The 123,007-nt window shown below is 48.9% G+C and overlaps 31 protein-coding genes across 31 annotated transcripts; 19 read left to right on the top strand and 12 right to left on the bottom strand.

The window, feature by feature from the left end:
- Positions 1-1,626: 1,626 nt before the first annotated feature.
- FTJAE_9622 (uncharacterized protein) lies at positions 1,627-2,563 on the bottom strand (the record flags this gene model as incomplete). The annotated part of the gene is made up of 3 exons (XM_037356562.1): positions 1,627-1,831; positions 1,881-2,129; positions 2,187-2,563. The coding sequence occupies 3 exons, from the start codon at positions 2,561-2,563 to the stop codon at positions 1,627-1,629; spliced, it is 831 nt and encodes a 276-aa protein (XP_037203354.1).
- A 1,002-nt stretch (positions 2,564-3,565) lies between these two features.
- Positions 3,566-5,330, bottom strand: FTJAE_9621 (asparagine synthase; the record flags this gene model as incomplete). The annotated part of the gene is made up of 5 exons (XM_037356561.1): positions 3,566-3,637; positions 3,687-4,223; positions 4,272-4,682; positions 4,734-5,216; positions 5,259-5,330. 5 exons carry the CDS (start codon positions 5,328-5,330, stop codon positions 3,566-3,568), a joined length of 1,575 nt encoding a protein of 524 aa, XP_037203353.1.
- Positions 5,331-6,213: 883 nt separating this feature from the next.
- FTJAE_9620 (zinc finger transcription factor ace1) lies at positions 6,214-8,544 on the bottom strand (the record flags this gene model as incomplete). Its single annotated transcript, XM_037356560.1, has 1 exon — positions 6,214-8,544. One exon carries the CDS (start codon positions 8,542-8,544, stop codon positions 6,214-6,216), a length of 2,331 nt encoding a protein of 776 aa, XP_037203352.1.
- A 5,384-nt stretch (positions 8,545-13,928) lies between these two features.
- On the top strand, positions 13,929-14,978 carry FTJAE_9619 (uncharacterized protein; the record flags this gene model as incomplete). The annotated part of the gene is made up of 1 exon (XM_037356558.1): positions 13,929-14,978. The coding sequence occupies one exon, from the start codon at positions 13,929-13,931 to the stop codon at positions 14,976-14,978; it is 1,050 nt and encodes a 349-aa protein (XP_037203351.1).
- A 310-nt stretch (positions 14,979-15,288) lies between these two features.
- On the bottom strand, positions 15,289-16,611 carry FTJAE_9618 (polysaccharide export (CAP59); the record flags this gene model as incomplete). Its single annotated transcript, XM_037356557.1, has 3 exons — positions 15,289-15,611; positions 15,752-15,980; positions 16,030-16,611. 3 exons carry the CDS (start codon positions 16,609-16,611, stop codon positions 15,289-15,291), a joined length of 1,134 nt encoding a protein of 377 aa, XP_037203350.1.
- Positions 16,612-17,298: 687 nt separating this feature from the next.
- FTJAE_9617 (dolichyl-phosphate-mannose mannosyltransferase) lies at positions 17,299-19,723 on the bottom strand (the record flags this gene model as incomplete). The annotated part of the gene is made up of 3 exons (XM_037356556.1): positions 17,299-17,717; positions 17,770-19,405; positions 19,466-19,723. The coding sequence occupies 3 exons, from the start codon at positions 19,721-19,723 to the stop codon at positions 17,299-17,301; spliced, it is 2,313 nt and encodes a 770-aa protein (XP_037203349.1).
- A 1,543-nt stretch (positions 19,724-21,266) lies between these two features.
- FTJAE_9616 (uncharacterized protein) lies at positions 21,267-21,924 on the top strand (the record flags this gene model as incomplete). Its single annotated transcript, XM_037356555.1, has 4 exons — positions 21,267-21,435; positions 21,487-21,500; positions 21,556-21,756; positions 21,808-21,924. 4 exons carry the CDS (start codon positions 21,267-21,269, stop codon positions 21,922-21,924), a joined length of 501 nt encoding a protein of 166 aa, XP_037203348.1.
- Positions 21,925-22,319: 395 nt separating this feature from the next.
- Positions 22,320-23,525, bottom strand: FTJAE_9615 (actin like 2 3 complex subunit 1A 1B; the record flags this gene model as incomplete). Its single annotated transcript, XM_037356554.1, has 3 exons — positions 22,320-22,360; positions 22,412-23,239; positions 23,303-23,525. 3 exons carry the CDS (start codon positions 23,523-23,525, stop codon positions 22,320-22,322), a joined length of 1,092 nt encoding a protein of 363 aa, XP_037203347.1.
- Positions 23,526-23,955: 430 nt separating this feature from the next.
- On the top strand, positions 23,956-24,669 carry FTJAE_9614 (u2 small nuclear ribonucleoprotein B; the record flags this gene model as incomplete). The annotated part of the gene is made up of 3 exons (XM_037356553.1): positions 23,956-24,041; positions 24,091-24,307; positions 24,361-24,669. The coding sequence occupies 3 exons, from the start codon at positions 23,956-23,958 to the stop codon at positions 24,667-24,669; spliced, it is 612 nt and encodes a 203-aa protein (XP_037203346.1).
- A 1,781-nt stretch (positions 24,670-26,450) lies between these two features.
- FTJAE_9613 (mannosyl-oligosaccharide alpha-1 2-mannosidase) lies at positions 26,451-32,407 on the top strand (the record flags this gene model as incomplete). Its single annotated transcript, XM_037356552.1, has 8 exons — positions 26,451-26,943; positions 27,002-28,341; positions 28,398-28,625; positions 28,697-28,717; positions 30,242-30,758; positions 30,820-31,027; positions 31,080-31,289; positions 31,345-32,407. The coding sequence occupies 8 exons, from the start codon at positions 26,451-26,453 to the stop codon at positions 32,405-32,407; spliced, it is 4,080 nt and encodes a 1,359-aa protein (XP_037203345.1).
- A 693-nt stretch (positions 32,408-33,100) lies between these two features.
- FTJAE_9612 (uncharacterized protein) lies at positions 33,101-35,271 on the bottom strand (the record flags this gene model as incomplete). Its single annotated transcript, XM_037356551.1, has 2 exons — positions 33,101-34,891; positions 34,969-35,271. The coding sequence occupies 2 exons, from the start codon at positions 35,269-35,271 to the stop codon at positions 33,101-33,103; spliced, it is 2,094 nt and encodes a 697-aa protein (XP_037203344.1).
- Positions 35,272-37,775: 2,504 nt separating this feature from the next.
- Positions 37,776-42,376, top strand: FTJAE_9611 (carboxypeptidase Y-sorting PEP1 precursor; the record flags this gene model as incomplete). The annotated part of the gene is made up of 2 exons (XM_037356550.1): positions 37,776-41,698; positions 41,749-42,376. The coding sequence occupies 2 exons, from the start codon at positions 37,776-37,778 to the stop codon at positions 42,374-42,376; spliced, it is 4,551 nt and encodes a 1,516-aa protein (XP_037203343.1).
- A 1,104-nt stretch (positions 42,377-43,480) lies between these two features.
- On the bottom strand, positions 43,481-46,755 carry FTJAE_9610 (uncharacterized protein; the record flags this gene model as incomplete). Its single annotated transcript, XM_037356549.1, has 2 exons — positions 43,481-44,920; positions 45,871-46,755. 2 exons carry the CDS (start codon positions 46,753-46,755, stop codon positions 43,481-43,483), a joined length of 2,325 nt encoding a protein of 774 aa, XP_037203342.1.
- A 4,362-nt stretch (positions 46,756-51,117) lies between these two features.
- Positions 51,118-55,156, top strand: FTJAE_9609 (mediator of rna polymerase ii transcription subunit 16; the record flags this gene model as incomplete). Its single annotated transcript, XM_037356547.1, has 9 exons — positions 51,118-51,269; positions 51,324-51,678; positions 51,726-52,009; positions 52,086-52,684; positions 52,734-52,853; positions 52,900-53,013; positions 53,062-53,343; positions 53,399-54,253; positions 55,035-55,156. The coding sequence occupies 9 exons, from the start codon at positions 51,118-51,120 to the stop codon at positions 55,154-55,156; spliced, it is 2,883 nt and encodes a 960-aa protein (XP_037203341.1).
- Positions 55,157-57,690: 2,534 nt separating this feature from the next.
- Positions 57,691-61,263, top strand: FTJAE_9608 (intracellular transport; the record flags this gene model as incomplete). The annotated part of the gene is made up of 2 exons (XM_037356546.1): positions 57,691-58,208; positions 58,326-61,263. 2 exons carry the CDS (start codon positions 57,691-57,693, stop codon positions 61,261-61,263), a joined length of 3,456 nt encoding a protein of 1,151 aa, XP_037203340.1.
- A 919-nt stretch (positions 61,264-62,182) lies between these two features.
- On the top strand, positions 62,183-63,306 carry FTJAE_9607 (uncharacterized protein; the record flags this gene model as incomplete). The annotated part of the gene is made up of 3 exons (XM_037356545.1): positions 62,183-62,863; positions 63,075-63,179; positions 63,229-63,306. 3 exons carry the CDS (start codon positions 62,183-62,185, stop codon positions 63,304-63,306), a joined length of 864 nt encoding a protein of 287 aa, XP_037203339.1.
- Positions 63,307-65,849: 2,543 nt separating this feature from the next.
- FTJAE_9606 (ammonium transporter MEPa) lies at positions 65,850-67,819 on the top strand (the record flags this gene model as incomplete). The annotated part of the gene is made up of 4 exons (XM_037356544.1): positions 65,850-66,080; positions 66,299-66,363; positions 66,431-67,191; positions 67,242-67,819. 4 exons carry the CDS (start codon positions 65,850-65,852, stop codon positions 67,817-67,819), a joined length of 1,635 nt encoding a protein of 544 aa, XP_037203338.1.
- A 629-nt stretch (positions 67,820-68,448) lies between these two features.
- On the top strand, positions 68,449-70,881 carry FTJAE_9605 (DNA polymerase IV; the record flags this gene model as incomplete). The annotated part of the gene is made up of 1 exon (XM_037356543.1): positions 68,449-70,881. The coding sequence occupies one exon, from the start codon at positions 68,449-68,451 to the stop codon at positions 70,879-70,881; it is 2,433 nt and encodes an 810-aa protein (XP_037203337.1).
- A 765-nt stretch (positions 70,882-71,646) lies between these two features.
- On the top strand, positions 71,647-72,558 carry FTJAE_9604 (peroxisomal membrane 4; the record flags this gene model as incomplete). Its single annotated transcript, XM_037356542.1, has 5 exons — positions 71,647-71,679; positions 71,737-71,852; positions 71,904-71,930; positions 71,987-72,117; positions 72,182-72,558. 5 exons carry the CDS (start codon positions 71,647-71,649, stop codon positions 72,556-72,558), a joined length of 684 nt encoding a protein of 227 aa, XP_037203336.1.
- Positions 72,559-73,179: 621 nt separating this feature from the next.
- On the top strand, positions 73,180-74,510 carry FTJAE_9603 (COP9 signalosome complex subunit 4; the record flags this gene model as incomplete). Its single annotated transcript, XM_037356541.1, has 2 exons — positions 73,180-74,415; positions 74,481-74,510. 2 exons carry the CDS (start codon positions 73,180-73,182, stop codon positions 74,508-74,510), a joined length of 1,266 nt encoding a protein of 421 aa, XP_037203335.1.
- A 131-nt stretch (positions 74,511-74,641) lies between these two features.
- FTJAE_9602 (esterase) lies at positions 74,642-75,603 on the bottom strand (the record flags this gene model as incomplete). Its single annotated transcript, XM_037356540.1, has 3 exons — positions 74,642-74,939; positions 75,033-75,213; positions 75,393-75,603. The coding sequence occupies 3 exons, from the start codon at positions 75,601-75,603 to the stop codon at positions 74,642-74,644; spliced, it is 690 nt and encodes a 229-aa protein (XP_037203334.1).
- Positions 75,604-76,755: 1,152 nt separating this feature from the next.
- FTJAE_9601 (bifunctional purine biosynthesis ADE17) lies at positions 76,756-78,648 on the top strand (the record flags this gene model as incomplete). Its single annotated transcript, XM_037356539.1, has 3 exons — positions 76,756-76,904; positions 76,960-78,442; positions 78,493-78,648. 3 exons carry the CDS (start codon positions 76,756-76,758, stop codon positions 78,646-78,648), a joined length of 1,788 nt encoding a protein of 595 aa, XP_037203333.1.
- Positions 78,649-79,070: 422 nt separating this feature from the next.
- On the bottom strand, positions 79,071-83,453 carry FTJAE_9600 (cell cycle checkpoint; the record flags this gene model as incomplete). Its single annotated transcript, XM_037356538.1, has 3 exons — positions 79,071-81,679; positions 82,285-82,911; positions 82,964-83,453. 3 exons carry the CDS (start codon positions 83,451-83,453, stop codon positions 79,071-79,073), a joined length of 3,726 nt encoding a protein of 1,241 aa, XP_037203332.1.
- Positions 83,454-83,991: 538 nt separating this feature from the next.
- On the top strand, positions 83,992-85,307 carry FTJAE_9599 (uncharacterized protein; the record flags this gene model as incomplete). Its single annotated transcript, XM_037356535.1, has 3 exons — positions 83,992-84,120; positions 84,230-84,352; positions 84,705-85,307. The coding sequence occupies 3 exons, from the start codon at positions 83,992-83,994 to the stop codon at positions 85,305-85,307; spliced, it is 855 nt and encodes a 284-aa protein (XP_037203331.1).
- Positions 85,308-85,752: 445 nt separating this feature from the next.
- On the top strand, positions 85,753-89,252 carry FTJAE_9598 (DNA repair rad8; the record flags this gene model as incomplete). Its single annotated transcript, XM_037356534.1, has 3 exons — positions 85,753-88,473; positions 88,522-88,613; positions 88,661-89,252. 3 exons carry the CDS (start codon positions 85,753-85,755, stop codon positions 89,250-89,252), a joined length of 3,405 nt encoding a protein of 1,134 aa, XP_037203330.1.
- A 2,316-nt stretch (positions 89,253-91,568) lies between these two features.
- On the top strand, positions 91,569-94,840 carry FTJAE_9597 (uncharacterized protein; the record flags this gene model as incomplete). Its single annotated transcript, XM_037356533.1, has 3 exons — positions 91,569-91,771; positions 92,462-92,959; positions 93,244-94,840. 3 exons carry the CDS (start codon positions 91,569-91,571, stop codon positions 94,838-94,840), a joined length of 2,298 nt encoding a protein of 765 aa, XP_037203329.1.
- A 990-nt stretch (positions 94,841-95,830) lies between these two features.
- FTJAE_9596 (uncharacterized protein) lies at positions 95,831-99,320 on the bottom strand (the record flags this gene model as incomplete). The annotated part of the gene is made up of 2 exons (XM_037356532.1): positions 95,831-97,987; positions 98,049-99,320. 2 exons carry the CDS (start codon positions 99,318-99,320, stop codon positions 95,831-95,833), a joined length of 3,429 nt encoding a protein of 1,142 aa, XP_037203328.1.
- Positions 99,321-103,975: 4,655 nt separating this feature from the next.
- On the top strand, positions 103,976-105,590 carry FTJAE_9595 (uncharacterized protein; the record flags this gene model as incomplete). Its single annotated transcript, XM_037356531.1, has 4 exons — positions 103,976-104,410; positions 104,464-104,569; positions 104,619-105,004; positions 105,189-105,590. The coding sequence occupies 4 exons, from the start codon at positions 103,976-103,978 to the stop codon at positions 105,588-105,590; spliced, it is 1,329 nt and encodes a 442-aa protein (XP_037203327.1).
- Positions 105,591-110,470: 4,880 nt separating this feature from the next.
- On the top strand, positions 110,471-112,643 carry FTJAE_9594 (uncharacterized protein; the record flags this gene model as incomplete). The annotated part of the gene is made up of 6 exons (XM_037356530.1): positions 110,471-111,211; positions 111,293-111,407; positions 111,479-111,807; positions 111,872-112,211; positions 112,261-112,449; positions 112,501-112,643. 6 exons carry the CDS (start codon positions 110,471-110,473, stop codon positions 112,641-112,643), a joined length of 1,857 nt encoding a protein of 618 aa, XP_037203326.1.
- A 233-nt stretch (positions 112,644-112,876) lies between these two features.
- FTJAE_9593 (retrograde regulation 2) lies at positions 112,877-114,747 on the bottom strand (the record flags this gene model as incomplete). Its single annotated transcript, XM_037356529.1, has 3 exons — positions 112,877-113,066; positions 113,119-114,582; positions 114,638-114,747. The coding sequence occupies 3 exons, from the start codon at positions 114,745-114,747 to the stop codon at positions 112,877-112,879; spliced, it is 1,764 nt and encodes a 587-aa protein (XP_037203325.1).
- A 5,686-nt stretch (positions 114,748-120,433) lies between these two features.
- On the top strand, positions 120,434-122,323 carry FTJAE_9592 (uncharacterized protein; the record flags this gene model as incomplete). Its single annotated transcript, XM_037356528.1, has 1 exon — positions 120,434-122,323. The coding sequence occupies one exon, from the start codon at positions 120,434-120,436 to the stop codon at positions 122,321-122,323; it is 1,890 nt and encodes a 629-aa protein (XP_037203324.1).
- Between the last annotated feature and the right edge of the window lie 684 nt (positions 122,324-123,007).

Below are 123,007 nucleotides of genomic sequence, written 5' to 3'. Positions count from 1 at the left end.
GTTCTGGGGTTGTGGAGTTGAAACAAATGCTGGGATGGTTTGGCCTTCGGCAGATCGACAGTGTTTTCTTCCTTGTTGATTGTTTTGCTTCCCTGTCGTGATCTGTCAAGCTGAGGTCTGTTAGGGTGCATCCGATATAGTGCTATATAGTAGACTCAGTGTTATCATAGTAGCAGCTTAATAATGTACCATCATGACGATGATGCTCCCTATACAGCACGTCCAACTGTGCCCTGAGAAGTCTTTCAAACTCAACCCACTGAGCAATTCTTCAGGGCGCATCGTCCAGCTGCACCAGCCAAACCGCGAGCATAGTCTTGGTAGTGGAGCGTCAAAGAATAGCTACCACTCTAGATGCAGCGTTTCCCTCGAAGAAAAATATTCACCTGCAGCTCCGAGGTTTCAGGCTCTGGTAGCCCATAGCCACCTAAATAGCGGCTCACGCACGGTTCGTTGTTGGTGGCAGCGGTGATGGCTTTAGCTATCGTTTCTGACTTAGGAGCTGTGTTCGTTTTAGCACATATCCACATGGACCATCCTTGTTGACAATCATGTTCTGCATTTTTTTTTTTTGTTTCTATATGTCAATGCTTTAAGGTTTCTTCAGCACGTACCGTCAGCCGAGAGGTCAATAACCTTGTCCTGATTGATGGCTTTGTGAGCGTCATGCTCCTGTATTTCCGTTGTTGGCTGTAGTGATTGATGACTTTGAGTCTAAGTCATGACTCTCCTATGGGTCTCGTGACTCCATCTTGGACAATGCACTATTGACACCCACCATAATTCCAATTACATCTTATTTGCGCCTATTTCCACCTGTGACACTATTTCTCGGTGATTCCGTTCAAGTAAAGTAGCTTAGAAGGAGAGGGAAAACTTCGTCATCGATTCTCAAGTGATGGCTTCGAGTCATGTTACGATCGCAGAATGTTCAACAAGACAGACATAACTTACATCAGGAATCAAGTTACACAATAGTGGCAGATACAAACATACGATTGCTATTGTTTGTCATCGACTAGAACAAAACAATGTGTTCATTTAACAAAGATGTCAGTTCGTTCAACTTCTAGACGTTTACCCTACACTTGATCATCTATACTTGGTTGTACACGAAAGAGCATAAGGCCTATAATCTGCCCATGTAAAAGTTATGTACCGTATCATGACATCGCATCGACGCTTAAATGCCCTACTTTTTCAAATACTAGATTTTCCAACTGTTTGATGAACGGTTCCCCGTGATCCTCTGTGAGCCATTGGCAACTGACAGCAACCAGGGATGACTGATATTTCAACTATCTACCACAGTAATAGCACGGAAAACTTATATGTCAAACATGTCATGGATCCATATTTGATATACCAGAGATAGCTTAAATATGATTAATTCAGGAAATTTCATTGATAGGTTGCGGTCTTTGCCACATATTTATTCTCCCACTTGCTCTCCTTGCCTGCCTTACAGTATTAACCAAAGGCAACATTACCTCCGCGTTTATACACCGGTCTATATTCCAACATGTGTGGAGACTTTGGGTGCAATAAATGGGATATATGGTTCAACACATATCCCCCAGCTTATTCCTTCGTTCCCTCCCTCCAGACAACAAGGAAAGTCATAATTCATGAAACTGAAACACAGGTCCAGCCTCGCTTTTCCAAAGCTGTCTGCCGCGAGTTAAACCACCAGGGTCCGCTTCGTCCCCTTCTGTGTCCCTTGCTCGATAGCCATCGACGTCGAAGCATCTGTCGGTGTCCCCAGGAGCACATACGGGCCCAGCACTCGACAGTTCGTTGAGACAGAACAACATGAATAAGATCCCATCCCCTACGACCAATTAGTCCATATAACTCGCTGTTTGCCAAAGGGCACTTACAAGATAGCAGAGACGAGACCCAGTACAGGTGCACCGGCTTGTGAAAGAGGCAGCCCCCAGTACGTGTAGTCTGACGGGAACACCCTCTCCACTGCGAGGAAGGATACTAGACTGCCGAGGAGCACTGACGCTGTGAGTGTCCGGAGCACGACTGCGGGGCCGGTCCAGGGTCTGTCGTGGTGAACTATAGACCACATGCCAAGGCCGACATCACAGGTCAGAGCTGCGATGAGGACAAACGCCTTGATGCTACAAATATCAGTCAGTCTTTGGCTCTTGTATGGTATCCAGAGATGTGGCGCCTACCCATGGCTGGAAACTGCAGCTCCAGAATACGAAATAAGAAAGATGGCCAGCATCAAAATGACAAGTAGACATGAGATAATCTGCATAAAATCCACTGCGACCCTGACGGCTCTGATACCAGCGCCTGTCGGCTCCTCGACTTCTTCGGGTAGAGGGGTAAGTAGAGGGGTAAGCTCCCTTGCAATTGGGGTAGTTGACAGCCGCGGCAGAGATCTCGGCCTCGTGACAATGCTGAGGTTCAGAGGCGGTGGTCGAGTGCCCTTACGCATATCGTCGGTTTCTTCGGCGAGGAATGGTGTGAGAATGCTGATGCCAGTTGCTGATGTGAATGTTGAGTAGGAATCCCTGCCCCTTGCGTCGATGAACTTGTTAAGCATGAAGAAGTAAAATGAGGTCAACCAGGTATAACGAATGAATGAGATGGCGATTTAATCGGAGGCCTCGATGGTGTTGGTATTTGTAGTGAGAGAGAAAGAGAAAAGGGACATAAAGAATGAATACTAAAACAGTCAAAAACGAAAGAATAAAATGAATTGATCAAGAAGAGGTAACGAAAGACCGAAAACAATGAGGAACAACCGAAATAATAAAAGAAGGAAGAAAAAGAACGAATTCAATCGATGCTTTCTTGTCTTGTCTCGATCTCTCCCTTTGGCGCGCGCCAGTTCCCATTCCAATCCACAGGCCAGCCAGCGCAAGGGGTTTTTTTCTTCCTCGTATCGTATCAATCTTCCGCCTGAAGGCCTAAACGCGGGCCTAAGATGCGTTCATCTGCAGGGGCACGTCGCACCACAGCCACTGTTTTCTGCGGCGGTTGGACGGTGGCCAACTGAAAACAGTGGAACGCCCTTCTAATTTTGGTGTATACCGCCGGCTCTCTCGGTATCGAATGATGGCATTTCTTTCTTGGCGAGACGTGATTGGGTTCCGCGCTTGTTTCATGTCGATTGATATCGATTCTTTTGGCGATTGAAGACATGGGTTTTCTACTGCTTTGGGCTGCCTCCTTGCTTAGATGCTACCACATGCTACAGCCGATGCAGCCTCTGACCTTCGCTACGCCGCAGGGGTCGAGCGTTATCGCCATCTTGCATCATTCTTCAAGGGTCACCGTGTTCATGCCATGACTTATCTATCTATCCATCACCCTCTGCTTTGATCTCCAATTCCGATTACCTCAGCTCAGACTTGCCTTTACGACTTCAATGACATGATCCATGCATAAAAACACGCCGAAAAGAGGGTTAGCAGTCGATAAACTGCAAACACACAACTCCCAGTCCGTGTTTTTGGCCCATGGCTGCATATGTCTCAGAAGTATCTGAAGAATCATCACTGCCGAGTTGTTCCCGTCGTATCCAAGTCACTCGACTCAGATCTCATGCTGAAAGCACTGTCGTCCCTTTGACCTTTCCACTCTCCATCTTGGCGGTTCTGGCCCCAAATTGTATCTATCATGGCTCATTAGTAAAGACTTGTCAGAACCAGGTTGCCACTTACAGCTCGCTTCTTCTCCTTTGAAACTGAGCTCATGCCAAGTGATTGAGCCACAAGCCGCAACACTCGTTTCTCGGCGTCGAGGTTCCCTTGGCCACCAGGTGTTTCGAAATCACACTTCTCCCACACAGGAGACTCGATTGCCCACTTGACAAAACGCTCATCCAGATAGGGGAATCTCACTTCTCGACCCCAGTGTGCCATAACACGGTCATCTCGGCCAAGATTTCTCTTTCCAAGCCGACTGACGTCGAGCTTCAGCTCTTGTACAACTCCGCCGTAGCCACGATGCGTGTAAGCCACGCCGTGCCGACCATATCCACCAAACAGCTCATCAGCACCCAGACCGGACAGCAATACTCGCGCTGTCGTGCTATACGGCTGCGGATTTGATCCGCCGGTTGTCTCGCCAAGCCCTTGTCCTCTTGCAGCAAAATATAAAGCACACGCAATGGACAGATCCATCTCTGTGTTGTGAGGATAGATGAGACGAATGATTTCAGCTCTGTGCTCTAGATTCTCAGCATACGGCACATTTACCTGCCTCCTGTCAGCCATCCATTCCCAAGTGAGACCAGGTCCACATACCGCCACGAACCGCCATGCTCTGCCAGGACAGACACGACCAAGCTCTGCAAACGCATTTCTCCCCGTCATTCGATCCGGACACTTCTCATAAAGCTCCTCTCGGGAGAGGTCCTTAAATTGCCCTGCAATTCTGGGGTTCTCAAACGCGACGTTGATCAGGTCAATACATTGATCCGCAGGAATTATGTCATGAGACAGCCTCGCAAGCACAGTACAATCAAGGCCACCTGAAAATAGCACTGCGACTCTCGCATCCGTAGGTTTGGCTTTTGGGGGTAGTGGCACCTCTAGAACTCGCAGTCGAAGAGACTCGATCAAGCGAGAACGCAGCTCTTGCACAGATCTTGAATCTTGTCCGAGGGCAAAACTCTCCTGTGGCAGATCCTCGTTGAAACTACCGATGCTCGATATCTGAGGACGTAAGTAGCAGGCTTGTCGGGGTCATACTCACGTTGAACTTACCAGAGTAGTATCGGCAGTCCAATCATGCCGGTCTGGCACTAATCCTTCAGGCGAATCACTCTTGGAGAGATTCAGAGTATAGCATCCATCGGCCTCAACCTCGGTCCATCCATCCACCGGCGTCTCAGCGATACTTGACAGAACAAATGGAGAGTCATCTTTGACTAGCAACGATCGGCGGCCTAGTCGATCTCGTCCGTAGTAAAGCCGCTTGGCAGGTTTATCCAGGTAAATAAACGCGAAAGGCCCTTCGATGGCCCGTAAGATGCCCAGAACATCTCCTGCACCACGACTTGCCTCGGCCAGGAGGGCAAGAATAGCCTCACCATCGTTACCCTGTACAGAATCTCCTTGAATACCCCAGGCCTCTCCATTCCAGCATAGAATAGACTCAGTCACATGATCCACAAGTGGCTGCTTTGCAACGTGATCACCTCGCAGTGATAACACGGTTGATGTGAAAGTCAGGAAAAGATCATCAAGCTGTATCCTAACAGTTCCTGTATGATCTGGTCCTCTATTTACCAAACATCGCTCTGACACGGATGAGAGTGTTTGTTCGGGGCTTGAGGATATAATAGCATGGATTCCGCACATTTTTGAGCGTTGTTGTAAGGGCGAAGACGCGGTTGGAAGATTCGGAAGCTGTTGGTGCAGTTGAAATTGATTAGTTACTACAAGCGAAATACCACAGATCCACCCCAGAGCAAATATACCCTATACCCGAACGTGACAAAGCTGCTGCCCAAAGCTTGAGTCGCTAATATGGAATTATTTTCAGGAACAATGATAAAGCATTACCCGTTGGTGCGAGCCCGCGGGGGAGACCAACGGGTACGCTTAAAGTTTGAGCTTGCACAAATAGATATTGTGTGAGTCATTTATGGTAGCCAGTCTCAAAAGTCTATTGCAAAAAGCACCGGAGACTAACATAACCAGATGACTAAACCTCAACTCCTTTGTAGCCTGGAGAGTCACTGTCTGGCATTCTTAAGAGGCTCTTAGCTATAGAATAGCATCTTGTAGTCACTCTGAGAGAAAAGCTTACGCTTGACATGGGCGTGTATTTCTATCCTAAACAACAGGAAAGAGAGGCGATCTCTATACCAGCTAAAACCAATTCTTTGCCGAATCGAAATGCACTGCGAAGGGGTGATGTGACATGGCGTTTCACTCAAGTGCCCAATCTGACTACTACTAATATCCTCCGAGGAAAACCCAAAAACCATTGGTCCTGAGCCCCAAAGGCCCATTCCTCCATTCAAATCTCAACCTGAGGCAAATCACAAGCTCAAGGAGTTACAAGAAAGCTGAAATACATGAATAAGCCCAATCCCGCGCTGGGTGGCATAAGAAAGTGTCGTGTCTCATCAAACCAAAAAAAGGCTGTTTGGCAATTTGGTTGGGGATCATTATACAATTTTGAGGTACGTGTCCCTTACCTAATACTCGGGAAGTTCCACGGCAGAAGACTGGATCCCTATTCTCCGAGGTTCTGCTGCAAATCAACGTTTGACCAGTCCATCATCTGAAAGATGTCCTGGGAATTCTGGGAGAAGCCCAGGTTGGCGCTGGGGATTTCACCAAACAGCGACTGGTATTCATTGGTCTTGGTCATACCATTGCCATTGTCATTAGGGAAGAGCGGAAAGTCCATGCCGTCTCCTGCAAAGGAGTCGTCAAAACCTTCATCAACATCCCGTAATGAGTTTGGAGTGTAAAGCATGGCTGTCTCCTGGCCAGTTGGCGAAAAGTGAGGAGCAACAGTCGGGATGGGAATCTGCTGCTGGGGTTGCTGATACATAGGCAACTGCTGTTGCATCATCTTGAGGTTGGAGTTATACATGACAGGCTGCTCAGGTGTGGGCAGCTGAGCAGGAAGCTGCATATGAGCAGCATAGAGGTCCTCGTTATCGATGATGAAGGCCGAGCCATTCTGGTATGGGGCATACTGCTCGTAGGAACTAGCCGAAGCAGGCGAGGTGGAATCCATACCCAGATCCAGGTGAAGTGTCTCGGAGGGAATGTTGTTGATTGACATCCAGTCCGAGTCATTAGGGTAGAGAGGGAAGTCGCCAACGAATTGTGTCACGTCGTTCTGAGGTGGAGTGGGCACACCGTTGTATTCGGTAGAAGAAGGCGTTGACATGTTACCCAGAGGTGGAGTTTGTTGCTGAACGCTGCCAGCAACTGATGGCAGCTTCTTTCCGTTGGTCTTGGTTCGAACGTAGGTCCAGCCATGGGCTTTCTCCATGTGCTGCTTGCAGTTGGATTCACGTTTCGACTTATAAGGGCAAGGCTTGAACATGCACTCATACATGGCAGGAGCAGCAGAGTGCTTGTCGTTGTGGTGGCGGTCCATTTCCTTCTCAGTGGGCCATCCATAGGTGTGATACTTGCAAGTTGGGACAGGGCACTTCCAAGGGCGAGAGTGAGTCTTTTCGTGCTTGGTGAGATCGCAAGGACGCTTGAACTCTTTGTTGCAGCCGGGCTCGCGGCACTTCTTGGGAGCTAGCTCCTCGGGTGAAGCATTCTTCTTGCGGCGAGCCATGGATCGTTGAATCTCCTCCTCGTCCTCGAGCTGCTGACTCAGGGATCGCTTTACTTGCATTGGCGAGTCGCTGTCAACCTCGACAGGCTTACCAGTGTCCAGAGAGATATACGTGCCGTCCTTGCGGACACGAACGAGCTCGACGGGGCGACCTTCGTGGAGACCACCGATGAGTTTGATCTCGTCGGATCTTCGGCGAGAGTTAGTTGGATAGTCCAAGGGAACAAAGCTGGGTACATACGCGTCGATATCCATATCGTCACCGCTGTTCTTTGCGGCAAGTTGTTTTCCGTATTGTAGAATCTGGTCCTTCAGGTCGAGGAAGTATCCGTTAGTGTAAGGCCGGTCAGCAGGTCGAATTTGTTCGCGGTCGCTGAGATATTCGACGGTCGCTTGAATGCATTGGACGGACGTAAGGCAGAAATCCAGGTACAAAGTTGCTGACTTGGTCTTCTCCTTCAAACACAAATTGCGATAAGTATTTTCCCAAACGCCAAAACCAGTCAGAAGCTGACTTACCGGTGCCATAAAGATCAATGTTTTCTCAAGATCTCGCAAGCAAATAATTTCCTTTGATCGAATTCGTCGCGGGATGTCAAGAACAATGGGCTCAAACTCCTTGAGAGTCGGCTTTGCCAACAAAGGGCGCAAAGTGTGCTCGTGGATGCGGTTAATAGCCTTGGGCCCCAGAGAGGGAAGCTTTTCCGATGCTGCGGCAACGGATCTTGTGATGGCGGATCGTGTTTGCGCCTTTGTCTCCTTCTTTGCCGAAGTGACTGCACCCCGCTTCTCGTTTGTGGAAGCCACCGATGTACCCAAACCGCTATCAGACTCATGGTGCCGTGAATGGCGAACAGAGCGAGGGCGCAGAACGCGCCTCTCCTCTTCTTTTGTCATCTTGGGGTCGACGATAGGTCCCTCGAGGAAGCCGCGAGGGATGGGGAGACTGGTGTCTCGAAGTGTCTTGATACTAGACTTTGGCGACAGTGAGAGCTGATCCAAGGATAGAGCCTCATCGATGTCGTTCAGAGCCAGGGCCACACGTCGACGGTTGGCATCGACGACATCATCCAAGTGAGACTGAGCCCGAGGCAGCGTGGGAGGGACAAATGTGTTGTCTAGAGCCGAAGATGATGAAGTAGGAGAGTGAAATGTCGCACCCTTACGGAGGGTAGAGCTGTTCTTAAGGGACAGGGCATTGTCGGTGTCGCAGTCCGGGCGAGTCACCGGAGTCCTTCGACGAGGGTGGGAGAAGGACATGGCTTGGATTCAAGGTGGGTATGAGATAAAAGAGACAGTCGACCGATGGCCACAGAAGTCCTGAAGCTAAGCCGGGGAGTCCCGTTAGTTCAAGAGCGCGACCTTTGATGCAAGCAAGTGCTTGGTAGTGAAGGACGGGGAAGTGAGTCACAGTCGAGATTCTTGAATCCCACACCCAGGACACAAAGGCCTAGACGTTGATCAAGGCCAGATTGGGACACGGGGTGATTGACCAATACAACGAGTTGCAAGTGATACCGGGAAAGGTAAAAAATAAGACGAAGTCCAAGTAAAAAGACGAGACTGAGATGTCAAGACGATATAAAATGTGAACCGTACCAGATCAGAGACCGAAGATGTATGCGGATGATCAGCCTTGATGTCGAGGAACCAATGCGGTGGAGGTGGCGCAAGATGATAGAACGACAGGGAAGGCGAGGGATGAACTGAATAATATATTGCTCAGGCGGTAAGACGACTCGGCGAGACTCGAAGAGAGTTGCTAAGCGAGACGAGACGTCGAGTGACAAACGCGTGAGATGTTGATGAATGAAACAGGACGCAGCGTTGAATGTTGGCGATGCGAAAGGCGGGTGGAACTGGAGGAAGGAAGAGGACGGGCGGAAAAGGGTATATGAGGGTTGACCGAAAGGGTGTACAATTTCGGGACCCACAGGGTGTGAGGAATCTAGAGTTCTAAACGGAGAGAAGCTGAAGCTGGCGGCGGCCTCAGGATAACGAGGAAAATGGTGAGGTGAGAGTGGGATTGAGAGAGAGGTTTGGACTTTGGAGAGGAAGAGGGCGAAATGGGAAGTGTCTACGGACGAGCGAGGTTATGCTTAGAAACCGAGTCGAAATGGGCTCCGCAATCTCTCAGCCCATGGCCACTGTTGCCTAAAATCCCTGGACGCTAAATCCTCTTCCAGCATGGTACGGGCTGAGGCGCAGGATCCCCCCTGCGCAAGGTTCAGTGTGATAGGGCCCAACCCGAGGCAGTACTCCAGTCACTAACAGAGTTGAAAGTCTAACTCCTTTTGACTTTCCAATTCCTGAGCATCTGACACCAAGACTCACCTCAATCCCCCCGCAGAGCCTCAAACGTCTCAGACTCGGAGTTACGACTTGGAGTACCTCGACTATGACAAGCGACCTTCTCTGTATCCCCACAAACTCCGCCAGATCCGACCGCTCCTCTCCCGCACCCCTAGAACCTTTGTGGTTCACTGCGCATCATCCAGTTCTGTCCGTCCATCTCGAGAGGCGCATGAGGCAGAAGAATTTCCAAGCTTGTCATTGATCTGAGGGAGAGGCCAAGGAGCAGTTGACGATGAACTTGGGGGCCAGAAATGGTACCATTGCGTATCTACTGTCGTGGCCCTCTGTTTCTCCGCGAAATGACGGTGTTTGTTTTCATTTCGGTTTCAAATAAGCTCGCGTTTTAGATGAAACCAATTCTAATCTTGGGGGGTCACGATCACAAACCAAACGCAAGGAGAGAAGAGGAAATGGTGTTGTCTACGGAGTACGAATTGTGCTAATAATTCACTTACAAATGACGTCGGACCGTGGTGGTTTGGCAACCATTGTCACTGTTGTGAACCTATGGAAAACGCCTTGCGGAGAGTCTGCAGGGATCGACACCGGGCGCATCTTTTGGGTGGTCCGTGACCGTTGGCTGTCAGCAACAGATATCCGTAGAGTGACTGGGTTTAGCAGTCCGGAAAGAACTCGGAATTTTTCTGGTATGGACATCAAGATCAATAGATAGTATTTCGAGTGTTTGAGAATGAAGATCGTATAGATTATGGAGAATTGTCCTTTCAGAAACCGAGATGTCTTCTATTATGCTTGCGGTCTGACTACACGCCCTCGTTTGGTGTTCAGTCAATGCCTGCCTCTTTTCCGAATGATCCTCGTGTGGCCATTCTGACATCCTACGGATACTCATCTGGCAGTCTGGTAGCTCATTGGCGTTGACCACGCTAATGTGGCATAAACTAGTCGCTATTCTATTCGTCGGTGGTCTCTGATTGACGAGACGCATTGGTGTTGCAGTCGATGCATTGCATTTCCACCCTCCACCTCAGCCCTCTTTGACGGCTGTGCCTTGCAATCGATGGCGATGCGCAGCCTCTCTGCATATTTTATGTGCCATTGGTTTTATATGGACTTTGGGTATCTTGAACGGTTTTGATCAACCGTGCCGGGATGTGCTGTAACTCATTAGGAGGGAGACTCACCGAAACATGCATTGTTGTTGCTAGGCCTTTGAGCAGATGAATATTGGTGCTTGAAACAGGACATGATCGACTGACAACCTCCATCGAAGAGAGACACGACGACTCACACGCGTTATCATCATCACCGAGACCTCATCTTGGCTGCATCTAGATCGAACACAAGACACACCAACCTCTAGATATTCTCCTTCAACTGGTTCCTGTGCCTGTTCCTGTCTCCAAGGACTCTCCACCGCCAACGCCTCCTTTCCCGTAGCATCGGCCCACAGCCAATGGACCGATAGTGCATTTACTCCACGCATAGGGCTGCTGCTCTCCGCAGGGGTTGGTCGAAACAAAGGTCATGTCACCCGTCCGTTGACTCAATGGCCGGCGATTTCCCTTTTTGATTACGAGCGTGGACCCCCATCTTTTCTCCAAGCTGTTGCATTGCATTTCATCGCACTGCTAGCCTTTTCAGAGCTTCTGCCCTGACTGAAGCATGCGTCCCAGATTGAGGCCGCATGTCCTAGATTTACCGGCCGGAATCCGTAGCCGCCACCAGAATGATTCTCATCAATCGCTCAAGACGAGTCGAGTCATCGCTGACGCCCGCTCTATGAATCTGCGTCAGTAATCACGCGATTGTAGATTCTCGCGCCCTTGGCATATCTTTTTGAGGATAGCACGAATGCACGAGAGTCCTTTTGCAACAGTATGAAGGCATCGTAATCAACCTAGGGATCTTCTTGTCACCGAATTCCTGCTTACAACCAATCAAGATACACGTACACGTACGCAAATATGCATACGCCTTTTCAATAAGGTAGAAACAACCACCAAATACGTAAATATACACGCAAGCCAGCTGTTTCATTCCGGCCCTAGTTGCAATTTGTTCATTTATTCCAAGAACTTTTTGTCTTGTACGATGTTATCAAGTCCTATACTAACTGCCATTTTTAAACACGTCCCTGCCATAAGCCAATCAGAGTCAATTTTATCAAGCAGCCTACCTTAGTACCAAAGACCCTCTTGTGTCCGGACAGGGACAAATCTGGATGCCTCGAGTGGTGAACCCCATTCTCAAGGCATCCGTATTCTGGTTCGCAGGGGATACGTATGCATTTGCGCCGTTTCTGGGAACCAGCCAGTAGTGGAATACCTTTTTGACATGAACATGAAATCGTGTGACCCCTGTATGATTGTTGACGATACTACTAGTCTCGGGGTCTAATGGCGTGAACCAGAATAACTTCTTGACAAGCTTAACAGGGGAGCTCGTGATCAAGGCACCCATGGATTGGGACTTTTGATTCGACATTGACATACTCCGTACTCTGATCCTAATAGGTAGATCCATGCTTTGATTACAAGATCCTGGTGGTGATCAGTATCAACACAATCTAGATCTTCTTTTCCTGGTATGGGTCTCCTAGCGTTGTCTACTTGTGGCCCCAGACTCCGAGACTCATTTAGGATGTTCCTATTTTCGACATAACGAGCTGAATATCTTAGAGGCATGTGATATCAGTAAAACGATAGAAGTTCTGCAAGGAAAGCCCTGAAACCTTAGGTGTACAATCTTTATCAAGATATGAGCGGGACAACTTGTCCAGTACTAACTTAAATCATTTCTTACAGCACAATCACATCAATACTACGTTTAATACAATAAAAATAAAAGGACGAAACAGGATATCGAGTTCTCATAACTACAAAGATATTGAAATCTCATAATTCGGATGGTTCACTTGAACCTATGTCTATTCCTAATTCCCAGTGTCAAAGCTAACGCCAGGTGACGATCTCAAGGTAGTAATACAATCTTATACCCAACCCGCATACTCATCATGAGACGGTATCTCCATATAGGGAGCGTTCCTCTCATCCTCGGTGAGAGGAGAAACGGTGTAGGACCGATCAATACGATCCCGTACACTGCCAACTCTTCTGGGATTATTGCGTGTGGTCCTAGATTTGCGAGGCTCATGGGTCTTATATTGTCCCACGGGTGGGAGAGGAACACCCTTGTCCACGATTACTTTGTTTCCTACCTGCTGACCGCGAGCGCCACGTTGGCGCTTGGAGGAGTTTGCTCGCGGATCATTGGATTGTCTCCGTGGCTGTAGATTTGTCAGCTCTATTCCTTGAGACGAAGAACCTACCTGTCTTGCACCTTGCATTGGTGCCGGAGAGCAGTTCGGTGCGTATGCACCTGGGGGACTGATATATACCCAATCCGAAGGGCTCTGTTGGGAAGCCATACTCATACGAGGCTCCTGTCTATATGCCCCTGGTTGGTGGGCTCTTTCGGGCACCCTCAACTCCCGATGACCTCCGCTTGGCTGTGGTGTTTGTACTTGTCCCGTCCCATGGGAGGCTCCAGCACCATGGGTTTGCAGAGCAGTGAACCCCCCATAATCCCTCCTTTCTCTTTTCTTTTTCGATGCCTCACAGTTCGAGCACGACCCTAGTCGAACTTGCCGACTCTGGGTCTTGCCATGAATTCTTCGAAAGGGGAATACCCCAGGGAATGACAAACAGGGGCAATACGCCTCCCAACTATCTTGCCAACATGTATATGTGCGGACATGCCTGTGGTGGCCGCACTCCTGGTACTCGTGGTAAATATCTAAACACATTTTGTTAGTATGTGAGGATGGGAAGTTCTTGGTTTGTGATATTGGCGTAGAAATGGTGCTGTTAGTGGTTAAAGGCGTAGTCTCGATGATGGTCTGTGTCTGAAAGGGGAGATTAATGAGATTGTTGTAGAATTATAAGCAGATGGCCACTATTGCTATATATACTCGATCGCTATTGTTTGAAACATGGGGCTGTTTTTCTGTCCTAATGGTGAACAACTGTCCAATGCGTGAGTCAGCTGAACAAGAGACGTTGGTCATATTCTTGTTCAGTGTCATTACAGATATTTAGACGATCATGCGATTGCGACGGAGACATGAATATGTAATGTTCTGTGTTCATACCAATGAACAGATCCGAGGTCAACGTACATCTAGATTCCCGCCTCTAATTTATTGAATAGATAGAACAGTTCTCCTCTCCGGCAAAATACTTAGGTATAATAAGAACGCCGTCAACATTCATTCTCTTTGCCCAAGACCTTTCTCTTCAATACCCTGGCCAAACCACTCCAACAAAATGCCTTTCCATGAACGAACTCGGGATTCCTCCGTCGCTGGTCGACAGCAAGATCAATGCCCACAAGTCCGAGGAGGATGGGAAAAACTCATATCGTATCTCATTTGGCCACACTGGTTTATAACAAGGCTTGTTCGTTGGTTATTTGGAGCATCATCACCTGATCACCCTATCCCTGAGAGCAGATCAACCTGGGGAACATGGGCTTTTTCGATGAGAAATCTTCCCAGTGAAGCTCCAATTGCGCGAATACCACTTCATCCAACCCGCTACCACTTGGCCGGATTGCGTGATCAGGATATGGCCCGCGAGTCTCATGGCCAGCCTCACAGTCCCCCAACAGCAAGGAGCCTCGACTTCTCAAGTCTGGGATATGTTGAGAACGGGTATTTAATCCCACCCACAAGCCGCCTTGACAACAACGTTCCTACCCCCTCTAGTAGTCATGGTTCAAGCACCTCGGCTCCAAGTCAAGATAAGGCTACCCCCCTTACTGCAGAAACCGTTCGCTGGCCCTTCCTATCCTCACCTTCTGAAGACGGTGAGGAATCAGACGAAGAATCAGGCATCGAGATGGAAGCTGTGACCCCAATAGCTAAGCTGCCCGGATCTCTTTTGCCATCTTCTGAGCCCAGTGATAATTCAGAACAAGAATTTCATGGGAGAATAGGAACTGCGGCCTCACCGGCTAGGGTTTTTATAAACCGTCGCAGAGACCTTCCGATCACAGCTGGCGGCTTCTGTGAAGCTTTGCAGCTTCGTACATCAGTTGCTAGCGGCTTCTCTGCAGAGAACTTCTCTTCAGACCCTGAGAGTTCCTTGAACGCCTCATCTCCAGCAATTGATGTTGCATCTACAATCGAGACCACCGAAGACCGGAATGAGGGTGAAGATGAGGAAGACGAAGACCAGAAGAAAGAGATAAGGTCTACCGCTGTGCGTTCGGTACAACTGTCTCTAGTTGGTCGACCAACTTTGATCCACCTACCTGCTCGACCGCAAGTTAGCCCAGGACACCGAGTTCCAGGTTCTCCCCAGTCCGATTCGTAAAGTGATTGAAAGATGTGCCTGGTCGAGTTGATCGCAGTAAAAGGGATGATGGGAAGGAATTGACTTGAGATAGAGTAGGATTGATCCCAAATGCGAGTGTTAGGAGAAAAGTCGATGTCTGTTTGACCCGGCATCCAGATACGGAAGATAGTATGTCGGAACCATGCTGTATAATATCATTGGGCGTTTCTTTAAGATGGGAGTGTCTTTCTGCACGCCCTGGAACTCTTCGCACTTAGAATAGACAATCTTTCAGTTTGACAATATGGGTATCTTACCACCAATTCCTGTCCTTCTCGCTACCGAATATCTAAACATGTGCCCAACCTCGTTCAACAAGAACCTGCATCTCGTTAATCAGGCAAAACTCGCCCGGTTCTCTCCCCCCTAATTTCTCCCACTCCGCAACACGTCCCCTGACCACCCATGCGTCAAACGGTGATGATACCCATCGCATTATGCGGTTGATCCAGAGACCGGCGAAGATCTGCCATGTTGACACCCATGCGCCTTGTTCGGGATGCACGGCTTGGTATGCGCGTAGGTTATAGCCCACGCGGACATGAGGATTGAGGTATACACCTCTGGTTTTGGAGAGGGGGTTGTCGGCGTGGATAAGGCAGCATTCACAGCCTTCGAGGTGGTGTTCAGCTAAAGAGTCCGGAATACCCCGGAAACGCAGCTTCGACGATGAAGTAAAGGGCTCTACGGGCATGGCGACTGGCGAGACAGTCAGTGAGGAAGCGCCCGTCTTTAAGCGTAGGAAAACAAACCAATTCCATTCCAGCAGCTTGCAACAGGCACAGCATCCAAGTGATTAACAAGAGCATTCCTCGAAACACTGCTCTTGAAATACGGCCAGGTAGGCATCGCATGCGCCTGTCCATTTGTATCCCTCAGTGCAAATGTATCATAGTACTGTGGCGGTTTCGAGAAATCAAGCGAGCAAGCTGCAGCGTAGTCACCGCCGTTCGTGCCGAGGAGCTTGAGCACATCGTCTGTCTACAAACTTTGTGAGATGCTGACCATCCTACCATAGTAGTTGACGTACCGTGAAGACGACATCGTTGAGAAAGAGAACCTTGTCGAAATGCTGTCCTTTCTTGGATAGGTCTATCAAGTCCTGTAACGTCCTGTTTCTCAGCTTTGCGAGAAACGGTATCCGTCTCAACTCGCGCTTCCCCCTAGGTGTGTCGATCCAGCCTTCTCCCTTATTTGGATTCTCAATCTCATCTTTATGCGTGACATCCGACATCTCCACACGATGGGGAACTCCTAGTCTCTCGAGCTCCTGATCCATGTGATGCAGCTCCCTTTTAGTATTGTCCCAGCTCCCGCTCTCAAACACACTAACAAAGACATTCTCTCGCCCGAAAAGCTTTGCAAGTTCTATCACCGCAGGACCCCAGTGATCCCTGATTACGCGCTCGTTGTTGAAGTGCATGCTTGCGATATAGATGCGCCCGGGAGGCTGCGAGAGCTTCGGGGCTGGTGTGCGATCGGCATCGAGGAGGTTCCTATGGATTCGAAGGACATCGAGAACGTTGATTATGACGACGAGGATGAAGACTATCTTGGGAAAGCGTGAGCGTAGGAGGCGACGAAGGTAGAGGCGGTTCGTATGCGAGACCATGTTTCCTTATGCGTGGTTACGAGGACAGCAAAGCATCATAGAGAGTGGAATTAGTAAGGTTGGTGCAGCCTCAGCGCGATTTAGCGGGCAAGAGCATGGGACATCATCCGAGAAGAAAGATCATCGTTGGTTATGATGTTAAATGCACAATTGACATTGGATGCATCCCTTGATTGGCTCATGTCGACTACTTAAGGTACACCTATAGCCACACCCGACAAGCCTGGTCATCCATGTAACTTAAATGGCGGCTACCTACGGAGTAGAGCTAGGTAGCTTAGTGACCGCCTACTATAATGGGGCAGGTTGGCTCTCCCCCCAGCCGGAGCTCGGCGTGCGGCAGAATTCTGGTTCAACGACATGAAATACAACTCATGGCCGAGCATGCCGTCCAAATGTTCAAACAAATATCAGATTGTTTCTCTATTCTTTCAATAGGTTACACATCTTCCTTCACGTATTCTATCATATAGAGAAAAATGAGATTGGTTTTGTCTGGCACTCATGGTCCAACCCCCATCGACCCGGTATATCCCATAACTACCTAATCTTGTCATGATCAGTGCCATGACGCCTTCATTAACTCGACCCAAGTCTCATGGAAAAAATGCCAGTGGTATGTCCACTTGAAATTCGTCGACCCAAGAATCTTCAGACTCAAGTTTGGTCGAATCACCCTATCGCCGTCTATTTGGCAAAGTGAAGGTCATATCCTAGCCACTTCCTTCGGAGAATGGCATCGACGGAGAGACCAGGGTAACCATAGGTGAGAGGCAGGAAGAAGTACCAGCCAGCAATGATCAGAGACAGAATGGCACCACAGGCAATCCAGGCACCGAGCATGCTTTGGCCGGCGAAGCGCTCACGAGCAGTGACATGGTGCCTGGGGCTAACAGGTCCCTTCTTGTCCTTGATAGTGACCTCCTCAGGAGCTTCAGAGTTGAAGATGAACTCAAGAAGAGCGCCAGCAACAAGACAAGAAGCAAGGTGAGCTGGAAGGTAGTGATGCAAGAAAAGTTGTCGTCCCATGAGGAAGAAAGGGAAGTAGTGAGTAGCCCAAGCAAGGAAGAAGAAACCGGTAGAGTTATACAAGCGCGATCGAGTTCCTAAAATTTCGTTATTAAATCAATCCTGAACATGTATTTCGACAAGACTTACGGCGATCGAGAGCGTCAACACCACGGCGCAGAGATACCTGATCAGCGAGAAGAATACCGGCATAAACAGCGAGAAGACTGCTAGCGAGCCACCAGCCAATGGGATTGCCCAAGAAGTAAATCTGTTGGCGAGTCTCACTCTGAGTCCAGAAGCTCACACCACGGAGCAGGAAAGGCCACTGGTAAGGGTGGCTAGCATAAGGGTGGCTGCTGGTAAGCTTGCTGTTATGGTAGAACATGGCGCGCTGGAGCTCGAACCACTTCTGGAGGAAGGGCAGAGACTTGACCTTGCGCTCAGGCTTCTGGCGACGAGGATGATCAGCAGGTAGAGAAGGAATGTCCTCGGCGATCCAGACGTTGGAGCTGGGCGCAATCTGCTTGTTACCGTTGATCTCCTGCTGCTTGTAACCCCATTCAGGGAGAGGCTTAGTGTGAGTCCACATGGCAACCTTGCTGGGGTTGTGAATAAGCTTGAAGTGGCCAGCGACAGTCTTGAAGTTCTGGTTCTTCTTGCCGTGCTCGATTCGGACCTCGAAAAGCGTGTCCTTCTCACGCTTGCCAAAAGCCTCCTCGGGAGTAACAGCAGTGAATTCCTGGTTGGTGGGGTAGTAAGGAGAAGCGACATCGTGGGAGAGTAGAATCTTGTCGGTTCCGACGTGACGAAGGCGAACCAGTTCGTGGTTCTTGACAATGCGGCCCATCTGCTTATCGTTATTGGCGGGCAGGATCTCCCAGTAGTTGTTGGTGTCGTTGTAAGGGTAACCAGTAATCTGCTGGCCCTGGGACGAAACACGGCCATCATCGTATCGGAGAGGGTAACGGTCCTCGTGACTGTGAAGGTACGTCTTGGTCTCCTTGTGCCGAATTGTGATCTGGTCATAGTACTGAATGTCGATGGAATTGGCCAGCATAACGTTGTCGCTCAGGGTCTCCTGGAATTCAGGAGTCATGAAATCATCACCAGGACCGGATCGGTAGAGAACCGCGAAGTGAACCTGGAACCAGAAGAGGTAGAACAAGAAAGGCATGATGATCAGACCAAAAGCCCGAGCGGCAAAGTGCTTGGTAAATTCCTGCAGGCTGATGGCACCGCCAGGTCGGTTAATGTTGAGGAGGTCCCAGAGGTCGATGACAACGGCAGAGCCGATGGTAACGAAGGCAAATACACCAACGTACTTGACCGAGATATCGCAAGACAGAGCGAATCCGGTGAGGATGAGCCACTTCCACCACTTTCGGGAGAAAGGCTCATGTCGGAGCTTGTACCACTTGATGTAGAAGAGGAGACTGCAGGCCATGGCGAGGACCAAAGTCGCATCTAGGAGGATGAGTCGGGTCTGGCCGATGTGGGCATTATCGAGGAGGACAAGACCAGCGGCGAGGATGCAAGCGGGAAGACTGTAGCCAGATTCCCACATGATGAGATATGTGACCGAGACAGTCAAAGCACCAAGAGTAGCGGGGAGAGCTCGGTACGCGACATAAGGAACTTTATTCGCAATGTAGGAGTCGCCGATGTTCTCGAAGTGGAAGTTACCATCGTAGCCAACGAGCCAGCCGACAAAGGCGAACAGAAGCTTGCCGAAGGGAGGGTGGACGTCGAAAAAGTAGGTTCGCTCGAGGTAGTATGAGGCGAACTATCAAGCAATGGTTAGCTATAGCATCGAATGTTAGGGAATCCAGTCGTGCTTGCTTACCTTTCCAAAGTGCACCTCGTCAAAGACAACCTCGTTTGGATGGCTGATACCCCAGAATCGAGTAACGAAGGACAAGATAGTGATGAGGAAAAGGCCAATCTTGTACTCGGTCTCGCTCTGGGCAGCGGCTCGCTGAGCGCCAGCCTTGGCAAGCTTATCAAGCTCGATATTAGGATCGAAAGAGTCTTCTTCGGAGGGCTTCTTTGATGGTGCGCCCCTCTGTCGCAGACTGCCCTGCGGCGTGGAGCTTCGAGCCATGATTGAAGATGGCTATAAGCTACAGATGCGACAATCAGTTAAAGGCCTTGTCGACGTATATATAAGGAAAGAAAGTGATATGAAGTATGCAGAGAAACAACCACGTCTCACAAACGATTCAGAGGAACCGTAGGTCTCAGGCTTACCTCAGGGGTCAGATAGCAGTGCCCTGGTTACACCAAGCGATTTGTAGAAGAGAAGAGGAAATAGGTGAACAAAGGAGCGATAGAAGAGCAAGTAGAGGTAGCTACTAGAAGCAATTACCGCCTCAGTAGAGAAGTTTCACAAAAAATAAAAAGAAAGGAAAGAAAAGGGGCGATTGATTAAAAAGAGAAACCTCCCTGTGGTCGAAGTTATGGGATCAAGTTGATGCTTCTGGCGTCGAGGACAACCTGGCCAGCTTGCCTTTTTTTACCCCTGTCACTGGAGGAGTCTGGGCTAGATGGGATGGACGCAGGGGTAAAACCCCACTTGTGTTAGCTTTCAGCCACTTGACAGCTGAAGTTGCTAACAGTTTGGATGTTCTCAAGGGGAGTCAATAAGGAGCTACGGGAACCAATTGGGTCACGTCGAGTTCTAGCTTCAGTAAGGTAGGAGAGGGAACCTCGACCAAGCTTTGCTGATAATGCCGGGTTTGGAGATGCTCAGCAACAGGGCTGAAAGCATACCGTGGTCAATTAGATCGTGATTACGAAGTACTGTTTGACCGCCCACCCCGATCTCTAATTGAACACAAATGTTTCGGACATCGTAGATTTTCTACAAGTGGAGTACTAACTTTCTCGTAGATTGTTTGATTGCTCATTGCCGTCGTCGTTGGTCACGCTGAAACTTAAGTTGGTGGTAAAGCACAAAGAGACCAATGAAGCTGCATTGGCAACAAACACCTAACTATTCTTCTTCTGGTATTGAATAGAGCACCAATAGAGACACATTTTGTTCAGAATTGAACTATAAGTCTGTTTGCCCAAGAATTTCTATTGAGCTCCTGAACAAACACTGCGATATATGTAACACATCTAATATTTAGACGCCATGGCTTCATGTCAATAACCAAACAAGAAAGATGGGACAGCACCACGTTGTTCTCTGACTTTACCTCTTTAATGACATACTGCCATGGCTATAATAATAGAGCTCCCAAGAGAAAACCCTCATGTTCAGAGCTCTTCAAAACGTTCCTCTGCCGCCGTCTGCGGAGGGCGCAATGCGGGGCCTCCCGGAGAGTCGCCAGACTTACCACAGGTTAGCCGATCAACGGAGCTCAGCAGCAGTAAATTAACTGATTTTATGTACCTGTAGCAATTGACCAGATACAACCAAGTCCAATCCATTCTCTCAAGGTGCTTTCCATTGGCTAGCTTCGGTTTACCCCTCCGAGTACTCACCGAACCTCCGGAGCTCTCGTTCATAACACGGCAACCAAAGCTTACTTGAACCCCTTGGGAACTAATTCATCAAAACCTCAGCTCTGAGACTCCAACTCGATCATTCTCTTTACTCTAGGTACGTCGGTAATCACAATTGTCATCCTTTTTCTGCCATGTCATTTTCTCCCATTGCGCGCAGAGCTTCACGCTCTATCACCTTTTCCATCCGAACAATTCCCCGCCAGTATATCGTAGCGCCAGCCAAGTTCACACTTTCAACCAGACACCAATCGACAATGTCTTCCGACCAGCAGATCATCTTCACCAAGGACGCCCCTGCGGGTAAGTTATATAGATCCAATCTCTGGTAAACCTTGACTGACAGTATCAAAGCCCTTGGCCCTTACGTATGTTTAGCTACCCCTCACTGACAAGGCCAACACTCATGATATGCCAAACCAGTCTCAAGCCATCAAGACCCCCAACATGATCTATTGCTCTGGCCAGATTCCTCTTACCCCCGAGGGTGAGATGGTTCAAGGTATCACTGAGCAGACCCGCCAGGCCTGCAAGAATGTCCAGGCTGTTGTGGAGGCGGCTGGCTCGTCTATTTCCAAGGTGGTCAAGACTACAGTCTTCATCTCTGACATGTCCTACTTTGCTGTCAGTGCCCCAGCAAGTCCAATGATCCATTCATTTACTGACGGCTTCTAGGAAATCAACACCGAGTACGAGAAGTGGTTTTCGCACAAGCCTGCCCGCAGCTGTGTGGCTGTCAAGACTCTTCCCAAGAACGTCGATGTGGAGATTGAGGTCATTGCTCTTCCATAGAGCAGAATCTTAGCAAAGCCAAAGCACGCGATAAAATAGAACTTGATATAAACAATCATGAATTACTTGGAAATCGGTGGGAGACGTAGCCCTATTGTCACAAAACCATCAAACAGACAGTGCGTCTCGTAAGGCCTCGTAAATGCCTGAGCTGTTAGATAAGTACCTAGTGAGTTACGATCTACTTTATGAAGCGTAGGGATCAAGAAGTACATCAAGACCTTTCAAAGAGACTTCCTTTTAAGTACACACGGTACATAAAGTACTGCAATGCCCGATATAAATCAAAGACATGCATGTCCGTGGGAGGCATGAAGTTTGTAGACCAGCGGCAAGTTATTATTGGATGTAATCTGCCCGCTTTCTTGCAGCAGTATATTGTTCATTCAAACTATCTAAGTGCTCCATACCACAACCCTACCATCGACGCCGCTTGCTACAATATGTGTCAGTTTACCGTAACTTGTAGGTACGACTTTGTACTTACTGCTGAACTTGGTAATGCGGTCACCCGAGGTCTCGAAAGGCCTGACGGTGCTGATGGTATTTTGATGGATAGTCTTAAGTTGAGTGTCATCCTTGGTCTTGCCCTTGAGGTCCATTTGTCTGAACATGTTCAAAGCAGACTCCTCGCGGTGCTCGCCCAGACCGGGACGGCCCTTCTGCTCAATAGCACCAGCTAGCTGCCAGCCAGCCTCACCACCTTGGAAGCGGAAAGCCTCACAGTCGTAACCAGCAGCAATGATCTCATCTTCGCTGGTCCAGATCAGACTCTTGAAAGGAAGCTGCTGAGTGGAGACGGTGACAACTGCACGGGGAGGCTGCTCAGGGCCGGATGGGTAGACAACAGTGATGCTACTATCATGCGCTGCGAATGCAAGACTGTCTCCGCTTGGAGAGAAAGAGACGGAGTGCACCCATCCAGCCGAGTTGTTCAAGTACTCCCCACAAACGGTGTTGAAAGGGAGTCGCTCGCCCCAGACTCCAGGAGGAGGTCGGGAGTCCATACCTTTGATGAAGGCGGAGAAGACTCTGGCGTGAGCATCAGTGGATCCAGCAGCCAGGAGAATCGAGTTGGGGTGCCACGCAACGCTGGTAATGGTGCTGCGGATGGGCTTCTTCAGGTGCTTGGACACCCACCAGTCGTTCTCCTCTTCGAAGTAGCAGACAGCAATGACGCGATCGCCGGATCCCACGGCGAACTTGTTCTCGGAGGGAGACCATCGGACAAAGGTAGCAGCCCGGCTGATTCGAAGAAGGACCAAGGTAGGCTTATAACCGGTTGGGGATGGCTCCCAGACCAGAGCATTACGATCTGGTTATCATGTAAGGCCCTGCGGACGAGACATTACACAGGGGTAATTCCACGCTGACTAACCTTGAGAGCAAGTGACGATACGTCCGCTGTTTGGGGCAATATCAACACTAGTGACCGTCTTGTCGTGGCCCTTGAGCTCATCTTTTAGCTTGAAGGCATTGCCAACCTTGCCATAGAGCTCGACAGCAGTGTCTCGAGCGACAGCGAGGACGGAGTGGTCGGCCGAGAAGGAGTGATCGGCGATGGGGTGGTGGAAGAGGTGGTGGACTTCGGGGGCGGCCATACTGATTGGTATTCGCGATAGGAGTAGCTCTCTACTATCGCTTTGAAGCTGATTGAGAGAATAGGAGCAAGAAAGGCCGTGTTGAGTTGGGTGCTGACGATGGATGTCTAAGTAGGCGGTAGGCTCCAAGCTGGCGGTGGGGGTGGGGGGTTACGTAGTGCTGAAGCTCCAGCCAGTGGATGGTAGAGTCCTTAGGTTAAGCTTGGGCCACAGCGGCTGTGCTTGTCTTGTAGTGCGAGGCTGGCAATTCTAGGCTCGGCGAAAAATCTCCAATCCATCAACACCGCCGAATATCTATATCTTGGAATCCAATTGCACCCGTAATCAAGACCACAGTCTTGGTACAAGAAGCGCCGGAAAAGCGCTGAACTCGGGATCGCGACACATCGATTAACAATATCGAACCACCGGCGTCTGTTCAACTACCACAATGGCCGCCGTAGCAACCGCGCCTCGTGGTCTTCAGCCAAATTCATCTTTACCAGCCAAGGTCCAACCTATTCCTCCTAATCAAACGTGAGTCCTTCGTTTTCCTGCTCCTTCTCAAGTCGTGCTGACTCTTTAGCCTCTACGTAACGAATCTCCCCTCCTCAAAAATCCAGAAAGCCGACCTGCGAACCGCCCTCTACCTCCTCTTCTCCACATATGGCCCCGTCCTCGATGTTGTCGCTCTTAAGACAATGAAGATGCGCGGCCAGGCCCATATCGTATTTCGGGACGTTCAGTCTGCTACACAAGCTATGCGATCTCTCGAGGGACAGACGTTCCTTGGTCGCGACTTGGTAAGTGAAACCTTTCCGCGATGGTGGTGAAATCAGTCTAACTTGTTCGCTAGAAAATACAATATGCGAAGTCAAAGTCCAACTTTGTGGCTAAACTCGACGGCACTTTCAAGATTCCTAATGCCGCAGGTGCTGCCAACGTCGAGCAGACTGAACTGCAACAGAGCATCTTCAACGCTCCCCCTCCCGGCTCAGCGCCGGCACCGACGCCCGGCTCTGGTCTTCCTGCGAAGCCTGCTGCGACCGCGGATCACGTCATGGAAGACGCCGACACACCAGGTGGCCGAGGACAGAAGCGAACCCGTGACGACGAGGATAGTGATTCGGATGTTGCCATGGAGGAGGACAGTGACGATGATTGATGAACAAGAATGAACCCATCAAGGTCGGCGACATTTCTGAGAGGCGCAATCGATACGCTGCTACATTGCCATTTCCTTCGGGACCCACAGCCCTACGCAACCTCCGACAAGTCCGAGCCATATCATGAGATAGTTGGTCCTGTCGCACTCGAATTTGGAAATTGCGTCTCCCAGCAAGCAGGGGTGGATAAAGAAGGATGGGACGCCCGTGATAGGGTGGTGCTGTGAACAAGACGTTAGTTAGGCCGACCAATCTTGACGATACCCGGAATATTGAAATTGACTTGTGCAAACAGCTCTCCCCAGAAAAACGTACATCGGCCGAAATACCGCCTACATTGCCCAGTGCTCGAAGCCCGCCCTTGTACTGGTCTGGTACAAGGCGGCGAAAGACAGTGTCAATGTTGAATGCTGGCTCATCGGCAGGTAGGTTGCGTAGATTGAACCATAGACATGGCACACGATACGTGGGGTGAAGGTGAATTTCATACTCCACCATTGCAACTTCTGGGCGAGTCCGTTGCCTGATTAGAGCGGCCTGTCGTAATCTGTAAGACAAGGTTCGACATTTGGAAGATATTATATTGAAGATGGGTTACCTCGTCTGCTTCTTCAGCATCTAACATATCCTTGTCCCCACTTATTGGTACATGCGTTTTGTCGTCTGAGAAGGAGAATCCATCCAAATCTAGTGAAAGATCTCCATGATCTAGATCAAGTTCAAGAGGCCGCCTTATTTGGATATATGTTGTGAAACCCCCACCATAGGCGAAGTCTGTGCAAAGAGCATTGCAGAGCCTCAGTTTCCACCGTGCCCGTTGGGGGCCCAAAGACGCTTGACAGTATTGCCTGTCAAGGTGATGGCATGCTTCTGAGAACTCTTCCGCGGTAAGGGAAGGGAAGTTTTCAATACTCATTCCGACTGAAATATTGTGGTCGAGGTCTGGAGAGTTTTAGTATCAGATGTGAAGTTGTGATTGAGTTGGGTATCGTTTCCACGTGCTGTGATTTTAGGTACAAAGGGTCCACGTACCTGAGCTGGTGGTACTTTTATTAGTGCTTCAATCTAGCACAACATGATTGTTTGACATGACTATATTTTGTTGGATGTAACATTCATGTAAGCTTTGATTTGTTAAGGTCCCCTATCTATTTGTTTCCAGGAATTTAGTACCTAAGGTCCAGGCAAGGTGTCAGAGGTTACAGTTGCACTTGATGTCACACAAAAGAACACTTTCATATACCTGGCTAGGTTTCGATCACGATTACTTTGCTCTCTCACTACAACTCATAAACAGTATTGAATCCGACTAATGGCAGCTCATGCGGTGGCACTATTAACTACGCAAGTCTGCTTCTGCCATAAATCCTACAATAGGCACCTAGTGATTCAAGTTGTAACGAATTGGTTTCGCGATATAAAAGGGAAACGGAATTGCTAGGTCCGAGTGCTCGGGCCAGGGCGCTAAACTTGACCGAGAGTTGGTGTCGCAATCGCAAACGACACCTTTTGTATAACCCCTGGTCGCGTGCCGTATAGTAAAAGCTACCCCAAGCTCCTGATTTCGGTTCTGTCTGTATTTCTGTCCTTTATTGACTCTGGTTGTTTCGTCTCAAGCTTGAGACTTTTGTTGCCGCTTTCTTTGTCCACTGCTTGCTTACTTGCGACCTGTACATAATACTTCTTGTCCTGTCTTGCACTGTGAAATCTAGCGTCTTTCCGAGTCATCTGCTCTCACTCTACCTGGCTAGTCTCACTTAGAAATGAAAACACCAAGTCAATGATTCGAGATCCGTTCAACATCCACCGAACCACAAGCACCTTTGGACGCCCGCAATCTCGAAACATTCCTGCGCCGTCGCGGGCTGAGGCCGATGAAGTAGCTATGGCCTTCTCTATGCCCCGAACCGTTCCGTCCTTCGATAGTCGTCAACGAGAGCTTGAGGATCGATTCTGGGGTTCTGGCCAGAAATCCAACAAGTCGGATCGACTACCAATGTACAAAGACAAACCTTATGCGTCGCCTTACGACGATGAGGACAGACCCTTTTGGAAGCGCAAGAAGTGGATGACCATTATTGCCTTTGTTGTTTTGACATTAATATATTGGACTGGATCTTCGAAGAAACCCTCCCCGAAGCGAACGGTAACGACCGATTGGAGCTACACAGGCTTGTCCAAGGATGATAGAAAGGCGAATTGGGATCACAGAAGAGATCGTGTGGTCGAGGCATTCGAGCTGAGCTGGGATGCCTACAAGCGATATGCCTGGGGTATGTTTGGCCGAATATCTGGACGGGATTCAAATTGGCTGACCGAAGATCTCGACAGGATTCGATGAATACCACCCGATCAGCAAGACGGGTGAAAATATGGCACCAAAGGGACTCGGCTGGATCATAATCGACTCTTTGGACACTATGATTCTCATGAACCTTACATCTCGTGTCCAAGACGCTCGTCATTGGATCTCGGACTCCTTGACATGGGATCAGGATCAGGATGTCAACACCTTCGAGACGACGATTCGAATGCTGGGTGGGCTTCTAAGTGCACATTACTTATCCACCGAGTTTCCGGGGCTTGCGCCACTGGCCGAGGATGACGAGGGGGCAGCCGGTGAGGATTTGTACCTCGAGAAAGCTAAAGACTTGGCCGATCGTCTCATGAGCGCATTTGACTCACCATCTGGTATCCCATATGCGAGTGTCAACCTTGCTAAGTTCGAGGGTATCCCCTCACACGCAGACATGGGAGCGTCGTCGACGGCGGAGGCTACAACTCTCCAGCTTGAATTCAAGTACCTCGCGAAGCTCACAGGAGAAAAGGACTTTTGGGACCGTGTGGAAAATGTCATGAAACTTGTCGACAACCAGGGAGCTCAGGACGGCTTGGTCCCCATCTTTATCTATGCAACCTCGGGCGAGTTCAGGGGTGAAAACATTCGTCTGGGAAGCCGCGGCGACTCATACTATGAGTATCTTATCAAGCAATATCTTCAGACGAACAAGCAGGAGCCTATCTACCAAGATATGTGGGACGAGGCGCTTCAAGGCGTTCGCAAGCACCTCGTTACATATACTTCGAACTCCAAGTTCACCATCATCGGAGAGCGACCGAATGGATTAGAGATGCCACTTAGTCCGAAGATGGATCACCTTGTGTGCTTCATGCCCGGTACAATAGCATTAGCGGCCACAGAAGGCCTTACCGAGGCTCAGGCGCGCAAATCGCCGACGTGGTCGAAGAAGAACGAGGACGATATGCAGCTGGCGCGAGAAGTCATGGAGACATGCTGGGGAATGTACAAGTACATGGCAACAGGGCTATCGGCCGAAATCACCTACTTTGAGATTGACAACCCGCCAGCGGCTTACGGTAATCCTCGAAATGGTCCAGTTAATTTCGACCCAAGTCCGGACGCGGAGTGGCGTAAGGACTTTACTGTCAAGTCTGGCGATGTCCACAATCTCCAGCGACCCGAGACAGTCGAGAGTCTGTTTTACATGTGGAGGATCACCAATGACAACCGATACCGGGAATGGGGTTGGGAGATGTTCAAGTCTTTCATGAATCACACAGCTGTGCGAAATGGAGGAGGCTTTACAAGTCTGCGCAATGCCAATGTTGTCCCTCCTAAAGTGCGGGACAACATGGAGAGCTTCTGGCTGGTAAGTGATAAAGATGTAAGCGAGCAGACAGCCAGGATGCTAACATGATCACACAGGCTGAAACACTCAAATACTTTTACCTCCTGTTCTCACCTCCTGATCTCCTACCTCTTGACAAGGTCGTTATCAACACCGAAGGACACCCACTGCCTCGCTTTGACATGGGACAGTTATTCTCTACAGGATGGAAGAGAAAGCCAAGAGACGCCAATGGCAAGATCATCGCTACGGCCGTCAAGGCAGAAAGTCAAGAGAAGGAGGCCGTTATGCAGGACGCCAAGAAGGTAAATTAGAGCAGCTGATACCGTGTTTGCGGTGATTGGATGCTGTGAATAGGTAAGCTTAAGTGATATAGGGTGGCGAAGTTACGTTGAGCGTATGTAGCATTTATTTGATATATCATACTGTTTGAACATGGGCAAAGATTTGAATAGAAGCCCGAAGCCTTGGTACTGAATGTACGGAGGTATTTTCTCGAATATATCTCCCTTCTGGTCAAGACAGATACTCTTTTCGTGGCTTTGCAGCTGCCTTTCCGGTCCAAGCTTCAAGGGAGACAGGGTTGTGACGATTTCGAGAAATATGGTTCGATGGCTTACTTGTACGGGCTTGTGCCTGTCTGTTTGGCGAGCAAGGACGAGGAGGCAGATAGGAAAGGATCCGCTTCCCCGTGTTTTTGTTCTTGGCAATATGATTGTATTTGCGATAGGCCCTGGATCATCGTATCTATGCACCGGGACCCATGAGGGCTAGAACGTGAAGTAGAACGAACGAATTTCCTTTTGTCGGGACCGAGAAGAGGGGAGACGCAGTTGGCCGATGAATGGAAGGGTCCTCGTATCAGGGCTGAAATGAATTGGGAGAGGGAGGGACGGGAGTGTGATAGTCAAACTTAGTGGTGAATGCACCTGCTGGAGATGGTTTAGGTGGGTTGCTTGGGAAGACAGGGGTTGCAGCTGTTGGTTTTGAAGGATTACCTTTAGTAGCTTGTGATTTATTTTCGATACGGCGTTGGGCCATGGTGTGTGTATACTGACCAAAATCTGGTGTTTTGTCCCTCGGAGATCTAAGATGGAATCCACCATTTTCAATACCGAGCAGTGAATCCACATCTTCAATTCTTTACGTATTCTTTCAAGACTGATCGGATGCACAGACAGACAGAACCCGGCAGCATGGTCCAGGCGGTATCTTCAGCGTGCGGGGGGGTCCAGCCAAAAGGCGTTACAGCGTTACAACGACTCACTCTAGACGTCCTAAGGCTCCCCACCTCCACTGCAATAGCGTCACCTCGGTCCCTCTCCACCAATGCCCGTGGTTATTCCTCAACGCTCGGAGCGTTTGACAGCTCGATCTCAGTGGCGTCTTAGTTGACTTTGGATTAGCATTTGCTGTAAGTGGTCAGAAGATGATTTGATCTGATACCAAGGATCCCTTTGCCCATTGGAGAGGGGGGGGAGTGGTTCAACGCCAAGCAACTGTCACCGACTGTACTATATTACTCCCTCTCCTCTGAGTCTAGAATGATAAGCACACCTCCAGCCCCTTCTCACACGACCTTGACGTTATCTACTACCTTGTTTCTCTTTCTGTTGATTTGATTAATTGATTGTTGCGCACATGCAGTCCATCAAACTTGACTGCCCCCATTTTCAGCTCTAAACTTAAACATCGCATGTCAACTTATATAGCAACACATATCCACTCATCGCGACAACTACATCACTGTCCTTTCAAACTCCACTGCCTTCTTGGTGGCGATATGCCGACCGTCTCACTACGCCTATCCTGACGATCGAGATATCAGCAAGCCAATACATCGCCTCAAATACAACCACCTTTTCACACACCTTGAGTCGTTCGCTAAAGCACTGTGACCCTGACGAACCCCACGAACCAGCGTCCTCCGCCGACAAACCGCTTACTCACAACATATACCTCCCACTCACCTCCGACATCCGCATACGCCTACGCTTACAACTCCGACAACAATCCCCAGCGGAGGGCCAGCTCCAGTCATCCCACAGTTCGGGATCGACCAAGCGTGAGCTCGGCCCGCGCACAGCGCGCAGGCTCAAGCGCAAGAATGGCGCCTCACGATGTCGAGCGCGGGAGCATCAGCAAGATGAAGGAGGAGTCGCTCGCCCCCGGGAGTTCTTTTAGCATGCGCGAACCCGAGTACGGTGATATTTCCCCGCCTTCTTATTGGGACCGGTTCGTCGATGGCTTTAGGCGCGATCACAGATCAAGTTTGTTCACGAATGATCCGTTGGGGCAGCACGAGGGATCCGGAAGGGTGCATGATGGAGCGCATTACTACGATATCCAGAGTGCCATGTTGGAGACGGCAAATTCAGGCCTTGCGAGAGAGTTGAAAGGAAGACATTTGCAAATGATTGCAATTGGAGGCTCCATTGGTGAGTACATTTATGGTGGTCACAGCATTCCTCGATGGAGAAAACTAAGACATAGGCATAGGTACTGGGCTTTTTGTCGCATCGGGAAGAGCTTTGGCAGACGGAGGTCCAGCATCGATCTTGCTGGCTTTTACTATCGTGGGTGCCATGCTCTTTTGTACATGTCAAGCGCTGGGTGAGCTTGCAGTAATCTTCCCAATTGCTGGATCATTCTCATCGTGGGCGACTCGGTTCATCGATCCGTCTTGGGGATTCGCAATGGGGTGGAAGTGAGTGTTCTTCTTTTGCTGCTGGCCCGGCCTCATATACTGACTTACACAGCTACGCGATGCAATGGCTCATCGTGTTACCGCTCGAGATCATCGCCGCATCGCTAACCCTCTCTTACTGGGACGAGAGTCTTACACGCGCCATTTTCGTCTCTGTATTCCTAGTCGTCATCATAGTCATCAATATGTTTGGCGTCAAAGGCTACGGTGAAGCCGAATTCATCTTTTCCATCATCAAGGTCATTGCTGTTATTGGCTTCATGTAAGTGTTTTCAACTACATGTTCTCAGCCGTTGCAGGATTAACATTCTACTCAGCCTTCTCGGCATCGTTCTCAACTGTGGCGGAACGCCAGATAGCGGATACATTGGCGGCCGCTATTGGCAAAACCCTGGTGCTTTTAACAACGGCTTCAAAGGAATGTGCAATGTGTTTGTTACAGCTGCTTTCTCTTTTGCTGGCACTGAGCTTATTGGCCTCGCTGCCGCCGAAACAGCGAATCCGCGAAAATCGCTGCCAACGGCTTTGAAGCAGGTGTTTTGGAGGATCACGCTTTTCTATATCGTTGCCTTGACATTAGTAGGACTCCTCGTTCCACATACTGACCCTCGGCTCGTGGGCGGTAACAGCGATGCGGATGCATCAGCCTCACCTTTTGTGATAGCCATCGAAGAAGCCGGCATTCAGGTTTTACCATCTGTCATGAACGCGGTCATCCTTACTGCCGTCCTGTCCGTCGGTAACTCTGCCGTCTTCGGTTCCTCGCGTACCCTTGCTGCTCTTGCAAACCTTCGGCAGGCTCCCAAGATCGTCGGTTACGTCGACCGCAAAGGCCGACCACTCGTCGCTATTGCGATCGCGAGCGCGTTCGGCCTCATCGCTTTCCTTGCAGATCTGCCCGAACAAGGAGCTGTCCTTGACTGGCTCATGGCCATCTCAGGCTTATCAACCATCTTTACATGGGGCTCTATTTGCGTGTGTCATATCCGTTTTCGCCGTGCGTGGGCTGCCCGTGGCCGCTCTGTCTCTGAGTTACCCTTCCAATCCCAGGTCGGCGTTGTGGGTTCTTGGGTTGGTATCACACTGAACGTTCTTGTCATCATAGCGCAATTCTGGGTCGGCGCCTTTCCCATCGGCTGGCAAGAATTAACAAGCGCCCAGGTCGCGCAGAATTTCTTCCATAAATGGGTTGGCGCACCCTGCGTTTTGGCCTTTTATATATTCCACAAGCTTTATTTCCGGACTACGTTTGTGAGAATACGAGATATGGACGTCGACACTGGACGTAGGGACTTTAACGTCCCTATCCTTGTCGCTCAGGAACGAGAGGAACGAGAAGGTTGGCCCCGATGGAAGAGATATTATAAGTTCATGTGCTGAGCCATAGAATTATGACGAAATAAGAAGAGGCCTCGGATATATACATATCATTGTGAATTTGGTAATTACCCGGGTTAGTATGGAGTTGAATTGGATGCACTCAGAGCGCAGGATTCGTTACTTATGACCACCCACTATACTATATTTATATCTGCACTTGTAATAACGCCATGTTTTTGCACATCCGTTTCGAGCCAATTCCATACCGCTGCGAAGTTGTGCTGGCGTCACACAATCAATAACAAGCCACGGCATCAATTAATGTTAATCACTGAAAGACACTCGTATACCGCTTACGATAAGTTTCAGAAAGTGTTATTGCAATGGTATCTAATTCGAGTCCCTCATATGTTTATACGTCGTTTTGAGAACATGCCCGCATCTGATCGTCCACTTCCTGCCAACTAATTTATCTTCGGCAGCCAACCTACATAAGCGTGGCCCTAAAATAAGCAAATAAGAAAGAGTAAGGTAAAGGCAAGAAGAAAAGATAAAAGACGAAGCTTCGAGTGCTATGATGATTTTTCAAGCGGGGTTTCCAAGGCGGAAAGTGATGAACCCTCATGAATCATAACTCGTGCATTTGCATGCAGGTATGCACACAACATGACCGAAGACTGTAGCAACAGGACAGGGTGCACATTTGGGTCTATTTAAGTCTGAGTGCTCTCCCTAGCAAAGCACTCTTCTCCTCTAAAAGTCCCAGAAGTCCTTCTTGGAGGGTGCGTTCTGTCGTGTGGGAAGAGGCTGCTCGTCCAGTTCACCGTAGAGCCAGTCTCGGTTGGTACCCTTTCGACCACCCATGCCGTCGCCTGCAATGTTGATCTTGTGCTTATCTGTATTCTCTCTGACTTCGTTGGTGGGCGCGGTGCTAGATCCTGGTGTTCGGGTGGGAATCGGTTTGGTGGCTGTTGCTTGACCGCCAGATGTCTCACTCGTCTCGCTGTAGAGCCAGTCTCGGTTGGTACCCTTCTTACCGCCCATGCCATCGCCTGCAATGTTGATCTTGTGCTTGTCGGTATTCTCCTTGATTTCACTGGTAGGTGCAGCGTTGGATCCCGGTGTTCTTGTAGGGATCGGTTTGTCGGTCTTTGAGTCACCAGCTGTCTCGCTAGTCTCATTGTAGAGCCAGTCCCGCTCAGTACCCTTCTTGCCGCCCATGCCGTCGCCTGCAATGTGAATTTTGGCACTCTTGGTCAAGGGGACGCCCGACGCAACAACATTGGGTTGCTTGCGGGTGGGAATCGACTCAGGGACATCTTGAGTCTCTCCATAGAGCCAGTCCCGGTTGGTGCCCTTTCGCCCTCCCATACCATCACCGGCGATGTTGATCTTGTGGCTATCGGTGTTCTCGGTTGGTCGGTTTTCCTTCTGGGCGGCAGGAGACCTGTCGTATGTGTCCCAGTTGTGTTGCATCATTTGGACAGCTTTTTGGTGGCCTTCAGGGACGCGATCTTGGGGGTGGGCTGGTGACTTGTCACTGATATCGAAGTGGTGGTCAAAATCTTTCCCGCGGTCTTTCACGTTGGTGATGTTGCCTAAAGCGCGTTCGTTTTGTCCTACGTCCTCCTTGTCAAACAATTGATTCTTATAAAGCCCTAGGCCCTCGTTATGAGCATGGCCCGGGGGATGGGAACCGGGGCGCGGTTGCTGGGGCACTCTCTCACCGTCGTCAAGTAGCTCGAAGTGTGCGTCGGCATCGCGTCTAGGCTTGGCAGCCGGGTGGCCTGGCGTCTCATCCACAGCATCCTTGTCAGTGTCCCAATGGCGAACATCCTGGGTGCGCATAGTTCTGGAGGGCTTCACTTTCTGTGGCGTCACGAAATCCTGGAAAGACCATTGGCTGTCGTGCTTGGACTTTGGTCTTTCATCAAAGGATTGGCCCGGCTTGGGGGCGTCCTGAGGGTCACTGCCATCGGCAAAGTCGAAATGAGAGTACTTCTTTGGGTTAGGGCGGATATATCGCTTGTTCTTGGGCTGAGGCTGCTCCTCCGGCTGCTCGACATGCTCTTGACCGTCGAAAATTCGCGAAGGCTGGAAGTTCTTACCCTGGCCACGCTTGGAAGGAGACATATTTCGACGGCCAGAGCTGGGTGAAGTGGGTTCATCACCCAAGATCTCGGTGAAAGACCGCTGTCGAGGGCGGCTAGTACCAGCGTAAGGAGATACAACACTGGCGGGCTCCGCTTCAATTTCATCTCGAGGACCAAACAGCCTCAAGGATGCATGGGGGTCGCGGAGGGCATTAGTGGAATTAGTTCGGTTTCGCGCAACGGTCTCGTTGTGGCTGGGGGCGACAGGGGCACCAGTGCCAGCCGTTCTGATGCAAGACTGGATAAATGCGATCTGCTCTCGGCTATCTCTAATGGGCCAGTTGCGGCCAGACTTTCCAATCACTTCAACTTGCTTGAGGAGCGAGCCCTGGTCCCATTGAAGTCGAATCTGGAGGATTTTGCCCGCTTCATCGAAGGTCACAAAGTGAGTCTGTGGGGAGCAGTTAATACATGGTTCGTGTTGGCGCGAGGCAGAAAAAGAGCACTCCAAGCAGAGAAGCAACGTACAACGGGGAGGTAAACATCACGGGCAGACAGAAAATTGTCATCAAGGCCAGGGAGATAAGGACCGCCTCCAGTTTGAAAGCCGAGACCTGTGTCAACTTCTAAGACAATGACGTTTTGTCCATCAACAATATTGAACACTTCCTCCTTCTTCTTTGCGACCTGCTTCTGGAGCGCATTCAGATGTTTGATGATCTCAGTAGGACCAGAAAAGGTCGTAGTCGTGGTAACGTAGTGCAGCGCAGCCGTATCGGCCAGCAGAGACGAGCTGGGCGCAGCAAGAAACTGCTTATAAGTGGCCGCCATGTTGATGGCGAAGTTGCGACTTATGCAGGGTAAGGAACGTTGTTGGTGTCTCAAACGAGTTGGCGGCAGAATAAGTAAACACAAAGAGCCGCGGATTGGGGTGGCCGAGGCAGAAGAACACGATGGCGAAGACAACGATGATGCAAGAAACAAGTTGCGAAAGCTTTGAGTTGGGGAGAAGGAGAATTAAAGTGAAGGGAGGACGGAAAACACGAATTCAAAACAAGCACGTGGAGTTGCAAGTGAAGGTGGGATTGGGATCTTAAACTTAGTGGGAGAGTCAGGGGTCCAAAGGGACCTACCTACCTGCCTATTGGTGCTGCGACTAACGGCCCCCTACCTTACCTTGGACTTTAGTTCCCCTCATCTCCCTAGCCAAGCATGATGAAATCTAGGATTTCCTCATGATGGCGCAGTTAAGAAGCTAACGTTTCTAATCTTGGCTGGATCTGAGGGGAAAGTTGAAATGAAAGGGATTATAGCCCTGGCCAGAAATGATGCACTTACACGACGCCTGTTTGTTTATGCCAGCCATAGGCTACCGCTCTCATCCCGATTGTATATGACGAAACGGACGGCACCTAGAATGTTTGTTGGAGTAACAGATTAGTACCCAGTCGCAATTCGTTGTCTGGTGATGGAGAAAACTTGGGTTTCGCTGTGGCTTCAGGAACGCTATGTGAGTAGTCCCTGAAGATACTTGATAGTCGATTCACCACTACCTACCTCCTCAGTTAGGTTAGTTAATCATTCACAAAGGAGTTACTTCAACCCTTAAAGCTTTAAATCGAGATTCGCGACATTCAAGCAAATCTGCCAAGTTGGACTGTATGCCCCTCTTCATCTTTCCGTTTGTTTATGTTTGTTGGTTTCGTTTGTATACCTACCTAGGATAGGTAGGCAAGGGGAGAAAAAACTCGGGACCTTGACCTAAGCGATAAAAATAGTTAGGCAAATCTTGCCTAAGCTTATGGCACTCTTTGCTACATTTATTTTCATACCCTGTACCAGCGTCCAATGTTTTCTTGCTCCCTGAGGGTAGGTCATGTCGTCAAAGGATTAATAGCCCAGCTAGCCCAGGTACTAATATGGACCCATTTGCCCTCGAGTCCCACTTGTTGACGGGATGAATATCAAGGTCAGGTTGACTCCTATCACAAATTTCAATAACTCTGAAGCTAGTGCCATTATATGCAGATGACCGCTCTCATTACGACTCGGTGGCGAGGTATCACTGTATTGGGATCACATCAATGTCTCGATAATGTATGCTTATTATGCTTGCAACCGCCTCTGCTCCGACTTGAGTCTACATCTCAAACGGGCATGGCTTTCATGTGAGACTAATGTACCGTACCTGAGAAATACGGAGCCCCGTGCCGAACCAGGGGCCGCATCACCTCGCTACTCCACAACGTTTCAGCTCTTCTGATACACCTTTCCTATCTAGGAATATCTGGGCATTGCTATCAAGGGCAATGGCCCGTGGTAAAGCTGGCTCACTCTAATGGTAAAATGTTGATCACAAAATCATCGGTCATGAAATATATGGCATGGAAGATGTGGCTTGGTGACAGTTGTTTTACCTGCCTCAAATATACTTATCACTCAGCTTTACGAACGTCACGGATTGGATGCTCCTGTCAAATTGGCACCTTTTATAGCCTGCAGCTATCCATAAGGAGTTTGTTTTTGGGAGCATCATGGGCTAAGTCGATAATATAAAGGCTGACTTATGCTACAATATCTGATACTCACGAATTCATAGTGCAATTCGGTAAAAGGGACAAAGTAACGCTTCATGTGTGATGCCGAGAGTTTCGCCTTCACATCAAACATGATTGTTCGATCTCGGCGTGTTCGCCATTGCACAATACATATAAATCACTGGAATTCCATATCCTCAAAGTCATCATTTGAATGCTTAGTTTGTTCTAGGTAGCTCAAGATTATTCGCTGATCATCCATGCCAAGAATGCGATCTTCCAAACATGGTACTTAGACTACCTGACTGGTAGCGCCACTCCATGCATTCCAGCACTGTTGAAGTGAAAAAAAAGGAGGAGCGAATAATGTTAGCTACATGGACAGGCGATTCGGGGATCGCTATCAGCAGATTGTACTTGTGAATCATTTCCCTATAGCACATAGGTAAGGTTAGTAGGTAGGCACTTTAGATAATCTTATCTTCATCAGAGCATCAGCTTCCACCAAGAGACTGACGTGGGGAGCAACTAACGTTAGTGTGGCGAAGCTCGACGCCACACCAACCGGGCGAAACAGCTGCCGCCTCATTGCTGACGTGCCTCGTAACCTTAACTCGTAAGGAGCAAAGTGTCCTACCTCTGATAAACTTCATCAACACGTTTCAAACACGACTTGAAAACGATACTTCGGAGCCCAGCCACCTCTCTATTGCACGAATTCTATCGAAATTGCGAGATCCTCGCACCTTCCGGCTGTGTTTGCTTCTTCATGATATCTTTACTGCAAGCTCAGCCGCAATGATGAGGTCCTCAGCTTGGGCCGCACTCTCATGGCGCGCCCTCATATTCTCTCTACTATATACAGCTGTGGCAGCAAAGCAGGACAAGCCGACGGTCGACGCTTCCGTCGCGAAGCATCCTCCTCTCAACCTGAATTACTTTGAGGATAGTGACGTCGTTGTCTTCCAAGATATCGAGGAGAGAAACATCTGGAGGTCCGAAGATGCAGGCAAAACATGGGCGCAAGTCCCTGACATCCCTGACCGAAGCGCAACCTTCCTGTACCTTCACCCCTTCGACTCCAACTCTGCCTTTGTTCTCACGAAAGATCGGAAGCACTACAAAACCGAAGACCGTGGCAAAAGCTGGAGTGAATTCAGCAGCGGCACGATGCCGAGTGCTTTCCAACCCGATACTCTTGTCTTCCACGCTGGCGACCCGAAGCGCATCATTTTCAACGGCATGAACTGCGATGGAATTTTTTGCGACGAGGAAACAACATATACAATTGATGGTTTCAAGACTGTGCAGCAGCTGCGTCCCAGCACCTCAGGTTGCTGGTGGGCCAAGACAAACCGAGAGTTCACAACTGGTGATGCTGAGCTGGACAAGACCAGAATTCTTTGCATCGTTACCGACCCTATGAGTCTCTTCAAAACAAGCCAGAAGTTGTGCGTTTCGGATAACTTCTTTGCCAAGGGCAGTGGGGGAAAATTCGACGAATTCGAGCCAAGTTTGGACGGTCACCGTGATGTAACTGGCGTCGTTAGCATTGCAGCCGTCAAGAGCTTTATTCTTCTTGCCTCGTCATCCGCTGGCAGTGATGAGATGACTCTCTTCGTTACCAGTGATGCCCAATTCTGGCACCGAGCCATGTTCCCCACAGACGACAGCCATGACCATTCCCACAAGATTAACCAGGAAGCTTACACGGTTCTCGAAAGCACCAACTACAGCATTCAGGTCGACGTGATGACTTCTCACCCGTCCAACCCTATGGGGGTCATCTTCACCAGCAACTCGAACGGCACATACTTTACAGAGAACATCCCGTACACCAATCGCAATGTCAAGGGCCACGTCGATTTCGAGAAAATCAGCGGAATTCAAGGTATCTTCCTGGTCAACACGGTCGAAAACGGCAAGGATGTTGATGAAAAGAATGCAAAGAAAGCTGTGGTGACACAGATTACATTTGACGATGGAAGAACCTTTGAGCCAGTCAAGGCTGGACAAGACCGCATTCATCTACATTCAATGACAGACATTGACAATATCGGGCGCATCTTCTCGAGCCCGGCTCCTGGTCTTGTTATGGGCAATGGAAACACGGGCGACGCACTCGGCGAGTTCGAGAGCTCCAATCTTTATGTTTCTGACAACGCTGGCGTGTCATGGAAAAAGGCGCTCGAGGGCCCTCACAAATACGAGTTTGGTGATACAGGCGGCATCTTGGTCGCTGCCAGAGATTCTCTCAAGGAGGACGTCGATAAGATTTCCTTCTCCTTGGACTATGGAGAAAATTGGGAGTCCGCCCCGCTCCCTGATGGCTTGAAGGTCAGGCCTGTTATTCTGACAACTACTCAGGACTCGACAAGTCTCAAGTTTCTGCTTGTTGGCGAGAAGGACAGAGCTTTCCACATGATTGCCATTAATTTTGAGGGCATGGAGAAGCGCACTTGCGAAAGTAAGGACATGGAGTCATGGTATGCACGTGTTGACGACAAGGGAGCGCCAACTTGCATCATGGGTCACAAGCAGACATACAACCGCCGCAAGAAATCGGCGGATTGCTTTCTCAAGGCCGACTTCCGTGACCCTGAACCCGTCATCGAGAACTGCGAGTGTACCGATGCCGACTTTGAATGCGATTACAACTTTCAGAGGGATCCCGACGACAACAAGGTCTGTAAGAAGGTTGGGCCAGTTCCTATTCCAGAAGGCTCTTGCAAGGGCAAGGATGAGACTTTCAAGGGATCGTCCGGGTGGCGCCTTATTCCAGGAAATACATGTACTCGAAAGAGTGGCTCTCAGAAGGATGACCCAGTTGAACGCAAGTGCTCCGATGGCGGCAGTTCCGGTGGCGGTTCAACGCCTGGTACTCCGGCTAGTGGTGAAATTTCTCTCAAGACCAATGAGTTCGCGGACATCAAAGGCAAGGACATGCAGAAATTTTACCTAATGGGTCTCGAATCTGAGAGTCCTACCAGCGAAGTTGTTATTGCTCGACCCATTGGTGATAAGCTACCTGGCGGTAAAGTCGAAGTGGAAAACAAGCTATGGATCACAGCTGATCATGGCAAAACTTGGAAGCGCATTCTTGAAGAGGAGAATATCTTGGCACTGATTCCTCATACCTACTTCAAGGAAGTCGTCTTCTTCCATACAGATTCTGAAAAGGTCATCTATACCATTGACCGCGGTCATAGCTTTCACAGCTTCAAGACACCATTTTCTGATCCAGGTGCCGCAATGAGTTTCCATCCAGACAAGAAGGACTGGATGATCTGGATCGGAGAGCGATGTGGTGATGTTGCGGGTAGCAAGGATTGTTACCCTGAAGCCTCAATCTCAACCGATCGTGGTGACAACTGGAAGACTCTGCAGCGCTACGCGACCAAGTGCGAGTTCACAGGAAACTCTGCCTTCAAGTTCCGCGCTCAGAAACAAATCGTCTGTCTCGTTCACAAGGACGAGAATGCTGACAACCACAAAACCATTGTCACAATTGAGGACTTCTCTGAGGACGACAGGATTATCCACAACGGTACGGTTGCGGCGTTTGCGACTATGAATGAGTTCATTCTCGCCACGGATGAGGTTATCGAGGATGGCAAGGAGAGCGCCGGCCTGCAAGCCATTGCTAGTATGGACGGAAAGCATTTTGAGGCAGCCCAATTTCCGCGCAACTTTCACGATTCTCACTCGTCATTGTACACCGTTCTTGACAGCTCCAACCACGCCGTCAACCTATTTGTCGCCACTGATCTTTCCGAAGGCCGACGCCGTGGCTCAATAATCAAGAGTAATTCTAACGGTACCACATATGTCCTCAGTGCATCCAACGTCAACTCGGACGAACTGGGTTACGTGGACTTTGAAAAGGTCGCGGGTCTTGAGGGCGTCACCCTTATCAATTCCGTTTCAAATCCTGATGACAAGAACGGAAAGAAGGTGATTCAGACAAAGATTTCGCACAACGATGGCGCCGAATGGGGCTTCCTTCCCCCTCCATCAAAGGGTGCAGATGGCAAGTCTTATTCATGCAGCTCCTCAGGCGATAGCAAGTGCGCTCTTCATCTACATCACTACACAGAGCGAGAGAATAAGGGCAGAACTTTCTCAGCAAGCACTGCCGTTGGCCTGATCTTTGGCTATGGAAACGTTGGGCCAAGCCTTGGAGATGTCAAGGATGCCGATACATTCATGTCAGCTGATGGCGGAATCAACTGGAAGAGCGTCAAGAAGGGTGTATGGACATGGCAATATGGCGATCAGGGTTCGATCATTGTGCTCGTACAGCGTGCTACCCAGGCGAACAAGATCAAGTCAAATATTGTCTCTTACTCAACAGACGAGGGCAATACCTGGACTGACTACAAGTTCACCGACAAGGAGGTAATCATTCAAGACTTGACATCTGTCCATAGTGGAACTTCACGAAACTTCTTGGTGTGGTACCAGACAGATGACAAGAAACTCTTCGCTGCCAACTTAGATTTTACAGGACTCACAAATCAGCCATGCAAGTACTCCGATGATTCTTCTTCAGATTACGATCTCTGGTCTCCTAAGCATCCCCTTCAAAACGATGACTGCCTCTTCGGACATAAGGCCAAGTATCTGCGAAAGAAGACGGATCGCAAGTGCTACAATCAAGCAAGCATGTCACGATTGCGAGAATACGAAAACTGCGAGTGTACCCGGCGAGATTTTGAATGGTAAGTATAACAATTGAACATCCCTGTAAATATAAACTAATCATTCGCAGTGCATACAATTTCGAACTAGACAATCATGGACAATGCAGTCTGGTTCCAGATCATGATGCCATCTCGGGCGAGGAGTGGTGTAAGCAACATCCCAATGAGACTTCGTACTTCGACCCTACAGGTTATCGTCGCATCCCCTTGACCACCTGCGAAGGTGGCCAAGAGCTGGACAAGACCTCCACAGAGCACGCCTGTGCAGGACACGAGGAGGATTTTGCACGCAAGCGTGGCACTTCAGGCTGGGCTATTTTCTTTGCTATCATCATCCCCATCGGACTGGCAGCCGCTTTTGGCTGGTATGCTTGGCGCAACTGGAGCGGCAAATTTGGACAGATCCGACTGGGTGATAACAGTGCAACCTTTGACAGCGAGCAGCCTTGGATCAAGTATCCCGTTATTGCCATTTCAGCGCTGGCAGCTGTTGTTGCTGCCCTGCCACTTGTCTTGACCTCCATATGGCGATCCCTCACTGGAGTCTACGAGCGCGTATCAAACCGAAGCAGGGGAGGCAACTGGTCAAGACGATATACCACACGCGATAGCTTCGCCCGAGGACGTGGTGACTATTCCATGGTCGACGATGACGAGGGTGAGCTACTCGGTGAGGAGAGCGACGAAGAGGTTTGAGCAAGAAGAATGTACGAGCTACGACGTGAACCCGGACTGTACTATGATATGGTGTCTTATTGGGAGAACTTTTTTGTTTGTGGAAAAGATGAATGCGATGGAATGATACGAGCGTTTTGGTAAGCAGAGAGGACTGGTAGTATAGCATGAGAAACAGAACAGAAAGGCAGACATACATGGTATAATTATCACTTCAACTCCGTAACTCATTTCACGCGGAAGAATGAGACACACTTATCGTCGCATAGGGTATGATCTTACTCATCATACTCCAGCTCTAATCCCCTAAACATCGTGCTGACAGTCATCATTCAGCTCAGACATGCCAGCTAAGACTTGCATGAACTATCTGAGGCACAAGCAAGGACGTAGTGACCGGAAGTGGATATTCGTTCCGGTCATTTCTTGTGCGAAAAACTCATGGCTTGGTGACAGATGCACGGGTATCACACTTGCCGTGTGATATATCCGTGCTGGCTGCATGACGAAGAATTTGATTGCTTGGCTGATAACAGATCATGTTATAACGTCCAGTGGATTGCGACAAGGCTCTCGAGATATTGCACGAATGGTGTAATTGAAGGATTTCGACAACTATGACAAGTCACAAAGGCACTATTGAGTTGTAGTTCATGTCACTAATAAGTGGTATTGTACAGATAGACCCATGCAGCTCTGAGCTATATGTCCATCATATTTGATTTATTTTTGCAATTCCAATCCCCGTTTGCGCCATGCTTGCGATGCTGCAGTCTGTAAAGAAGACTTTACTATATTCATGTGCTTAATGCCATTGCGGTCAAGATTATTCCTCAACACAGCGAACGCGCCATAATATTACTCCTTCAACTCCTTCCAATGAGTAACCGAGACTGTTTTGCTCATGCAATGCCTGTATTTGAACTGGACCATGAAAATGCGATGTAACGACAGGTCTAAGATGGCAATTAAACGATTTGGGGTATTTGATAGTAAAGAAAAACAAAAGAATGTATGAGATAATGCTTGCTGCTCAAAAATTGGTGACCAATACATATTTCTTATATAACCTGGAACGCCTAGGTGCTGGTTGCACCATTGTAGGTGGCTGCGCTGTGGCTCGGACTATGACCGCTTGACTCGATTCCAGAATCTTTTCACGGTGCGGTTATCATGATCGACAGGATCTTCCCACTGGTCTAGAGCAGCGAGCTGTCTTTCAATGCTCTGTTTGGGGTTGCTTTCACGAGCGTACAATGCTGGACTAGGTGTGTGATCTCCACGGCTTGAGCTGACTCGACTACCAGCCTGTTTCCAGCCATAGATCTGATCCTCGCTTTGACGAAGATCTGGCCGTGTTAAGGTCATGCGAAGTGTCATTTCTCGGCTCGCTGCTGGGTCGTACATAGATTTCTCTCCTCTTGAGTATGATGAGTGCTCGTTACTATTTCGTAGAGATCGAATATGCGGTGTCTTGTCGAACAATTGAGGAGTTTTTGGAGAATCAGGTTCAGCTGCAGAAGCATCATCGCTGTATCTTGATGATCGATCATCTTCTAGGAAGCTTCGCAACCTGTCCGGCTCGTATGCGGAGGCCTTGTTCAATCCCGTTTGTGGTCGGGGTCCATCTTTGGAAGAGAATCCAAACTCAATGGCCTCATCAAATTTCTGGGGTGAAGCGAGATAAGCTCGAAGCTTCTTTCGAGCCTCGGGGTCTCGATAATGAGCGGCAGAAGGGTCGAGGGGTGGGGTCAAAGGAGAGGGAGACGCCAAGGGTGTTTGTCTGTTGGCAGATATCAACGACAGCGCGCGAGCACGAGACTTCTTCCGTACATGGCCAGATGAGCCAACACTGGAGCTGTGTGAGGCAGACGGCGGCAAAGCGGTGGGAGAAGCAGGGCCTTCTCCTAGTCCATTGACAGAGGGTTTTCCAAAGGGCAGCTTGTTAATTGATAAGTGACGTCGAAACGATGGCCTTCGGCTCTTGTTTGGAACCGGTATCTCTTCTCGCAGGTTGATGTGATAGTCATCGAGATATAAACGAAGATCCAAACCATCTTCATCGTCAAGCCATCGGAAACTGTCGTAGAAGGAATCTGAACGCTTGATGTCTGAGCTCGTCATGGCTCTGTCATTATGCCTGGACAGCATACCCGAGAATGGTGACGTTCCTTCAGACAATCCAGGACTTGGGAGTGGCGATGGCATTTTGACTTCTTGAGGTGGAATATCGAATTTGTTCGATGCTACTTCTGGCGTGTAGTTGGAAGTATTTTGTGACTTATACGCCAACTGGAGCTCTTCCTCAGTAAGGTGGCGGCGTTTTATCTTTTCAGGAAGGTTGGCGTAGAACTTTTGGTCTGTTTCAGCAATTGGCGGACGATCTGTGCGCAGGATAGAATCATCCGAAGTAATGGGCCTTTCTTGGTGCTCGTAGCTCCCTCTAGGTTTGGGTAGTGATGACCAAGGGGAGAGAAGTTGATCTTGTCCGACGCTACCGGGCCGTTGACAATGTCCTAGGTCGGGTGATTGAGCTAGTTGCGATCGCTCGATAGTTGAGAAGTACTGTTAAAGAGAAAAGTTCAGTACGAAGCACTAGGTAAGTCCAGCTAATATAGCAATTAAAATAGAGCAAGTACAGAAAATGTAGAAGTCATGAAGGGGAAACCCTGATTCTTAAGGTACAGAAGAGGGGCGGGAATGGTTATGTCTCAATTCAGGAACGAAACGGCAGAGCTAATGCAGAGAGTCGTCGACTAAAAGGCTCGTGGGGCACGACTCGAATGTCTTGGGTGTATGACGCCTGGTGATTGCTGGTACACAAGCACGTTGGTGCACCGGGTGGCATGGATCATCCAGGAGCTGCACGTCTAGGGCGTCGTCACAACGCCTTGGGTTGGGGGGACGTGATTGCTGAGCGAAAGAGAGCACTTTCTTGCTCCTGTGTGCTTTGTATCAGGGGTTGCGTAGACAAGTCATGGGAGGATCGGCCAATGGCTAGGCACTGAGCGGACGAAGTGCGTGGAGCCGCCCAAACGGCCACCGCGAGCCAAACCAGACAGGGCAAGGACAAGACATGGGTATTGGACAGTGGCTTCTTTTAGCGATTCCTGATGGTTCCCCGTTCCTCTCGAGGTGCCTGGGGGTTCCTCAATTTGACGATTAGGCGGCGACTAGCCCCCGGTACCTGCAAGAGGACCCATATGCAGACAGATACATAGAGTACGGTAGACAACCTCGCCAAGTCATATTGATTTCGTACAGCCAAAACCCATAAACTAACGCATACGAGGTGGGCAGAGACGCTTGTCGAAATGTGAAACCTTGTTTCATTTGAAAAAGCAAAAGGTGATGAGGACTGCAGTGGCATGAGAAATCGATTGATCGCATCCCTAAGGGGCCTCAAACTTTCGTCTGCTTCGACTCCCTTATGGTAGTATCGAAGCAGACCGTGAGAAACAAAATATGGGACACACGGCAAGGGATCCGCAAAATAATGAAAGCCACGAACTTACTTTTCGTTGGATCGTTGGAGGAAGAGCCTCGAATTCTTGTCTCGTAATGGTCGCCGATGGCCGATTTTCTGTGGTAGGAGGCTGGACATCAGAAGATACCCTCTGGTGTTTTGAGGAAGTGGACGCAGCAGCGCTTGGACTCCGTCGCCACTGAAGTAGGTGACTGCGGGAAGATGATGGACGGTGATCTGCAGTGAGACTATCGTCGGGGAAGAGGCACTCGGTATCGATTTCGCTAAGCAAGTCATGATATTGCGAGTTGTGTCGCATATTATCGGTATCATGATCTGTCTCTGAATGAATGCGCAGCTCGATCTGCTCCTCTTCTGCCCAGGCGCGATACAAGCTGTTACTGCATGTTGGATCATCCTTCGTGGTCGTCTCATCTGTAGTTGCAATGCTCATGGGTCGAGAAGGCAGCAAAAAGCTGTGGTCTCCAAGGCCTTGGCTTTGATCGATGGCGCTGGTATCCGTAGAACCGTTAGTGTCGAGCCTTGTGGGAACACAGCGTTGGCGTTGCGGCTGCAGTGGTGGCTTTGGGCGCTGTAGAGAATGCATGGTATCGAAAATGGGTGCATACACATGCGAGGGTTGTGCATGTATGCGGCTCTTGTTGATGTGACTCGTTTGATTCGGGTAGTGATGCAGAGGCCTAGGATAAAGAGGTTGAGATAAACTTGCAGAACCCGAGGAGAGAGTCTCGTTGTCGAAGAAGCTCATAATATCATCAGGACGGCCTGGGCCCTGGCTATTAACGCTGCCACTATCTCTTGCATTCATGCTATTGCTGTCGATAGCCACCACTGCTTCAGCTCGATTTGGCCATTGATCCTCGTTCCATCCCAGGGTCGAATCCAACGCTGCAATTCCATCACCCTGGCTCATGACGAAGTCGAGTTGAGAGTTCGGCTGGTGCTAGAGCTGCGAAGCAGGGTTGTCGAGATTTGGCGACAGGGTGTGGTGATGAGGCCGAATAGCTACCAGTACCTAGTGACTGCTGATCATGAGGCAATCGGAAAGGAACGGCGATGCAAGGTCCACTGCTGTCAAGTTGGCCCCCCGCAGGCACCGCCCTTAGACTCCTCGTCCCTTACCTTATGTACCTTGGGGATGTGATTGACACTCGGCTGACAGTGTCTTACCGGTAGACGAGACGGCTGCCGATCGAGGGCGAAGGTTTGCAAGGAGGAGAGTTGCAGTAAACAAAGTGTCGATTCGGGAACAGTCGATACGAAGGGCAGATCGGAAATGGTGGAAGATGCTGTTATTGCTCGTGCCTTGTCGATATGCTTCAACGGTCAAAGCATATCATCATAAGCGAATGCAATTCCCGAGGACTCGTTGTAAAAGTGCCGTAAATAGAGATCAAAAAAGGGCAAGCACGGCTTCAATCTTGGTTAAGCGGGTACAAGAGCCAAGCCTCAACTAAAAAGTAAGGTACAGCACGGTAGTGAGTGGCAGGCACGGAATTTGCCAATTGCTCAAAGGGCCAGCTCGAATTAGCTCTCAGCAACGGTGAGACAACGTCCTATAGGGGTGGGAAAGCGTCCGAAGCAATAGGGAAATCGACGATGTGACTTTGGCGTCAAAGGTTGGTAGGTCGGCGTCAAAATGCGTTGTCGTACCTAATGAAGTGCACATATCACAGGCACAATTGGAGATGGAAGAAAGAGAGGAAAAGAAAGAGGAAAAGAAGTCCGGTCAACTACGGATACCTAGTCCATACATAACAAAAAATTCTAAGTAATAATACTCCGAAGACTTGACCAAACCTCAGTCCAGAGGTCGCGCCGTTCCGTGCCGTGCGTCGTGGTGTCGTGTGCTGCTGTGTCGTGTCTTAATGGGCGTCAGCTCCGGCATCGAGGCCAGATTCGTATGGAACGAGTCCCTAGCGAGCAGGCATGGATGGATACGACCACTTTCTGCTCAGAAATCACGGCGGTGCTTCAGAATATGTCGATGCCCGTCCCATCGCCATCAACCTCGATCCCTGTAGCTTGGCTTAACGCTGTGCTGTGCTCAGTGTGCTGTATGTAGGAGGAACTGGACCCAGCTCCCTGGCAACACCGGTTCATGAACGGTGAACCCACCTCCCAAAGACCCAACCCAAAAGCCAATCTGCTTAGCCTTTGGGTCTAGCAGTGCAGCGGAGTCCCAAGTTTCCGGGCACAGAGGTCGATAAGCCAACCTTCATTGGGTCAAGTGCAGCTACAATCTGCACGGTACCTGACTTGGTGTGTTTATGCTGACATTCATTCAGGCGTCCGTGACCGGACTGTCTCGAATAGTCTAGCAGTTCTAACATTGGGTATCACCAAGGCTTTTAATAAGTCAAGATAATTCGTGCTGGAGTGGGACTTCAGTCCGGGGGTCACAATCGAGTGAGTGATTGAGGATTGAGGGTGAAGCCACTATTCTACCCCTGAGTTGGTTCAACTAGGTACAAGTAGTTCATTTCTGGGGCACTGAAGTTTATGACTTGAAGACCGCAATTCATCGGGCTTCTTCCATGGCCTCCACAGCTGGAGGAAGCAAGACGAATGTCGACGGGAGGGCCACACCTGAAGCGATCTAAAAAAGCAAACATCTGCAGATCCACGTTTCTTGGTTCCATTATGATATAGACGTGTTCAGCTAAGTTTCCGACACGCACCGCACATCATATCATGTCTGGTTATTACATATATTGACGGCGAATAATGATCATAATAGTCAGCTTAACTAACTAACTCGTGTACAGCTCACTGGTGTGCCTCGACGCGCCAGGGTAACCTTACCACCTCAACTCTACAGATGATAAGAGTTCATGAAAACTCAGTGATTGTTTATTATTAGGTGTCCCCGCGTAGCAATCTGGGTAGACATCGGCTGCTTGGTACCGAATAACCTGTCGGTCTATCCACCTTATTTCCAGCTTTCCAATTCATCACCCCCACAAGGGACCAAGTTAATGATTGCAATCACCTGCCTGCTTGAGGCATTGGTAATGCCCATCACTTCCAGACATTTCCTAGCTCACACAAGTGACAGATCCCCATGCAACGCTATCATACTGCGGCGTGCCAGGGCTGATATCTGACAAGCAGGGTACTTCGCTGTTCAATTATGTTTAAGCGACGCCTAATACCACCCATCACAAGCCAACTCACTTCACAGTAAGACCCTTGAAGCGCTCCGCCAGATTGACTTTAATCCCACCAACCAGCCATATCGCTTTGGGAATCTGACCCGAGTTTGTAGCATTTATTCTTGAAGATCTCTCGGAGAGCCCGTCGAGTAGCGTAGGTCGACAATATGACAGGCTGTCTTTGGACGATATCTTGCTGCTCAGAAACAAGCCCCTGGAGCATACATTTGCTGTGCCGCATTCAACCCCGATTTTGGTTCAAACCAGCTATCACGATGCTCGCTTTTATGGCTGTCCGCTGCCCCTGGTAGCATTCGGAAGCTCCGTAGAAGCGGTTATGTTGGCCTTGTGAAAGGGGCTCGGCAGTTACGGATCTGGATCCTACGAATCCTAACCTCCTGCTACCAATGATGCCGGTGACACGAGTACACGTTGTCACGCATACCTTTGGAGTTGACTTTGCCCTAGGTTGCTCAGAGTGTGTTTACGGAGATGCTATGGTAGTATGCAGTTTCAACCCAAGGCCGGTGCAACAGACACAGGGCCTCTTAGTTATACGAAGTACAGCTGCTTGAGAGTGCAAGCAATACCGCATTGGCGGTGTCCTTGTCCCTTATGTATCGAATACTTCTTTAAGTTTCGGGGATTTTCCATCTTGATCTCGAGTTTCGTACCTCATCCGGGAGGCATGGATCTTGTAGAGGTCCTGGACCTGTCGGCAGTCACCACTTACAAAACTCAGATATAACTACGGAAAGGCCATATCGGAGTCAATGCGCTATCCGCGGCCGTGGAGGTCCGTGGAATGTTTCCTCCATAATTAGTTGAAACTCTTTCAAGACCTCGGGAGGACTCTGCCCAGTTTGTTCTCGGGTTGTGGGATTCGCCCTACAAGAAGATGACAAGCTCAAAGGTTCGATCACGGATCAGACACCGCATATGTACTAGAAACATGATGCGGTGTAGGGAATTATGGAGTATGTTTCTATCGTCGAGGGAAATAGTGTACGTAGTCTAGTTGTGCTACATCGACCTGAAACTGTTTGGCGGAGTGTGGATCACGGCGTGCGAAGCACAGACGATGCGATGCGATGCAAGCTTCAGGCTTCGCTTCTCAGCGCCACAACATGCGGTCTGATTCTGTCGTGCATATGAGATCCATCATACACGTTCCTTGGGAGGTCTGTGGTGGAAGAATGGCTCCATCTTTCGGTGGAGGGACCAACTCTGGCTGTTTACGAGATGCACCAGTGCCCGACGAAATCCCATCGTAGAGTTAAACATGGTGTTCCCGGTGTGTCAGATAGAAAACAAGGTCCAGCTTCTGAACTAGATGGCGTGTTGAGAATGCAAAGGGACTCTCAGAAGGAATCAGGCGAGGTGGTGGAGGGTGCTTTTCATCGAGGAGGTCGGAGCCAGCATTGGCCCATGAATCTTGCGCACTTTTGAGTTTATCAGTATGCCTGAACTCACAGACCGGTATGGTAGCACAAGAATCCCGGATCTTGCATCTGGAAAAGGGCGCTGCTCGAGGTGCATTCAAACGCCGTTGTGGCTGAAGTCAGTGTCTGTGAAAAAGAGACTGACTCATAGTCATGTTCTTAGGTCTATCTAACCATGAGCTCATTAGTGAAGGTGTTAATGGTACCGACCGAAAATATATGATTCGCTGATATAATGACATTCTTATTAGCGATATACCTATTAAACGTATGAAAGTCCCAAACCTACTATGTATATCGTCGAGACACGTGCTTGATCATTCGCCGTGGAAACAAAGACGCGTCGTGTCGTTCATTGGTTGAAACACGGTCATTCGGCATCCACCCATCAACTGCTCCGAGCCAATGATAGAGCTTACAGGACGACACATTTGGCTTCAGCCTCGAGACAACCTCAGCCTTTCTTACTTCAGTCAACATTTACTTGTAACTTATTTTCAGCCTTTTTCCTTAAACTTTGGGCGACTCCGCGGACCAGGTAAAAACTATAACTCAATCATCATATATATTGACTCATCATGCTTCTTATTCTGATGTAAAAACTTCACTTCCAACTATTGTTTTTTGCAGAGTATTCTTTCTTGATACCCCGTACTACCACTGATGACATCGGAAAAGATGCCGCTCATCCTGGATAACCCAATGCCAGTGGAGCTTAACGATGTAGATGACCTTTTTGGCGATAACGTTGGTCTCTCTTTGCCCACGAGGGTGCAGAGTAAACAGCTTCAACAAAGAATGGACGATATAAGGATTCGAGGATGCTGCCAGTAAGAAGCCCCAGCTTGCAGACACTTATGCACGTTTTCGCTAACCCTGTATAGAACTGTAGCGTGGTCAAGGACAGGATCGATCGCCAACATCACACCTGATGGTCAGAATCTTGAACTTCGCTTTCTACGACGCTCCCCAGATGATGGCTCCTGGGACCTCAGTGAACCCACCACGTGCCCTTTTGTCAAAGGGCTCCCAACCATCCCCATCGTTCATTTGGTATGGGCCGGTACTAGCAGCCCAGATCTGGCGGTGATAGATGCTGTTGGTCGCGTCTCTATCGTCAGTTTCTCTATTTCACTAAATCACCCGTTCCCTCAACGGAAATGGGACACTGACCCCACTGACGATGTGCACACTGTCGTCGGTGCTTACTGGCTTAATGTTTCTCCTCCAAATCAGCAGGTATGTGTTGTTTGAAGAGGTTTCTCAATGTTTCTGACTTTCAGCAGGCATCATATAATGTCATGTATGGGCCAGCTACAAAACATGGCAATGGGTATACATATGAAAGCACATTCGTTCATGCTGGAGGACCAACCCACCCCAGCCCTGCCAAGAGTGCTCTGCTTACTATCACAACGCATGGTGTCATCAGGATGTTCTGGTCACAGAATACCAATCGACTTGAGGAGACCACCATGGAACTTGAAAGTATAAGTGCTTCTGATGAGCTCATTACACATGCATCGTTCGCATCCGAAAAGAGTATGCATCTGAAATATCGTATTACTTTGTGTGTGTCACTGACAGCCGGCAGAACATCTCCTTCTTGCGGTTGCTACAACCTCAAAGCAGCTAAAATTAATCAGAATCGAGATTCAATGGGGCCAGGCGTCACAAGCGGACAAGGCGACTGGCCGGCCCGCAGGGAACCTGAGCCCTTCCCTGGTTGAGAAACATCTGGCCACAACAAACTGGCTTCAAGGCGGCCCTGGCGATTCGAGCCTCGACATATCCATGATCGAGCTCTCTCACTTAGAGGTTATTCCTTCTTTGGTTGATAGCACGGGCAAGAACACCACGCTACCTTTAATTGTCACTGCCCGATCACGCACTCCTACTGAGAGCTCGTATCAGGCGAGTCAAAGTGTTGTTGATCGATGGGAAGCTATCGAGCAAAAGCAAAATTTGCCATCGGCCTATGAGCAGCTTGGAGGTCGACGAAACAGCATCTCTTCAGAGCTACCCGCGGTGACACAGCTGCAGAAGATCGCTCCTGTCACTGCCAATAAGGTTGTGGTTGCGTTCCAAACCACTAGTTTTGGCAAAATCCTAGTACTGGCTTTCGCAGATGGTACTGTTGAATACCGTGACCGACTGACGTTCGAGGAACTATATACAACTCAGGAGTTGAATAAGGTGCAGAACCTTCGACAAATAGGCTGGACTTTCGCAGATGAAGGGCCATGTAAGTATGCATATCTCAGAATGTTGCTCCTGTCTAACAATAGTTGTAGGCCAGCAAGTTGCGTTCTCTCCTACTTTTTGCTCTATGGTGCAAATGGGCGAAGATGGAAAGATCAAGTGGAACAAATTACATTACCCTGGGGGCGATATTGGAAATTCTATGCACGATGGTATGTTGAGCGATGAGAGGATTGGTGAGTTGCTAACCATGTGCAGCTCAATACTGTGGCAGCATTGCGGCCTTGACCGTGACCGCAGCACCGTCAATGTTCTACCAGAACAATTACGATGATTTACTTGCTATTGTACGACCATATACTACCAAGAAGAGTATGTCCACCTTTTGATATTTCCCACCCGCCTGCTCACAAGGAATAGGATTTGTCCAGGATTTGGTGACCGAACTTATCAGAATTCTGAAGATCCAGATCGATTACTCTGAAGAGATCCATCATGACTCACTTGTCAGAAATGGATCTCTGCAGTACTGCCTCAGTATAATGAACGCACTCGGATTCCGCGGAGACTTTCACCCTCGATCTTTTCAGGGCAAATTCTCGATGCTATTTCTGAATGTGCGGAACGTAGTCGTCCTCATCACAATTGCCAGTAATACACCAGTTACTGTCAGGGAAAAGCTGAGCCCCCTTGATGATCCCGGTAAGTTATACTGCCTACTCCTTTGGTTTGTTTGTAGCTACTTACATCAATGCAGAAGTCATTGAGACACTTGTCGGCTGTGCAAAGTGGGCGCTGGATCTGATCGCTTGGCTCATGGATTGTCTTTTCGAGCTTATGAATGACAATCATTTCCAAGAGCTCTTGACTCGCGAACGTTTCCATGAACTTGCTCCTTATCTTCACGAGAAGAACAATGTCGCATTCCATTTCTTGATGAGCTCCTCTAGTCGAGGGTTTCTCTCGGCCATTTGCCGCAGAATGGCGCACCTTGAGGCCCTAAGCGGCAGGGCTATCGAGTTCTATCGAAAACAATCGGCTGTTGTTGAGGGTGTGGCCGGCGGTCGAGCAGCGCCTCAGCTACAACAGGCATACCAGGCAATGCAACAAGTTACCTCTTCAGCTCTCGTCAAAGTGTCTGAGGTCGAGACTCTTCTCACGGGTCTGAGTAATGAGGTCCGACAAGCGTATCAGATCTTCCTTCCATCCCTCGCTAAAAGCCAGAATAACCAGTCGCAAGGGAAACAGCTGGATATGACGATGAAGGCAGCCCGCGTTCAGATGGAGCTCTCCATTCTCCTTTCAGCTGCGCCCCCTGCTCCGTTTCTCCAGATCATCAAGAAGTTCTTCAACACAGACTTGCCCGCGTTTCGCAACACTGTAGTTCCAGGTCGGTTGTTCTTTGCAAATTACGATCTTCTCGAAGTCGAGGATGACGAACATAGCTTGGCGGCGAAGAAGGCACGGGGTATGGTGTATGTGGATGTGTTCAAGCGCATGCAGATCAGACCCTCCCCGAATAAGCAGTGGAGACGGTGCTCAAGATGTACTGCGGTTATGGAGGATGTGTTTGGGAGTCGTTCTGGGTTCACATTTGTTCTGGGTCAGCAACGTAAGTGCTCTTGTGGAGGACAATGGACGTTGCTTCCCAAGGGACACGTTGCATGAGATCTTGAAGTTTGGGAGGCGTAGACTATATTTTGGTAACTGGATTAAATACCCAGGATTCAGGTAGCATATAAGTTATTGGCAGTGTTATGATAACTAAATACAAGAATCGTATTGCCCATCTAGCGACGCTCTTGAAGTTTGTGACCTTTCGTATATCTTTACGTCCATCAAGATACATTTTCTGTACAGCTCCCAAAGTAGTGGAATATTTACACCAACCATGATAGCCTCTCAACACGGAGATTCATCCACCTCCCTGGTTATTGGTACTGTCACTGGCAACATATTAGCCCGATTTTCGCCCTGGCTAGACTGTTCGAAGGTCTTGGCGAATTTTTGGAACGGTTCATCGGAGTAATGATGTCTCACTAAGAGGAGAACATCCTTCACCATCAAGCCATTGGAATATATCAAAGGTGTAACTAAAGGCTACCCTCTATCATCAAGCGGTACATGAAAGGATAAGGCTAACAGCAACTAAAAAAAAAAAAAAAAAGTACATGAAAGGAACCCAATTTTTGAATGAACACTGCATATAGAGTTATTGGTGCCTTGCTACGTAATTTCGAAACTGTCATCAACGACTTTGGCTATGGAGCAATACATATACCCTATACTCATCACCTCAACACCAAGCTTTGAGGGGCAGCCTATCCCCATACCCCATGGGAGATTACGATGTGATGACCCCCAGAATAACGTTACTGAAACGGTAAAGATAGTGGCGCTACGATTGCTTCAGGTCGCCTTGGAGGAGCGTACTACTATGGCTACTACGGAGTACGGAGTAGCAGATCGATCAACATTACGGATTAGACCACGAGCCGCTCAGAGCGCCACCTAATTTCGAGTCAGTGGGGGGAAGAATGATCATCAGGGTTTTCGACAGACAAACCAAGGCCGGTAGTTGCATTTGCTGTCGATTCTGGTAGCCTTCCGATGTATCCTTGCGTGATAGCGAAAGCTTCGTGGTGTAATGTCAGGATCGGCAGTTTGCCCTGGTATTTGCTGGACACGACCGTTTGACAACAAGAAACTCCTTGTTCATAATGGTAGTCAAAAGTTACAAAGTACAAGCGACAACTACAACTGCATGAATGTGCATATCAGTTTGTGGCTGGAAAGGGTTGTGCTGCTGCATGACAGACTTCTTAGTGTGAGATGGAATGGTCCATGCAACAGACAACATGTGGAATTACCATGACTCGAGGAGCTTCTGGCTTGATTAACACAGAGTGTCCAGACGAGAGCATGATAAGGAACTATTGTATGGACTGCTTATAGCACATATACATTTCACATTGTTCGATTGTATTTTCCACGTTGATTGCCGAGTATTGGCTTTCCGTGAAAAATAGAGTTTTCTGTCGGCAATCACAGTAAATGAAAAAACCCTTATTAGAAAGAAGATGCCATTTGAATACCGGATCACAGCAGGGAAACACCCTGTAGTTGTTGAATTCATGCAACTACTCCGTACGTATAAGTGCCTTTATGGAGTGCTATTACAAGCTATCAACGGGTCGAGAGTCAAATGCCTCGATCATACACCAAGAACTTAGTTCACGTCCACAATCTTCACCGCTTGTTTCCTGCGCCGAACCGGGGTACAAGTAATTTTCGTAAAATAAAATAAACGCCAACGGAGGATATCGAGGCTCTCTACGTTGGTTCGTGGATGTTTGCTGCGGGTTAGACGCCTTCTCTTATTTTTGCCCAACAGCTTATTAGACTCCCTGGCGAGCACGTGAAGCGCTAGACAGGGGGTAACTCACGACCCCTGGGCTTTGAGGCGGTAGAACTGAAGCAGTAACTGGGAATCATCAAGGTTCCATTGCCTTGATATTACACAAGCGAATTGTTTAATAATTGCAGTAGTGAGTGAACCTATGTATAAGTTTGAACATTCTTATTCATAAAAGAAGGAAAGAAGAAAAGAAAGACACAAACAAACAAATGGGAGAGTTCCACCCGTTGACAAGCGGCTATTTGCATATGCATAGAATCATAGAATGTTTCGATAGCCGCCATCACAATATAACGGTAGCACAATTACGCACTGTCGTGGAACGATGCTTTTTAAAAGAACGTGGCCAAGGATAGATGATCCCTGAACTTCTGATCCGTACATAGATATGTTTACTAACTCTGTTTTAGCCTTGTTCATGCCTTGTCCAACCGTTACCTGAGGCATTGACCACAGATTGGTCGATGATAGATCACTCTCGTTATTTTTAGTCAATATTTCATAGGTAACCAGGTGAGAAGACGTTTATAAGATGGAGAATAGGGGACTTGAGCATGATGAAATATCGTCAGTGGAAGCTGTACTCCGCACCACTCCGAGACAAGGGATTGTCCATTCAAAGCGATCGACAGTTGATATCTGGAAGGTAGCATCACTAACATCCACTGCAAGAGTTTGAATGGTCCGAATTGGTCTGAACATGCCGCTCTTTGCGCGGCGCAATCAATCGAATCTGGCTCATCACCTTCATACCCCTGAACGTTTTTGGTCATGGTAGCGCCCAGGTTATGGCGCTAGCGCAGGTACTCTACCATCTCTGGCTTTGTCACCACCTTCACCACAAATAACCCCTGGTCGTTTAATTGCAATTGGTTGATTAGCCCGCTCACGTTCTCCAGGCACAGATTGTGTTTCCTTGCTCAACGGCCTTTGACTGGTTATACCTTTATTGATCGCGATCCAATGCGAAGAAAGACATCAAAGGGCCTGGGTTGGCTCTGCTCTCAAGCCTCACCATTCCTCTTGTTCCTCTTCCGAGATCCAACTCGCCCCTCGCACAAGAGATCAGCAAACCAACCAGTTCAATGCCTTTTGGCCAAACACAAAGCCTTGTGGGGAGTTCACGCTTGCGGATCAGGGGTTAGCTCCCTTTTGGCTGGTGAGAGGCCGAGCTAATAGAGCTGTAATTATCGGACCCCTGACCTTAGCTTAAACTATTGTGCATGGTCCCCAGCCATCGTCGCAATTCTCCTCTCTTTTAGTTGCTGGGCTTGTTTTCCATCCATTCTTGCTCCCTTCGCTTCAACCCAGGGGCCAAATTTCACTTCTTCCTCCCTCACACGTTGGTGATTGAGGCCTTGTTCCGGTGATAAGACATTAGTATTGCTACTACTGCACTATACTACCTGAACCTCACTGTCGCTTGCTGGTGGCCCCTGGGTCAGCCGTCGATAGGTCGTCGCCTCACTCATCACACACCCCCACTCCCTTCTTCTCCTTCACACCTCCTACCGCGCACACACACCAGCTTCACTCTCTTACCGCCGCGGTTCTACTACCCAGGACCTCACGAACCGTATAGTACGGTACCTTTGGGTGGCTCGTAGCGAGGACCGGTATATCTTCCAAATATGGAACCCGCCCTGGCCTCTGCTCCGGGGTCTGGAGTAACGGAGCCTTTGGCGACTTCTGATACTCGTTCTGATACCAAGACACCTCCTGTCGACGTCCCATCTGCAACATCTGCTACAACCTCTTTGGTCCCTGCCGATAACTCTATTCCATTATCCTCACCATCAGCCCATCCGCTTCAAATCGAAAAAGAACCGCATCCACCTTCTCCGAAATCCTCCTCCGCACACGCTCGATCTCAGACGGTAGACGTCCTACCCGACTCGTCCTCGGTCTCCGGCTCTATTGCGTCGCCCTCCAGTACCGTCCAGTCTCCCATCGGAGGTCCAATTAAGCGCAAACCTCTGTCATCATCGGCATCAGCATTGGCATTGCGATACTCTGCGTCGGGATCTCCCTTGCCGTCACCTCTGGATCTTGGAAAGCCGAGCCAGAGATTCGCGAGACCTTGTTCAGTTGACAGTCCGACCCTCTACGAATTCTCTCCTGCGCAACGCGCCGCACCACCAGCTGCCCCGTGAGTCCTCTTTTCTGCTTAATTCTTTGTCCCTTTGTCTCCATGTCTTACATATCCAACTGGACAACCCCTCACTTCCCTTACAGAATATGTGGCTAATCGGAATTCCTCTGGCAGAGCTCCCGACGCCAACCTGGCGTCCCTTGCCGCGACAACCCCTGGATCACAAAACATTCCAGGACACAGCCCTACCATTTCAAGTTCAGACTTCTCTGACGTCCTGGACGGGTATGATGATTTGATCTCGGACTCAAAATCAGATTCTGCGCCAGACATTACCTCTGAGACCATCCTTGATGGGAGCGATAGCGACGACGACAAGGGCCAGAAGATTTTTCCAATCGACAAAGAAACTGCCATTGTTCCCAAAACCGCCGAGCCGACCGAACGCTCTGAAACAGAGGTTCAAGGAACTCGATCACCTGCATCTGACGATACTATATCACACCAGACTCTCGCTCCCGCCCCCATGTTTGTTCCGAAGCCAACACCACCACATCTCAAACTCGACAAGGTCACAATTGACGTTGCGAACTACGACACATCACCGGATGAACCAAATTCCCCCTCAGGTCAAGGAACACCACAGCTAAACAAGCCATTACCCAAGTCACCGAGCCAGAATTCACCATTTGCTTCTCTGTTCCACTGGGCAGCACCATCGCCATCTCCCTCTGCGACGGAGTTTTCGTCCACATCATCGCCAATCTCCCCCTCCAAACGCGGCGTGGCCAATGATACCCCCTATTCTACGGTTAGCAACCCTTACTATATTCACGAAGATTCTTCAAGCGTGACGGATATCTCAAGCTCTCGTAACTCATACTCATCGGTTTTACAGTCACCCACTTACGCGCAAATCGACGAAATGGAAGATGAATTAAAGGCCATCAGCGCCGAGCTGGCAAGCTCAATCCGGCGCGAGATGGATCTGGAAGACCTAGTAGATCGACTCCAGGAACAAGTCAACAACCCTCAAGCTCCTGGTAAGAGGTCAAGCGATTATTACTCTGACTCGGGCTATAGTTCGGCAAAGCTGAGTGAAGCCGAGCCGAGTCGAGAGGAACTTGAAAAGATTCAAAGGAGGGCTGAACAAGAGAAGGCTTCCATAAGATTAGAGCTCACGAATAAGCTTCAGGATGAAAGGGGGAAACGAAAAGCGCTCGACCACCAGATCAAAGAGCTTGCCGAAAAGGCATCGCAAATCGACCAGGCGCAATTAAACAACCAGGATGCCAGTGGTCGACTTAAGGATCTCGAAACTACTTGCGGCGATCTCAGGAGGCGACTATCTGAGGAGCGTGTTGTGAAGAACAATTTTGAGGACCTCATCAACGCCATCAGGGGAGAGCTCCACGAGGCGACCAGTGAGCGAGACAACCTTCGAGACGAAGTTGTTCCTCAACTCAGGGCGCGTGTCGAGGGCCTCGAGATAGAGGCTGCTGAATACTCGAACTTGACCTATGAGTCTTCCAAAATGCAGCAAGAGCTTCATATGCTCAGGAAAGAATACGACAACTTGCGAGGCTCATCGAGGTCCGGGTCTCCGACGCCCTCATTGAACCGCATGTCTCGCGCTATGTCTGGTGGTTTTGGTGGCGGCCTTGCCCGATCAAACTCGGTTGCGACAGGCTCGTTCCGTGGCCAACGACCCTCTGGTCTATCACGGTCTAACAGTGTTAAGAACCTACAGAACGAGTCCAGGGAGGCCCTCTCTGAGCGCCTAAAGGACGTCGAGGCCCAGAGAGACGCCCTCCATAAGGCACTGAAAAATCTACTTGACCGCCAAGAGTTTCAGAACCGTGAGAACGAAAAGAAGATCAGGATGCTACAGAACGAACGAGAGAGACTCCTCTCAGCATCTCCAAGGAAGGCTGGATTCGAAAGAGAAATCTCAAACTTGCGCACAGAGATCAATGTTCTTCGTCGCCGAGCTGAAGATGCGCTTGAGCAGAAGTGGCAGGTTGAAAGCGGCCTTGGCGGACTGAAGATGGATTTGGACAAGGCTGAAGAGGAGATTTCTTTGCTTCGCAACCTACTCGAGGAGAAGGACATCCTTATTCCCGAATCTTTCGCACGCTCAAGTGGCTCCAGCAACGCAAGCAACTCGTTTGGTAACCTGAGGGCGCCGGTCACATCCGAGTCGCTTGCCAAGGCTTACAACGAGCTCAAGGCTGCTTATGCTGAATCGCTCGAGAGAATCAAACAGCTCGAGCATGAGACAGTTGGTGATGAGAAGACCCAGCTTGCTGTCGAGCGATTAGAGCGCACTCTGTCCATTGCAGTTTCTGAACGGGATGCCGCCCAACACGAAGTTGAAAATTTAAAAAATCAGTATGATACAATGAGCGAATATGAGGTCAAGACAATCGAGAGCGAGCGCGCTCTTGCTGACGAGCTTAACGACTCTGCTCGTCGGGTTGGAGAGCTCGCAACCCAGGTTCAACAACAACTCGCTGCAAATGCTCAGCTCCGAGAGCGTCTCTCTAACGCTGTCGTGCGAGGCGACAACGATCGCAAGGCTAACTCGGATCGTATCGCTGACCTGCAAGTCCGCCTCAAGTCTATGGAAGAGCAGCTGATTGCTGCTCAGTCAGCATCTGAAGATCGTGTCAACCGTCACGAGGAGGAGATTGCTGCTATCCGCGAGGCGCATAATGCCCAGCTCCAGCGCATGAGCAACAACACCGGACTCAGCGGCCCCCGTTCGCCTAACTTTCAGGCTAACCGCAAGCCTTCGCTCCTCAGCCCCCTATCACCGCGATTCCCTGGCGCTCTACGATCCCCTCGTCTGCCCGAGAAATCTTTTGAGGACGCCGCCCAGATGGAGGTGCTTCGCAACCGCATTGCTGAGTTGGAGAAGGCACTCGAGGACGCTGAGCAGGAGATGCAGGACGTCGTGGCTAGGATGAGCACTGCTCAGATCGAGGTGCTCAACCTTCAAGATGAGCGAGAGGCCGCTGTCCGCGAGACCCGACGCCTGCAGAAGCTTCTGGAGCAGGAGCAGATGAAATCCTTTGAGGACAGATTTAAGACGCTTAGTGGCAGCGCCTGAAAGAGAAGGAATACAAATAATTAAGACCACATGGGTTGGAGTATCATGATGGGAGCACCTTTCACGGTTGGTGCCCATATTGCATTTAGCGAGGCGGAGTTATCTGATTTCACCATCATCATTATTTGGTAATGATTCTCAGCGACCAGGAAACAAAGACTTGGACACGCATTCTACACGGACTTTGAATAGTCTTGGTGTACTCTATTGGGTACCTATCATCGCGCTCACATTACGCGTGCATTGGAAAAGGAGCACTGGGGAAACATTTGTGTTGAAGAGCTGATACTTGTTTTGCATCGAACACAGACCGCAAAAGGACGTGTATTCTTGAGTATATATAATGTTTGTATTCTCGTTTGACTATCAGTTTGCCGGGTGCTTGCACCTGTTGGATTGTAAGATATTGGAATGGGGACCAGCCGAGTTGACCGCGGTATATCAATCGAGTTTAATTATAATGCACATTCGAGTATATCAAATCTGTGACGGCATGTTTTGCCTTGCGTTTATGTATGTGATTTCAGTGTAGAAAACGCTACGCTCTCAACTTCTGGTGTTTGCTCCTTTACCTACTAAAGGTACTGACCTTACATTGGTTCTGTGGTAGGCACGATATCTGTCGGAGCTACCTTACCTTGGGTTGTCCCCTGACTGTGATTGGAAGTCGCTGCTCTATACCATCGTGGTCGCGATTGCTGTTGAGCCCATTTACAATCTGACTTGGAAGCTGCCTACCACAAACATTGCTAAATCAACCATTACTTTTGGGCCTTGCAGGATATAACGATTTTCCACAAGACTCATCTCTTTCAACTTGTTGTATTATGTATACCATAACACTTCAGGCCAAAGCATCTCCCCTATCCTTGAACCCTGATTCCCGAGTCATACATACTGTCAAGCTTTGCGGAACGCAATGATTTCGTTCAAACATCACGCCCTCTACTGGGTCTTGTCACTCTTGACAGTCCCTCTAACCAGCATCCGGAAGCTTCTCTTCGGCCATGAACTCTTTATGGGCGCCATTGACGAGGTCGAATTCGCGACTGTGTGCCTCTCCTTGTATTCTATTGCTCGCCCTGTGTTAAACATATTTCAAAACTCTCGTCGAGAAGTAGAAGTTGGCGTGACCAAGTGCAGTGGTCTTGTCAAGGCGGCTGATCTCGAAAAGCCCGTCGAGGAGATTAGCATCACGAAAGAACCTGAATCCAGAAACGGCAACGCGAAAGGACCAAAGCCCAAAAAGGGGCGGAAGAAACCCGCCAAAAATGCCAATGGCAAGCCTCGAGCAGTTCAGTCTCAGAAGAAAGAAGCCCAAAATGGGGATGCGAAGCTGTCGAACGGGAATGGAGCTCTTCAGAACATAGCGGCGGCACAACGACTCCGGAAGAAATCCACTGGTCGACTGCAGTCATTCTTCAACTGGACTTGGAAGTATCTTGATTTCTTGTATTTTTTGTCTCTAGGGATTTTTTTCACTCACACAGAGCCTCTCATTGGGTTTCGTCAATGTGTTGGAAACGATCACCTCCAGTCAGTTGGTCGCGTACTCGTGAGCTTTCTAGTCATGGGCACTCTGGAACCAATCAGACAGAATGTGAGTAGCTGTGATGTCAGTAAGCCTCGCCTGTTTGCTGACGAGTTGTTTCTAGCGCTGGGACGTCGAAGTGTCTGGCCTGGGGATGTTCTCCTACTGTTGTGTATTGTGCAACGAAGGACCTGGGCCGTGGGCGTCGACATTGATGGGAGTTTGTGGCTTATTGGTCATGGGAATCCTTGTGGAGTGTTCCCTTTATACAAAGCTGCAGTATTGGCCTTGGTGGCCTGGCATCTGGTTCGCTGATAGCCTCAGTGGTCCCGATATTTTCATTCGTGTTTGGCTACTGGTGCCACTCATTGATGTCGCTGAGACTGTAGGTTTCCAAGATGTTCTGAGAGTAGAATAAACTAATGCAGAATCAGGTACTGTACGCTATTTCCTCCCGAACTCGTCCAGAATGGTATAAAAGGAGACTTGAACTTATGGAAAGGCCTCTTTAGTACACGAGGGTTGCGCATAAGGTCTTCATGATGGTAGTCGCCTGGCTTCTTTTTACTGTAATCCGGACAGCGCCATGGCAGTTCCTGCTTTTTAAGCAGAATAATGGAGATACATCCGTTGACACGGCGACATTTATCAAGGTGATGCAGACAGGGGATGGTCCTACTTGCGAGGCTAAAAGAGCCTCCCAGGAAACAGCGATACATCCTGACGATGGCTGGCCCAGCAAGTGGACACGTTGAAAGCGATCATAACTACGAGTAATCAGGAAGAAGCGTGGTCTTGTTACAATACCTTAGTAGTTAGTTAGTCTCTACTCCGCATACAGCGTATAAAGCTCTGTTCTGCGGAGATTAAGCAGAATAGGAACTGATACGTACATTGCTCCAATGCCTTAATGCCCGTGATTAGGCATGCTTGCCGTGTAAACGCACTGACTAAAACAAAAAGCCGTATCTGAAGCCACACATCATTGGTACAGACGGGCCACTCAACTTGAGGCTCAAGAAAAACATCATTGTTGTTGTAATATCTTTCGACAGCCTGGGGAAAGGCGGAAGCTCTCAGACAACTTCGATTTCAGAACGACAAACAATAAAACAAGAAAACAAAAATAAGATAAGTCTCGAATGTCCTATGAATACTTTGTTGAGCTCTTTGAGTATCTGCTTTTTGCCTTTTGATCCGGAGTCTCAATAATTGTGACGCAGCGAGGCCTGCATAATAACTATGCATATGCATCTTACCTGGCTACGGTTCAGGTTTAAACAGCTCTTTGCATGTGAACAGGGGCAAGTAATCTTAGATTTTACTAATATTATCCTCATTATCAATATGTTTCTGAGTTTCATCTCACCCAGAACCTTCAAGTGCCACTGATTCTTGACATGTCGATATCATCTTCTGAGGGGCAGTGCAGTGTCAGATATCATAATTAGCATATTTGAAATCCTATTGATGTTCATATGCTTTATCTCATCTTAAAGTCCGAGGAGTTGCTTATGAGGATTCACCAACATGGTAGAACCCTTGTGGCCAACAGACTGAACTGAAAGACGAAGCATGATGATGAAACGAGACATATCAAATATCACATCACAATAAGAAACGTGAACATCATGATTCAAGCCACCTTCCAAAGACTGTCGACAGACTCGAGATATGACATGATGAACTCTTGAGCTTTGACGTCTGTGTTCGCTCACCGGAGGTCTATTGAAGCTGGGCGTCCAACATGAGACCCCCACACCTTAGCTGGACCAATCAAAGTGACAGTGCTTATCAGAGGCCATGGGTGAGCTTCAGCTCAGTGGCTCAGAGGAAGTTTCGTCATGTGTGACGGGTTGACTCAAGCTGACGATTTCTTTGCTTTTTGTTTTAAAGGAGAGGAAGGTCGAAGTCTTGTCGTTAATACACCGGGTGAGTGGATAGTGGTAAGGAGATAACACTGGCTGTAGAGTTATTCATAACTTCCTTGTAGAGCATCAAACTGCCTCTCCGGAGGGAATCAGAGGCAAAAAGATCAACATTGCATGTAAGCAGTCAGGGGCAGGCTGGGGTCTGGGGATGTCTTATCAGAAGAAGATCCGGGGTTTTATAGCGACTGATATAGGCATTCTTTGCCATTTGTCGTGCTTTTTACATGAGTTTTTGGCAAAGTGAAGCGAGATATCGTAGCAGTGAGAGAAGTCCGATGACACCACAGTAGACGACTGATGTGTGTTCCTGCATATTGAAGTCTTGTCAGGGCTAGAACTGGATAAGTTTGCGATGAATTCCTTACAAGGCGGCATGGCGTGGTCAAAGAGGATTGTAAGGGCTACAGAGGGTGACTGAGTATAAGGGGGAACTCTAAGTGAGCTTATGAATTAAGTTGTAGTGAAAGTGCGCCCGTAGAAAGACTTGATGCCTTTGTTTGCGGGCTGTTCATCTGGATGCTCATTCAGAATACAATTTGAGATGGAGGCTGGCGATGAAGATAGGTAGTGTGAGAGTGAGAAGTGAGTGGCGAGGCTTAACTAAGGATAACTCTTCCGCAAGTTGACAAGCGCCCGCCGTATTGGATCGCCTGGTCTGGGGTGACCCCCACTGTAGGGAGGTTGACAGAATAATTCAGTCTTGAGCCGCCGGATGGCAGTATGAGACTGCTCAATCTATTTCGTCGCCTCCCACTCTAGCTCAGAGTCGAATTGCCTCGCCCCGAAAAAGAACGTCACGGCGGTACCGCCGGTAGTCTCGAGACCCTTTTCGCGTCGTCGTCGTCGTCTCCTCCATATTTTCCCTCTTGACCAAAAGCCCACGGAGTCAGCCTAGATACATCTAACAGTCTAACTCGGTCTATTACGTCGTCCCAGGGGTTGCACAGCCAAGCTCACGACCAGGGATCTCTTATCTCTGCCCGCCTGAACCGGAATCGCGCCCTTTTTCTCTCACATTCTCAATCTCAGCCGTGCACACTCTCAACACCAATTGCACCCCCTGCCTGGATCTCTTATCTTTTGAGTCTCTTCCTCCCTTCTTCCTACTTTACTGTTGGCCCAGAATGTCACTATCACTTCCGCTGTCACGCAGTGCAACCTTCTTGACCTTGTCACATCATCCTTCGTTATCGACGTTGGCATTTCTATTTCTATATCACTCCTCCCAAGTCAGAACCGGCGTCATGGCTATGGGAGGTGATGGTGATGCTCGAGGAGCAACGCAGCTCAAGTATAACGGTACAGGCTCAACAGGTGCGAATCCGCTCGATATGGATGTCAATATCTGGTACGAGGTGAGTTGTCTATCTCCGTCTCTCATTCTCTCCTTCTTGGTCCTCGCTACGTTCACTTTCTATTCCTCTTGATTCTCAGTCTTCTCATCTTTCTCTCACTCACGCACTCACTCAAAAAAAGAGTCTGAGAAAGTCCTTGGAGACAGGCAGTGGGTCATGTTCAATAGTGGCCCCTCCAATATCTTGAACGCCCGCAAGCTGACATTTTGCGCCCGCAGCCTGGTGATATCGCCTGGATGCTCTCGGCCACGGCTCTAGTGCTGTTAATGATTCCTGGCGTTGGGTAAGTCTTTTCTTTGGCGCTGTTCAATTGGGTTAGTGGTCTCATTTGCTGACGTTTGTGTCCAAAGCTTCTTCTATTCAGGTCTCGCCCGTCGCAAATCGGCTCTATCGCTTATATGGCTCTCAGTAATGAGCGCCGCGGTGACAACTTTCCAATGGTTCTTCTGGGGCTTCTCTCTCACCTTCTCGCATACGGCCGGCCCGTTTATCGGTGACCTTGCCAACTTTGGCTTCCGCGATGTCCTGGCCCGGCCCTCGGTTGGTTCCGCACATCTCCCCGATATGCTCTTCGCCGTTTACCAGGGCATGTTCTCCGCCCTAACTGTCGCTCTCGCTACCGGTGCCGTCGCCGAGCGTGGCCGCATGCTCCCCTGTATTATCTTCACCTTCGTGTGGGCCACTGTCGTGTACGACCCTATTGCCTGCTGGACCTGGAACCCCAGTGGCTGGTCTAACAAGATGGGCGGCCTCGATTTTGCTGGAGGTACCCCTGTGCACATCGCTTCTGGAAGCGCTGCTCTGGCTTATTCCATGATGCTGGGCAAGCGTAGTGGCCATGGAACGCATGAGCTCAACTACCGTCCTCACAATGCTACTCATATCGTGACTGGAACAGTGTTCCTTTGGGTTGGATGGTTTGGCTTCAACGCCGGCTCTGCCCTCTCTGCTAACCTTCGCGCCGTAATGGCCGCCGTCGTAACTCACCTTGCTGCTTGTGTCGGTGGCATGACCTGGTGTCTCTTGGACTATCGTCTGGAGAGGAAGTTCTCTACTGTCGGTTTTTGCTCTGGTGTTGTTGCAGGACTCGTCTGCATCACTCCTGGCTCTGGTGAGCAGGTCATAATCTTTCAAACCTGACGTGAGCTAACATTAGTCTAGGTTACGTCCCCCCATGGGCTGCTGTCATCTTTGGAGCTGTCGGCGCTGCTGGCTCCAACTATGCGACCAAGGTCAAGTTCCTCCTTGGAATTGATGATGCACTCGATATCTTCGCCGTCCACGGCATTGGTGGTTTGATCGGCAATATCTGCACCGCCTTCTTCGCCACCCCCAGCATCGCTGCTCTCGACGGCTACTCTCACATCAAGGGCGGTTGGGTCGAACGTCACTGGGCGCAGATGGGTTATCAACTTGCCGATTCCATCTGTGGTGGCCTATACTCATTCGTCGTCACTTGCATCATTCTATTCCTGATGAACCTCATTCCCGGTCTGCGTCTTCGAGTCGATTCGGATGCAGAAGTTCAGGGTATCGACGACGCTGAGATCGGAGAGTTCGCATATGACTACGTTGAGCTTACTCGCGAAGTCGTCAGCGACATCGACAACGAGTCCGGAAGCCGATACTCGGCTGATCCTACGGCTTTCCACCATTACGAAAAGAACCACATCCCCATGATTGATGCTCGCATGTTTGGTGGCCAGCCCGCGCATGCCCCTGTGACGTTTCCACAGTGAGGTTGCTTATGACAGGCGGGACGGCTATATGTATTGAGTCAAATTGTACGCATCGAACGGCGTCATGGGTTTGGAATTGTTGAGTTATAGATACCCCGGTTCTTTCCCTGAACCTATTTTATTGGATGATTTAGTTGTATATTACATGATTTCATTGTTGTATCAGGTTATCAGCCTGGGTAGATACTTCAGTATAAAATAAAAGGCATATTTTACAAGCAAAAATCCTTTTTTGTCTCCATGAGGCATCACAACAATGGACTCTTGTCCATTCACGATTATCCTTGTTAATTAGCGGGTCGGACCGTGATTCAGCACTGAAGCCTGGCGATTTTTAGCGGATCGTGCATGAGACTGGCCAATCAGGCGAGCCAGTTGTCTTTGAACTTGACAACCTCTCGGGGTTTGAATGCACATTGAACATTGAACATCTCCTCTTGGACTAATAGCAGCAGTCTGAACTGCTAGATCTGTACAATACTATAACACAAGGGCTCATATGACTAGTGATATCGTACGGCAGGCATCAGCCAGGGATTTTGGGGTTGGGGTTTGATCGAAGTTCTGCCTTCAAAGTCGCGTTTCATGGCGCAAATCTCACAAGCATAAACAAACTCCGGAGCCTCACCATGACTTCCCTGCAAGAGAAGACAGCTTTTTTCGATCAGCTAAAGCCGCTCTCTAGCGATGATGAGCTTGATACGGATCAACAAAAAGAAAGGATGCGCTCTCGGAGGTTCTTCGCCGTCAAAGCACGCCCCAGACCACCACCAAAGGAATCCGTCGTGCTTGACCTCACTAACAGTGAAGCTCAAAAGTCGAGAGTGACACCTAGAAGGGTCACTTCACTCCCAACACCAGCACCTGCTGATAGGACAAAGGTCATTAAAGGCACTCCGATGACTTCAATCAGCCAAAAGACCAGGCTCGGCACGCTCATGAATCAACGCAGCGCAGGGGCTATTCTAGTCGATGATACACCTATCCCTGACTCTACGAGGCAGACACAGAGAACAGTCCTTAGGAGCGGGTCTACGCCTTTGTTCCTGTCAGGTCGAAGTCTTGGACAAACAGTAGGCGACTCGCCCTCACCAAGCTTGGCAATGAAGAAGCGAAAGCGTGATAGTACGATCAAACTCAAGCCAGACAGTGAACAGATATTCAAAGGACTTACCTTCCACTACGTTCCTGATGACGATGTTGCACCAGCTCGTCGACTACGTATCACAAAGGCGCGTGAGTTTGGTGCAACATGGGTACGGACTCCACGCATTGCTACTCATATTGTTGTTGAGAAACACATACAGTACAAAGATATCGAGAGCGTGTTGAAGAATACGAACAAAAACCTCCCGCCTAAAGTTGTCAACGAGGAATACCCCATTGACTGCATCCAATTCAAAGCTCTGCTTCAATGCAGCCAAAAGAAGTATCGGCTTGCAGGCCAACCGATAGTCCAGGAAGAGGATAACTCACCACCTGCCCCGTCAAGCTCCGGGGAGTCTAACGAGTCTTTGCAAGTGAAGCCGCATCATAGGAATTCGAAGAAGTGGGATTTTGTTCCTCTCACAGGAACACCTGAAAGGAGCGAAGAGTCTCCTCATCACAGCCAAGTTGCAGAGACCCCTGTCCCTACTGATTCTCAGCCAGTTGTGCTTGATCTTCAGGGGATGGCTTCATCTTATCATACGGCTAGTGAAAGGCCTACGATTTCCCGACAAAGTTCTACGATATTCGTTCGGGAACTTAGTGGTTCAATGCAGCGCCCAGGTGAGGATGGCCATAAGGACGAGCTATCCGAGTACATCAAGATAATGTCGGAGTATAAGGACCTCCCGCTAGATGCGGATGATGATGATGATGATGTCCAGACAGGTACGGAAATGGGGGACCAGGAATCCGAAGAACAATCTCTTTCAGGCTCAGAAGATGAACGGGCCAACAAACGAAAGACACGAAGAAAGATTAGATCTGATCGCAAAGATATTGCTTTCGAAGATCGATTCTCCTGCAACTCCGCCGGAGTGAAAGACGCCAAGGCGGGGAATCCAAATTCGCGCACAATCGAGGTTCTCCAATCCATGGCTGATTACTATACCCGGGTCAACGATCATTGGCGAACAACCGCCTATCGAAAAGTCATTAGCACTCTAAAGCGTCAAGAGACGAAAATTACGATAGCCGAGGAGGCACAAAGACTACCTAGTGTGGGACCGCGTCTGGCCCAGAAGATTGAGGAAATCGTCACTACAGACAGGCTTCAGCGACTTGAGTACGCCCAAAAAGAGCCTATGGACGAGGCACTCCAATTATTCCTTGGAATATATGGTGTTGGAAACAGTCAGGCCCAGCAATGGTTGGCTCAAGGATTCCGGACATTGGACGACTTGAAAACGACAGCGAAACTCTCACCAAATCAGCTCATAGGCATCGAGCACTACGATGATCTCAACACCAGGATTCCGCGTCGCGAGATTGAGGCCTTGGGTGCTATTGTGAGAAGAGGTGCTCAGCGTGTCGACCCTCAGGTAGAGTTGATCATTGGGGGGAGTTATCGAAGAGGAGCAGAAACGTCGGGTGATATCGATTTCATCATCACCAAGCCGAACACTGAGTCATCGGCTGAGCTTAGGCCTTTTCTCAATAGTCTTGTCCAACTTCTTGAAGCTGAAGACTTCCTTGTGGCACGGCTCGCGTCATCGCGATCTGTCAGCGACGGAAGTGAATGGCATGGATGCTGTGTGCTCCCTGAAATCAGTGGCTTCAACAAGGAGCATTACCGACCCGTATGGCGTCGCATTGACTTTCTCCTGGTTCCTGAATCAGAGATGGGCGCGGCACTGATCTATTTCACTGGTAATGACATCTTCAATCGCAGCATGCGATTATTGGCTTCCAAGAAGGGAATGCGACTGAACCAGCGGGGGTTATACAAGGATGTGATGCGAGGGCCGCAACGCGTCAAGGTCACGGAGGGAGAGCTCGTTGAGGGACGAGATGAGCAAAGGATCTTTGATATTCTGGGTGTCAAGTGGAGAGAGCCTCATGAGCGGTGGTGTTGAGGGCCAGTCAGCGATTAGTAGAGGCATTATACCCAAAACTTTCTTCATCATTCTTCGCTGGATGGAGACGTCGCATATAACATCACGGAGCCTCATAGTGTCATTTTTGGTCTACCGAGGTCAAAGTGGAGGATTTTCGGGATGGAGCAAGGGTACCTGAATAGTGTGGAGTTAAGGGGTTCGAAGATTGGAGATGAGAAGAAGATCGATTTTGAAGCATTTCATAATCGCACGAAAGTGAGATATAGACTATACGTGCCTAGTCGTCGTCCCATGTGAATCTGAGATTTCCCCAGATCTTGGCTAATGCAACTGGAGCCTCCGTCGAATCGCCATTCACATGTGAAATTCTTTAGATCATCTCCTCTCCAAATCTCAGACCTTTCAGTGGACAGCTCCCGCTGCGTCATAGTCGACTAGGCACTGTAGTGTATTTTTCCAGTGAGAGGTATTATTGCCGGTGCCATTCTCCGCAACACAAGCCGAGCTCGCGCAAAGCGCAAACATCCGAGGCTCAATAGACAGGTGACATAGCACGTATCCATAATCCGGGGCGCCTTCAAAACCCATGGACCTACCAACTTTATCGATACCTCCGAATCCATCCATGCTCCTATACGACTCTTCTGCACGTGGAATCTGACCTACAAAATCACGCGACGACATTCGATGCCTTGAGACTAAAGCTCTTTCCGACAAACATCCTCTCTTGACGCTGCGACCGACCCTCTCTTTACGGTTCTTTTGCCGAGGCTTGGGCACAAGATGGCCATGTCATCTTCACTGGAAGTGCTAAAGGTACCGCTCTTATCGACTTGCGGCACGATGAAGTTTGCGCTGACGGGTTTTGGATAGAACACGCTGGAGGAGATTGTCAAGGACCCGCGATACCATGATCTCTTGTCCTTAGTCAAGACGGCGCGCAATGGTATCATCTACGGGACCAAGGTGCGGTTTCCGCATGCGCTGGTGTAAGTCATATGCATTCTCTTGGCAACCTCGATACTGACAAACATGAATAGGATGGTGTTTCTCTTCCGCTCTGGAACGTACGTTCGACCTGCCTTGACACCCGACCGCCAACAACGCTGACATGCAACAACAGATTCCCACAGAAAGTAAACCTAGTCCTTCGAGCGACAAGACATCACGCAACCAACCTGGCGCGCTTTGCCCTTATTTATAAGCTGACCATGCTCGCGCTCAAATACTTTGGCGCAGAGCCTGGAAAGGAGGGTACGTCATCGTCACTGAAACTTACCCTCAGCATGTTCCCCAGAATTCTAACAACTATGAACAGGAACATACGACTCCTTCGTTGGTGGTCTTGTGGGCGGATATTTCGTCTTCGGCGGCCGTTCCAAGCGTACGGGAAAGATCTCATCGGTCAACCAGCAGATCGTTATCTACGTCTTTGCGAGAGTGATGCTCGCACTCGCCCGCATCGCCGTGAAGCCAGGTCACGGATTCCCATTCGTATCGTCCGAACCTCTCCATGGAGTTATTAATCAATATGCCTGGCCTGCGTTCGCGTCGCTCTCGTGGGCTATGGTGATGTTGATCTTCCGATACCACCCCGAGGAGCTGCAGTCGAGCTTGAGGAGCAGTATGACGTACATCTATAAGGACTGCAACGACTTTGACTCGCTCCGGACTTTGCTTTGGCATAACAAATAGATGATGATTCCTCTGTCGGTTAGTTGGTTTGGCGTTGGGCGTGAGAGATGCTCGATAATTTTGCATATCGGGATTCACTGTTTTAGCATTGCAGTCGTCATAGGCTGGAACCCTGGGTTTTAGGAAGCATGAATAGACATGGATACATGGAACCAATATGATAGAGGTGAATCTGTCCTCTTTGTAGGTTAGGAATATATGAATGCAAATATTGAATGCCATGCCATAGACTCTATATCCTTATAAAGAAGTTTGCCAAAACTTATATCGTTGCCCTAAAACTTTAAATGATTTCAACAATCAAATGCGATTAAACATTTCCAGTTATTCTTGAAGCCAATACCTAGTGGTAGTCGTGGCCCTTGGTGTGCGTGAGCAGGTTTGATTAGCACGTCTTCTAAACTTCTCGTCAATTACAACTTTTGTCATCGAGTTGAGGTGGACAGCTGCCTCAACCAGATCGCGCTAATACGGCAACCTACCCCGCTAGAGCTGACCCCTGCTTGCCCCTCCACACTGACACCTGTAGTGAGCCTCAACTTAACCCCAGGCAGCTACTACGTATACCTCCACCTCAGTCCATCATCTTTGCATCTCACAGATTTCTACCAACCGACGACCATGGCACCAAATCCCAAAGTCGCGGAGGCGATCTCCAACGCCGAGTCTTATTCTGGAGAGAAGGGACCTCTCTACGAGCAACTGCTCTCCGAAATCAAGAACATTTCATCACCGTCCACCGCTACCAACGACCTAAATGCTATCATCGACTCCTTCTTTAACCAGGCGCTCGGCGTCGTGGCCACGCGAACCGTCCTCGCGTCTTTTATTGCGACACTCCGAGAATTCAAGAACGAGGATATGTGGATCGAGGTCGGGAATCGAACATTGAACACCATCGCGGCCCAGCCATCTTCTTCTTCTTTAGTGGATGCCGTCGCCACTATCCGGGAGCTCATTGCGACGGCCCACGAAAGCAACGGTGACTTCCTTGATGCTGCAAAGGCTCTGGCCGATATTCCCCTTGATAGTTCTCAGCGCAAGATCACCGATGAGGAGAAAGCTCGCACATGGATTCGCATCGTTCGGAACTACCTCGAAGTCGACGACTCTACGGCCGCCGAGATGTATATCAACAAGCTCAAGAACATAATGCATACCGTATCCGATCAAGAACTAAACTTACACTTCAAGCTCTCACAAGCCCGTATTCTGGACGCTCAGCGCGACTTTTTATCCGCATCTCAACGATATCACGAGATCAGCTTCTCGCCTGCGATTGACGAAGAGGAACGCCTACATACACTCAGTATGGCGGTCAAATGTGCTGTTCTGGCACCCGCTGGTCCCATGAGAAACCGAACATTGAGTCGCCTCTACAAAGATGATCGCTCCTCGCAACTTGAGGAATTTGGTATCCTGGAAAAGATGTTCCTTGACCGGCTGTTGTCACCTGAGGAGGTTGACAAGTTTGCAGAGGGGCTCCAGCCACACCAGCTGGCAACTACATCAGATGGCTCCACGGTACTTGCCAAGGCTGTCGTCGAGCACAATCTTCTCGGCGCATCTAGACTTTACAGCAATATTAGATTCGAGGCCCTGGGAACACTATTGGGCCTGGATACTGATAAGGCTGAAGAGACCACTGCACGTATGATTGAGCAGGGTCGTTTAGTCGGGCGTATGGATCAGATTGATGGCATTGTGTACTTTGAGGGTGGCGAGGCATCTGGAGAGAAGGGGAGTGGGCGAGCAGAAATTATTGTTGGCAAGCAAATGCGAAATTGGGATGCCAACGTTGAGAGCTTGGCTGAGGAGGTGGAGAATATCACCAATGCGCTGCAAAAGGAGTTTCCCGTAAGTTCTCAAGTTATTGATTGATCTTGACTTTGGTTGATCTCGTACTGACTCTATTTTAATAGGAATTTGTTGCCGCAACCCTTGTTGTGTGAGAAAGGGACGGATTAGAACCTCGTAGTGGATATGGCGTTTAGGGATTGGGATGATCAAGGGCTGTTTATGTCAATGCATAGCATATGAATCCCTTTGGTTCTAGACTGGCAATTTTAATAAGCCAAAAGTTTTAGTCCAAATCTTTCTTGCGGACCACCACGTATCCTTCATTGATATTCCGAGGGTTGCCATCCTCTTCATCGAACTGGACTTCATCCTCCAATGCCAAGACTTCTGAAGTTCTGGAGTTGGTGGGCTCTTCAAATGTGCCTTCGCTCCAAAGGATGTCTATAAGGGCATCGGCGATGTGATTGCCCATCCAGTCGTAGCCCTCGTCTCGGAGATGGAGGCCGTCATCCCAGTACCTTTCGCGATCCCGTTCCGAAAGCGAATGGTAGGGTATCTTGGAATGAAGGTCAAAGGCGTAACTGTCAAAAATCAGCATCAGCTAACAGCAAAGACAGTAGCCATCTGATAGTTGAAAATCATGTAAAAGCTTTTTGTAAATTCCTTAAACTTACTATCCCGTGTCTTTGTTCATAAGGATGCTCTGGTTGAGCTCGTTCCTTGTCGACGTGCCTCTCTTGCCTTTGGACTGGCACTCAGGGACCGTGAGAGCGAGGACCTTGGATTCTCGGCTCAGAGGGACATCATATAAATCCTTAAGGGCAGAAAATATGTTTCCCGGAGTGACACCGTACGCTATATCGCTACAGGTATATATCAGCATATTTGTATCTGGCAGAAGAGATGTATAACTCACTTCGTGCCCCCGAGGATAATTGTCCAGTCGTAATAATTGCCCTCCCCTGTTCATCCTTGTTAGCCGGTTGAATGCTACAGAAGACTCGAAGGAACTTCATATAATGAGAGTCACATACAAGCAGCATCCATTCTATCTTTGAAGCGCTTGAAAGAAGCAACATCGCCTGGCACAGCATTCACCACGATCTCAAAGTCCACCTCTGGAAACGTCCCGGTGAGCCGGTCTTCCAGCTTGAGAGCGTATGGATGTGAGTCCATGCCATGGCAGAAATATCCCGAGGTTAGAGAGTCTCCAAAGCATAGTATACGAAGCGTCTTGCGAGGCATGGTGACGATGTCTTTTGTTTCAGGTTGTGTAAACGGTGGGTGAGTAATAGCGAGGCGGGGTGGTATGGAGGGTGTGCGTAGGCAGTAGGCCAGTTGGTGTAAGCAGGCTGCAGCGATGGAGGTTCTGCGAGAAGCTTCACGCGCGTGTGCATCCTATGTGTTTGCAAACTCCTGGATGGCTCATCCGATTTCTATGACAATGTACAATAGATACCTAGCTGTTTGTTTATTTAGGCTTTGGGATTATTATTAAAGATTTGCTATATACTTGATTTTGCTTTATAAACTTAGAATAATTATATAATATATAAATAAATTAAAAGCTAATATATAAAATGTTTTAAAATAGTTAAAATAGCTACTTTCTTAATTAAATATTATATTTATTAATAAAAAGAGGTTTTATTATATAAGTAATATGTAACTATAATACTAAAAATGAGTATATGTTTTGCTATATCAATCCTCAGTCTTTAAATAATATAGCATCGGTGAGATGGCCGAGTTGGTTATGGCGCCAGGTTAAGGTCAACCTTAACACCAATTTCCTGGTGGAGCAATCCTCCTGGGTTCGAGTCCCAGTCTCATCAGTAGTTCTTTTTGTTTCCCTTAAGCATTCATCAAGTGAGCCAAGTTCCTTTTTGCGACTCGTGCGATGACGGAGTGTTCCCACGACATCATCGCAAAAAAGCTTGAGCTCCAATCCCGTTAGGTTTCCTAGGCTTAAACCCAATTTCCATATAGCAAGGTATTCTCATTTCCTGATAAAAGAGCTTGCATCCCTCCAAATAATTCCAGTACGGACGACCTTTCAACCTCCGCAATCGTTCGTCATATCTCAAGCTTTGACCAAGTCTTTAAGGCTGATTCCCCTGCAAAATATTTATAATTGCAACAATTCAGAGCAACGCTTGTTGCTGTTTTTTCTGCGACTGCCCCGCCCCCTCCATTGCTCTTCCGCAATCGCTACTACCCCGCCAAACTTTTTTCCTTTTGGCCTTTCCTTACTCGCCCGAGAGCCCAATCCAAACCTGAATGAGACGCCCTCTTCCCACTTACATCTTTTCTTATTTTTCTTCTTCGTCTTCTTCTTCTGTCTTTCGTCCTTTCCCCGTTTTCTCTCCCAAAAAGTTCTCCTTTCTAGCTTCCAAGATGTCCTCCCAGCAGAAGATCGCCATCGTCTCAGTCTATGACAAGACCGGTCTTCTGGACCTGGCTAAGGGCCTTGTCCAGCAGAATGTTCGAATTCTCGCTTCCGGAGGCACCTCCAAGATGATCCGAGAGTCTGGATTCCCTGTCGAGTGAGTCAACGCAAGCGCTCGATTGCTAGATAATAGAGCTAAACGACTTCCACAGGGACGTCTCTGCCATCACCAAGGCCCCCGAGATGCTTGCTGGTCGTGTCAAGACGCTTCACCCTGCCGTCCATGCAGGTATCCTGGCCCGTGATCTCGCCTCCGACGAGAAGGACCTCGCCGAGCAGAACATCAACAAGGTCGATTATGTCATCTGCAACCTCTACCCCTTCAAGGATACCGTCGCCAAGATCAACGTCAGCATCCCTGAGGCGGTTGAGGAGATTGACATAGGTGGTGTTACTCTTATCCGTGCTGCCGCCAAGAACCACAAGCGCGTCACTATCCTCAGCGACCCTAACGACTACGCTGGTTTCCTCAAGGAGCTCGAGAAGGGCGAGATCACTGAGGCCAGCCGTAACCGCTATGCTCTCAAGGCTTTCGAGCATACTGCCGACTACGATGCTGCTATCTCCCAGTTCTTCCGCAAGGAGTACGCCGGCAACGGCGAACAATACACTGCCCTTCGATATGGCGCCAACCCTCACCAGAAGCCTGCCGCCGCCTATGTTTCCGAGGGTAACCTGCCCTTCAAGGTCCTGTGCGGCTCGCCCGGCTACATCAACCTCCTCGACTCCCTAAACGCCTGGCCTCTGGTCAAGGAGCTCAAGAAGGCTCTTGGCAAGCCTGCTGCTGCCAGCTTCAAGCACGTCTCTCCCGCTGGTGCTGCCATCGGCCTGCCCCTTACCGAGGACGAGAAGAAGGTTTACTTTGTCCATGACATCGAGGGTATTGATGAGTCCAGCCTCGCCCAGGCCTATGCTCGTGCTCGAGGAGCCGATCGTATGAGCAGCTTCGGCGATATGATCGCCCTCAGCGATGTAGTTGACGTTCCTACTGCCCGCATCATCTCCAAGGAGGTCTCTGATGGTGTTATTGCTCCTGGCTACGAAGATGCCGCTCTTGAGATCCTCAAGAAGAAGAAGGGAGGCCGATATCTCGTTCTTCAAATCGACCCCGAATACAACCCCCCTGCTACCGAGACCCGCACCGTCTACGGCATTAACCTCCAGCAGCACCGCAACGATGTCGAGATCACCCCCAAGCACTTCACCACAATTATCACCCCGAAGGACACTGCTTCTCTCCCAGAGAGCGCCGCTCGCGATCTGACCATTGCCACCATTACTCTTAAGTACACTCAAAGCAACTCCGTGTGCTACGCATACAATGGCCAGGTTGTTGGTCTCGGTGCTGGCCAACAGTCCCGAATTCATTGCACTCGACTCGCCGGTGACAAGGCCGACAACTGGTGGATGCGATTCCATGAGCGTGTTCTCGGCATCAAGTGGAAGAAGGGTACCAAGCGACCCGACAAGAGTAACGCCATCGACCTGCTCGTCAGTGGCCAGCTCCCCAAGGACGGTCCTGAGCGCGAAGCGTTTGAGGGTGTCTTCGAGGAGGTCCCAGCTGCCTTCACCCCTGAGGAACGTGAGGCTTGGATGAAGCAGCTTAAGGATGTTTGCGTTTCCAGCGACGCTTTCGTAAGTAGTATATCCATCAGCCGATTGAATTCTACTGACATGCATGATAGTTCCCCTTCATTGACAACGTCTTCCGCGTTGCTCAGTCAGGGGCCAAGTATGTTGCCGCTCCGGGTGGTAGCCAAAACGATGCCGCCGTATTCGATACCGCTGAGAAGCTGGGCATTACCTTTGTTGAGCAGAACATTCGTCTGTTCCACCACTAAGTGATACCTCATCGGATTTTTTTCTTTTTTTTTCTTTTTTTTTTTTGCAATTTGATATGGAAATGGAATTGGAAAAGTAAAAAAGGCCTGAAAGTTTTGGCCTGGAAAAGAAGGATTCCCAGAGATTGTGATCTGTACGATTGCGATATTGTATACATGATAGACTTAACGCCGCGCCCAGACGCTCACTTCAACGTGATGATGATGATTTGAACCATTGTAAAAGCTTCCCGTCCCTATATATTTCTCCCCTCTCGCTCAAAAGTTTGTTGACGCGAGACCGTGAACCCAGCCCAAATTATCTATCCCCTTTGCTCCGTTTCATTGTTGTCATGATCTTGCCACCAAGCGCAAATAAAAACCAGATGAACCTCAAATCGCGTTGCTTCCATGCACCCGTTCGGTATTAACCATTTGTGTCCTTAATCCTCAATATCATCATCACTCAGCACCAATTTCTGAGCGAGAAGGCCCGAAACATTTCCTTCCTTTATACCCGCACTTCTCTTCCGGGAACTTATTTCTTCTGATGGTTTATCTGTTGCCCAAGCCTCTCCCGGCTGCATGTCGTCATCTGCATCAGACTCTTCATCGGCAGCATTAATGCCTTTGAAGGCAACCACCTTCTCAAGTTCGCGCAAACGGAAGCTTGATGTTTTTCGAGCACGAGCTATGTGCGCCATATATGGGAGACGCTCAAGGAGCATCTCACGCCGGGCTGCGCTGCCAAGCGAGAGAAGCGGCGCACTCTCGAGATCGTCTTCTTGCTGCTGCTGCTGCTTTACCATCGCTTGACGATTTAGCTGCTTACGCTGCATCCAGGAGGTCTCGCCAGAGGATTGCTGAGGACGACGAAACGCTGTGGCCCCATCGGTCAGATTTTTCGTTGCTCCATCGTCGCCTTTAAGTAGTTTTGTAGACCACATATCCACAAACCCTTCTAACTCTTCCTTGGCACGCCAGAGTTTCAGACTCGTGGGGTAGAACATCTTGAAGGCGTCGCTGCCCTTGGACATGGCTGATGATTTGCGCTTAACAGGGTTAGGAAGTGAGAACAACATGCCCCTGACAGCTACCTGGAAAGTTATTTCGTCCTGCCGTAACACATGGCTGCCAGAATCTGAACCTGAAAAGCCACCTCTGCCGCCGAAGAAGATATCTCTTGATGGTGAGAGGAGATCTGCTTGTGACAGATATTCGATACAGTCATTAACGTAGTCCATTGGTGTTGACAAGTCCATAGGGTCTGTGCTCTCACAGGAAAGAACGTAGTTTTCATGTAAGGCCGAAACAAAAGTATGTGTATCTGTACCCGTCTCATCGATGAGCGTATCAACAGACACTTGTGAGCGTTTCGGTCTCGAGAAATGCGAAAGGAAACTTGGGAGGTTCTCGACATCGTTACCTCCTGGCGGAGGAAGCTCATCTCGTTTGTTGTAGACAACCTTTCCAACCGCATGGAAGATACCTAGACTCGCTTCACGTTGGGATACTTGTTCCAGACTCTCCTCTTCGCCTTGTGTGAGTTTGATGGCATCTTTCGCACCTTTGGTCAGCTTCGTGAGCACGACCTTGTTACCCCAATCTCCTTGCTGGTCACCTTTCAGACACAGAAACTCGAGAGATGACACGGCGTTTCTGATGTCTCCAATTTCACCAAGGCGTTTTAGAACTTGAGGTCCTGGTGTTTTCCTGCGACCAGATTTTCTGGCCTCTTTCTGGACAACGAGTTCCAGTGCCTTGAGGAGTAACGAGGGGGCAATGGCATTGAACTCAATCATACCAACCCCTGGATGTTGTAGGATTTCCGGCCCCAAAAGTCGATGTGCAGTAAAACTGTCCGCTGATGCAGAGGTCGTAGTCAGATGAGTTTCTGAAATGACCATGACCACCGGTGTTATGGGCTCATGCTGTGAAGGCTTCGCAAACATGGATAAAGAGGGTGTGCTATTGGCAAGGTAATGTAAAACGGTGCTCCGGAAGGATGTTAAAGCCGTTGAAGATCTTGAAAATGTGTTAGGAAACTCCTCGATGAGAATAACTCGTTTCGGATCATTTTTTCGGTTGATCTGAGAGCTGTTCTGGGTCGATGACATTGAAGCATCGGTCTCTAATGCTCCAAATTTACCACCACGACCAAGAAACTCTTGGAACTGCGCAGATGCTGAAACGGAACCCAGACCAGAGCTTCCCGCAGGATTTCGCCATTCAAGAAGCTCACTACCCATGTCGTTTGCCAGCAGTCGCAGGGTCGTTGTCTTCCCGGACCCAGCAGCACCTTTGAGAATTAGCAGACGCTGGCGCATGCGTCCAGCTATCACATCCTCCAACCACCTCCTCACATCAGAGACTTTTTTCTTGTGAACTGCTAACTCCTCCAGGTTTCGAGGTCCAAATCGTTCTGACCAAGGGCGTGCATCGTCGTTTGGCCTGGCTATAGGTACTGGCTTAGGTGGTTTGATGAACTTTTGGCTGGCGCTGGGTACACTAGACAACGACGATTGCGAGTCATTTCGTAGTCTCTTTTTCGCATGTTGTCCAACTAAGCTTGCGGAGCTTGCCTTATGTTCCGAGATCTCATCATCCTCTGAAATAGGATCACTGATAATATCTTCGAGAGGGACGGATCGCCTATCTCCAGCACTCGACCGCGCAGCCCTTTGTGCCTGGTTCGAAAATAGCGTCTTCAAATCAGCTGTCCTTCCAGTATCTGCTGCTTTGCCAACATCCTTGGTACGCTTCGCGCTTGGACTCGTGCTATTGCTCTTCGCTTGCGCTCGACGAGGTAGCCGGAGTGAAGCATTCTTGGTTGGCTTATTATCGACGATTTTAGGTTTTGTCGGGCTCGGCGAAGCTGTAGCGACGCGGCTTTTGGTAGAGGAGCTCGGTGAAGTAATCAAAAACTTGGTCAGGGTGTTTGCACGGGGCGATTCGTCTTCATCGTCTGAAGCGTCAACGACATTCCGCCGGCGGCGCTTCGCGGGCGGAGCCATCAGCGCAGAGGGTGCATTTGCAGCAACAGCATAACGTTCTGAAGGGGTAAGCGATCGAATTGTGCGGTGCTTGTTAGAGCTTTTCGCATGCCGTGGGGAGATGGTGATGATGCTGTTTACTATCTGATAGCTTTGATGGAGCGTTATCGTGAACTGAGACCCGCAGTATCTACAGTGCATGACCCACCGAAGCACGTTACAGTGCATAGGTTGACATTTAACCCCTGCTTAAGCGCCTAGACTCCCAAATCGAGAATTTGTTACAAGAGATGAATCACAAGCCACAGCGTGTTCTTGATGAGACAATTTCATAAGTCCGTTTCCACATTGGGCCACAGCGGTCATTTCGTAGTGCTATCAATTTGATGTTGATTTTACAAGAAAGTATACAACTGATCCGTATCCAGGGTGCGCTGTTGCTTCATTTTCTCACACTCTCATCCCACCTATCTCATAATGGATCCTTATACCACACGCTTCCCATCTTAGTATGTCCACCCTCTGAAATTGTCGACGAAAGTCAGGGCTGCCAGAAGGTATCGATCGTGAACGTCACCCCATGTCTTTGAAGCCTCCTTCAACACCCGGATTGCTTACACAGGATTAGTGGACGGGGAGATAGCAACTGGAGAAATGGCCTTACCTTTGACGTAATGAGCATCTGTAGCCCAGTCAGAGTTCACTGCCTCGTCCTCAACGTACTTCCAGCCTCGTTGTTTCGGGTCGTTGTCCACGTTATCCGGATCTGGGAGTGGCCGTCGTTTCACGATAAAGATGCCCAAGGCCAGAAGCCACCATTGCCGGACAAGAGGAATATGATATTTTTCGGGAATGAAGGGGAGAAGAACTCGGACTGCATGGCTGGTTGTTAGGATATGCACGAGCATGAAGTTGAATGCATGGGTGCCTGGCTTGACTGTGGCTACTAGCAAAGCAGCTGCGGCTTCTTGGGACAGTTCGAACTGCTTCACAGGATCTGTGATTTCCCATGCGTTCCAGTACTCCAAGATGATGTCCTCATATGAGCTGAAGAGCTCTTCCAGGTCGTACAGGCCGGGCCTGACGTCATCGAATCTATCGTCCTTCGATAGTTTGGTGAGAAGATCCATTGGGGAGGCCGAGGTAAAAGGGGCCTTTCTGGTGTACGACTTGTTGTCGAGGTACTTATGGAGAAAGTCATGCTGGACACAAGCAAGTCCAAGGGCTTCCATGGCAAGTTCCTTACAATCCATCTCGAAGGCATAGCCTAGATGGATCAGCGGGTGTCCGACTGTGAGTGTTAGCAACTGCATGTTTTATTCATGTGGGATTTGTAGACATACGACCGCCGATCAGACCATTGATGAGAGGCTCATCGCCAGTGAACAGATAATGCTCCATTTCTTGGTGCCAGTCATAATTAAATCGCATAACGAGCTTGTCTTCGAAGAAGTCCACAAAAGCCCGCTGGTACCTTGCATCGCCCCGAAGCTCTTGCCAGTCATCCTCTCCAATCTCAGCGGGCGACGGTACCCATGCCTCCAGCTCGCGGATTTCTCTGTCGTAGATGTCATTTAGTTGAGGAACACTTGCTCCCAGGAGGTATGCTGAGCTGAGGATATGAGCATTGTGATTATCATATTGAAGGTTGTTGTAGACGATCGAGTAGTTAGCATGATTTGCTTTCAAGAGGTGCTTTAGACATCGTGCCCGTTTGCTCGGGTCTGTCTCAATGTGATGAATCTCTACCGAGGCGATGTTGATGGCTTGGCGGTTAACATCAAGTCCCAGTAGTTTGTTAACTACAGGAACATGAGCAAGGATTCCAGACATTATAGGACCGCAAGATGAGGAGATATTTGACTGAATTCAGGTTGTTATGATGAGAGCTAGTCAAAGGCGCATGACGTTGAATCGAACAATGAAATCAATCTTCCGTTGGGGCTTCCAGCGGGCACTAATAAATCATAGCGGGGCAAACCTTTTCTTTGGGGACAGGGGTGACACTGTAACACAGAGGCAGAGGTTCCCCAATCACGCGTGCACGGACCACACCATTATCAATCTTCAGGTCGCGCGTCTCGGTCCCGAATCTTTAAACCAAGCAAGCCTCTCAGTTCAAAAAAGATTTCTTGAGGATGACGTCTCAAACTTCCACGATATATGCAGAACTTCTGTCACATCTCAGACATATTTCTGTTGCCGTGTCGATATTAACATCAGTCGACTCTTCCACAAAAGCTGAAATCTCACCGGATGGCCGGCAACTCAGCGTGACACACCGCGGCCACACAGAGCACGTCACTTTGCCGGCACAAACATCTGCCATAGGCTCATTACCTGTAGCCCGGATTGGTCGCTCAAATCTGTCATGGAGGCTTCCAGTCTCACCAACAGAAGCGAGGCCCTCTCGTTTCTCTCTGGAGAGCCAAGCGGTGCCATGGACATCAGCCGATATCACAACTGGATCATCGGTAGCCTGCCGCAGCTGTGGAAGCGAGTTCGTCACCCAAGGTATCATCAGTATATGGAAAGACTTACCGAGTGAGAACTGGGCTGAAATGATGGAATTTTGGCATTGCCATAAACCTCATGACCACGACCATCAGGATTCTGAGTCTTTGGCCACCAAAGGCTACGGTGCCAATCATGCTATATCTGCCCAACGGGGAGTTGGCTTTGTCGACTTGACATCATTCCTGTTCTCGGAGTCCGACTGCCGAGGCCTGCAAGTAAGTATCAATCCTGCAACACCGATTTGTCCTTGACTACGCTTGGCCAGAGCTCAAGCAATCAATCTACGGGGAGAAAGAAGATGTCCATGTCGGTATACCAAACCTTTCAGTGATTTGGCCATCGATACAACTCCCCAATATGAATGCACTTGTCGTCCCCACTCCGATGGGCAGCCAGCTTTCTGGAACCCTTCTTCACAGAACGGGATCCTAGGGTAATCTGAAGACGCGGCCTCTCTTTTTCATCTAACCTCCCATAGACATGGGTGTTTAGAGATTACCGAGAGGCATATTGCTCAAGAAGTTACATAAAGTTTCAACTCATTGGCGGTTTACTTACACACTCTAGTATTCTTCCTCAACACCGGATGCTGGGTTCGATCTATCTTCGCTGGCGCTCAACGACGACGAGAGCAAGAAGTTTTTACACATATTTTGCCGGGAATGCAAGACAGAAGTAGGCTTGTACAATATCGCGGCATTGTCTGTCACACTATTCAAATGGAAAATTACTTGCCAGACCAAGACCACAGATCCTAGCCCAAGCAGTTCCGAGTGTCTTGCAGCAACTCTGCTGGCTACGATTTCGAGGTCGGGGTCATCCAAGTCTATTGTCACGCCGCATACTTCTGGGGTTGAAAAATCCGAAGCAGTTTCTCATAAGAACCTTCATCTCTGGGTGATGAACCCTAATGTCGTATACACAGCGTCCTCTACCGCTGATAGCAAGACGGCGATGAAGATATTCTACAAGCATATCGATCCTTTAGAGAGTGAGAAGCTTCTCACGTCCATAACCTCAGATGTCCAGGAAATAAGCTTGCCCGAAGAAGCCATCAAAGCTGCAGATAATTGCTTGTTACGGAGCAGTGAATTACTACCCGTTCAAGAAAGGACTTTCAATGAGTGGCAAGTGGGACTGCTTGAGAGATGGGAACCTGCATCTTCATGATAGGATAGATAATCAAAATATCTTGACTTTGAGTGTTATATTCCATGGTTTATTGGAATAAAGCTTTTGCAACCCATCTGTTATCTAGGTTTTGGGTCGATTGGCAGTTATCATTGAGCCCTGTCACGAGGCGTTGGTGATTACTCCTCTACAGTGTGTGAAAACTGTAAGAGCCACTACGAAACGGCGGAGAGCAATGTGCGACAAAGATGCCTATACTGTGGGTTTCGCCCATCCTGTAGGCAGCCACCTATGTTCTCTTCCTGTAACCAAACCTCCCCCTCGCATGGGCCAAAACCAGGTGAGATCTTATATCAGATTTTCGTTGGAACCTAACGAGTACATGGGCTTGACACTACTGGGTTCGCTTTATGATGAGAATTAACGCTCGCCCTTCTCGAAATAGCGTCTGCTCATTCCTTGTGGCAGCCTTACTCAGATCACCATGCCACCAAAAGGGACAGATTTCATACCCGCTGGGTGTATACCAATCAAGAGAACGGAAATCAAGCTAGCTTCAAAATGGTTTTCGGATGAACTTCGAGAATGGAGAAACTTCAGCTCGTTATCGAAAGACGCAGGCGAAACAAATGCAGAGGATGACGAGCTCTTCCTCCCAGATAACCTGGAAATTGCTTTAACTTGTATAGGGACACTACGATCATGCATCAAACTTTCACAGGCGTCCTGGGCAAAACTTCAATTCAGCATTCAGAACAACGATTCCGATTATGGTTTCATTAGGGTCTATCTGCTGCCCGATGATGTCCTCCGTAGCACGGTGGACCGCTCTAACCAGTCTCTATTGAAGGCAAGAAATGATGTCCTTGGACAATTAAACTACTCACGAGAAGCCTGGGCTGGAAATTCAAACGCAATATGGTTGGACAAGCCACTACTCCACGACGTTGTTGCCCAAAATGAACATCTAAACGAAGGCATGTCTCTGTTGCAGCTTTTCAACAAAATTCCATCGCCTACGCCCAGAATCAACATCGTCGAGGAGACTTACTCAAAGTCTGCTATGTGCAATATCTTGGACGGCCAAGTTCCAGGACTGAAATCGGAGCTGTATCCGTATCAGCGGAGGTCATCGGCCATGATGCTGCAAAAAGAGGTCCAGCCCGAGCAAGTGCTTGACCCGCGTCTACTCCACGTCAAAGACCAAGAAGGAGGATCGTGGTACATTGACACTGTGGCTGGCACAGTGCTCAGGGAGCCACGACACTACGATGGGGTCTCTGGCGGCATCCTCGCCGAAGAGATGGGCGCTGGAAAGACTATTATCTGTCTCGCGCTCATTCTTGCAACAAAAGGACTGCCTACTCAACCACCTGAGTATGTTTGTGCTGAGAAAGCCCCGATCAGGAAGCGCCTGGCTTCTTTGGCTGAAATGGCTGCGTCTTGTGCCACAAGGAATGCAGTCCCCTGGCGTCCCTATTTCGACCTTTTCAAGACCAAGTTAGGGGACGACTATGAGAGATGCATTGCAGCCCTAGAAAGAAACCCGGGGTACTATTCTATCCAGTCATCTGACAAGCGACGGGTTACGAGATTCTGTACCGGAATTCAGTCAAAAAAGACGCGGCTCTACCTTAGTAATGGGAGTATTGTGGTTGTGCCCCCTAACTTATTGATGCAGTGGAAGCAGGAGATCAGCAAGCATACTGAAGGCCTGGAGGTTCTAGTTGTGACGCGAGATCAGCCACTACCGAAAGAAGAAGACTTGGTGAAGTTCGACCTCATCCTCTTCACTCAGACAAGGCTGGAGAATCTACTTCGACAAAAGGGCGGACTTGAACAATCTTCACTGTCCAAGGTTCATTTCAAGCGATGCATTGTCGATGAAGGACACAAGCTTGGGCATTCAAAGATGAGTAGTAAGAGCAATCTACTTATCGCTCTGGATGCTTTGCATTTCTCTGCGCGGTGGATTGTGACAGGAACTCCATCTCAAGGTTTGTATGGAGTCGACATACAAGCAAAAACACCGCAATCTGTAGCACAACCTGAAGAGAGTGGCTCAGTGATGGCTGTCAACACATCCAGAAACTCTATTCTAGAAATGGAGAGAAGGGATCTGGAAAGGATTGGCATTATGGCAGCGCTGTATCTGAGAGTACGGCCATGGGCGAACACGATTCTGGACGTTGGTGACACTATGGCGGACTGGGCTACTTACTTGCTACTTCCGAAACACAAAAAGAACAGTGGAGGCCGCTGGGAATGCTTGAGAGCAACTCTCAACTCTCTCATAATCAGGCACCAGATCGCAGAGGTCAATAGTCTATTCCCACCTGTCAACGAGAAGCTCATTGTATTGGAGGGTTCGTACCAGGACCAGATGTCGCTCAACATCTTCTCCATGATGATCATCTTCAACTCGGTCCAATCCCAACGAACAGATATGGATTACTTTTTCCACAACAAACAGCGAAAGGCTCTTCTTCAGATTGTACACAACTTGAAGCAGGCGAGCTTCTTTGGAGGATCCTTCTATTCTCAGCAAGATATTAAAACAGCTGTCCGAACCGCTGAAGGTTTCCTTGCCGAGAAAAAAGTACCCATTAGTGACCAAGATCGAGAACTCCTTGAGCAAGCGATTAATTTTGGGCATGTTGTTTCCAACAACAAGGTCAAGGCTCTTAGCAATGCATTCCACGAGATGCCGCTCAGCGTCCACGGTTTCCCGCACAATGTCAGCGCATCTTGGTCACTCGACCAAGAAGCTGGGGACTACATATGCAGCTCGTCATCCATGTTGGTGACACTTCAGAAACTCATCTATAAATCAGCATCAAAACCCGAGGATCTGAATTCTCTATTGAATGGCCGATTGATTCAAGAAGGTGTCGATACGAGAATGCGCATGCTCGCATCTGATGAGACGGAAAACAGCTCCCAAACCTTGGCTGGTAATACGAAACTGGGAGATGACAAACACCGAATCACTAATGCTCATGGCATTAGTGATGTGAAGGTGGAAGCTGAAGCAACCGCTGATGGTGCACTTGGGCCATTGGAGACAGTCAAGATCACATCTACGGTGTCGGCCAAACTGTCATACCTGATTGATAGCGTTCTCAGATATCAGGAAACTGAGAAGATACTCATCTTCTATGAAAACGACAATATCGCCTGGTATTTAGCCGTTGTGCTGGAAGTTGTAAGAAAGGATGCGCCTGTAATCAAAACCAATACTAACTTCAAACAGCTCCAAGTACAACACCTGATCTATGCCAAAGGGTTGGCCGTACAGAGAAGATCACAATACGTCAACACTTTCAATCACAATGATGATTTCAGGTGAGTTTCTGAACCGCTCTTGATGCTATGGGCTAACAAGTACCAAGAGTTCTCCTTATGGACATCTCACAGGCAGCTTTCGGCCTAGATATGAGAGTTGCGTCTCGGATCTACTTTATCAGCCCAGTCCTGAACCCTCAAGTTGAAGCGCAGGCAATTGGCCGTGCGCGAAGGATTAGCCAGCAAAAACCAGTCTTTGTCGAGACTCTAGTACTAAAAAACAGTATAGACGAGGTCATCTTAGAACGCAAAGAACATATGACGCAGGCTGAACACCGCCGAGTTCAATCCATTCTAGACGATGGCCCAATGTACGAATGGGTCAAGAATGCCCGGATCACACCATTGCCGGAAGGCGATTTTAGTAAAGAGGATCAGATGTCACCTCTGGATACGCCGCAATACGTGTTCAGACGAGGATTTGGGAGAACTATACACCCTGATGAAGGCTTGGTACTGGACGAGGCTCCAAGGTCTGATGGGAGAGTGCTGAGGCCTCTCGAGCTGGCGAATGAGAAGAAACGAACGACACAATTTTGTGCAACCACAGTCATTAGAGATCAGAGTCAACACAAAGACTCGTCATCTAACACAAGCGATCTCGCCGCGCGGCCATGGAAGAGAGTGCGGTTCGGGTGAAGGGCGAAGAACCATCCCACCTACTGGATGTGCAGTACTGCGCCACGTACGGCCACATCCCCGCACTGAAGTGTGGCGAGTGGGAAGCTAAGTTTCAGAACCAAGTCAGAAGTTGGTAAACATTGTAGGTGGTAGCTGAAAGATGTTGATGCACGTGGAAGAGTTTGGAGTTTGGCGTCATGGAAGAAGAGTTCGGTTGCTAGTCAAGAGGAGCTAAGGGCAGAAGCTAAGGTGTATGGAGTATGTATCGCACAGAGCTACTAACGGTAATCAAATGTTCCTGCAAGTTTTGAGACCAGCCACCTGGAAAATCAGCAACAAAAATGAACTTAGCTTGGTGTTCCTGGTTACCAAGAGTCTTAAACTTGGACAGACGATGGGTCTGTTTGTTAGCTTCTGTAATAAGCGATGCAGAGTGAAATAGTGATGGGAAAATGACATCTTTGATGTTGAAAACACAATGGCCCATGTGGTAGGAAAGGTGACTTCATGGCAAGGTATCCCTGTAAAGGTACGGTATTGAGGCTCAGCAATTGAGAAGTAGCGGTATAGAATAGTAAGTCAAGGGTTCGGTAACTCATTGTTCAGAGGGAGCACAAACCACTAAGTTAGATGAATAATAAGAATGATGCCATGGCTGTTCAGCTGTGTCCCAATCTTTCGACCATGACGGGAACCACAAAGAAGCTGCGGGTATGTCGGTTCTCATGACGAGTCCCCCCCATAGCAAATGCCAACACACCCAAGATGCACGCATGTATGTATGCATGTACTGTACATATGGGTACCAGTACGGTGAACCGTCAGGAGGATTCGCATCACCGTAGTTCTAAGCGAAGCTTTCAAGACTTGGCGATAATTGTGAAATGCACATTTGTGGAGGAAGGGGATGGAGAGTCGATGTTATACCCCGGGTATCCGTACAAATCTCCGAGATTTTATGCTACGTATTGAAATGTCTGTGTGTTTTTTTCTTTTTCCAGAATGTGGAAAACGTTCCCTGCTCTGATCGGAGGCGAGTAGTCTAGGGGGTCCTAGTTATTGAGGTCCCGTCAATATGCACACGTTGAGCGGATCGAACGGCTGTTGTCCCGGGATCCAGTGCCAAAAAGTACATAGACTTGGTACATACGTAGAGTATTGCCAGCCACTGAACTACTCTGCAGCCAGCCTAAGAATTCGGAAAAGAATCTGTCTCCCAGTTGTTAAAAGATTGAGTGAGTTGATGTTGAGGTCATGAGACCCCGCTGCGTTGGCTGTGCTTTGCTTGGTATTGATTGGTATGGAGGTTCTGCAAGGCATAGAAAATTGGGTGTTACAAGCAAAAGAGGCAGGGATGAGCCGTGTTCCTGACGCGATGCTATTTTTGAACTGGCGGTTGAGTCTCCAAGTACCTTACTCCGAAGGGGCGACACACTGCTCAAGTATTCTTCTCTATAGATTATTCAAGCACTGAGTATCATCATAAGCTCTGAAAGCATCTGTATCTTCCCCCAAATGTTTACTGTCATACAGTGCTCCCTTGGTCTAACCCCAGGTTTACGTCTTCAAGATTTACAGTACAACCCCAGCAAATCCAAAACACAAGCAGGCAGGGGACAAAGCAGGGTTCTCGTTCTCGACCACCCAAGCTACGGATCTCTATTGGCTCCGCACCCTCAAACCTGAATCTTGGTTTTTCCCTGTGGCTTTGGCTTTTGAATGGACTTTGTTTTGTGAGATCGATCGGGAACTGCGTGCGTTACTTGAGCGACTGTGCACAATCCATAAGTTACTTAAGGTTGACGCAAGCCCGTTTCGGGAGTTTACCAAAGTCTTGGGTCTTCTCACTACTGACTAATAACTAAATCAGTGTTGTACTTCTCACCTAGTCAACCGAAGAAGGAGAAGGAAAAAAAAGTATATCGACCCTTACTACGGATACTGCTGACGAAGGGGGCTGCATGTCTGAGATACCCTTACGCCAAACGATGCGAAGGCGTTTGACTTGACCGTGTATTTTGCATTGGATAGCATCCAATGAATGGCATGATTTTATAGGACAAGCCTCCCTCCCTCCCTGATCACACTCATCGTCTGTCTGCCTTTAAAGTCCTGACGTTCCCCTGAGCCGCTTCTTCCTTGTCCTATACTTCATCATTCTTATTATTTCCTCGGTTACGATATTCTCGACTCTATTGGTCCGGCAGTCGACATCGGAACATTATCACGACAATCTGGTGCAACGTAAACGAATATCGATAGACAAAAACCACCCTGTCACAATAATAAATAGCCTCCGTCGATCATCTCGAAACTCCACATTCACAACCGACCATGTTCGAGGTTCAACATAACCACCACGGACAAGAGTTCAAGCGCTTCTTTCACCATGGTCGAAGCTCAATGTCTGCCATTGAGGACAAGAGGGCGGAAGAGTTTAGGAGACATGTCTGGGCGGTTACTATGATTGATGAGGATCCGTTGGCAGGGAGTGGGGAGAAGAAGAACAAGAAGAACCGCCAATCGATTGACCTTGTGTGAGTAAAAGAGTTTCTTTTATTATTATTATTATTATTATTCCCATTATTATTCGTCAGCTGTTTTACAGTCAGCTATACTCAACACCCCGTTCCTATACCACCCACGCGCAACATAATGCATTGTCTGTCTGTTTTATAACCCCTTGTGTTCTATTATTCTCCCCCTCTTCACCCTTTGGAAAGTTCCAAGGAGGAGCCCCTAGTAGAAGACATCCGGAGAAAAGAACAAGACCAAGAACGCCTCATCTCTTCCAACCCCTAAACCCGGCGTCCTAGTGTCTTGGTCTTGGTGTTGGCCGCATTCGACGGCCGCATTCGACTCCCGCTCTAGCGCATTCAGCTCCAACGAGGCTCTCACATCTAGATGTTTTTTTTAAATTACATGTCCACATTTTCCCCTGCGTGGCGCTTCAAGCTCCCTGTCTTCCGCAAAGGCACAGCCAAAACCATCTTTCTGCCTACGTCAGATCTTTATCCTAAGAGGTCAATTATGCCTAGTTTAGGCATTTGCGTGTACCATGGGGAAGTGGTGTGATTCTAGGACTCTTAGTGTTTTTTTTTTTTACCCTTCCCTCAGCACCCGTGTTGAATGATATACTTGCGATTTCCGTTGACTCGCGGAGGTTGTTGGTCGTTGCTTTCGAACACATGTTTTTCTAATACTAATACTTTAATTCTTTGGTACAGCCGTCCTGGTTCAAACAAACTGAGATCCAAGAGAGCTTCTGCATATGCTGGATCACCGCCGGTAACAAAGCCTAATGACAAGCAACATAAGAACCAGCTGAAGCTTGACACTACCGCAACTATGAAGGACTCTACAGTTACTGTCCGGCCGGTTCACCCACCGTCTTTTGGCTCACCAAAAGATCTGTCTTCAGTTCAAGAGAACGCTATCAACGCTTTCCTTGCAAACACTGAGTCTCCAAAGGGCACACAAGACAACTTTTCTCCTACGGCGTATCCTCGACCAACATATGCTGTTCTCGAAACTCCCCTGGCAGATCCTACAAATGTGAGGCCAAATGCCGCCCTGAACCGTCCTCGAAAACTGTCCAACAACTCAGTTACGACTGCATCGTCCTTTCAATCTCGAGAAAGCATGGTCTCAGCAAGACGGACCCCTTCTTGGGGGAGTAGAACGAGTATGGAAACGAACGAATCTACATCTCAATGGCGACCTGAGTATATGTATCAGCGGCCAATGCCCATCAAGAAAATGTCTTCTTCCCGAGCTCCCCTCCAACCGAATGAGCTCTTCGCCAGATTGCCCTCAGAGATCCTCTCGAATATACTGGAGCAGTTAAGAGATATTCACCTGGCGGATAACAGCGGGAGCTGTGCAACTTGTTGGATGCGAGATGCTTGTAATATCGCAGTGGCTTGCCGCAAGTGGTACAGGCCCGCCCAAATAGCACTGCAAGTACATCTCTTCCAACTACACATGAGAAAAAGCTAACTTGTATCAGATACCAAAATATCCAACTCGTGGGCCCGGACTCGGCAACCCTCAAGAAGAAGTTCAAAATGGCACAGGGCATTCGTGTCCTCATGCTCCGGCGCATACTCCGCTCTAATCCTCACATCGCCGAAATCGTCCGCACACTTAAAGTTCCGGCCCCTGAAATTGTCGCCAAAGGCTCCGGAGCTGCCGAGTATGAGGACCTTATTGCGACGCTCGTCATGGCGTGTCCTAATCTCGAGAGTCTCAGTGGCTTGTCGGTTCCGTACGACCACTCCTTCAAGAAGATATTCCATGCGTTATCCACAAGACCCATGTTAAGAGAAATGAACTGGCTTGTACACGCTTCGCCTCATCAGAGACAACAGAGAATCCAATCGAGTACTCAGCAGCTCGGCTTGGTGATGCCTGGAGAACTCAGGCCTTCCCAGGAAGCTGCCTTTTTGGCGTATCATGATAATTGGTCTCGCCTGGAAACGTTTACTGTGCATTGTCTCCCAGGAGCTACCGTCACGCCCGAGAACCTTCTTACATCAACACTCAAGCGTCTGCCAAACCTCAAACATCTTCATCTCTGTAACCTACCGCCCAATAGCTTCGACGACTCAACTCTCCTTGCTCTGCCGCCTCTACACTCCTTGACGTTGTCTCACATCAGCGGTATAACCTCGAGCGGGCTATCATCATTCGCAACGCAGTCCACCAGTCTTCCTCTGCGTAAGCTTACTCTTCGGCACACACCTCTCACGTCTCTCGCTGCTCTAGCGCGCATCTTGTCTAATTTGAGAAACTTGCTCAACTTTTCCCTTGTTCAGACCTTCCCACCCGTCATGCCGGAGAACGACAGCTTCGCACTATGGATGATGCCATATCTTGCAAACAACACTGTGCAGAGTCTCCACTGGGATATCACCAGCCATGCTACCTGTGTCAATGCAGCGGATGATATTCTCGCTCGCAGTATCTCTGCAGGAGGTTTTCCAGCTTTGAGGACACTCCGAGCACTTAACGACCCGGACGGCATCTTTCAGGATCTGTGCTACCCCGTCGAGAGAATCGATCTTCCTTCTGATCGATTCCGAACCTCTGAGCAACCAGAGAGCTCATCACCTTTTGCATTCCCTCCGAGCTCGGCAAGCCCCATGTCTCCCACACGCCTGTTCAAATCCAACAACTCACCTCTCGCTTCTCCACGGACCCCGGTTTCTCCGTTTGGCGACACACGCCGCCCTTACACAAGCCTCCATACCGCAAGGCTTGCCGCCCAAACGCGTCTCGAAGCAGCACGTTCCCGGCCAAAATTCACTGTCAACGTAGTAGATGAGGGCGGAGCCATTACTGAGACTTTCTCCATGGCTGGATTCATTGGTACGGCCGGAAGCTCAATCAAGTACCACCTTCTTCCTGACAGGGGTACTACAGACGATAAAGGCGGTCTTATTGATGTGAGAGATTTGGATAGCGATGCTGGAGAGAGTCTCATCGGTGGGAGAGAAGGGTGCACTGGACGCTGGAATATGCGTGATGGCATCGTGGCAGATAAGAAGGAAAAGGAAAGATGGTGGCATACAGAGAGAGGTCGGTGGACCAAAGTCACTCTCTGAGGCTGCTTACCTGAAAATATACCAAGATTCTTGGGGAGATGATAGTATGGTTACGATTTACGGCCTGCACATATATAGAACTGGAACGGCATGGCACGATATATATCTGGGAAGTCCCAAGGTTCAGGGATATCATTTCATGGCGTTTTCACTCAGATTGGTAAACAGGATCGGGTTCATAGCATTGGCAAATCTCAAAAACATATGAGTAAAAAGAACAGAATGCCAAATAACATCCAGCCATTGGACAATATTCACATACCTACCATCACGGATCCAACGTGTGCAAATATGTAGTGTATGCAGTATCAGCATCTCCATTCTGGCTTAACCAAAATATTAACAATAATAATGAACAATAAAATAAAAGAGACGTATATGTAGTGAATCCATGTATTTAGCTCAAGTAATTAAAGCTACCGATGCCACCGAATAAACGCCATTGTGCTCTCTACTTCGCAATAGCGATAAATCTGCTGTACGCCAAAGCCTCATATGCAAACAGTAAACAATTAAACATTTTTTTCTTCCGCCCAATTAAAGACATTGTTTCTATCAACCATGTCTAGGTTAAAACTAGATAGTTATGATCCCGTCCCGACTACATGTCTGTGTAGATTTTTTATTTTGTTCTTCTCATGCTAAATGTCGTTAAAAAGTAAAAGGGCTAGGGTTCTTGTTCCGCCCGCCCTCCTTTCCAAAAAGGTATGTGATGTTGCGTTTATGATGAAGTAGATGAGAAAGTCAAGGAAAGGAAAAGGAGAAATAATAACAGCTTGCAAGGTAGTCAGCCCAAAAGGTACTTGAATAAACCTTCGGCTGAGGCGGTCGTTACCACATTAAAGTCGGTGTGATTGGATAAAAACACGCCAACACCGGCGGAAAATCGTGCATGCATACGGGAAACCCGGCAGCTGGGTGTACAGGAATTGAGCTCCTGAGCTCTTCAAATGACGCTGGGCACATTCTGACCAAGGAAACCAACAGTGATTAGAAAAATCGGCTCTTCTTCTTCTCTTTCTTCATGGCATCGCTGCGCAAGATATCGTCAAAGGTTGCGCCCGTCTGCTCGGGAGGAGGTGATTCTGTTTGAGGGAAGCCCTGATGACCAAAGGCCGCCAGGTTACCCACAGATGAGTTCCGCGAACCCATCATAAGACTGGGAGGACGTCCACCAAGAGAACTGCTACGTTCTCCGAATGGGCTTGGGGGCTGTAGAGGTACAGGCTCCAATCCTAAGGCGATACTGGATCGCCAAGCTTGATTGGCTCGATTTCCGCCAGGCGAGTGAGTTCGAGGGCGAAGAGAGCCTGAAGGGCTGCCAATGGGGGATGGAGGAGTGTTGTAGCCGTTGCCGAAAGATGGTGGTGGTGTGGGCATAAAGTCCTCATCCAGGAACATGGACCGTGGGGGCTGCAACGGTGACAGCGAAGGTTCCGTTGGTGGCTGGGCTTGAAGTCCTGAAGCGCCGCTCTCCCACTGGGTAGCAGCAAGCCAGCAGTGACTTCGGTGGTAAGTGGCTTCCACGCTGAAAAGAACAGCATCTTGAGAGAGCTCGACCAAACCACCTGTGCCAGCCACCTCATACCACATCTTCTTCACTTGCTGATCCGGAACCCAAGGAGGGTTACCCAGAGGAGGCTCACAGAGGAAGTACTCAACACCTTCAGTGAACTGCATGCCTGGAGCATCCACAACTAAGACAGGGAGTGACTGGATGACAACGTAAAGGAACAGCCAGTAACCAATACGCTGGTCAGCAAAATCTTGAGGCGTCTTGCCTCGAGCCTCACGAAGCTCAAACTCCTTAAACTTGTCCAAGAAAGGAACCTTGGTAGCGTTGGTATCGTAATTGTAAGCCTTGTTCAACATGAGCATGAGTTCATGTTCCTTGATGTTCTTGTCGAATTTTGCCTGTTTCTTTGGTGAAAGCGTATCGTAAGTTTCCAGGATAGATGTCGCAGTGGGCAATTGCGGACAATCGTAAGGAATCGGAGGAAGAACAGGCGGCTTCGAGCGATCAAATTCGGACATGATGTTGCGCAGTGCAGACATGATCATCTTGTCAGGATCGTTAGAAAGTTCAGGAACAGCATCCATGATTCTCGAAGTTCGATTGGTGCGGTCGACGAGCAAGTCATAAAGAGCACACATGTCAGAATACAGAACCTTGAGGACAAGTCTGTTGAGGCCGCTCTCGGAGAATGGGTTCTTCTTGCTGCTGGCTTTGGGTGGCCAGTTGCCGAATGCTGTCTTGTAGTAGCTGAGAGCGAAATTACGCATTTTAGTAAATGACTGTTTCCACACCTTGAAGCGGACGCTTCTAAGCTCCGACATGGAAGTTGAGTTTGCAATACCAGAGAAAAGTGCAGGAAATTCGAATTGCTCCAGGTGCATATTGGCGTTATGCTGGCGGTTACTCAGATCGGTACTAGCCCGTTCCAAGTTCGTGCGAGTCTTTTCTGAAACCTGGTTCCAGAGAGGAAGTTTCAGATCTTGGATTGCTGGAAGCTTGCCCGCAGCATGGGCAAATGCCTCATTATAGAGATCGGCTGATCGCATGCGCTCGCCCAGAATCAATGCCTCGAGAGTCTTTTCCCGGCTGTTCCGACAGTCTGCAAGAGCATGCTGGTCCATGTAAAACTCGAAACTGAGATCAACAGCGTCTCCAAACGTGGTTCCATCATAACTCGTGAAGCCGTATTCTTCCAAAAGTTTTGAAATCTCCAGGAAAGCATGGAAGTTGGTAGGGCGAGTCTTGGTGGCAACGAGAGGCTGTCCGGTCAAGAAGGCGAACAGGTTGCGAATAGCAATCAAGCGATCCATGTCGGGTGGTGTTTCTTGGCCGGGAGTTCCATTAGGAAGATATAGGTGGAGGCAGTCATCATATCCGTCATCCTGAACAGGAGGGGAGTTTGGTGAGGAGATAAATCGGTTCGCATCTTCGGCTGTCAGGCTGTCACGACCACTGAAGCTCCTAGTTCGGTCCCTACCCATAGGCATCTCTCGCTCTCGCTGAATAAGTTCATTGAAAACCCAGGACGAGCTGATTGTGAATTCTTGAACCTTGAATGACGGCCCGAAGCCACTGCCCTTGGGGTAAAGGTAGACAAGAACAGCACCGCTTTCGTTCCAAAGTTCTGGGACCTAACGGAGCGCAAAGATTAACTCTGAAACCATGGTTCAACGGTAGAGCAACGTCACTTACCTTTTCTCCGTTCTTGAGAAACGAAGCATTGTACTCAGCCTGTGTATCGTCGGACAGTACCCACGCGGTTGAGGCGTTTGTGTTGGAGACGTCCATCGAGTTTGATCGCGATCTTCCACCAGGCAACCAACTTCTTCGGAGGCGACCCCGGGTTGGGCTCTGGCTCACATCACCCTTTGATGAACCTGGTCTGATGGCGAGTGGTGTAGAAACTACGCGGCTCTTGGTGTTGCTATTGCGGCTGTTGGGAGACTGCACTGAAGATGCGCGGCGACCACGATCAGGAGCTGGAGAAGTCTGTCGAGTCTTCAGAGCCTGGATGGAGTCACCGTTGGAGTTGCTGGATGTGTGCTGGAGAGAGCCACTTCGTGATCGAGCGGCGGGGTTTTCCTTTCGCAACTTTCCACTAACACCACTGCTGACATTATCTGAAGGAGAAGTAGGAATCGGAGGGGGCGGCATGTTAGGTTCCTGGGGGCTCATGGTGGCTCTCTGGACCTCTGGAGATGGAGGAATCGGTGCCATGATCTGAGGCTGAGGGTTCAATGTGCCATCGAGACTGTCGCTGCCGCGGGTTGGGATCGAGTCCGGACTAGGCGGGGAACCAGCATGGCTTGGCTGATATTGGCCATGAGCCTGGTGGGTGAGGGCGTCGTGGTAATCGCTCGTCATCCGGACGGTGGGGTCGATGATGCTGGGAGTGGTAGACGAGGCGCTATCGTCAACGGTTGTAGGAGGGGTTGCAGCGGTGTTAGTGGTGGTCGAGGTATCGGTGGGAGAAGAAGATTTGGTGGGTGCAGGAGAAATAGCGGCTGTAACGGCGGAAGCGGGAGCGGAGGGCGCCGCAGGTACCGGAGGTGTTGGTACAGATTTTGGTGAAGGCTCGGATGGCAGAACGAGCGATGGAAGAAAAGATGAAAGTCGATTTCTCCAGCGAGTTGAACCTTTGGTGGGAGAGAGGTTTGTTGTCGACTGGGATTTGGGCAAGGACACTTTTTGAGTAGAGTCGTTGCGTTTACGAATAGTCTTTTGCTCGGCGGAACGTGGACGGTTGTGTTGTACAGCGTCTTGGTCTTGCTGCGGGTTGGAGCCCATATGAGGCAAGTTTGTGGTGGACTTTGAAGACCCAATGTTTGAACCACGCAGGTGAGCGAGATCGGAAGTGTTTGACTTTTTTACGCTCTTTCGAGGAGAAGATGAAGAATCAGGATCTGTGTTTGACCGCAGCATAGAGGGCATTATAGAAGCCCGGAAGGACCTGCTCGACGTCATGACGGGCAATGCAATTCGTTCGTCCTAGCAAGTAAATGCAAGAGGTGACCAGATCGTCCAAACGCCAGCGTTACATGCAGCAAAGCAGAGGAACAGGAAAAAGGCAGAGTACCTATGCTAAGAATGGCAGCAGAGGGTACTTGTGGCAAACGAGTGACAGTTCAAACAGAACAAGGCAATGCAAGGCAGGGCAAACAAGGCGAGCTAAGTAAGCTATGCAAGCTTGGTCAGGTAAGGCAGTGAGTAAGTAAGCTGGTAAGTAAGAAACCGGGTTAACAAAGGTATGTAAAAGGGGACCGGCAAATGGACAATTCTTTATGTCAGGGGACTGCCAGCAACAAAAAAAAAAAGGGAAGAAAGAAAAGAAACTGAAACTGAGGAGAGCTCAACGGAGAACTTGACTTCAGACTGGAGTGGAAGAGGCGGCAGCAAGCGTCAACTAAGAGAAAAAAGTCAGGCAAAAGCCCTTTTCCGCTAGATACTACTAAGGTAGGGAATACGCAGGGCACACAGTATTTTAGTCCGTGGTGGCTTCGTGTCAGATCTAGGACGGGTCTTCCCTGCGCCGGGGACAAGCCCCCCCAAAAGATGGAGACTCAAGGCCCATAAAAGGCCTGGCAGAGCTTGATGCTGGCTGGTTAATTAGCAGGTACTTCAGGTACTCGCCTGGTACCTGAGTGGTTTTGCTGCTACTTTTGGGTGTGTCTCTGGATCAACGGGGTCGGGTCCGGGTTCGGGGGCTCGGGACTTGGTGGATACGCAATGACGTTGGCTGCTTGGGTGCTTATGAATTAGCTTCTCCTGAACTGAAGAGAAAGAGAAGGGGAAAAAAGCCCAGAAAGACGGACAACGGACGACGGGCTGGACGGGAGCTGTCAGTCAAAGACATTTGAATCACCAAACCCCCGCTGATTCAGTTGACTTGTCAACTGCGGAAACCGGATATACCGTGTCTAAAACAGTGCGCTATTCACATCCACATGCATGCATCTGGCTGTATTCACCCTCTTACGATGTCATGTCTCTCTTTTCTCCAGCCCCAGACAGGCTCGTGCTTCCTGCTCTACAAGTATTCATGTTCATCGCCTTGTTACTCATGTTGTGCCGCGTCGTGTCGCAGGTGCTGTAGCTTAGGTACGCCGCTACCAATACCATTACGGATCCGTGACAATGGAAACGAGGCATCCAATTCGAATCCTTGAATCCTTTTTTCATAGTAGCGGGTCTTTTCTGGTCTGGGCGGCTCATCCATCTCTTGACTGGTCTGCGGAGTTGATTTCAGACTGATGACAAGTGGAGAAGACATTTGATTCACCACAAAAGCCAAGACTGAGACTTGAAAGGGAGAGAAAGAAAGACATCATCTAATGTCGGCAGGGGAGCGAGTAATCAATTCATATTGTTAGTCTGTTTGAAAGACGCTCGGCTGTGAAGTAACTGATCCTGTATCTTGAAGCTTCAACATTAGTAGCTACCTGTCTATAGTATGATGATGCCACTTTATTGTCTGAAATTTGAATGAATAAATACCACATTGGACAACAATCACGACCCTGCCATTTCGAAACATACAATGCCTAGGGTTCCTCGTATTTCAACGTTTGATCTACAACCCTCTGTAAATCCCTTCGAGTCCCTAGATCCCGACTATCGCACCAGCATAAAACGCACCTGAGGCCCCCCCTCACCATCAACAGCTGAGGCATGGCTGTCTAGGCTGTGAATACCGAAGGTCAGCCTTCTAGAGCAAGCATTGCGAATCTTTGTTGCCCAATGCTCAGCCCAGGGGTGTGTGCTATGGCCAACGGTGCGCAGATTTCTCCTCAAGGATGAGGTGAGGTGCTTTTCTCTATTGTGAGCGCCAAAGTGCATGGGGTCGCCGACGACAGGGAAGTCCGGGGCGTTGGGAAAAGCCCGAGAAAAATCAGTGTGTAACATAATTATTACCTAGGTAGTTAGTGGTGTCCATCTGGCGCAATTAGCTGCAGCTATGGCGATGCCAACTGCGGTAGACAGAGTGGGATTGAGCCTCAAGGGCCTGCACTTAGAGTAAACACACTGGCAGGATACGAATGGACCCTGCGTGTGGTACATACAAGTACCTGGGGGTGACTTTGAATATCTGATGCTCAGATTGTTTATGATGATCCTCAGCCAGGCTGAATTGGTGTTGACAGTAATGCAACAGTACGGTAGGATTGGCTTAGGGATTGGAATTACATACATACACCTCCTTGATGCTTCATTACTTGGCCAGTACCAGCACTATTATTATACCAGGGATCGGAGAAGCAGGATGGATCAGCGAGAGCCAACCGTCAACCCCACGGTCTCCCTGTCACTCACAGTGCTTGGCCGTTTCGAAGTTTCAGCGTTTCCTTCTGGGCGTTCCCCCGAACGGTTGCCTCACATTTACCAGTAACACCTGTTAACAGATTGGAGATGGTGGGTTTTGGTCTAAGATTATCAGTTACGTACAACTCGATCGCTCAATTTCCCCATATCCAGTCTAATCTTTTCGCTGTTGTTTTGTCCCCGACTGCAAACTGTGATGCATGAAGCAAGGTTTTGGGACTCCCGGGAATCAGCCACATCCCGAAACAGTCATGTTCCTGGTGGTTGGTGTTGGATTGATCTTGTGGCTGCCTTTCTGCCGTCGACGACGCCCAAACTGGTTACATTTATCGGCATCGGCACCTTGTCGAATCACGAAAAGTCCTCGCTTCTATTAACCACCGTCGTGGGTAAGCTTCACCCGTCGTCATTCCCATTGGAGGTCAAAACAAAACTCGTCATCACGGTCAGAAATTGAGAACTCCAATAAGTCTCGCCCTGCTTCAAACTCCTGCATTGGCCCCCCTAGACCCCCTATTCCCACGCATCGGAAATATCTTGTTCCCATTTGGCCCGTCTGTGGCTGGTTCTCGCCCTCGTAAGATCTGCAAAAACCAACTCACAAAAATAACAACGCCCAGCCGTGGTTGGCCGCTCGCAACAGAATGGACCGTCTGGCGCAGAGGGTACAGCAGGAATCCAATAAACTGGGGGAATCTACCCGGCTACGATGCTTCGCTTCTCGTATTTCAGACCGACTCAATAGCACATGATGGGTAAATATCGTATACTCAAGACAGATCCCCATCAGCAAAGTCTTGGACGATTTTAGGCTTCGGTACCCGACTTGTACTCTGTGTCTCCAGATTTCTCTCGGCCGACTCATGTGTGGTGCCCAGCAGGCCAGCAGTCAGTTGCACGAGTCGCCCACCAGTTGCGCCTTAGGGGAAAGTGGCCGTAAAACAGGGGGCTTACTCTAGTTTACTGTCCATGAGCCATGATCATCGCCTCCAACTCATGCTCCTCGGCCAGACAAATCTCAGGGATCTCGTTGACGAGTTACAACTTACCTGTCATCAAGTGCGTGCCACCCCGGAGACCGAGCTCAATAATTGACGCCGCAGTAATAAATTTATGTCTGCATGTGTACACAAATGCCTGTCAGAAAGGCGCATGGCGGTACGCCTCATGTTGTGCTTCACAATCCAGACCATCAGGCTGGGAGTTGATTATGGCGATAATCTGGACAGTGAAAAATTAAACCCCCAATTGCCGCACACTACACCACAAGGGTGCATCAGATCTCCAGACCAGCTGCGTCATACTTTAGACCCCTGGCTTGGGTGTTCCATCGGTCGTTGTTGAGGGGCTTAGCGGTAGCCGAGATTAGCTCTGCACATCAGACAGAAAAGGGAGAGAACCCATTTTGCCCAGGAAACGACGAAGGATCGTGAGAAGTTGTCGAGATTCTAATGGCTCGTTCAAAGTCTTGGCTCCGTCGTGGGATCCAGTTCTCGGGTGCATGCTGCTCGTCTGCTGCGTCTGCATGGCTGTGCTGCTCCGCGTCTGGTACCTTTTTATAGAACATTCCGGAAAATCGTCCCACCCTTGTAACCTAGCCTAGTGTCTGTTCGCCCCAAGGAATACGCCAAAAACGGCCGTGTGGATCTTTATCCCTACTGGACGAGACTCAGCTCGGCGCCTGTGCTGTGTTATTACTGCGCTGACCAAACATTTTGGGCACTTTGTCTGAGACGGACTGTCGGATGAACTCTCGTATGTACTTGTGTTCTAGGCCCACTGAATCATTCGTTGTAACGCTTCAGGTGTAGACAGAGATACAGTTATAGAGTTGCAGGAAATATGCATATTACCTATATCCGAATCTTATTACTGAGGTGGGTTTGACCAATGCTCCATAGCATCAACAAAAGGCATTTAAGTGCTTATAATACGTAAGATGCTAAAGAGGGCGGTCTGGACCCCAATATGCATTCCAATGCGATGCTTGTCTTCAGCCATCCGCAGTCAAGCTCGTTTCAGTCAAAGTTTATGTTTGTCCTTGACTCAAGGCATCTGTCAAAAAGGGAAGCATTGCTATTCGCCTCTCAGTGCATGCAGTAACTTCACGTGACGTAAACCTTCCTATTATGGCTCATCTAAGCTCACCGAGGAGGAGCTGTTGATGCTACGATTTGATAGGACAGCAGATGCCGTTGCCCCATCTTTCTCATTGTTCGAATGACTGACGACAGGATATCACAAGTGCAAGGAACAGGATGTCTTGATGATTTTTACTACCAATCTACAAGTTCTTGAAAATGGAATCAATGATCCTCCAAGAAGGAAGCGTTGAGCCTTACTCTCCTGGAATCATCGATCTTGAAGAGTTCCTCGACATTGAGCGCCTCTGTGCGGGAACTTCAACGCCCTCACAGTCAGCCCAACCTCTTACACCTTTAAACGAGATCCCTATCCCTGCTGTCACTAGCGAACAGCGATGTTCCGAAAAGAAGATACCAGACGATACACAAGGCGGCTATAAGACGAATCGATCATTTAATCAGCCAAGGCGTAAAGGAATTCGTTCAACTGTCTCAGTCCCTGAATACTCCGTCATATGTTTCCCCTCTAACCCCACTAAGCCCGATGGTATCAAGAAGAAGAGAAAGGACTTTGATGAAAAAAGGAGGCTTGAAGTTGCACGAGTCCGGAAAACTGGTGCCTGCTTCAGATGCAAAGTTCGAAGAATATCTGTATGTCTCATCACGTATGTCTGGGCACGTACATACAGAAGTTGACCTTTTAGTGTGGCATAGGAGCTCCATGTCAAGCATGTGAAAAAGCGGCTGGTATTCTTGGAACTCAGTTATGTATCCGTGAAAAGTTGACGAAAATGAGATTCAGCTCAGGAGGTAAGACTGTATCTGGCCGGCGTATATTCAGGTCAGCTAATAGTTTCAGATCTTCATTATATCGATTATACTGCGAGGTTGCTAAACCAGGAGCTTATTACAGGCACAACTCATCTTGGACCACATCGAAAAGTCACATTGTCCATGGACTACCTCGACAACCCAGTTATAGAAGTTGAAGTACAGGATTATTATGGAAACACAACACCACCATGGTTCTGTTGCTGGGTCGTGATGGATCAAGTTGGGGAGCAAGTCGAATCATACCGCCAAGAAAGCGCCCGCTATGCCTTGCCACAGCTTCTTCTACCCAGTCAACTGATTGACTGGGTCGAAAGAATGATCACTCATCAGGATACCCGCTGTATAGGCTTCCAGCAAACCGTGGATTCATTCATTTTGAGATACAGTCAATCGGAAGCATCGCTGCCTATGGTAAGCAAAATCTCATCTTGATGCCTTGCTCAGCCGACTTACACGACAACCTAAGTACGAATTTGTCCGCAAAGTACACAGGCTCAATTGTCTGACAAAAATCCGCTTGGGCCTCATTCTTTGCATGGAAAGGGGAGGAAATGTGACTCCGCCATCTTGTGCGTTGCATACACAGTTTGGCCAGATCTCAAAAGCGGCCTCCCAACCAATAGAGAAAGAAGTTCTTCTTGAGCTCGAGAAAATTGTCTTTGGCACTGCGGGTATCGGGCCTGACAACTCAATGGCTCTCTGGGCCAGCCTGTGGTGTCTTATCCTGATGTATCGGAAACTCGTACACACGTATATGGCCTTCCAAGAATTTCCTTGTCACGTACCTGAAGATTACAGCGGGTTTCCAGAGTGCAAGCTCGAAGTCGGGACGCATTTTTATCACTATCTCGTGTCTATCTATGCAGCCCTGTTCCGCGTAACTAGTCCGCTCTATGCCGACTTCCGGGTAGCTGCAACACGCAAGCTTCTCAACGATGACGAGTCTCTTATCAAAGCCTTCATGAGCTTACGCACTGAAAGCTTCTATTTTCGTTAGTGGCTTTAACCTTAGTTGTGGAACAAGAGCTGACTGTTTCTTAGAAAGAGAGTCCATGTCTATGTCAGCATCACACGATCAATTGCTGCGCAGAATGATACTGGATCGAGAAGCAGGACTGAAACCGAAACAACCAAACATAAAGTGATTGTTCCCGTTGATCGAGTATTTTTGTTCAGCTGGTTACGTGGGCTTAGTTATGGCCACCTTCAAACCGTACAAGTGATATTACGCTTCAGCGGTAACCCAATCATTATCACAACATCCAAGTCAGCAAGCAACCATATATACAAGCAGTATAGCCAATAGCCCTTACACAATCTGACTCTGTTGGTTTTGAACTTCGAAGAGTTTGAGATGCAAAGTACTCTCGCCTCAAATGTAGTTCAGATCGTGACAATCTGCTAATGAGTGAAATCCCTATTACAGCCTACTAACAGTATACGAATATTATGATGGGGGTTTCTGAGGCCGGCGAAAGGATATCAGGATTGGGAGACATATATCTTCCCGTACTTCCGACCTTTGCCCACCCCACAATCCATAGTTGAGCCAGCGCAATGACGAGCTCCCCCCTTCTGGTAGTCGCTATAATTGACTAAACCTTAGACTTGGAGGTCTCATGGTCTGCCGCTCCTAAGGAGGCTCCAAAGAAATCCTGAAGAAACGTAGGTTTTAGATCTTTTCATTCTCAGTTTGCTATTTTCGGGCCATCCTGGAGATACAACCTCATTATAATGCACCCTTCCCTATGACCCTCTGAACGGGAAACGCATGAACGCCACGAACTCCAGTCACGGCCAGAGATCGGAATAGAGACATTGCTAGTGCGTTTGAGGGCTGGAACTCGCAGCATCAGGCTTCTAAGCATCCCGTCATGCATGACAGGAAGATCAACGATATGCATATTAAAGCCGGGACATTTGGTTACACTCTCCCCTCACCAAAGAACAAATCACTAAGGGCTTTGCCACTTAAAAGCCTAAACGACGCATCGGAGCGACGGTGTAGTACGGACTGACCTTCAACTACGAAACCGGGCCTGTGCTCTGAGCTCGGAGGGGCTTTCTCTGCGAAGAAATACCCACAGACTCTCTCAAAATCTTCGTTGGGATGACGGATCTTAGTATGAGAACGGAAGCGATTCGAAACTACGATGATCACGAGAGAGAACGCATCAATAAGTTCCACAAGGAGTACGTCAGAGCCAACCCACGTCGGGCCATCAAGAAATGGTCACGAGAACGATCTCACCCGCAGCCTAGGTACTATCGAAATAGAAGACAGTGCGTTTCACATACCTAGGAGAAATGAACCCTGTATATTTGTGTAGTTGTCCGGGACTTGAGTGAAAGGTCAAGTCTTCCTATACCTAAGAAGCGGACAAACCTTTCAAAGGGAAGGAGCAGTCAAAAGGCATATATGGAAAGGATTACAAGGCTGTGGTTATTAGTGGCCGCCCTCTTTAAGAATTTGACCTTAACATAAACCCATCTCATTAAGCCTCTTCTGTAGAAAGCTCAGTATCAAGTAGCAGTCAAATGACCAAAAGCAAAGTCAGCGTGTTATTGAACTTAGAGTCTTTTAATTTATTCCACTCTTAACCTGTCCAGGTTTCGTTCCCCAACTATATCTTTTCTTCTTCTTCTTCTTCTTCTTCTTCTTCTTCTTCTAGTCTAATAGATTAGTATAAAAGTCAGGAAGACTTAAGCCTTCCTGAGCCTCTCGCACTACCCTATACGACCCGTCACTGCAGAGGAAGGAGCAGCTACCCCTGATCCTGTTTGCTTCCTGGTAAGTTCTAAGGCATAGCATTAGAAGCCCTTTAAAGAACACAGGAGCCACACAGACATCCAGGTTCAGAGCCTGATCACTCAATATAGTAGGGTTTTGCCCATAACCCTACTACACAGAAGCTAATCACGAAACTTGCTTTCCTGTAGAAGGTATAGTATATCGCTTTAGTCGCTGTTGCTGTGTTCTTATGGGTTTCTTGCTTGTATATACTTAAACGGCTGTACCCTCCTATTTTAGTAATAGATGAGCTGATATATATCTATCTTTATTGGCATTGATGGCGTGACTGGTACTCTTGTTGTCTTAACTTGTCTTTTTCCACAGCTTGCTGACTCCTTGAGTATAGTGTTCTCAGTTTCAACTTACACAGCCACGTTCATATAGACGATGCGCTGCGTGCTTCTTTTGGGTCCATACAGGAGGGCAATAAAACTTGAGATCTTTCTCCTAAGTTATGTAGGTTAGTAATGAAAGGACTCGGGCATTTTAGTCCAAGTTTATTCTGCGTTTAGTCTAAGGTTAGGGGAGTCTTTACTAAGTTCACCTTAGCAACCTCTTCTAAAGTCTCATGTTTTCTTGCTCCTTGAAGGTGAGGTACCTAGGGTCCAGGTTGGCTCTTCCCAGTACCTCTTGTGCCTTGATTGGTGTGTGCAATACTATGTTACCTGCAAACTGGCCCGGGTTCAAATGGGCCAGCATTGCCCTAGATCCAATGGTAGTTTCTCGATCACCTCGACCGAGCTTGGACTACCTAGTCAAGTCTTTGGCAATATCAGACTTCGCCCACTGCGTTAGCCGTTACACCAGTGTTATAATTTGTGACTGATACCTGGTGACATTCGGATGCTTATCTGAGACAGGGAACGCTTCATTCAAGCTTCTCAAGTCGGCCTCAACGGTCTTCCCAGTTTGTCCTGCAGGTGCATCAGGCTCTTTGTCTTCTTCCAGGAGATAGGTTCGCCATCATCGTCTTCCTAATCGAATTCATCCTTTGAGGCAAGTGCATGCTCTTCCTCATGATCTCCTGGGATGTCGTCTATTTGGGGCAGGATCTCCTTGCCAGCGCTGTGTTCAGCCTTCTTTCTTCGGAGCGTTTTCGTCTTTGCATTGTTCGATAGTTCTGAAAACGCTTTCCTTTAGTTGGATGGCATGGTTCTGGTTGTGGTATAAGGGTAATCAAAGAGCTTTGTTAGGTATTTAACAAGGGCCTGTGAAGTCACCAATGGTCCCATCAGAAATATATAAGATTCCGCAACCCTCTCCCCTCCTATCGCAAGCAATGCTGAGCCCTTGGTGCGGCGAGCGAGTCTGACAGATAGATAATTGTACACAGCGTGTATAACTATATATCAGTCTACAGACTATAAATACTAATTAACTGAATAATTTGGTAATTCTTCTCACTGAAAGAAGCAAAAGTATCACTGAGCGAATCGGGTGGCGAATTGATACGTTTTATCTTACAACTGGCGTTTCGGAAAGCTATACGAAAAAGACATTTTGTATCCATGATTTATGATGACTTTGGGCTCACTTTATAATTTTATTCTACAGCACCATCGCCTAAAGTTGTTATCAAAGTGTCAAGCAGGGAGATAAGCAGTCAATTGTATTTCGAGAACACGCCTTCAGTAAAAATAAAAAGCAGGTTTGGAAAGTCGCGCTGCATTACTTTGAGAAATTTGGGCACATGACTGATGTCTCATGCAACTCATCTTATCTTGTCTTGCTCAATAAGGCAACCAGCGTGGGTCTCGCTTCCAATTCTACCGACCCGGAGCTCCGGTGGCGCTGAGGTTAAATTTGACCACGGCCCCGCATTGCCGGGACGCCCCGTCTTGCGACAAGAAATTAAATCCTAAATTTGATAGACGATATCTAAGCTTTCAACGAGTGATTAAGATTAAATTGACTTAAATTTGAGCCCGCTGCCGGATATAAAAACTGCATAGTTGTGATAGCTACGAAATTATCAATATGATGCGAGCATAGTTGCATTTACTGCGTCTAGAACCACTCGATTTGGTGCCATTCGGATTGAACAGATCAAGTTTCAATAACTTATAAACGATGATACTCTGATGATGGGCACGGCGAGTCTTTCTTGGAGTCGTGAGTTCTTAGAGGTGACATCCCTGTCTATACGACCGCACGATCCCACTTTGGGATGTCAATGAACTAGCAATACCACCAAGCTAAGTGCTGACACTGAGAAGAAAAGTCTAAAAGAAGTCAATAGCAAGTTCCTTTTGGTTTTTATAATGCGCTCTGATATGTATCTCGGTTCTGTCTGACCAATTGAGTGTGTAGACTCGAGTTGATAACCCATATATCACAGATATACTCGATTGCTCTACTACACGACACCAAGGCTAACGGACCGCCCGTGCGGAGGATAACAAAGGGAACTAGTTCGATGACTGACATTCTTTAAATTGACAGTTTCGCAAATGCAATTGACCTCAGGAAGTGAATTGGCAGTCCTCACTTGAATATCATCGTCTTGTCCGGTCATCCAGATATCAACACCAACGGCACATCACGGAGGTTCGATGGCATCAACAGGCAATTGCGCCAGCAACACTAGATAATTCTAGCCATCTAGTTTACCATCGATAAAGTTTCGCCTCTCCTCCATCCCAACAATAGTCATATACACACTATTCCCGTGATCTAGGTCTACTAGCAACTCGTAGCGTTCTCCTGGACTCGACTCAAGTCGAAAACCGGTAAGACAAGGTTGTTCTATTGGTCAATTACAGTGGAATTTTGTGAGATCTAGCCAATACAACCCCTGTCTTACACCGAGAAGTGAAGAGCAAGATGGTGTAAGTGAACAAGTCCACCACGACAGTCGAGGAAGGCCGAATTATAACTCTCTGGTGCCAGGACGTGTCTCTGAATCGCTCAATCTTGCACGCAAGCATCAGGCACATTGGAACTTTTCACCTTATCGTCTTCTGACAAGTATTTGCTGCGTGCTTCAATTCGCCCAGCGCAGACATCGAGGTTCCACCAAGATAGCTCCTCGTGACTTACACCGGAAACAGTACATTACATTGCAGGGCAGGCAGGTCGTCAACATGGATAAAGGAGGTGCTTCCGCTGCTGTCTTTGCGTCCAGAAACTTGTCCCAGATAGGTCAAGAAAACCCGCGTGTTCCCACCTCCCCGGGCCCGGACTATGATGAGCTCTTCAGGTCTGTCTTTGACTGGGATCTCTACTGTGACTCGACCAGGTCTCAGGACTACCCAGGAGCTTCTAGCTCCCCTCGCCTAAGCTACAGGGACCTTCCCTCGCTCATCACTGATATCCCTTCCTTTCTTGATCATCTCTCTCTTGACAGGAGCGAGGCCGAATACCTAAGGATGACCCCTGGCCTGAGCCCGGACGATGGAGGGATTACCACATCCGAGTCCATGGGTCAGACCCCACCAGAACTCGTCAGAGGTGGTAGTACCTCTCCTTCGTCTCACTCTGGCTCCGTCTTCTTCGATGGCGTAGACGATGTCCGTCGACGTCCTCGAGTCAGCCTCCAAGAGGTTCAGGCCCAGGATGATAAGTGGACGTACCCCCAGGCCGTACCTAGCAAGCACGCCCCCAGGGGGTATGGCTACCCACATCAGATCCAGGTACACGAGTCCTCGTCCCGCCGCTCAAGCCACACCAAGACATACTCATACTCACCCTCCTCCAACTCAACCTCTGGTGTCAAGCGTCAGCGTTCTGTGGAGAAGAGGTCAAGACAGCTCTCTGATCCAGACCAGACAGCCGATGTCCGCAAGAGTGGAGCCTGTCTTCCGTGCCGTATCTCCAAGACCCGCGTAAGAAAACCAATCCAAATACAATGCCTATACAGGCCATTGCCCCTCTGAAACAAACACTGAACTGAAGCCATTACCCAGTGTCAAGACTGTGGCGTCTGTCCCTATTGCCGTAAGGCCTTCCCAGACCACTCACACCTAGTCTGTACCCGTAGGACCCCTGCGGTTGCTCCGCCTGTGATTCGTCACATCGTCGGTATGTCAAACAGCCCCCCCTGGCCCCCAGCCTCAAAGTGAGACATGTACACTGAGACATATCATATTTAGACGTCTGGTCACCCGACCCTGCGGAAGAGAGGCGTGTCGTTGATCATGAGCCTCGCTTTCCCACTGCTAAACCCAGAGATATTGTCATCTTCTTCACCCGCGATGCCGAATCCCCTTTTCTTCGAGCATCTGTTCAAGCATACCATTCTCAGAATGGAACCGATGAGAATCCAAGAAACGCTGCGTTTGAGCGGGACAGGTTTCCCACTTATGGTGAACTCCAACGCTGGGTTGAGGCACAGATCCGAAGAGAACGCAGCTCTCGATTTGAGCATATGGTGCAAAACTTTTTGCTCTCATATTATGAGGACGGCCAGGGACTTCCAAAGGTAACACTCGCAACCCTCTCTTAGTGATCCTTGCAGTATCCAGTAGAGCTAACTGTTATTGTAGCACAACCTCGTCTCCAAGGTCCACACAATGAATTGTTTCTTCAGAATCTGGAAAGCTCCGCGCTTCACCTGCTGCAGCTCGTCCAACAAGCTCTCTCAGGTCCCCTTTACTGTTCAAGCAGAGCTTAGACGCATTGCATGGAACGCACTTGTGTCCCATGAGCACGATATCCTCAAGCTCCTCGAAGACTGCTTGGCACAACAAGAGTCTCTTAAAGCTCAAGAGAAGATGGCAGTTTGGGCTAGCTTGTGGCAACTCATGATCATGTACAGGGACTTAGTCGTTGCACATGATGGATATTTCGCCCGAAACCCAAGTGCCCAGAGAGACCAGAATATCGGTGAGACAATTTAACTCGAAGGTCAAACATCATTGCTGATGATATCCAGTTGGGGCTTTTGAGAACCTTTACAATGGATTCTTCCCTTTGATAGCCATATTCTATCACTGCCAATTCAAGACTCCCAAGAGAATGGAGATGTCAATGGACTGGCTCAAGGACTATCCTTCTCAAGCTCGACATAGCAGCAAAATTCGCCAGTTCTCGCAGGATATGATGGACACCAGAAAGGAATTCTGTAAGACCACAACACCTTATTACGTGGGACGTGCCACTGACCTTTCAACAGACGAGAGAATTCAGCGTTCGTCGTACAAGGTTGACGAGCGACTGAGCGCCTTGGTAGTTAACCATGAGCTTAAGAAGATCTCATCCAAGAGACGCCCTCGAAGTAGTACCAAGAGTAAGGGAAACTCCCGTGATAGTGCGTAATAACTGCACAAATCATGTCCAGTCATTACAGAAAATGATTTGCAAACAAAAAGGCAAAACAGGAAGAAAAAAACATATGGAAAAGACAAAATACAAACAAAAAAGCATGATATGATGGTTCTTTTATGATTTATAACGAATACAACGACGTTCGCTGCATATGGGCTTGTTTAATGTGGATCGAAGGAAAAACATGTGTGTATTGGGTTGGTTTATGTTGATGAAGAAATGTGTCATGGCAATGGGCTCACTTGGGCAGTTATCTTGTATCTTGGTTTCTTCCCTCCATTCTTTTTGGCGGTTTTCTCAACCCTGTCGGCGAGATCTTCTAGACTGACACCCGCTATATTGGCGGAGGCAACTCTGATCGTTAATACGATTCTCTCTTTTTTATCCTCTGCCTGCTTGAGATGTGCTTTTATGCTGTGTTCATTAGACGACAAGGCTTGGCATACTTCTGGAAAATGACACTAACCTGATAGCATTTTCAACCTCCTCTGCAGTCGTTGGGATGATTGGCAAAACTATGGCTATAAGCCCGGCTACAGCACCAATATATGAAGCCCAAAATGGTGCGTCAAGATGCTGGCTACCAAGAAGTGCCGACAGACTCTGTTGGAGCTGTGAGTCCAAGGGCCCTAAAATGCCTCCCCATCGAGCTGAGGCTGAAAGCGCCAGTAGCGCCCTTCCGGTGTGTGAGAGTCCAGGGACCTCTGCATCCCGGGTAATTGCATGATGCAGTGCAAAGGACGAGTTGTTATCCGAATCGTGGCCCTGTCGAGTCCAAATCTCCCGCACAAAAAGAGAGTCCAGCCCAGGAGTCAAAACGTTAGGCATGGATGAGAAGTCGACCTCTGCGGGAAGAGCACTTCTCAACGTGTTTAACACAGCATCAAATACGGGTTTTTCATCTGGTGTGACTCCAGCAAGAATATCAAGAGGGTTACACTCGCGGATTTCGACCGGAAGTTTCATCATAAGTGTACCTTGACGATTGGAACCACCACAGAATGTCACGTTTCCGATATTGGGCACCGTCGCGAGCAATGCATCAATAACGGTAGCGATCGCAGGGAATTGTTTACGACGACGCTTTGAAAGTCCGAAAATTCGACTGTCGTGTTCCTCGTTGACACGACGCATGTGCTCAACCTTGGAAAAGAGCGTACCTGGAGCCGTATAACCGTTCGTATAGGGAATAGGGTATGGGCTCACAGGATCCTGGTGCATGAGCATGCTACCATAGCCACGAAAGCCACCTCCACACATGAAGACGTTCACGCGGGGACCCTCGTCATGAGAACTCTTCAAGGCGTTAAGTGCAGGGAACTTGGAGCAGAGGTTGGTGTATGCCTGTTGCATGCCGGTTTGAAGTTTTGAGATCTCAGAAACCTGAACATCGGCTGGCTGCTCTTGCAGCACACGAATCAATCTCGCTGCTCCAAAGGGTAGACTCACTCCAGCTCTGGCAGCATCTACTTCGTAGTTTGGCTTGCTGGTGTCCACCCACGTCATCTGCACGCTCCCGCCCCCGAGGTCCAGGAACAGAGCGCCACCTTCAACGCCAACGAGGCCACTGCGAGAGCCCATGACAGCGCCAAAGAGGGTCTCAACCGCGGGCTCAAGTATGCTCACTCTGAGGCCATTAGTCGCAGATGAGATTGCCTCGAGCATTTCAGAAGCATTGTCAGCCCGGCGCATGGCCTCAGTAGCGAGGATGGTGATGTGTCTCGCTGGCACTCCATGACGCACAGCGAGTTGATGAAAACGCTCCAGCGTCTTGGAAACGGCAGCAATGGTTTCCGGAAGAAATACTAGACCTTTGTGTGTGTTCTTGAGTGCATCAAAGAGTGAAATGGCAGCGCGAGTTGAATAGATGGGACGAAGGAGGCGTGTAAATGGAGGCGCTAGTGATGTGATGGAGAATCGTATGCCATTACTGAATTATATGTCAGATATGAGGATTGTTTGAACTTATTGAGAACTATTTATACCTCCCCATATCAACTATGGCATAGAGTTGACTTTCCCCCTGAGGGTCCCAAGGTGTAATAGTCTGCGACAGATTGTCGAGGGTGACGATATCGGGAGCATGTGAGGACATGATCAAGCTTGACAGCGGATTGATGCAATTGAGACGAAAAACACAACGAGAGACGTTTCTGTAGTCTATGAATAATCTTAGGCGCAAAGTATTCATACAGCATGCGCTTGCTGTTTGTGCTAGTGTCGGTGAGGCTGAGATGACTCCAACAGAGAGCAAAAGTTGGTTCAGTGCAAGTTTGAGGTTGGCGGGGGATGTAGGGGTGTCATGATTGCAGGGTTGCCCGTCCCAAAGCCACCTCAGTGACGGCGCCGTATTATCCGGAGCGACTCTGCTCTTGGCCAGGCCACTCGGGAGATAATAATATGCTCATTATTACTCTGTATTGTTCTTTATTTCCTAAGAATTTACTAACTATATTACTTAATTATCACAATATAGGCATCTAAGTTTAAATTAACTATATAATGAAAAGCATTTTATTTATAAATATATTCTTATTATAAAAAATTAAAGAATTTTAATCAAGAATTAATTAATAAGTTACCTTTAAAGATACCTAAATTAGAAAATTTATTTATACTTTAATATTACATATATATATCTATTAACTTCAGTTTATTCCTTAGGTTAGTCCCTATATTTAAGCGTTCTTATAACTTCTTTATCGCCTGCTTGGCTCTTTTGCTTCATCATCAGTATTACAGTTTGTTAACCCCGACATTTACGTATTTCCATCCGTTTATATTGTCTGCTTGAAAAGTAGCAGCCACTCTCATGTGCTCCGTCTGTGGTCTCTGCTTTGGAATACTTATGGGAAGTAACTAGCCATCTCTGGATGAGTGCCATCACCGAAGATATTCTAAACAAACCTTCGATTGATACAACTGCAAGCTATCCATTCATTCAAGTAGCTGCAGAGTTTGCATGTCGAAGTTATATCAGACTTACGGATGTTAATCTCAGAATCCGCCTCCTCGACTTACTTTCTACGATAAAGGCTGCCCCTACGTATGGACTTATTGGTTCAAGTGGCGACTCGTATGTCTGCGGACCGCTTCTAGGCATTATCATCTTTGTCATGGGATTTATGCTGCTCTTAAATATTTCACATATTATCGTATTATCGGGGGCTTGTAAGAACATCTTGTCTTAAATGGCGATGCACCGCATCGTCGAGGGCCCGTATTGTCGGAAGGATTAGTGAGAAGCCCCTTTAACCCAATGTCCGGTCATCTTCCGGCCACATTTGCACCCTTCGCTTGTTGCTCTGTGTCGGGTATTTTTATGTAGTGAAATATATACTCTGTATCTTAGCCTCCCGGGCTAACGTTTACATGAGGTCTATGTGCATGTTACACCACAATAGTATTCGGATAGCCATATAATTATAGCTTTAGCCTTGCTATTATGTGTCCATATCTAGACTAACCTCAACCTTTATGGAGGGCTCTGTTCCTTACTGAAAATGTGCCCATTCGTCTCATGATCTTGAACGTTTGTATGGAAGTTTGTGCATCGAATAGAGCCAATGACTATTTCCAGTTGAACCTGAGTATTAGTCGTTGGCCTGGTAGATTTGACTCGCCAACCCTCCACTGTTGATTGTTGTAGAAATAACATTTACAGGGAATACCCCCTTGCGAGACACTTCAACGGTGCAGGGGCGTTTATTTAGATACATCTATTGATGAGTATTCCTATCCATTAGCGTGAGTGGTTTTGATCACAACCAAGGTTTCCTCTTATATCAGTGGACTGCATAAGGTAGACAGGTGTCACGCTACTAAGATTATCAAGAGAAAGGTTATAATAGATCTGAAGGCCCATAGCCTTCTTCCCAGCTGGTATGACTCTTCAGGGTGTATTAAAGTTTGATCATTCTTGTATTGTGGACTTGTTTGCAACGCTTCAATGACCTCGAACATTTCCATCTGGCATACAAACCATGGCACCCTCGAGTCCACCTCGAAGCAAATTGCCAGAATTACTGCTCTTGTTTTCTCTTCTCTTCTTTTTCTTCTTCTTTTTCCCTCAAGTATCTGCAAGTGAACAAAGCAGTCCAATACCCCATTTCGAGACACGTCCGTTTTACGAAATACTCGAGTGACTCTATTGCAATGGTCGATCGGTCAAGTTATTGGACGAAAAGCTGCACCGAGACAGGGTTTTGTCTCCCTCCTACCTGTACTATATCTTTATCAACTTCCACGCTGTCGCACCAGTATGAGTCAACTCAAACCAGCTAAGGTGGTGTGATAACTGCAATGGCATTTGCAAAATTTATGTCTGAAGATACGAATTCACCAGCTCATCAACCAGGCCCATACAATAGTACACCACGCCATACTTCATTTTTGAGGTGTTTTCCTGTCCGTCACAGTTGTATTGATCGTGTTGATGATCGGATGTTCATCTCTTGAAACATATGACATCAGTGTCAGCTGTAAAGTTGGACTATCCGTAGTGCGATCCTAACTTATAATAATCTAACGTACTCCGTACTGGTAGGCTTTATCGTCCAGGTTGTGGTGATGAGTCTAGCGCTGGTGCCTCTTTTGTTAGTGGCTACTATGTACCTACCAGTCTCAGCTCAGATGAGATCAGCACATCATAGAAAAACACAGTGTTCCATCCACTTCCCTTCTAGGCCGTTCTTTATCACACCTCGACCTCTGATTTGACGGTCGCTTAAGAGCCAATCCCGGTGTGTGTGAAGAAGCTACCTAGGTACTGAGAGGGATAGGGCACCACCCCCACTGCCACCCTAGACATCCTTTGATTCTGTATAGAATTCTTGTGATAACGAGAATGGAGCAGTACCAAACAGTGTGCTGCAAGCTTATCCAGATTGGAATAAGATACTCCGTACTTACTGTGCCTTATAGACAAGGGTCGTAAAGAAGCTCATCTTGCAGCTGTGGAATAATTGTATCAATATCAATTGAATACTCTGATTCGTAGTTGGTCTCGCTACAACAGTGATATACCTAGTTCGTGTGACTGACAAACCAAGGTGCTTTCTTATTGGCTCGGAGAATGACGCGTCGACGCGTTCGGGGTTCGCGTTAATCCCCAGCCACCTTTGTTCCAAGTTTTTATGGTGTACGGATAGGTAGGTAGTAATGCCTTCCTTGAGTAAGTTAAGTGCGCTACCTTAGTTGGAGGTGAGGAGGTCTATGCTTTACGAGTCCTGCTCGTCAATGGAAGCAAGATCGATAGAAAGGATGCCCAAGGTATTTCCCAAAGTTTGAGTTGTTTACATGCAGCGTCATACCTCTGTCTCGTTTTATCAACCCCTCACCCTCAAAAAGACATCCACACCTTTAACCGTATTCAAACAGACGACCCCATCACGCCCATCCACATTCAACCCCAAAAGGTCATTCATTTAGAGCGAATGCATGCATGTGAGTGCGGGCGATAGTTGTGCTCTGCGTGCGTCCTTTCCCTGCGCTGTCTTTCATTTTTGCCGCCGACGTGCAGCTCTGGCTGGATGCTTGGGCAGGGGTCGAAACATGCTGGCATTGAGCCTTGCCTAGATGACAGAGGCAACCTGCCTTCTCGTTGGATCGTCACATTATGCTGCCATTTGCTAGCTCTCGACGCATTTCCCCTCGCCCTTTGCTCTCAACCAAGCAATCCTATCGTCAACTCGCTCTCTGCAGACGCACATGCTGGGTGCGTTAGGTCACCAATAAGTGGTACCCGACTTCGAGGCTAGCCAACGGGGAGCGTGGAAAACCCGGGTTACTGTTGTCTCATCTGAGGCTCTCAGATCATAACAAACAAACATGAGTTTGATCGCGTCTCCTCAGTGTTGTTTCCAGAATGTCATCCAGCAGACGCTCATATTCGAGCAACTTGAACTCTTTCCTACCAAAAATTATATATTCGATTTCTCCAAGTGTGACAGATTCTCGGCCATTATTTCCATTTGCCTTTCTGCAGCCGCTCCCCAACCCAAGAGACTGGCCATACGCCGTATCTCTATGCGAGGTCCCGAGCGAGTCTAAGCCAACACCTACGGCCGGCCGCCAAGAGTTGACCGCCACAGAACCAGATCAGAGGAACAAAGACCGGCGAATGATACTTGAATGCAAAAATTGCCAATCCTGGACTCATCATCACCTCTGCAACGATAACGGGGAAGCAAAGTTCGCATCAAACAAATAAACACAAACCTAGGTCAACCATACTCTACGGTATTAACTACTGTTCTGTACGTTGGCAACACAACAAGGCACGCAGGGTCTCAGTCGGCTGTCCTTTTGTCTCCATTCCTTCACATGGTCTCGATCACCTTAAGGATCATCAATCTCTTCATCAGACCTATCACGGTTGCTCTCCCGTCCAGGGTTATCGCTCAAGCTGGCACAACGTGCCCTCATCACCCACTGACCGCTGCTTGAGCTCTTCCTTGTCACGGACGCTGCCGGGATTGACTTGACAAGGGCTTTGCGCTAGCACTCCGCTTGTTGGGGGGGCTTACTGCCGTCCTCACTACCACCGTCAAGGGACTCACCAGTGGATCGCCAGAAACCGTAGAGGTCAAGACACGATTGCAAAGTGCAGCACAGCGAGCGCATCATATAATATAATATCAATATCGCGTCCTGCCGTGGAACGAACCCTGTTCTCTGCTCTGTCCTCAGTTGGAGCATAGCGTGAGAAGCACAGCACCGTTGGGACCGACCGGCATCTAGCGAGCCAGTATCTAAACAACAAGCATTGCACAGCTCTTCTGCCAGGTACTGTACCTACTTACTTGGACTGCAGCGTTCGCGCCACCCGCTGTTCGCTGTTGGCCCACATCCTCGGTCTTGACCAGTGTGCTTCAAGTTTTCCTTTACCCTGGTTGGGTCGAGAGACAAGGAAGAGGGGACGTACCGTGCTTAACGAGCCGCCCGTCCATTCCCAGCTGGCCCTGCTCTCCACCCACCTCCCGTTGAGCATTTGGCTTGCCCATTCATACATAGCGCACACTCCCGCCCACCACACCCACATCGTCCCGGTCTACTTTCCTTTCTCTTTCCACACCGTTTCTCCATTCCAGTCTCTCGTTTGCGCCCAATACTCCTCCCATCATCCCTCGTGCTCCCGTACATTGCGCCGACTGTCGGTCGCGCGAGCTCAGCTTGTTCACTGCTTGTCTAAGGGACCCTCAACTGCGACGGCGCGTCGAACTGAGACCGCCACTCGCTGTTGTTTATTTGCGACTGGGAGACCTCCACAAATCCCGCGACGGTGACAACAATAAACGGCCTTCGCCTGTATGACGACTATAACCATAACCATAACCACGACAACGACTCTCGCCTGAGACATACTTTCCTTGTTTTATTACCGTCTATCACATACCAAGCTCGACGACGCGCGATCGAACAATCAGCACGCTTTCTTCTATTTTGGTATATTTTCCTGGAAAGTATTGGCGCGCACAAATAAACAGTCTGTCGCATCCTGTCGCACTTCAACCTTCGGCTCGATCTTATACTTTGCAACGCCTCCGGCGCCTGAAAGCATATCGCCTAAACTCGTCGATATTTTCGAGCTCAGTATCATTTAAGTTACGTGCGACATCTTGACGAGATCTAAGACAACGCTGCCGCATCCCGAAACATTGGCCTCGACTTGTTCTGCGCTCAAATCGCCCCGCTTATCGCTGTTCTCCCTCGAATACTTATAACCACCATTTCGGAGTTCACGCAACCCTGGAGCGCATTCGCGTTCCTTGTGACCTGCCATGTCGCACTTCCAATCTCTCGCGGCCCCTTGGCCGAGAAGCGCGCGCCGTGAGGATCCCTTGAGAACGCCCGAGCCTACTCTACATGGTGAGACTCAACCACCGTCCCCGCCGCGTCCCCGGTTCCGAGTCAAGAGAAGGAATGCGTCAAATCTCAATGCGCCCACAGAGCAGTTTCTCGCGTCGGTTGCCGCTGCAGACATACCTATTCCCAGTATCGAGGAGCCTCGTGTACTTGACGAGGAGATGACAGAGACACTATACCCGATGTCACATTTCAGCAACATGGACGATATACCCTTCACACCCCACGGTGGTTCAGAGCGCATGTTTTCGCCTCCAAAAACTCCTGCTCCAGACCTGTTACCAACTTTGGCCCCTAAACAATATCCAAACTGGTCCATCGATTCGACTCTCAGTAGCCTCGAATCTAGTCCCGATTATGAGTCCAGCCGGCCTTCAACAGCTCATTCGACACACACAAGTGCTTCCCTGCTGAGCTACTTCTCTATCAGCTCTGAGGATTTGAGTCAATGCATCAGCCCAGATAATGAACACGCAGATCTTGCGAACGAGCTATCAAATGCCGACGACAATAGTAAAACTCTCAAGCCTGCCAAAACAGAGGTTCCTCGAGATACCATTCGAAGAGCACCCTGGACGAAACCCATGAATCAGCACCTATGGTCTACCTATATGATGTACTTGCAAGACCCCAAGGTCACACCCTTCCGTATCGGGAAGAGCGGCATCCCTCCCCATGGAGTCTGCTTGCGTGTGGCCCGAGAGGCGAGGAGGAGTTGGAAGGGGTCAAAAGCTCAGACAAATATTGATCTCAGTAGTGGGAGCATCACACCCACTCAAGGAGCCGCTGGCCCGTATGTTCAGTGGCCTCATACTTGTGCCGCCACTCGCGCCCAATTGCGGGAGCTTTGCAAGATGAACGCCAGGTCTAAGGCGCGGGGTTCACAATATTTAGCTCCCAGCCCTTCTCCATATAACAAATCCGCAGTTCGTTACTGGAATCGTCGAACAGTCGTCGGTCGCTCCCCCTCGGTTTTCTCAGGTCAAGATATGGCAATGTCATTGGCGGTTAGCACTTCTGATTCCATGCAACTGCAAGGTCCTCTGGCTCAATTAACAAATTCGCAACCCGAGCCTCAAATCGACGAACATTCGCTTCCTCCACCGAGTCGCGAGACGCTGGAGCCGGTTGAAATAAAGCACACACAACTTGCGTCTCCCTTTGGAGCGCGAAGCTACGGCCCCAGCTCATCAAGCTCGCTACCCTCAAACTTCGTTGTGGATTCTAAGTTGCAGAGACAAACTCACACAGGCGGCCCGCGCCGCGCTCTCATGTCTCCGGTCCGACTTACACGTAGCCGATCAACCCACAAGCGCCGGCCCAACCATCTGGAGGCTCGGAAGATTAAGCGACCCAGTCTCGGCTCCGATCTTTGGGTTGACCCAGCTTCAATCGTTGACCTATCAGCCACCAATGACCAGTTCGCAACGCCTCAGACTGAACCTGAGATAGACTCCGACGTCGTTGTCCCACGCAAGAATCTCCAACAGCTTTTCGAAGCTTCACAGCCACTAGCTGCTCAGCAGCAAACGCTGGCTCCTCCAGTTGGAGACGCGCCCCCTCGACTAGGCTCACCTTTCGCTCTTGGAGGATCTAGTTTTTCCTTCCCGAATCGCCTGTCACATGGAGCTGCCAACGACCCCGACGCTCTTCGCCGGCCGTTCGCAACCGTCCAACAATCCAGCGAAAGCAACCATGGAGTTACCAGATCATCGCTAGCAAGCCGACTGGCGTATATCGACGAAAGACTTAAGGATTTCCGTCGTCGAGACCAACCACGTCGACGTTCTGAGTCACCGCTTTAACGCATCTCATTTATGTTTTTCCTTTTCTTTGTACATTCAACAAGGTTATGTCACTTGATGAGTTTTATGAGTTCATGGATACCGACACACACACGCACACACACATTGATCATACTTTGTTGGGACCGCGACTCAACATTTGCATATGCATCTAGACAGCAGCAGTCTATCTGACGATAGCCTTCATTTTCTGGTTTTCTTCTGCTTCTACACTTTGCTTCACCTTTCTTTCTATACGCTGGGATTTCCCAGCACGCAGGCGGGCGTCTGTGCTCATTGCGTTTTCTATCTCGACAATCGCCCAATGACATAACTTGTCAATTTCCTTTCAATTCTTCCCACAACGGGATGATCTTTCAACAATTCATGATGATATGATGGAACGAACAGCATGCAGGCCAAACAGAGCCTTACCTTTGCCGTGTTATTTTTTACCCTTGCAAATGAGCAAGAAAGACATCGCCGTAAATGGGGATGTTGTGACGAGAGACACGATTGAGCTCCTTGTGGGTCCGAACCATGAAGATGTATCAAGCTTTGGACGAATGATGTAGTGGAATTTGATATCCATAGAACGAGCAACGATCTGAATGATGTCAAAATAAAAATACTTTGCATAAATAATTGCATAAATAAACCGTCCATCGAAAGTGAACGTAGATATTGTTCCGGAGTAAAAGTAGA

The sequence above is a fragment of the Fusarium tjaetaba genome (genome assembly GCF_013396195.1).
Source record: "Fusarium tjaetaba strain NRRL 66243 chromosome Unknown NRRL66243_c0000218, whole genome shotgun sequence".
NCBI classification, from domain to species: Eukaryota; Fungi; Ascomycota; class Sordariomycetes; order Hypocreales; family Nectriaceae; genus Fusarium; species Fusarium tjaetaba.
Note: the sequence above shows the minus strand (reverse complement) of the source record. Positions and strands in the feature narration are given on the sequence as shown.